Source organism: Hemicordylus capensis, chromosome 2 (genome assembly GCF_027244095.1).
Source record: "Hemicordylus capensis ecotype Gifberg chromosome 2, rHemCap1.1.pri, whole genome shotgun sequence".
NCBI lineage: Eukaryota > Metazoa > Chordata > Lepidosauria > Squamata > Cordylidae > Hemicordylus > Hemicordylus capensis.
In genome coordinates, this window is record NC_069658.1 from 184,294,411 (window position 1) to 184,404,137 (window position 109,727).

The 109,727-nt window shown below is 51.2% G+C and overlaps 1 protein-coding gene across 4 annotated transcripts; it reads right to left on the minus strand.

Moving 5' to 3' along the window:
* Positions 1–5,974: 5,974 nt before the first annotated feature.
* Positions 5,975–96,082, minus strand: FLNA (filamin A). Of its 4 annotated transcripts, XM_053292821.1 has the most exons (48): positions 95,917–96,082; positions 79,632–80,090; positions 67,943–68,191; positions 67,639–67,736; positions 66,436–66,583; positions 65,288–65,406; positions 65,093–65,170; positions 64,839–65,001; positions 61,451–61,651; positions 60,816–60,953; positions 56,925–57,051; positions 55,909–56,045; positions 54,165–54,358; positions 53,399–53,512; positions 53,119–53,262; positions 52,328–52,451; positions 49,962–50,122; positions 49,782–49,872; positions 48,556–48,725; positions 47,848–47,965; positions 44,689–44,951; positions 42,299–42,896; positions 40,476–40,649; positions 39,667–39,829; positions 38,713–38,873; positions 37,407–37,577; positions 37,197–37,320; positions 35,644–35,800; positions 34,722–34,911; positions 34,454–34,477; positions 30,268–30,515; positions 26,241–26,348; positions 22,702–22,792; positions 21,482–21,622; positions 21,254–21,382; positions 20,342–20,515; positions 20,070–20,231; positions 19,741–19,944; positions 19,005–19,157; positions 17,723–17,845; positions 16,280–16,546; positions 15,554–15,691; positions 13,785–13,900; positions 11,971–12,103; positions 9,073–9,249; positions 8,737–8,955; positions 8,291–8,479; positions 5,975–6,825 (listed from the first exon to the last, which is right to left on the minus strand). In XM_053292821.1, the coding sequence occupies exons 2-48, from the start codon at positions 80,017–80,019 to the stop codon at positions 6,638–6,640; spliced, it is 7,947 nt and encodes a 2,648-aa protein (XP_053148796.1). In that variant the 5' UTR covers positions 80,020–80,090; positions 95,917–96,082; the 3' UTR covers positions 5,975–6,637. The 4 variants fall into 4 exon arrangements, with proteins under 4 accessions (XP_053148796.1, XP_053148799.1, XP_053148800.1 ...); XM_053292824.1 differs by lacking the exon at positions 34,454–34,477; XM_053292825.1 differs by lacking the exon at positions 26,241–26,348 and having other exon boundaries at positions 95,917–96,081.
* Between the last annotated feature and the right edge of the window lie 13,645 nt (positions 96,083–109,727).

The window sequence follows — 109,727 nt, forward strand, 5'->3', positions numbered from 1 at the left end:
AGGGGGTGGGCTTTAGCTCAGTAATAGAGCATCTGCTTGCATGCAGACGGTGCCAGCTTCCATCCCTGGCATCTGGGGTGGGCTGGGAGAGACTTCTGCTTGCCCTGAACCTTTGGAGAGTCACTGCCAGTCAGTGCAGACCATACCGAGCGAGATGGACCAAGGGTCCGAATTGGTAGAAAGCACCTTCCATGTTCCTGGGAGTATGAAGAGAGCTAGGGCAGCATGACACATCAGGGGTTAACAACGGGATGGGCTTGTGGATCTGGCTACAAAGAGGAAAACAGAGAGCCATCCTCAACCCTTTTCTCCAGGGTATCTATTAAAAGAGTTATGCTGGCCGGTGTTCTGCTCGCAGTCTTAGCAAAGACTATCCAATCCTTCCTTCCTATTTCTAAAGTGTATTCAAAGAATGTAATGCTCAAGCATGATGGAGATGGGACGTGGATCTGTTTGTGTAATGCACTGACTTACTTCCCCTAAGATCAGAAACCTAAGGGGTAGGTAGTGTAAGGGTGGCCTCTTGGCTTTGTACTCTCTCTGGCTTGCCTTTCAGTTGAAGAAAGACACACATCCATGGGGGAGATGCAGGCGAGGGAAATTGAAATCACAAAGCTGTTTTGAGAAGAAGGAGCCACAGCAATAGCAAACTGCAACTCAGCGTAGGAAGGACCAGGACTCAAGTCTCAACACCAGTTGCATCTCCCCAAGAAAGTGGAAGTCTTCTGTGATAATCTTTCGCTCAGCCACTTGGGGGCACACAAGGCTATCTAGTATGTAGGGGACTAAAAGCAACCTGTATGCATCAAGCAATGCTGTGGTTTCCCCTGCAGTCTGAAGATCTACTTATTACAGGAGGCTGGGCCTGCTGGTCCCAAGAAAGCACAGGCACCCACAGCCCAACACCTCTGCCTCCACCCAGCTTGAAAGCCTGCTGTTGCCTGAATTCTCACGGTAGCATATGCAAACGCGCACCATGCCGTTTCTCTTTGCAGGACAGCAGATTTCTTAAAAAGAGCCAAATTAGATCGTATTGGGCAGGCACACCCTTCCTCCTCAGCTTCACTGCCACACTTCTGAAGTAGGTATAGCAGCAACCTAACCCACAGGGGTATTGCAAGTGTCGAGAATTTGGTCCTCTTGATCAGGGATGGGCAGACGTAAGGCTGTTGAGAGCTACCTGCACAAAATAGCAGCTTGTAGAGGCAAAGCCAGTCACAAAATGGCAGCTTTTTAAAAAAATTGCATTAAAATCAGTGATTTTATCGAAACCCTGAATTCTGGGAGAACTTTAGTGTAAGACGGGAAAAGAGCAAGAGGCACTGCTTTGTGGGGAAAGAAACAAAAGAGAAATTAATTGGAGGCAAAACCCTTCAGTGAATTATGTTCAGGCACAACCCTGAACACTCAAGGAGAAAGTAAAAACAGGGTGCCATGCCCCCACACAAGAAAGGGAAGCAGAAACCGGCCCCAAAGCCTGGAGAGCAATTTTCAGATAAGCCCAAGAGCTACCAGGAGCTGTCAAGCTACCTAATGCACATCCCTGATCTTGAGTAGTCTGAATGAATGGCCAGGGTGTTTGACAAACATGTGCATTTGGTAGCTAGCAATTGCTCTCCAAGCTTTGACTGCAATAAATTGTGCCGCCAAGTCAGTGTCGACTCCTGGCGCACACAGAGCCCTATGGTTGTCTTTGGCAGAATACAGGCGGGGTTGACCATTGCCTCCTCCTGCATAGTATGAGATGATGCCTTTCAGCATCTTCCTCTATCACTGCTGCCCGATATAGGTGTTTCCCAAAGTCTGGGAAACATACCAGTGGGGATTCGAACCGGCTACCTCTGGCTTGCTAGTGGAGTCATTTCCCCACTGCGCCATTAGGTGACTTTGGACTGCAATACCCACCAGCTAAGACTGGAGAGAGCAGACAAGAAAGCAGCAAGTCGGCTACACCACAAGCTACAGGAGGCCTCTCTAGCTCTTGGGTGCATGGTTGGCAGATCTTCTGTGTGTGCATACAGAAGATTCCATATTTGCTCCTTGGCATCTCCAGGTAGGGTTGGGACTAGAGACCTCTGCCTGCAACCTTGGAGAAGCTGCTGCCGGTCTGGGTAGACAATACGGTATCAGGCAGCTTTTTCCTGCCTGCTGTAGAAATGTAAATTTGCTTCCACTCTGCTTTGCTTGCAGACTAATAAATAGAGCCAATATTAAAAATGCATCCCAAGCCTCCATGGTTTTCTCATCCAAAGGAAATGAAAGCCTACAGTGCTGATCCTGGGAGCTTCCCACTGCTTGGGGAGTAGTACTGTCATGGTCTGGTGGAGGAAGATGGTTATTAGACAGGACTGAACTCGGTGCCAAGGGAACCAGAGTTCTGGAGCCTGTCAAAGTCATGCAAAAAAACCTGAACTTCCAGCCCTTTCTCATTTTGTGTAACTTGCTGCAGCTTTGCTAGTCTGCACTGCAGGAGGAGCTATGCAGGCCCTGAAGGGCTACCCCGCTTACCACCCCAAAGCTTGCTCAGCCACACATGTGGCATCTGAGACTGCAGCAGGCATTCTGCCCACACACACTTTGGAGTGTTATCTTTGCAACCATCAATGCTAGAAACTCACTTTTCTAACAATGGAAACATTCGGAAGCCTCCAGATTCTGTGCCAAATACCTCCGTTTTCCACCATCCCGCAAGACTGCAGCTTATACACACAACCCTGTTATTAGAGAGGAGCGTCTAGGAGAACAGCTCCCATGAATTGGCTGATGGCACTCCCACTCCAAGCTAGAGGTCTAATTTAAACAAGATGGTAGGTTTAGATGGGGTTGCCTGTTTTGCCTGCACGGATCGTTGCAGCCTTGATTGCTGCTTCATTGGCTGACCCACAGTTGTAAGAACTACTTGGCTCTTAGGGAAGAGCTAACCAGCCACCCTTGTTGTCAGAAAGGCCAAGGACACTCGTTTTTCATTGGTATTTGGCCATGTTTCTCTCTTCTCGTAAAAGAACAGCCATGTAGCATGCAATACCCTTTTTAGGTCACCTGTCAATCAACAGCTTCTTTGGGTGAGCCAAATGGGTTGACCTTTAAAACCTCCTGCCCAGACCTTGAATTATTTTGGCTTTTCAGCACATCTTCATGGAAGTAACTCAGCTTGTAAAAGTGCCTTACTCTTAAGCAGTGCTTGAAGGCCAAGGCTCTGTTGCAGCCTGGCATCTACCAAATCATATACAGGCACCTGATAAACTTCCATTTCCTGGCTGGGACAGGGCTGAAAGCTGGGGAGGTTCCAAGGTTTCCCAAAGATGTTTTAAAAAGGGGGAGCTGACAGGGCAGAGCTCTGTGAGATCATCGTATGCTAGCCTCCAAGTGTCCTCCCAAAGAGATCGCCAACTTTATGGCTTGGTTACTAGGCATGTAGTGATGGGCTGTGTTTGGCTTGGTGGAGTACAGGCCTAACAGGTGGTAATGTTCACAAGTTCACTCCTTCCTTCTTGCTTCAAAAGGCAGGCCCTGCAGACTCTAGGTCTATTACTCTTAAGTCAGCAGATGGGTGGTCATTCATGCAGCAATGGCCCCCCAGCCACAGGGCAGCAGGATGACCCCTGCCACTACTCTGGAATCGGCTTCAGGACCAATTTGATCCTTGCAGGGAGCTCCTCTCCTTGCTCAGCTTGCAAGAATCACGAGGAGGAGCGAGGAGGCCGTCAGCAACCTTCCCTTCTCCTTGCCCCCCCCCCCAATACACTTGCAAGGATTGACTTTGAGAAGGGGCTAGCCTCCATCAGGGGGGTGGGGCAATCCAGAATTGTGTACCTCACCTCAGGTGCTACAGGGCCTTGGGCCATCCCTGCCAGCAAAACAGGCTAGACAGCTTCTGACAACGACCACACAGAATTTAGTCAATTCTGCGTGGTGTGTGTTTGGTTATAACTAGCCAACCCCACACAGAGCATCTGTGCGCTCTTCAGGGCCGGGAGTTACCTCTCCCCGCCCCTTCTGCCCCAGTCTCTGGCTGCCTCCGTGGCTGGGCCCAGGCTACCGGGCCGTGTGCCGCCCTCTCAGCCGGGCCCGCTCCGTGGCTGGGCCCACCATCGCCTCTGATCTCCTGGGTGCGCTTCGGCCAATAAGGCACCTCTGCTGGGCAGCCAATCGGCTGGGCACCAGGACACACATTCCAAGGCACACCCAGGAGAATTAAATATATAGACAATTCACCTGTGGAGGGAAGGAAAAAATGGAGGGAATTGTGCAAATTGAGGGCAAAATGGGATGTCAACTGAAAGTCATAGTGAGAGGATACCAACCCAGAACTTTCACTTCAGTCATGGGAACACTTGAGCAATGTTTGTTGGTATGAAGAAATTTGCTTTTTGTAATTCAGCTCCATTGGTCTTCCAAGTACATACAAAGCTTTCTCTCTTCCCCGCCTTTCAGATGGTTTCCTTTACAGAGCTACAGCTCTTAACGGTCAGTCTTCAGCCCCACTCAAAGAGCACACTCACTACTGGAAAGTGATACAACATAAGAGCGTCGCAAAACTCAAGCTAGAGCTCCAGGCGCTACCATCATATTAGATGAAGGTAGCTGAGGAAGACTAGGGGCAGTTGGACAGCCTGTATGTTAACCCTACACTTCCTTTGGCTCTTTTAGAAATACCCACTAGTCTCTTCTGTGCCTGCAAAATGTCAAGCAGGAGTCCCAGTCAAGCAGCTCAGAAGAAAAGCTCTAGTAGGTTGCCAGGAAGCATCTGTTCAGGTCTGCACTTGCTTCCTTTCATAGTTCTCTAGAAACACTGTAAAATGGGACTCAAATAGTTCCCCATAAACTCAACACTTCCTCCGTGTCATTGTGCTTCTCAGGCACAGAGGCAGAAGAGCTTATTGTTGGTCATATTCTGCACATGGATGCCCTGCAGCAAGACCCTCGCAGACTCCTCTGGTATCTCCAAAGGAGAGATGTACGAGCATCTCACATGGGGCTTTGTGCAATGCTTCTACAAATATGAGCAAACAAATGTGTTCTGTACTCCAAATAAAAGTGCCAGGCTTAGCTACAGTTCCCTGCCACTTACAAGTACACACTTGTCCTTGCCTGCTCACAGGAAGCAAGTCTCCGCTTTGAATAGCCTCTAGCCATGTTGGTATTTTAGTGGACAGAGATGGCATGCCGTTTGAAGAGTGACCTTCCAAGAACTCAAAATGAGTTCTAGAAGCCTAGAATGCCACAGCTCCCACTACTGACCTATTCCACTAACACTGCCTTCCAGGAAGAGCGAGATTCCTCTCATTCTGTTCCATGTTAATTTCTCATACTTCTCCTAGGAACCCTGGATTTCCTTCATGAATAGACTGACAGCGAGGAGAGCTAGTCTTGTGGTAGCAAGCATGAATGGTCTCCTTTGCTAAGCAGAGGTCAGCTTGATTTGCTTTTGGATGGGAGACTACATGCAAGTGCTATAAGCTATCCCCTTAGGAGATGAGCATCAGTGGAAGAGCATCTGCATACCTGACATTTCCAGGTAGGGCTGAGAGAGACTCCTGCCTGCAACCTTGGAGAGCTGCTGCCAGTCAGTGTAGACAATACTAAGCTAGATGGGCCAGTGGTTTGATCTGATATAAGGCAGCTTCTGGGTATATCTCCCAGTCTTCCCCTGCAGTGTACAGGAGAAGACTGTACATTGCCTTATGTACATACTGCTAGACACAGTCTGCTGGACACAGTCCTCATTCAGAGTGCAGACAAGGCAGTAGGCTGAGCTAGTACCCTCATGAACAGAGGAAAGCAGCTAGATGCCTCAGAATCGTCCGCTGCATGTTGCAGAAAAGGACAGGGAGACAGCTCCTCAAGTATATGAAGTTTCCTCCCTACACCCTACTACTCCTAACGGAAGCCTACCTAGCCTGCTGACTGAATGACAGCCGAACGTACCCAAAGTACTGAATAAGCAGCAGAGGTAAAGACCAGACAACCCACAGCCATTTGAAGCAGAACTTTTATTCCCTTCCCCTCTCAGAGAGGGACTGGCAGTTGAGCACAACGACTTAAGACTCTGAAGGACTAAACAAGGTTTTGGTTATAATCTGGCAAAGCAAGGAGACACGCAACGACAGCTCCTGCCACTGGTTCTCTGTCTCGAGGGAGCTTCCATCTCAAGCCGGAGGAGGAGACGAGAGACGAGACAGGCCACCTGCAGTTCCATTGGGAGCAGTGGTTTCTCTAAAGCAGTGGATGGCGCCGATACATGTACACCGTATCCAGGCACCCGAGTTGATGGGGAAGGCACCTTCCTGGCAAACCCACGAGGGGCACAAATTCAGTCCATGGGCACAAAGCCAGTGCTTTGGCAAGAAACGTGTCAATCAAGCCTTTGCCCCACAAGGGGGAAGAGGAAATCACTGACAAAACTGGTTGGGAAGAGTTAGTGCTGCATGTAAACAGATCCACAGGAAATTCCCCCCTCGTTCACCCCCAAAGCCACCTGCCCCCCCTCCCACCCCGAGACCAGCATCATTGGCATAAGCCCAGCAGCTCCTGCCAAGCCAGAGGCAGCTGCCCAGGTGGGGGGTGGCGGTTAGTGGCACGACAACACGGGGGGGGGCGCTCAGGAGGGGCAGTGACACAACCAGGCAGGGGAGGCTTAAGGCATGGAGATGTGGAAGGGGCTGCCGGGGATGTGCTCGTCTCCCCACTTCACCACCAGCACGTAGTCCCCTCTCTCCTTCAGCAGGTAGGTGACGTTGTACAGCCGGTTGCCCAGGTGCTTCACCACGATCTCCTCGCACGGGGTCTTGGGGCCGTGCACACCCACCAGCAGCATGTTGTTCCCTAGGGGAGACGCCAGAGAAAGGGTCGGTCAGGAGGGAGGCCCGCGGGGAAATGCTCGACAGAGAGACCTTTCCAGAGAGGATGCAGAGGCCCCGGGGTCCAACTGGGATGCCTGGAGACACGACTTGACACATGGGGAGTATCGACGTCGGCTCTTTTCACATTCCCTCCCCCGCTCTACGCCATATCAGGACTACCTGCCTCATTCTGGGGGTGCAGATGAATGCCCATGGACTGGGCCTGTCCTGGAGAAGGTTGGAGGAGAGGAATGAAGGGAAGGAGAGTGGCTTGGCTGGACCAAGGAGGCAGCTCGGACACAGGGGGTGGCAGAGACAAAGCGAGGAGGGAGGAATTTAGCAGCCAGGTAGGTAAGGGGTATTTCCAAGTGTGGATGGTCGTCCAGCAGCTCCCGTATTCGAACCAAGTCACCTTGTTTACTTGTGCTGCGGAAGGGCCTATCCCTTGTGAGAGTTTTCTTTTGTCCCCTTATATATAATCTCCATCCTACTCTTCCTCCAAGGAGCCCAGAGGTTAACATATGGTTGTGTTTATCCCAACAAGCCTGTGAGGTAGCTTAGGCTGAGATATAACTGACTGCTGCCCAGAGTCACCCAGTGAGTGAGTGAGTGAGTTTCCTGGCTGAATGCCATCTGCTTTCGCTGGTCCCAGTCTAGCACTAACCAGGGGTGTAGTGGGGCGGGGCGGGGGGGGGGGAGAGAAGACACGCAGGGAGTGCTGGTACTTCTCGGCTTCTCTGGCTGTTGGGGTGGGCATGGCCAGGGGGGCTGTCATGGAGAGTGCCTGCCCGTCTGAACTGGCAACGACATCCCTGGCACCAACCACACCGGCTCACCGAGCCCAGCTTCACTCGAAGGCTCTAGTAAACCCTCCCTTGTGACCTGCATTTCTTTGGAAGATCAATGAGTAGGTCACCTGCCTCTCCTCTTGCATTATGAGGCTTGCCTTAATGCCCACAGTATAGAGTGCCTTTTTAAACGGTGCAGGGCAGAAGAGTGTTAAGAGCCCAGGCATGTAAAGTGTGTGCCCTGCCAACACTCCCCCTTCCCATGAAGCTTCAAGGCACCTTTTGGAATGGCTGCGAACTCTTTATTCAGCCTGGGGTCAGCAGCAACATGAGCCTTGCTCTTTATTTAATCTAATTTATAAGGATCGTCAATCCATTTGGGTTATATGGCTTGTTTGCTAGTCATTACCCCACCAAATTATTTAGGATGGGGCTGGCTATGTATCTAGATACAGAGAACTAACCTCTAGCCTATTAAGCCACCCCACATAGGCCATCGCCAGGTCTCTTCTGTCACTGCCCCAATGCAGCTTTTTCAAACTCCCAGCCATAGATTTTGATGTGTTATGTTTAAGCCAATGTGCATTTCAAAAGTGTATCTTGCCATTACGGCCGTGTGGATTGCTATTCCAAGCCTCCCCGGCTACCTTTGGCACCCACCTGCTTTGCTGCAGTCCACGGTGAAGGAGTTCTTTTGCCCCACAAAGCCTTTGTTGAGGCCCAGCCCTTTGGCGACCACTTTGCTGGCATCCGAGGCAAACTTGGGTGCTGCGCCATCAGGTTTGGCAACTCCATCCATGAAGACCGAGGACGTCTCGTGGAGGCTGTGGCTGCTGACAAGGCGAGCACCTGCAAGGGGGGGAAAGGAGACCTGAGGGACACCAACTGCACAGAGGAATGACCCTGCAAGGCCCCATGTGCTGCCCACCACTATTGATCGAGACCAGGCTTTGCAGCAACATGAAATACCGACGACAACGACAACTAGAAGGACGACTCTTGGGTGCTCAGTCCCTGGTCTGCAAGTTAGAAGAAACCCGCTCCCCCAGAGGGAAACACCCTTCCATCTCCAAGCCAGACTTGTGCCCCCATCCCATGAGGCCTACCTGTGATTTTGGCCTTGAAGGGGCTGCCAGCAATGTGGTATGGGCCACCATACTTAATGGAGATGAGGTAGCTGCCTGGTGCCATGGGTGTGTAGATGACTTTGTAGCCTTCTGGGCACTCTTGGCAGTCCATCTTCACCTTTGAGGGCCCATCAATGGTGACCGCCAGTGCCCCTGGCCCAGCATTTGTGGTATTGACTATGAATTCAGCAGGGCTTCCTACAGGGTAGGAGAAAGACCCAGAAGAAAATGAGAGGGGGAGCTTCTCTCTTGCCTGCTTCAATATATCATGTATGCCTCTGGATAGCCTCCCCTTGCACTCCTGTTATTCCTTACCTGTCACGCCACCTTCCAAGCCATGGCCATAGGCAGACACCATCCCTGGGTCTCCAGCTTGGCCCAGCTCCCCAACGCGTATCTTGAAGGGGCTGCCAGGAATGTGACTGCCATTGAACTTGACATCAACCGAGTAGATACCATTCTCACGGGGGATGAAGCGCACGGCATATTTATCTGTGTCAAGACACGGGGAGACAACAGGCAAGTTTAAGAGGTGGACGACAGTCAGTGGGGTCAGTGAGTATCTGCATAGAATAGACAGCAAGCAGTACAAAACTGGGACTTGGATGGGTCTCTGCAAGCAGACTGTACAATCAATTACATGTTAAAATTAAAGTTCATCCAGTAATAGAACTAGTGAAGCCAATGTTCTAGATTAACCTAGATCAGTGATTCTCAAACTTGGGTCCTCAGGTGTTATTGGACTTCAACTCCCATAATCCCCAACCAAAGGCCACTGAGGCTGGGGATTATGGGAGTTGAAGTCCAATAACACCTGAGGACCCAAGTTTGAGAATCCCTGACCTAGATGGTTACAAATAAATAAAATGCTTGGCTTAAGGCACAGGTTAGGCCAAAACTAGACAGAACAGCAACAGAAATTTATTTAAACCTAGGTCTTCTCCAGTCACGTATAACGCACAGGAGTGTATGCCTGATTTCTTTTAGGTGTCCAAGAGGTTTGCAAGTGAGGTGCCAAGTTCTCCTCCCCGTGGCTTACTTCCCTGCATTCTGCCCCTCCTGCTGGATGTGAGCTTGGTTGGGAGAAGAGGCTATGAAAAACATCCAGCTCCCCGCTTCTGCCTCTCCCCGCCCCCTGGGAAATCAGATTCCCACCTCCTGCTCTATATGCAAGCAGAACTAACTTAAGTTTCAGCACAGTGCTGCCACCATGTCTCACTCAGCCCATGCAGTGGTGCCAGTGATTTAGGGTTTGTGGGGAGCTTGGTCTGTGCTACTGTCCACCAAAATCTTAAGGGGCAACCTGGACAGGTTCTCTCCCAAGCTGAAAATGTTTTTGGAGGGATCCGAAATGAAGGCACTTTCAAGGTACATGGGGGCCTACGCTCCTTTAGGATCTTTACTGGCAGACTCACATTTCCAGTGATCTTGCACCAAGGCAACGTTTAGCAAAAGTATTTATTTATCATATTTTTATACCGCCTGATATGTACATCTCGAGGTGGTGTACAAAGTATGCCACCGTTCTAAGATCTGCGGCCATGTCTCAAAACACAGAATCACTCCACGCCTTCAGGGCAAGTTCGAACAGGGGCTTCCCGAGCTTGTTGGCACAACAGCCCACTAACCGGACTACAGGAGGCTGCATTCGACGAGGACCAGTACTACTCTCTTCCACCCTTACCAGCAGCCAACTGAGGTGACTCGATAATACACAACACAGCTGATTACACAACCACACCAGCTCCAGTTTCTGAAGCCACACAGGGTGTTGTGCCTCAAGTAGCTGCTTGGAAAGCTGGAAGTTTGAGATCAATGGGGTCCTGACAACATTGCTGACCCTGCAACCAAATGGAGAGTGTGGCAGGGAGAAATCTTGTTCTCTATTCTGGACAACAAAGAGGTCCCCACCCCTTTCCACTTCCACCTCAAATTCCCTGAACAAACAGAACTGTGCTAGGGAGAGTCCCTGAGCCAGCAGGAAGTGGTTGGGAGCCAAGACCGCCCTTCTGTTGGCCTTGGGCCAGTCTCTTCCCCTCCCATTTTCTCTTCTGCTTTGTCTATGAATCAGCAACTCTGACTCTGAAAACTAAAAAAAAGGGTCCCCCACCACCGTCGCCACACCTGTACCAACTCTGAGGTCCTGTGCCCACCCCCAAGGGATCCTGCAGAGATGACAATGCTACTGACAGCCTTGTTTGTGCCAGCAATATGCCAGTACCACCTAGCTCTAGAAGCAGCAGCTGAGATGGGGTCTTCTTGTTACCCCATCTAAGAACTACAAACTGGGAGGAAGAGGAAGTAAGTGAATGGTGGGTCAGGGCTTCAAATCTGCAAGGGGCGATGGTCCGTCTGACTTGAGGGGGAAATGTATTTCCTCTAGATGGGGCCATGTTAAAGCCAAATTTGCAGCTTGTTCATGCTTCTGGATCTGGTTTTGCATGTGAAGACTGGAACTAGAAGGACCTTTGAGCAATGAAAAAACCCAACAAGGACTACAACCACCTTTAACCTTTGGGTGCAAGGAACATGGGTTCCTGCAACAATTCGTACACCTGCCCTTGAGGATGGAGTGGGGACTCCAGCTAGAATATCATTATCCACATTTCAACAGGGCTGGAGAACCTTCAGTAGCTGTCAGTTCAACTACACCAGCTACCTGTACGTTTGCCTTGCTGGTTACGACCAATATAATCTGAGTAAAGATACTCCATCTGTGGGAATGTCTCCTTCAGATGAAAACTAAGATCTGCAGAGGACTCTTGAGAGACAACAACAACTGTACAGTGTTCCAAACAACCCCCTTCTCACCATACTGGAGGAACTGCTACCAAGGAAAGCAATAAGTTGATTTAAGCATGTTGGAAGCGTTTCCATTTTCTGATCATTATACCAGCTTAATTCTAATTGGAGGTGGATTGATAATATGAGAGGCATTGCCAATGGATCTACCAACCTGCATTCTTGTAGTACTTTAGAGAGATACTGTTTTACTCTTTTGTGGCATCACCTTGCTCTCACTACAAATACAGTTCAATAATGCCCTGTCCAACATCATCCCTGCCCCAAAGCCTACAGCTCCCAGAACTCAGGGCTGGAGAAAGAACAGAGGCTCAGCTGGAACACGACGCCTCCCCACCTGTCATGTCAACATATCCGACTGGCCGTGCAGTCAGCGGGGTGGCCCTGTTCTGCCAGGGGAGGCCTCCTTACCTTCATCAATTTCTGTGACATGGCACTCTTCCAAGGCCCCAGAGGGGCTGTGCACCTTGGCATCAATCACACCCTTGGCCCCGTTCAAGCTGACGGCAAACGAGGCTGGCTGGTTCACTTTTAACCCTGACTCCTGGAAGCACAGAGCACATTAGGCAGCAGAAACAAGGGCAGCTGAGCTGATGGCGGCAGGTGGTCCCAGACTGTGGCAGCCCCTTTCGCCAACCCCCACCATGCACACAAAGCCAGTTCACTTACCTGAGCCAGAGGGCTTAGAGAGGGAGAGCTGCCCCAGGAAGCAGGGCAGTGGTGTGCACAAGGAAGCCAGGCAGGAGGGCGGGGCAGGTTGAGGGGGCACAGGGAGGGGTGGGGAGTACTCCCAAGCAGCAGCCCCTTTGACAAAAAGCCTTCATGGCGAGAGCCAGTCCCGGTTGTGCTGACCACCACACCGTACTCCCTGCTCTTCTCCATGCTGGGAGGGCCCTTTAAGAGAACTCGAGCTCCAGGAGGAAAGCACTGGGCAGGGCCACACTTTCCAGCACACCATGTAGCCCTTCCAAGATGGTGCAGGGGCTCAAGAGGGCCCCCACTGCTCTTGAAGGACACCCCCACCCCAGCACCGGGCCAAGAGCAGCACTGCACGGTGGGAATGGTCACCTCCACGTGGTGCCAGGGGGGGCTGTGCAGCAGTGCTCCCTCTAACAGGGATCTCCAGATCTTGTTGACGACAACTCCCAGAATCCCCAAGCAAAAGCCATTGCAGCTGGGGATTCTGGGAGTTGTAGTCAACAACATCTGGGGATCCCTGTTGCAGGGAACAGTGCTGGGCAGAGTATTCCGCTTCAGCAGAAGCTTCGCACAGGCCCAAACACAGTCAGCCAGGGAGCCACATTTCGGGTTGATGGGAGCTGCCACTGACTCCTGGGTCTTCTAATGAAGAACACTGGCAAAGGCCGACAGCTTAAGCGGGTGGCGCACCAGAATATGTGCTGCCATGAGGCTCAGACAGGGTTTTGAGAGGCTCCACACACTTGATCCTTGCAATTCCTTGTTCTTCAAGCACACACAGCTGGACTGATGCAGCGTTTCTCAACCTTGGGCCCCCAGATGTTGTTGGACCACAACCCCCAGAATCCCCAGACATGGCCTTTGCAGCTGGGGATTGTGGGAGTTGTAGTCCAACAACATCTGGGGGCTCAAGGTTAAGAAACCCTGGTCTGATGCATCATTCTCACTACCTGAGAATGATGCATCAGGCCATCTTCTCTTATTACCAAGGGGCATCTAAGCATCACTGCTTTTTTGAAGCAAGCCGGAGCGCAGTGTAGCTACTAGCATTAGTAGTGCACAGTAACGAAAAGGTTGCAGCTGGTAGCACAAGGGCACTGCCAGGCGCTACTGTAGCTACTTCGCCCAGGGTTTAGACAGAATGGCAGCAAGACTGGCAAGAGACGGGCCCGGGGAAGCTCTCCATCTGTAAGCCCCAGCATTGGGGTGCAGGACTGTTAGCAGCCTTTAAACGAGACACGAGAAAAACCCCAGAGTGGATCCCTGTCTGGCTAGCCGAGTTGGCACCGTGGCTGTTCTGAGGCTGGCACAAGGCACCCTCTTCACCCCCCACCCTCACCTGGCAAGATGCCCAGCACCCACCAATTTGCCATGGTACAGACAAGTGCATGGAGTCCTCTCCATCCGGTCCCCGCCCCAGGATTTATTCCCTTGCCAATCAGGAACAGCCACCCCAGGAGAGCAACCATGCCAACTCTGGCCAGCCAGCAGGGGGAGCAAGTGGGCGGTTTCTCCCAGTGCCTCACCTGAAGACTAGAAACAGTAAGCCGGCGGGCGTCGTCCGAGGTGGAGGTGGCTGGTACTATGAAGGGGCTGTCTGGAATGTGCTCATCGTTGAATTTCACAGAAACTTCGTAATCACCTGTAAGAGAACGAGGGAGCAGGGTTATCACTCGGAATAATGTTAACCCCAGCGACTCTCAGAACTGTCCGGGTCTTCAAGCAACAAGGAGCGACATGGAGCCTACTAAACCCAACGGGAGACTATGCCATGTGGAGAAGCCACCTGCAGGTAGAGTTGACAGCATTTGCTCCTAGATTCTCACCATGGGTTTCTGCTCAGAGTTTGTATATTCAAGCAACTGCCACAAATGCAGAGGATGTGACAGAACTAGATACATGACAGGCAGTGGTGCTTAGGATTTGACAGTCTGAGATTACAGCAAGCACTTGTCAAGGAACTGGAGAGGTGCCAGACAAATCATCAGAAGCGTATATATGTCTAGATTGGACGCTGCAAACTTAAGTGTTAGTTACAGCTCCTAGTGTGCAAGCAGCTTGCTGCACAGATCCTCCAGTCCTCACTCTACTGCCTCAAAGCGTACGCTGACACAAGGCTGAGTTTGTAAACTCAGGCAGTGTAGCAGTCGAGGCACCATCCTAGAGACAAGCCTCTTCTGAAAGGGTCCTGACTGCCATCTCGTAGCTTGCAAGTAATGGAAGGAAGATGATCCAGCTTGCCTTCCAGATGGTTGTTCTGAAGACCTGCCAGCCTCCTTGGCAAACCGAGCTCTTTACAAGTCTGGAACCATTCCAGGTAGCTGGCAATAGACTGCCTGTTGGATTCCACAAGCTGGCTGCTTTTCAGATTCCATGAGCCGCTCTACAGGAGTTGTTTCCGGGGCGGGGGGGGGGGGGCGGCGGGGTAGAGCTCTGGAGTTCTGTCTCTGGAACTTCTCCAGCACTCATCCTTGAATATGTTCTTGTTACAGGATTGCTACATATGATCATGATCTGCTTAGTGCTGTTCATACAATTCTTCCCAAGGACCTGAGAGTGAGGTTGGAACAGTGTCCGATGTCCTAGTGAGGAGATAGCATGGTCTTGGGGCTGTCCCATGGTGAGGAGCAGATGACCTTCCCCTCAACCCAAAGAGATTTCTTCCTTTCACTGATTTCCAGGGAAGTAAGCCAGACATTTGTGCTTAAATACTCTCCCATCTAACCTGAACTGCCTCTTCCCGCACTCTGCCTAAAAACACCCTGGAGTCTTCTTCACTCCAGGTCTATGCCCTACATGTGCCACCACTGAAGCCACTCAGGCCTCCCACAATATTTCTCTGGTGGTGTGCAAGGCCTTCTTCTCAAACCTCATTTTGGACCTTTGAACCTGGACATGGGCCATCTGCTCACTGGATTCCACCAGTGCGCATTTCCTCTGGTTCTCTCATCCCTCCCAGCTGCCCTTGCTTCAGAGACCTTCCATTCTGGAGCATTCAGTCATGACCCACTTGCACGCTGCACACTCTTCCCATAGTTTCAGCCATCTCCACACCAATGATTCCAGAACTAGTTTTGCATCTCCCACCTCTCAGGTGCTGGCTTATGGCCTCAAGTTAAAAATATGGCAGAGAACATTGCTAGCCACATTCCTCCCCTGACCTCTGCACAGTCCACTTAGGCTTGCAGATCAGAACCCTCCTACAGCCAAACTCTCTCTTCTGTTACAACCCTTGGCCTAATGGGTGGTCCTCTCTGATCAGGAAGCCCATTTCAAATTCCGCATGACCACTTACCAGGTTCTTGCACAATGTAGGAAACTCCGCACGAGCCATCCTTCCGATCCTCAAAAGCAATCTCTGCCTTACTTGGGCCTTCCACAGCAATAGAGAGACCACCAGCACCGGCTTCCCGTGTCCAGATGCTGAACTCGGCTGGGGGGCAAGGCAAGTGTAAACCATGTGATTAGGCATGACCCAGAGGCGCCTTCCCCCCCGACCGACACCTTATTTCCTCCTTTGTGAATGAAAGCCCCATTTCAAGGCTAACTGGGGGCAAACTTTCTTCTAGAAACGACATCTTGGATTGTACACACAAGAGACAGCCCCCTGCCTAGAAGAGACTACTTACTACTCTATACCGCTTTCCCATAAAAAGTGTATGAATAGAAGAATAGTTTGATTAAGAGTTCAAATTCGAATGAAAGAGACAAGGGTGGGGTGAATTGGTGCCCCCTGCCTCCCGGAAGGTAATGTATCAATTAGTACCCCTGCTGAAGGCCAGCTGTCAGGGAGAAGAGATATTGAGCACATCTTAGCCTCAGTTCCCTTCTTCTCATCAGGTAAATCTGATCAAGGGAGTGACCTGCCTCAGTTTCCACATTGCAAAGGAATGCATTACCTGCCTTGAGCCTAGGAGCGGTCACCAGCTAAGTGATGGCATTCTATCGTATACCCCCCAACAGTTCCCAATCAAGCCCCTTCCTCCCCTCCACTGTGCCCCCTCCTAGCCGATAGGCATACCTGGCACACCAGCTTCAGCTCTCTCCAAGCCTGGACCACCTGCCCGGACCTTGTGCGCGCCACCCTCACCAAGAGGGCCCACCGTAAACTGGAAGGGGCTTCCAGGCACATGCTGTCCTTTGTATTTGACACTGACCGAGTGGATGCCCGTCTCAGTGGGCACAAAGCGGATACAGTAAGTGTTGTTCTCTGCCTCCAAGATCTCTGCATCGTGGGACTTGCCTGACGGGCTGGTCACCTGAGCAGTCATGTCTCTGATGTTGATTTCTGAGAGAATGGGATCCACAGTTAGACAGCTGCCCATTAGGTGGCCACTGCAATCCATGGCCACAGCTTTGCTCCGGCCTAGCCATCTATTAGCACCACTACGCGAGGCATCAAGATCGGCACACAGCCTACAATAGGAACGGTCTATCTGCTATCTTGAGTTTATTTATTCAGACAAAACCGCCCTGAGCCATTTTTGGAAGGGCGGTATAGAAATCAACAATTGACAATAAAATTCAGCCATCCCAGGTCCTTGGGAAGTCTGGACTCGATGTCTGGATAAAACAAACCAGTCAATAACACTTGTCTGACTGTGTAAACAAGAAATAATAATAATAATAATAATAATAATAATAATAATAATAATAATAATAATAATAATAATACAATTCGTACACTGACAGACCTTTCGATCAGACAGATTTCTCCCCCACTCCAAGTTGTCTCAACTCTCCACATCCATCTGCACACTCATCCCATCCCCAAGATGACTCATTTTGCTCCTGCACAAACCAAAGTCCTAAAGAGCTTTCCCAGGTCCGCTATTTCTCTACAGGCCCCCATCTCCTAAGCACAATCCATCTGTAGGGCACCAACACTGCTCTAGTGGTTCAAAGCAAACTGAGGGAGCTTCTTCCCAGGCTGAGCACCAACCCGGTGTGTGCTAAGGCCGCCTTCCATACTGGTGCTCTCACAAGGAGAGGCTCCATATAGCCAGGGATATTTTGCTGTACAGTCCATCAGGCTCTACACACCATGAAACCCATATGGTCAGGCATCACCAGTTGTGGAACGGAGAGTTCCGGTGGGGTGCTGAAGGACTAGCACTTCCCCAAAAGTTAAGGAAGTAGGTTGGCAGTATTCCCATGCACAGAGTCCACACCGACTTTGGACTTCCAAAATGATCCAGGGCACTGCCCATGTCTTCTTCTACCTGCAAGACTTAGAAGTTGGCTTTAAAGTGGGCTCAAGACTGGTGCCAAGACAGAGGTGCTCAGTTCTGCCCTTGCAAGGGGTGGCGTGTGGGACACACAGCTCTGCCCTGGTTCTCCCCCAGTGCAAGAGGCAAGCGGTTTGTAGTTGCTTTTGCGATTCATACAGTCCCCCCTCTCCACTGCATTATTCCAAGTCAGGTTCAGATGTACTGGCAATGACGCCTGGTCTCCAGACACTCACCTGGGATTTTCAGACTGAGGTCACACTGGCTGCCAATATTGGCAACGGAGGGAGCTTTGCGGCGCCGGGTGATCATCTGCTTCATCCGCCCCTCCCCTGTCACCTTCACCGAAAACGGGCTCCCTACACAGGGGGAGAAGGAAGTCAACATTTCTTGGCCAGCCTGATACATTTCAACCACAACAGGGAAACCCAAGAAGGTTGCACGCCATGCACACAGCACTCACCCAAAAGGCCCTATCCCTGGTGGCACCGACCCTTAATGAGGGATTGAGGCCAAACCTTCCCTCCTCGCTACTCCCAAGCCGACCACCCCGAGAGACCCCCAGAACTGGAAGGAGCTGGCAGTTGAAGCACCTGCAGGTTTGGCTTTACAGTCCACCGTCCCCCTTCAGGGGGGCAAAAGGGAAAAACAGACCGATGGAAAAGCACTGATTTGAGCAGGTGAACCAAGGACTGGTTTTAGGGTAGGCACCCAGGGAAGGATCTGCTTCCCTGAGTCCAACGGCCAGCCAACCCCTGCCCCAACCCCCCCAACCTAGTTTAAACATTCTCTCCTCTTCCAGTCCTACGTATAAAGAAGTGACATGCTCAGCAGCAGAATGCCATGCTTGGCAGAGTAGTGCTTCAAACGGGAAGTAAAAAAAGCCTCTGGATTTGGGGGGGAAATACCTGTCTAGAGCCTGGACTGAAGGCATGTGAAGGCAACCATTGCCAAGACTGTCTAGGGAACCCCATGTGTACCCCCTTGAATTCTAGCATGGGGCAGACACAGGGTATAAAATTAAGAAGGGCTAATACATCAGGGACAAAGTTAGGGCAAAGCTGATTCTTCTCTGGTCACTTTCAAAACTTGCATTTTATATGATGAGGTGGGGGGAGGGGGAAGGGAGCACCCAGACCACCCACCACCTGCTCATCTGGACTTTCTATCAGCTGCAAAGCTTGGCCTCTGGCTGTCCCAGAACCTTGAGCCAGCCGGTTTCTTTTCAGCTGCATAAACAAGCCTGGATTTTGTCTTGAGCTATGAACCGCTGAGGGCTGTTGTAGTTCATTTCAAGGTAGAGCTCTTTCCCCAGTGCTTATTTAATCCTTTAGCTACTGTAAGTGCTAGTTTGGCAGAAAGGGCCTAGAAAGCATTGACAGGGGAAATATTTGGTAGACCGTCTGAAGTATGCAGCTCTAATCACTGGACTTCATTCATGTCTAGGGGTGGAAGACGTAGATGCCGCTGGCACAGTAAGGCCATTTTCCTCTGAGCAAACAAGGAGACTGTCCTCACCTGGCACATGCTGGTCTGCAAACTTGATGTTGATGATGTAGTTGCCAGGCTCTGTTGGACAGTAGGTGACTTTGCAGGTACCATCCTCCAGGTCCTCGGTGTTGATATCCACTTTACTGGGCCCTTCAATGGACAAGCTCAGCCCACCATAACCTAAGGGAGAGGAGCAGCATAGTGTTAAGAGGATATTGGTTCTGGTATAACCATAGCAATATGTACTCTGCATCTTGTGCGTTTTAGGTTTTTCTGCTACAGGCAAGGAAATGCGCAAGGTGCCAGAACCTCGCCCCATTGGCCATAGAGACCCTTTCTGAAGTTTGGCGTTGCACGCACCATTTCTAGTCAGAGACACCGCCTGGAACTAGCTGCTGGGAGAAGGATGATGGATTCAAAAGACCCCAAGACCTGCCTTGGGGTCCAAAGGATCTCAGAGCTTGCCATGGGGGATAAGATAAGATAGCCAGCAGCATTGCTGAGGTTGGGTGGGGGTGGGCGGGGAAGAGAACAGAAGACAAGGCTCAGGTCTGAAGTTGATGGGCTACACTAGACTAAATGCATTTTGCCCCAGAAGTAACCTGCCTAGTACAGGCAGGTTACTTCTGAAGAGTACAGACGATGGAGACTGAAGAGAACAGATGATGGCCTTGGGCTATGATAACAGTTTAAGAAAAGTTGGAAGTCTAGCAGCACAATTCTGAGGCTTCTTGGACCCTGTTTAGTATTCTCATCTACATACCAGCATCTCTTGTGTCGATGATAAACTCTGAAGGTTCAAAGGTCCGGCCCTCACTGAGCCCAGGGCCAGAGACCCTGACGCGGCTGGCATCTCCTATTTCCGACTGGCTGATCATCACCGTGATGGGGCTGTTGGGGATGTGCAGCCCGTTTTTCTTGATGTTGACGATGTGCTCCCCAATCTCTTTGGGGACAAAGGAAATTCCTGCAGAACAGAAGGGGGGGGGGAAGGTCATTAATCCCAAGTCACCTTCTCCCACAACTACATTCTGCCAACTGGATTGGGGTGGTGGCAACCATTATGAGGGGAGGGAGTTCTTGCCCACTCACCAACATGTCCATTGCGCAGGTGCTTGAGCAGACAAGGCTCCTCACGGCCAGAAGGCGGGACCACTGTGGCCGTCAGCTGGCTCAGGTCCGTCTCCGTGATGTTCAAGGGGATGTCCGCAGAAGAGCCCACTTTGAGGTGGGACATGCGCATCGTGTCATCTCCTGCAGATGCGGAGAAAAGCCAAGGAGTGCCCCCCATTTCAGCTAGGCCCTTTGCAGACAATGAGTGCCCCGACTTCAATGTTGCATTCTGGGGCCAGCCCGGGACTCACCAGTAATCTTGGCAGTGAAAGGACTCCCTGGGATGTGTTTATCATTGTACTTCACCAGAATGTTATAGTCACCGGGTAGAACTGGAAGGTACGATACTGTACAGGTGCCATCCTGATTATCCGTGCAGCCGATCTCAGCCTTTGAGGGGCCTTCGATGGCCAGGGACAGGCCACCTGCAACAAGGACAGAAGTCTGAATACTGAAGGCACGAGGGCCCATTACTTCTAGTAAAACTGAGTAACCAAGTTAGCAGAGAGTACACAGGCCCTGCATTTACGCTGAAAGATTCTGCACCAAGGCAACCTCAAATCTGTTTTTGTTTTTTTAACTTTTACATTTATATCCCGCTCTTCCTCCAAGGAGCCCAGAGCGTTGTACTACATACTTGAGTTTCTCTTTCACAACAACCCTGTGAAGTAGGTTAGGCTGAGAGAGAAGTGACTGGCCCAGAGTCACTCAGCTAGTATCATGGCTGAATGGGGATTTGAACCCGGGTCTCCCTGGTCCTAGTTCCAGCACTCTAACCACTACACCACGCTGGCTCTCTCTGCACCTGAAGAGAGTTCCTCTGCATATTCCACTAGTCCTGGAGAGGAACTTGCTGGGCAGGGCACTCAAGCCCCACTCCAGTGACTGGATCTCCCACTGACCCTCCTCCAGCCCCAATGTTTCACCAAGCAGGCGCAGACCCAATCCACACAAGTCTGTCCTTGCAGTCATGAGGGCGACATACCCACCAATGAAAGCAGAGATTGGGGTGCAGTTTTCTGCCTTTGCATGGAAGGAGACACACACCCCGCCCCATGGACCAGAGACTGCCCACGAGCAGACACGAAGGCTTTTTCAGACTGACACAAGCTTGAGTAGGGGAAGGAGCAGTGCTAGTCCCTAGAGCATCTTGTCTAACTCACCTTCTCCTGCATCTTTTGTATTGACTGTGAAGACAGCTGGCTTGTTGACCATGCCATGGATGAGTCCTGGCCCATAAGCAGTCACGTGGCCACTGTTGACATAGTCCACATAGAACTGCAAGGGGCTGCCTATGGAGGAAGGAAAGCATGGTGTCGTCATTGAGGAACTCATCTTGTTCACACACATCTTGGGACAGACACCCTCCACCAGTCTCTCGGGAAAGTTACCTGGGATGTGCATGTTGTCATAACGGATGTCCATCTCGTGCAAGCCAGCCTCTGTGGGAGCATAGCGTACCGTCACCGTGCCATCCTTATTGTCTGTGATGTCTGGCTTTGCTACCTTGCCAGAGGGCATCCGTACCTCACCTGCAGGAGGGGGGGAAACCAGGCAGTGCTTTGAACAATGGAGCCTACTGACTTGGAGTAGGCAGTCAAAATGGAGCCAGGATTCCAGCCTCTCCAGGGAAGCAGAGAGCACACTGGAAAGGGAAGATGATTAGATCCTCTACTCCCACTCACTGGCTGAGCTAGGAAATTTGTTCATGCAGAACTGGAATCCTATAGGCTCATCCATCATAGGGCTGCTGCAAGGATGGACACCCTGCAGTATTAAGTAGCCCATGTCCATCCTTGCAACAAGTGTTCTAGCAGTTCTAGGAAAGCTATGCTTCTTACTACCATTACCTCAGTGCATGCATGTTTTGAGACTGGGAAAGTGGATGAGCTTTCCAGGGAGCCAGACCTTCCATGCAGTAATGAGATAGTGACACTCCTTGGTCAGTGGACATGACCAAGGAGTAACCTGCCTCCTGACATGATCAAGGTCTGGCATTCAGTCCCAAAGAGCTACAGATGGAATTGCACTGATTACCCAGCCTGCAATACAAAAAGCAAAAGTTATGTAGGCTATGTAGAATTATCCATCCATCTTATTTTTATACCACCTGACATGTATATCTCTAGGCGGTGTACAAAATTTAACACATTTAAAAGTCACAAATTAAAATACACGACAATAAAAACAATATAATTAAAATTATTAAAACACATTTTTAAAATTATTAGAATCCATTCTAATTAAAAGCCTGAGAGAACAGGATGATTATGCATTTAGTTCTGCTTCCACTAATCGGAGACGGGCAAAGTGTTATGGCGAGCACGAGCCCCCCCCCCCCAAGTCACTGGAAACTTCAGCCACTTCCTGTTTTCAAGAGGTCCTGTCCACATGCTTCCTAAATATTCACAACCATAAAGACAGATTCACACCTTTTCTCAAGAAGCTGAATTCTGTCAGCAGTCTAGCACAGCAGAGATATTGCTCTGTATTCGGTCCTGGCCATAATCCTGTAGCAGGAGAGCTAAACCCCAAGCCCAATTACCCACAGCCACACACATTCCTGGATTTCCACCCAGAAGCCCAAGTCTCGCTCCCTCCATCCCATTACCTGTGATCTCGCCTTTCTTGATAGTGAAAGGGATGACCAAGTCGAAGGGCCGCAGTCCAGCATCCAAGCCATTCACAGGACGATCTGTTGCCTGGAAGACAGAGGCACCCCACCAACCCAAAGAGAGCAATGAGAAGATGGATTTCAGGGCATCCAGAGAGACAAGGAGGGATGGAAAGAAATGGCAAGTCCATAAGAGAGCAATGGAACATGGAGCGGACAAAGACATGGCCCAAGAGGCCACCTGGCTTCCCTAAGTGCTAGCCAGTCTTGGAGAGTTGGAGGGTCATACAGGCAGGTGGGCTAGCAAGCCACCTGAATAGTGGGAGAACCACTCTCCTCCCAAATTCCTATAATATTTAAGTTTCACATCAAGATCAGTGAGTGTTGAAACCAGGATTATGAACTAGGCAAGACACACTGGAATTCACCTCCAGAATCTGGTAATTTCAGCTACGGGAGTCTCAACCCCATACAGTGGTTGGAATTCTCAGTACCTGTTTCAAGTTCCAGAACCTGGTGTTTAGAACCTGATTTGGGGTCTATCCTTAATCCAGGAAGCCACTGACAGATGTTACACACACACACTGCCTTGTCACACAAGTCAATGGAGGCATCTCGTACTTACAGCTGTTTTTACATGTTGCAGGAAGTGTTGCCAGCTGAGTGCATGAATTACTTGCTCATCCAGCTGGTGGTGCTTCCTGTAACATTCAAAGCTGCTTTGTGAAGTTGTACACTAGTTCAACACACTAGTTCAACACACTACACTTTTGTGCAGTTTATTCTGTTTAATGCCAAGTTCCAAGCCACTACCCCTTTGGGGACTAGCGCTGTTCCTAACCCTAGGGATTAAAAAAAAAATCCCCGTTACAACCCTGTACTTCTGATTATAAACTGCATACCATCACGTGTAGGGTGCAATGCAGCTAGGAGGATCTGCTCTACCTACCAGTAACTTTATGCTATATCGCCCCATTTGCTGAGCACCCATTGCTCCAAATATGGCTATGCTGCACTGGGATTAGGATGAGTGCTTTAATCCCATTGATGATGTGCAACCAGTTCTTGTTACACCTGTCAGTGACGCTTCCTTTGACACATAGGGCAGCTTTTCCAAAAGAAAAAAAGCCAGGCAGGACTCCAAGTGTGGTTTGGCTTGTAGATACAAGCGAGTCAAACCCATCCTTGAGTGGGAGGGTTACAGTAAGCCTGTTGGACTCTCCCCTCTCCAGGAAAGATGGACCTAGTGCAGCCTGACTGGGATAGGATTCTGCAGCCCCTAGCAGTAGAGGCATTGACAAGGACGACACACAAAGCAGGATGGCCCCCCCGCCGCCCAGCATCGAGAGATGGAGGGATGCGACCTCAAGACAGACACCCTGGGGAAAAGCCCCAATCTCGACACATTCTGGAGGGTCTCTTCCCCCCCTGGAATTCAGGTGTAGAAGAGCTAGTGGCAAAGCAAGGGGGGGAAAGGTGCTCAGAAGTTTGTTTCTGAAAGCAGCCCATTTGCATTAGCACTAAAGCAGGCTGGCGAGTGGGGGCAGGGCGGAGAAGCAGTAGAGAAGAGACTTGCAAGGCGGGCCAGCTTTGCTTTCAAGACACCCAAGAGCTACAAGATCCTCAAGCCTCTTGCTTGGTCTCAATGGGCCATATAGTCATTGGTCCGCTGTCGAGCCGTCCTCAAGGAGGGAAAAAGCTCAGGAGTGACCACTCACCCCATGCAGATTCCACCGCTAGCTGACAGAAGGACTGCCTTGGCAATCTCAGGCCAGGCCCCTCTCCCCAGAGGCGCACTGTCCTCACCTCTCACCTGATAGGCATTCCTAGTAACTTGGGCCGGAGACAGACCTGAGCAATGGGAACTGTTTAGACATAGCTCAGGTGGCATGTACAGGTGAAACTCGGAAAATTAGAATATCGTGCAAAAGTCCATTAATTTCAGTAATGCAAATTAAAAGGTGAAACTGATATATGAGACAGACGCATTACATGCAAAGCGAGATAAGTCAAGCCTTAATTTGTTATAATTGTGATGATCATGGCATACAGCTCATGAAAACCCCAAATCCACAATCTCAGAAAATTAGAATATTACATGGAACCAAGAAGACAAGGATTGTAGAATAGAACAATATCGGACCTCCGAAAAGTATACAGTGTACTGTGCTTGATTGGCCAGCAAACTCGCCTGACCTGACCCCATAGAGAATCTATGGGGCATTGCCAAGAGAAGGATGAGAGACATGAGACCAAACAATGCAGAATTGCTGAAGGCCGCTAATGAAGCATCCTGGTCTTCCATAATACCTCATCAGTGCCACAGGCTGATAGCATCCATGCCACGCCGCATTGAGGCAGTAATTGCTGCAAAAGGGGCCCAAACCAAGTACTGAATACATATGCATGCTTATACTTTTCAGAGGTCCGATATTGTTCTATTCTACAATCCTTGTCTTCTTGGTTCCATGTAATTATTCTAATTTTCTGGGATTGTGGATTTGGGGTTTTCATGAGCTGTATGCCATGATCATCACAATTCTAACAAATTAAGGCTTGACTTATCTCGCTTTGCATGTAATGCGTCTGTCTCATATATCAGTTTCACCTTTTAATTTGCATTACAGAAATTAATGGACTTTTGCACGATATTCTAATTTTCCGAGTTTCACCTGTATGCACACCGTCGTTTGCCTTGCTTTTCGGCTGCCTCTGCTTAAACACGTTTTAGAAGCACAATCCCTGTTCACCAGAGGGAAGCATGGAGTGAGGAACGGGCACAGCATGGTCTGCAACCTGCTCCCCTTGAAAGCCAGAAGATGCTTGTGGAACTCATCCCTGGATGATACTGCCACAGCTTAATCCTATGTGCAGAACTAATGTTTGGGGAGACTGTTGCCATCTTAGACGTAACAGGTGCCACAGATTCCTTCCCCCCCCAGAGTCTAGCACTGGTCTCCCTCAAAGAGTAAGACATACCCTCCAGCAGACCTTGCCTGCCTACAAGATTCCACTTGCTAGATTTGCAGATTGACAGTTTTGCACTTTGTTCTTAAATATTGTACCAACTAAAAGATTTGCCATTGAGGCTCCCTGGACTCCTAACATTCTGCATTTCAAAATCCAGTGCGACTAGGCGTCTACTCCCACCTCCAAAATATATCCTTCAGTAGTGGCCTGGTATCAATATCTACATCGTTCCTTGGACCAAGTCAAGAATAGAGAAAGAAAACCTGTTAAAGGTTTGACCTAGTACAGCCTTGGGACACAGTAGCAGGTGCTAGTTTCTTCCCCTTCTCTTGTGGAGTGTAAGCATACATTCCAACCCATGGCATCTGATCCTTTGGTCCAGCTAATCCAGAAGTCCCCACATTCTTCAGCAGGGCAGGGGGAGAAATCCCTGCTCTTGTGACCTTGAGAAGCAACCCAGCCCCAAGCAGTGCCAGAGTGCAAAGCAGGCTACTGAATTCCATGGGGTGGCTCCGCCACCCAGAATGCCATGGGCCAGCTTTCCCCCACCCCCCAAGAAACTGAACTGTTACTGCCGGTCCCCAGGGTTGCTGTGCACCAGGTGGATATGCGTAGGCTGGGGCACGCATCGGCTGGGCCATCTGCTGGGGGATCGTGCGCTCACCATCCAGGGCCTGTGGCGGGAATGGGGCAAGAAGGTTCATTAGAATGGTCCCACGGAGAGGCCAGCTCAGAGCCCAGACACCACCCCAGCGTTACCACTTCACACAACAGCCCTTTCTGGCATGAGCGTTCCAAAGAGTCTCCCCAGCAGAACATCAGTCACTGTCCTCCTGGGGTTAAACCCAACCACGCTGCAGAAAAGTGGATGCATGGTTGTTTCACAGAACAAGGACAGCATCAATATTAACATTCATACATGACTTTTCAAACAGAGGAGTCCACAAAATGTTTTACATAGCAGAAGAATTAAAAGATGGCAAAGGCTATTAACTAAACAAGTGAGACCCAGCAAACATTGAGGGATGCTACCCTGCTGCTAAGCACAGGATAGGTGCCTCTAGGAACATAGACAGCTGCCTTCTACCGAGTCGGACCATTGGTCCATCTAGCATCTAGCTCAGTATTGTCTACACAGACTGGCAGCGGCTCACATTTGCTTTAAAAGCTCTAAGGCGATGTCTCCAGGTGAACAAACTTGGCAAGGATGTTACAGGGACACACACACACGTGGGCTCATGGGTGTAGCAGCCATCCTTGTGTCTGTTTTGTTCCCACCCACCCCAAACCAGCTTTTGCAATCCCAGAGGCCATATATAACCTTGAACCAATGGGAAGGAGTACATGTAGCCATGCAGTTCAGGACCAGGAGTGCACAAGCTAGCCAGCACACAGTGATCTCATTGCAACACTTGCAATGCAAAACACAGTGTCAAATGCCAGCTCATGTCCTAGGGCAGTAGCGGCCTAGGATTATCGTGTGGAGGCTCAGAGCAGGGCTTCTCCTTCCACACAAAGATCCTGCAGTGCTAGAAGGGTCTGGCTGTTTAGGGCTTTTCACCCCCACCCCATCCCCAATGGTCAGGCCTTAGTGAATTACAGCTTGGATTTCCTCTTCCACCCTAGGGAGGCCTGCTGTAGCCACTTGAAGTAGGGGCAGGGCTGCTCGACTTCGGCCCTCCTACAGATGTTGGCCTACAACTCCCATAATCCCTGGCTATTGGCCACTGTGGCTGGGGATTATGGGAATTGTAATTCAAACACAGCTGGTGGGCCTAAGCTGAGCAGGCCTGAAGTCGGGGCAGGTCTGCAACTTGTTAAGCAGGCATGTGGGCCGAGCAATCCCTAGGCCACCTTGCAGACGGCAAAGGAGACCACGGAAGACAGCTGGGGAAAGAGTCCAGTCATTTGAGCCATGGGGCTGTACTACTGCAGTGAGCAAGTGGGGTGGGACTGCAGCTCCGTGGTAGAGCATCTGGTCCCAGGTGCAATCCCTGGCATCTCCCAGTAGGGCTGGAAAAGACTCCTGCCTGAAACCCTGAAGAGCGCAGACAAGTCTGAGCTAGGTGGATCAAGGATCCGACTTGCTGGATGGCAGCTTCCTATGTTCCCAGTGTGAATGGAGAATCATTCTCTCTCTCTCTCTCCCCTATTCAAATAGCTGCAGCTCACTGAGGGGAGGTAAGGAGAGCCTCTCTCCACTCCCCAACAAGATGGCATGAAGGTGCCAACATTGACCAAAGTAAATGTGAAGCGTGAGATGGGCGGGACAGTCCGACTTAAAAAGAGCCTGGCTCCAGAAGAGGGTCTCTGCTCAGCGAGGACACTTTATGTTCTTGGGGGTGGGGAGGGGAAGGAGGAGATCCGGTTAATGCTTTCCATGCAGTCAAGTTTCCCTAGCTGCGGGACGCTGCTTGCTTCAAAACAGAGCACAATCCCAGAAAGGGGATTGTGCCCTTTCAACACCCACCCGCTCTCTGCAAGGAGCCAGAGGACTCCTTTTGTGTTGGAACCTGGAAACTGTGACTAACATTTGAACAGGAAGGCTCCGTTGACGAAAGCCAAGCAATGAGTCACATCATGTTAAGAGGACAAGTCCCGTGTCATGTTTGCGGTTGCTAGCTAGCTTGCCTTTTGTTGGCAGGTGGCATTTTTAAAAACAAGATGCCACGGAAAGAGAGAGAGAGAGAGAGTGTTCTTACAAAGACCCCTTGGGTATATTTGGACCTCTTGCATCTGCCGTCCCAATGCAAAGCCCACACTGGCTCAGAGTCTATGCATTCTTCAGAATGAGGAATTAGGGGAGCATGGGGAAAACGCAACTCCTCCCACCCCCAGGGGAGGAGTGGTGCAGTTTGAGCCCCCCCGCTCACTTTGCAGGGCATCTCCCAACTCCCCTTGGGAAGCAGCTCTGTTCCCTTGGTATGAGCACATCAGAAGGAAGGTCATTTCTACAGGAGGGCCGCAGGGCTTCCTCCCACTGTGAGTGGGGTCTGCACAGCCTGCTGAGAAGCACAGCTAGTGGGCCCAGTGCTGAGAAGCCAGACAATGATTTTGGGGAGGGCGCTGACATGACTGGAAAAGTCTCTGGCCACTGAAGGGACATTAAGGAGCACACCGCCCTGCTCCCAGGAATGCCATGCAAGCACCTGTTACAGAAGGGGGCATCTTGATCATCCGTTTTAAGAACAAGTTCCTAGTCCTCAAGGCTGCCCAGCCCAGCCCAAAAGAAGGGAGATTGGAGGAGGTTGGAGGTTGGGCAGGTCTTCTAAGAGGCAGCCAGAATGCAGAAGGGCTGCTTGTCCGTCCACCTTTTCTCCTGCCACGTCTCCTTCTACCAAGCATTCCCCATCCCAACATGCATCTTGGAAGCAGATTTTTCTTTTAAACCAGATTTGGGAACTTGTGGTTTAGCCCGATCGTTGCCTCCTTGCTGCAGAAGTTTTATTTTTTGGCATACAATATATGCAAATCCTGCATGCACAGAGCCAGCAAGAGGGTGTGTGTTCTTGAGGCCAAGGAAGATCTCACTTTCCACAGAGAGAGGAAAGCAGAAGAGTAACTGGGCTACATTACTGCACGAAAAACCTCCCCTCTACAGAGAAGAGCTGCAACCGCTTTCACATGCTTTGAGGAGAGGCCGTTTTGAGGGACAAAGCCTCCTCCCACATGCAACAAGGCAAACAGGAGGAGAAGGATGGAGGTCTAAGAGCCCAACCAGCTCAGATGCTGCCCAGAGCCCAACCTCGGAGCCTAGTTCTTCAACAGCTGACCCAGTTGCTGGTATGTGGGAGTCAGCCCTGCTACGCTATAGACACAGAAGCATGCTTTCCTTTAGGATAAGCACACCCCCATGTTCTAAAAGGGGAAACAGCCTCCTAGACGTTCCCGCACAGAGGTGGCCAAGTGGGTGTGCTTTCTGGGTCAAGTCTCCGTGGCTATATTGGGCTGGCAACATCCATCAGCACAGCTCACTTAGCAGATCGTTGCTGGCAGGGACACCTGGAGGAGCCTCCTCACCATCCCTTCCCCAACCCCCAAACCGCAGAGCTGCCAATCTGAGAGGGAAGAGATGAGTAATGGCACTGCTGCCTGTTCCTCTTTGGAGAGGAGAGGGGCAGCTAGGGTGGGTTTTCTTTATTTAGATTTAATATACATATATATTAAGAATAGTGTCCCAGAGAGATCACCAAGAATGCCTTGATTCACAGCAAGCATCTCTCCTCTTCACCTCCAGCTACCATACTAGAGGTGATATGCCCTCACCTCTTGCCTGTTGGCTCCCCAGCGGCATCTGGTGAGCCACTGTGTGAAACAGGAGGCTAGACTAGATGGGCCTCCTTGGGCCTGATCCAGCAGGGCTGTTCTTATGTCCTTAACAGGGCTGCCCAGGACTCAGCACCTCTCATTTTAGTCAGAGCAGGTGGAATGAGCTCAGACATCCTACTTGCTTGCCCACACCCACAGCAGCACCCCACCCCACCCCACCCCACACACTGGCCCCCTTCTACACCAACTTGCACTGGAAGGCAAGTCTCTGGGGAAGCCATGAGGCCCACCTCAAATTTCCCCCTCACACGCATCAAAACTCACCGTGACCTGGAAGGGGCTGTTGGGGATATGCTCTCCTCCAAAGCGCACACATATGACATATTTGCCTGGCTGGGGTGCTGTGTAGAAGATGTCGAAGGTGCCGTCCTCGTTCTCCACCACGTCCACGTCCACCTCCGTGCCATCTGGCGTGCACACTGTGCAAGTCACCTTGCCTTTCCCGGCAGCCTTGGCATCCACAGTGATCACCGTCTCCTCTCCGATCTGGATCGTGGGGCCAATGCCGGCTCCTGACAGAAAGGAGGAGATGGGGAATGGAGAACTTCAACCCGACCCCCTCCCCAGCCCCTCTTCCCCCCCACCATCATGCACAGCAGGGAGGGTCTCTCAGTTTGTTAAATGGTGTCCTCCGTCTCCTACACCAGCCCTGATTACCACCCAACTTCCCACCTGATACCAGGGCCATTTGAGACAAAGGAGCTTGCAGTATCACAGGCGAGGGTCTGCATGTGTCAGCGGGCACCTTTAAAATGCAGTGCTCTTCGGTGGACTGTTCACATTCAGCTGTGAGCAGCACACAACTAAGTCACCAAAGGTCAGTTCACACTTTGTGGCAGCACATGTGCTGCATGAACCTTATTTAGTTTATATACCGTCCTTCCTAAAGTGGCTCAGGGTAGTTTACATTAGAATCAAAACACATAACAAAACAATGAAATCTTTTTAAAAAATGTTTGAACTAGATTAAAAGTAAGATTACAGGTCATTAAAAGCAAAGCTAAAGAGATGGGTCTAGAAGATTCTCCTGTTCGTGGGACGATTCAGTCACTACTGGAGTAACGATGACAGAAAAGACTCCAGATGTGTCCCCTGTTGCTTATAGTGCTCTGAACAGCAGCCAATTATTTAATTTTAAGCGGGGGCGGGGGAGACATTTTAAACTGAGTGAAGACCAAACATCACCACTACAGGATGGGGCCATCACTCAGTGGTAGAGCATCTGCTTCAATGGAGAAGGTCCCAGGTTCAATCCCTGGCAGCATCTCCAGGTAGGGCTGGGAGAGACTCCTGCCTGAAACCCTGGAGAGTCACTGCCAGTCAGTATAGACCAGGAATTCTCAACGTTGGGTCCCCAGATGTTATCGGACTTCAACTCCCACAATCCCCAGGCCCAGTGGCCTTTGGTTGGGGATTATGGGAGTTGAAGTCCAGTAACATCTGGGGACCCAACGTTGAGAATCACTGGTGTAGACAGTCCTGAGCTAGACGAACCAAGGGTCTGATTTGGTACAAGGCAGCTCCCTCCGTTTACCCCCTCCAGTGAACCCAAGGGCTTGGTCCGTCACCCCAAGAAGCTCTGGAAGAATTCTTCCCTTAGGCACTTCACTGGCTCTCTTCCATTTGGCCCATACAGATGAAGCAATAGCCGAGGTGCATATGGAAAGAGCTCCAACAGAGCTGCCGCCGATGTTTGTATTGGGGAGAGGGGGTTAAGGGCTTCATCAGTTTGCATGGGGCGGGGGAAGCAGCTATAATACCCAAGGAGCCTCCATGGGATCAGGGGCAAGGCTGAGGGCCAGACTGAGTGACCCAGTCCTGTTGCAAAGGCTGGGAGCCAGCACAGATCCCAACCAGTAGTATCTCATACGAGCCCCAACCCACCTGTTAGACAAAAGGGACAAAAGCAAGATGGAGTTCCAGCCACCAATGCTACGATTAAAGCCCAGTAGCAGGAGAACTAATGTTTAAAAAGCAAGGGATGTGCCAAGGCAGAAGACTGTCTTCAGAAGAGCTAGTTCCCACAGGAAAAACGTCCTATGTCTCAATTAAAAGGATGGGAGCTCTACGTTATGAGGCCTGAGCATGTCTCCACTAGAGAAACTGCTTTAAAAACAAATCCCTCTTCAAAAGGAGCCTGAGGACTGGAGAGAGGTGTGAGAGTGGGGTTGGGGGCACCAATGGATCTCCAACAGTGAGTTCTCAGCACCCTCAGCCTACAATTTCCAAGACACTTTGGTTTCCAATCCTACATTGCGGCTCCTCCAAAGAGATAAGCTCCCATTGATATGCTCTTCAAAAGTTTGCTTGTGCCTATTCAGGGTTTTGGTCTGCAGTCATGGGCTGTATAAATCTGTGGCTTCAGACAACTGACATCCACCCTTCCCCGCCCCAAGGCACCACCAGACCTGGCCTTTGGCTAAAAGGCACAGCCTTCAAGACAGCAAGAAGTTCAGCCAAGTCAGGACTCTTGTAAGGGCTTGCGGCCCCAGTTGAGAAAGGGGCCCCATGATCAGGAGGACATATATGTTTACGAACTGGGTCCTTTAATTCTGACTGCAGAAACAGATCTGGGGAAAATCTTGCCTGGTGAGCATTTTAAAGTGGAGATATGCAGATAAGCACCTGGTAGATTGGCCTATACAACCCATGGGTCTTCATCTCATGCCAAGGGATGCAACAGCAGGAGAGAGAGGGCATGCCTTCATCTCTTGTCTGTGGGCTTCCCAAGGCACCTAGATGGGCTGTTCTTAAAGAGGGCATTCTTCTCGTATTCTACACACACACGGAGCAGGGGGACCCAGCTGCCCTGAAGAAGGCACCAAGTTTCTCATTTGTTTCCTTCACTGAAATAGCTTAACGTGATCACCATATTAGCACATGCAGCCAGTGGAGTGTGCTCCTGAACTAGGGGACTTCTATATCTAGGGAAGCGGAAACGGGACTCTTTCAAGGTTTAGGTGGCCACTCAAGCCACCACCATGCTTGCAATATCCTTGTCTCAAGGAAAAGAGCCTTCCCCATGGGGTCAAGAGGCATGCACAGTTCCCATCCATTCCTGATTACAAGCTCACAACCCCACCAGCCACTGTGCAAGCCCAACCCAGAAAGAGAGGAGGCTTGGAGAGGGAGGAAAGGATTATCCTTGGGGAAAGGGAAGGGTGGGTAGGTGGGAAGTACCACAATAGCCATGCTGCTTTCCCAGCATTTAAATCCACCTCCTCGCTTTGGAATGTTTTGGAAGAACTCTTTTCTGTCTCTGAAGTAGAGAGACTTAACCAAACCTTGCCTTACTAGGCAAAGATGTTCAGCAAGGGAGGCTCCATAGCTCATCTCTGCCTGAGAGAGGGGTTCCAGGTTTCTGTTAGTTAGATCTGAGAATTACCTCTGGCCAAAATCCAGAGTGCCAGACAGGGTGAGCAGATAGTACTGGGACAGATGAACCTACGGTCTAAATCAAGCCTTTGTGTCTGCCACTTAAAAGCCTGTATTTCCCCAAGACAATGGAAGCTGGTTGCTACAAGTCATTCTGTACCTATCCATCTCTTCTCTAGAGAGCTTATCTACATGGTGCCACTGAAGCCAAGTCTTTAGCCAACGTTGCAAATTTCAAAGTCAACTGAAAGTTTTAAATTTCTTGTTTTTGTTTTTAAACTAATGTTTTAGTTGTGTTTTTATCCTGTTGTAAACTGCCCAGAGACATAAGTTTTGGGCAGTATAAAAATGTTTTTTTTTTTAAAATAAGAGTTAGCGGCTTGATCATGAGGCTTAAGGGCATGCTTGTTCAGCTTGAAGCTAGTTCATCCTGGTGTGTTGCCGCAGTATAGAATGAAGATGCTCTTCCTTAACAGAGCTTGTGTCAGTGATGCAAGCATACGGCTTCGAGAGAGCCTTACCTTCTTAGGAAGGAGAGCTGGTTTTATGCTAGTGAGCATTTGGATGGGCAGCTATAGGTCAGTACTGTCTCCTGCAAGATATTCCCCCCTAGGGGACAAGGCTGGGGTTCAGCGGTAGAGTATCTGCTTTGCATGCAAAAGGTCCCCGGTTCAAACCCTGGCATCTCCAGACAAGGCTAGGAGTGACTCCTGCTTGAAACCCTGGAGAGCCCATGCCAGTCAATGCAGACAGTACTGCGCTAGATGGACCAACAATAGTCTGACTCCGTAGAGGGCAGCTTCCTATGTTCTCTGTCAAGTTAGATAATAAGCCGGTTGACATTGGAGACAAACCAGTTTGGCACCAGTTGTGATGGCCCCAGTTTTCGCACGAGTCAAGCCAGTTCTAGAGACATCCCGGACGAGAACACGTGGGCTCCTCTCCCTCGGCCACCTCTCCCACTCCAGTCTTACGCAGAGGTGGAGTCTAATGCAGGTGTGGGACCATGCAAGGGAAAGGATGCAGCGCGAGCAAGGCAAGGCATACGGGGGAAAGCCATGAGCAAGCTGCTTACCTAGCCCATGACCTCCAATCGACACTGAGGTGAGAGGGCAAAGAGCAAGGGTAATCAGAGTGAGACCAGAATCACACAGAACAGTGCACAATTAAAAAAAAAACACACGAGACACACGCAACATGGCATTCCCCTCCCCACCGTGGGTGAGCAGTGTGGCCGGAGGTGCCCGGCATAAGCAGTCCATGTGGCGGGGGGCGTGGCATGGTTTCAGCGTGGCCCGCCCACCCTCTGGCAACCCCGGGATCTCTGCCTGGAGCTCTCTCACCTGTCACTGTGCACTTGCTGGCATCGCCCGTGGGCAGCGCACGGATGCGGTAGGGCGAGTAGGGGATCTCGTCCCCGCCATACTTGATGAGGATGGTGTAGCGGCCCGTCATGTCTGGAACGTACGACACCGTGTAGGTGCCGTCTTGGTTGTCACGGATTGTGGCTTTCTTGGGCTTGCCGTCGGGATCCTGGCAAGAGACACGCAGCCCCGGGCGGGGTGCAGAAGGAAGGTCAGCAAGTTGGCTCAGAGTCCGTCAAGGCCAAGCAAACCTAGGCAGCTAACTCAGGGATTCTACTCAAAGTGTTTGAAAGGGATGCATTCAACTACACCATAAAGAGAAACATTGCTTCTGTTTGTGTGAACTGCTTTGAAGACCTCTGTGGAAAAGCAGTAAATATAAAGGCTCACAGTAGTCCCATTCTAGCAAGTCATATTGGGGTAAACAGGGTTCTACAATAGCATCAGGTGACCTGTACAAAAAACTGGATCTCTCTCTCTCTTTTTTTTTAAAGCCAACTTCAGCTTATAGCCGACCAATGCTACAGACTTGATTTTAAAAGCCGGTAGAGAAATCTACCATCTCACCGCAGTTGGATACTCAGAAACAGAGGCAGAATCTCACCCGTCGGTTGCCTCTCAGAGAGTCCACGTAGAGGGGCAGCAGCTGCAGAAATTCTGAGCGACTCAAAGCAGCTACTTCACAGATGCCTCTGATCTGAGTCCAACTAACTCCCATACCAGAGGACAAGGTGGCAAGAATGGCATCCTCCAAGGCCACGGTGCCATCATGGGCACAGCAGAGATCTGCCTCTCCAAGTGACACCTCAAAGCAGACAGGCTTGCTCACCTGCTCTACAAGACAGCCACCCCTTCTGAATGCCTGCCCTCCCTCAAATGCCCCAGCATGGATGCCACTCACCGTGATCTGAACAGCCAGCAGGCCCTCACCAGCATCCTTGGCATCAATGGTAAACTCCACTGGCAGACTGGCTGGCACACCTGTTGTGTTCAGACCTGGGCCACTGGCCTTCACCTTGCTGGCATCATGGGTAGGCAGAACCTTGACTTTGAATGGGCTGGGGAGAGACACAGACACAGAGAGAGAAAGAGAGACATATTAGTGCCATGCTGGTGCAGTCAGAGATAAGATGCCCAAAGACTGAGCTTGCAGTCCCAAGATGTAGCCCAGATTCACTCCAGGGGTCACTTATTCACAGAAGTGGGAGCTGTAGGCTGCTAGCGGACCACGTTGAGGATCCAAGTCCTCTGTATAGGCAGCCAGGCTGCAGGAGGACCTCAGCTGAGTCAAGGCAGTCCTTTGGACTGAGCACCTTTCTGCACTTAGCTGAGCTATTCTTTTAAGATCTGTGTACTGTCCAACCCCCCGCCCCGCAACACACACACACAATCACTTGAGTTCTGCACTCCTTTTGCTCCAATCCTATCCAGCCAGTCCACATCCAGGTCAAGTAACATTGTGGCAGGTTAGCCACTGTTAACCCTTAACGGGGCTTGTGGCACAGCTTTACATGACCAGGGCACTTTCCAGATTAGCTCCTCAAAGGCACCGAAATGCTTCCGTTCAGGCAAATCGCATTTGAAACGTAAACAGCAGAGGCAGCAGTCTTGCAGAAACGAACAACCCGAAAAAACAGGAACCTTTTTACACTGGGTACACGATGTCATAGTACTATGTCGCAGCGATTAAATTCGAAACAAGACATCAGAAATGTGAACGGCACCCTGCTGTCAGCATAGGGACTGCGGTGTCACAACACAGGAAGTGTGGAAGCACACTTCTTCAGAGATCCGCCGTGACTCCGTTGCAGGGTGTAATCTGGGAAGTGCCCGTAGCCTGCTTTCAAGCAAATTGGATTCAATTATAAAGATTAGCACACATTCTAGAACATCCAGCCTGCCTGACAATGTTCTGTGTAGTTTATTCCTGCTGGTTCTGAGTCTGATTAAATGTTGTCCAACTTTTGCTTTTTGCACAGGCTTTTCTTCAAGAGCCCAGAAACCCAACCCTTTAGATTTTTTTCTGGCAAGTGTTACCGTTGTGGAATAAGGAATAGCATGAGGCTTGAGACTGTGCCTATTCCTTTTACGGCAACAGAAGGCCCCTGCCCCAGTGCGTGATTAGAGTATCTGGCTAGCCTTTAGGCCAGGGATTCTCAACCTTGGTTCCCCGGATGTTATTGGACTTCAACTCCCATAATCCCCAGCCCCAATGGCCTCTGGTTGGGGATTATGGGAGTTGAAGTCCATCAACATCTGGGGACCCAAGGTTTGAGAGGCTGTCAACTCTTCGGACATCCCCACTTCCCCCTATTTTTATGTTTCTGGAGTCACAAGGAGTAGAGTTTGCTTGTGAATGCCGAGGCTCAACATGAAGAGCATCTGTCCCATGCCGGCTTAATACACCACCACCTACCACCTCCCACCCCACACCAGTCACCCCACATCCCATACCTGCGAGGCACTTCCTCATCGCCGTAGTGCACAGCAATGCTGTAGGGGCCCTCCCGGCTTGGCACGTAGCTTGCTGTCTGCGTTCCATCTGCGTTGTCCACAATATCGACAGGCTCCACTAGCCCTGCAGGAAGAAGTCACACAACGGGTGAGGGAAGAGCCGAGTGCCAGAGGTCACCACCTGTGCAGCGGGGTAGGGGGCCCGCTTACCTTTGGGGCCCTGGACTTTGACCTGGAGAGGTGCCACACCTGCCTTGCTGGTGTCCACGGTGAAGGACTGGGGCACGTTGGCTCTGACAACACCTGGAGTCAGGCCAGGACCAGAGCATTTAACCTTGGATGAATCTACAACGTCGCTTACTGGCACTTTGAAAGGGCTCCCTGTGGAATTAAAAAAACCACCACCACATTTGAGCCCACAGACCAGGATGGGGCAAGGACAGTTTTCACCCACCTAGTAAATTTTATTTCCCCCAATTATTTCAGGGGGGAGGTTTTCCAATGGAATCCTAACCAGGAAGGTCAATTTCTAATCCAGCTGTCTGCTTAGTCTTTTAAGGGCGAGTGGAATGGCACAGCAGGGAAACAACTTGACTAGCAAGCCAGAGGTTGCCGGTTCAAATCCCTGCTGGTATGTTCCCCAGACTATGGGAAACTCCTATAACGGGCAGCAGTGATGATGGCAATGGTAAACCCCTCCTGTATTCTACCAAAGACAACCACAGGACTTTGTGGCCGCCAAGAGGAGTCGAGTCAACACTGACTTGGTGGCACACTAACTAACTAACTAACTATATATTCATTCAGAAGTGCCAATTCAAAGCATGTCAGCTTGTACTTGCTACATAGGGACAGTAGTCATCCCCACGTTGGTCACTGCTAGTTTAGCCGTACAGCAGTCAACACAGGTAACCCAAGTTCAGTTGGAGGAGGAGGGTGAGGAAGTGGGCTACACAGTTCCCAGTCTTGCTAGTCACACCCCTTTGCCTTCCAGCTTCTGGGAGGTCGGAGGAGACGAGCTGCTGATGTGCATCAAGAAGATGGACCGAGTTGGGCCAGCTAGCTTGGCATGTACATCTCAGCCAGGAGTCCCCAACCTGTGGCACTCCATGGGAGTCGCAGTTCAGTAATATCTGGAGTACCACAGATTGAGAATCCTTCATCTAGGCCGAAGACTCCCATCCAGCTAAAAAAACCCAAAAACCACACCCTGCATTTTAGGCACTATTAGTTGGGCCTAATAAAGACAGTTTCATTTGCTCTTAAAGCAAAATAAATGCTTGCCTGCACAGGGAGTCATTTCCACCTCTTAGTGCCTACTCCTCCTCCTTTCCTTGAAACTCAAGATCTAAAAGCAGCCATTAGATACAGCATTAACCATGTCTAGGCCGGGGAGGGGGAGCGGGAGAGGACACCCTTGCACCAGCAAATGCATCAGCTCAGCTGCCGCACTCTGCACTGCAACCACGATCACCACCCTCCAGTCTCCCACCATTACTCCACTCCAGCCCCGCACCTGGCACTTGGTGGCCACCATAAGTGACGTTGAGGTTGTAGGTGCCCGGTTCATAGGGGATGTACTCCACAGAGCAGCTGCCATCCTTGTTGTCCGTGCAGGACATCTTCGCTTCAGAGGGACCTTCCACGGCTAGGCCCAACCCACCCGTGCCAGCACCCCTGCAGGGGAAGGCAACAGTTTAGTCTCGCACTCTCAAATTGCACACTGCTCTGTGTCAACGGGAAGAATCCCCACGGATTTCTGCATGAAGTTGAACAAGGAGAGGTTTCTGCTTGGGCAAGGGGAACTAGGTTTCAGTGAGACCTGTGCAGGGCTAGGTCTGCTTCAACCGGACACAGAGAGCTGCCTCATGCAGAGTCAGACTACTGATCCACCTAGCTCAGGACCACCTGGAGTGACTGGCAGCAGTTCTCCAGGGCTTGAGGAACAAGTTGTCCCCAGCCCCCTATGGGGCTAGACCAGGGGTTGAACCTGGGGCCTTCTGCCTGCTCTGCCACCAAGCGACAGGCCCTTCCTAATCTTGGGTGGCTTACATTCTGCGAGCCCATGAGTTGTTAAAAAAAAAAAAAATCCACAAGGCAAGCATACACACTCAAGATCCAACACTTGAGGCAGAATTAGAGTGTAAAATGGATGCAGAAGACACACTCTTCACTTGGGGTGGGTGGGGAGCGGTATCTCTGGTCCAGGCCCACCTACTCCAGTTCTTCACAGAACTCCTAGCAGCCAGTGAATGCTAGGTGGCTGGCTGGCAAGTGCACTCTTGACTACTTCCTGCCTACTGGGTTAGGGAAATCCCTGGGGGGCCGGGCATGGAGGCTGTATACCCAAGACCAAGACGGCAAGGGGAGGGGCAAACCTGTACAGCACAGGAGAGACGGAGGGCCTTTGTGGATCCGTCCCCTAGCATGAGACCATTCCTGCACAACCCTCCTACCACAATTGAATTACCTGGTCTCCACAGTGAATTTGTTGGGCTTGTTGGTGGTTCCACTCTGGATACCAGGACCATGCACCCTGACCCTTGTGGGGTCACATCCTTCTGTTACTGGCACACGGAAGGGGCTACTGGGAACAGGGCTGCCATCATAGGTCACATCAACAGAGTGGACACCTGAAAGAAGGCCAGAAGAGGCATGAGCAGAGCAGGGCGAGCAGCATGGAGCCTAGCACCCCCGCTGGCTTACTCCCAGCTCTTCCAAACACAAGACCTCAGCTAAAAACTCAAGTTAGCTTCCAGTTTACACCTGTACTCTGTGAAAGCCACTTGTTTCCCAGTTTCCGCAATGGGTCGTGTAAGAAAGAGACCATTCCTGCACATCTAATGTTACCGCTTGCATGCTTGAGGCCTGGCTCAACCAGCCCACACACATTTTGGTACAGTGGGCAGAGAGCCAGTGGAAATACCCCAGCCTCTCACAGTGGCAGGCCAAATTCACTGCCCTTTTAAATGGTATCTTAATCTATTACCCGAGACCAGCTACCTCCCTCTGCCTCACAATAGGGCTGATCCTTGCCCAGGTTTAAATATCATCGCAAGCTCAAGAACAACTTGACCGATACAGGCTAAGTGGAACTTCTCTATTGGGCTCTGCCATCATTTCTGTAGTGGATACAGAGGAACCTTCTCCTCTCCCAAAGAGAGAGGCCCACAAGACAAGCCTTCAGAAGACAGGCTCTTCCACCTCTTCCACTAGCATGCACCTGAGCAGGCAACCCCACCCTCTACCTTGAGCAGCCCTTCCCCCACTAGACCGTACCATCTTCATAAGGCGTGTACTCCACGTTGTAGGTACCGTCTCCATTATCATGCACATAGCTCTCTGTCAGGTTTCCTGAGGGATTGGACACTCTTGTTTTGATATGAGGACCTCCGGCTTTTGTCAAGGTTCGTGCATCCACATTGAACTCTGTAGTGGCCTCACGGAACACACCTGGTGAGAAGCAGCAGCATCAGAAGCCATGCAGTGGGAAGAGTTCTCCTCCAAAGCTCTTCCCTTCCAGACTTGCCCAGGGCCACAACTTCACCCCCTCCCCCCCACATCCTACCTTAGGAATACCCAAGCTCTCCCAACAGCATCAAGCACGGTCTTGCAAGCGCTGCTTGACTTTACAAACACAGTGCCAAAATCCAGTGCGACACCAGCATGAACCCACCCACCCCACCCCACCCTCTTCATCCCCAAGGTTGGAGATTGCCTATGGAGCTGCAGGTCAAGGACACCCCGAGTGCAGGACTGTGTCAAGCCCATATGCTGCAACTACAGGATCTAATCCAGGCTGCTCAACTTCAGCCCTCCAACTGTTTCTGGACTACAACTCCCATAATGCCCAGCCACAGCAGTCAATAGCCAGGAATTGTGGGAATTGTAGGCCAACATCTGCAGGAGGGGCAAAGTTGAGCAGCCCTGATCTTTATTTATTTTTACATTTCTATACTGCCTTTCGTTAAAAAACAACCCCAAGGCGGTTTACAAAAATTAAAACATACAATAAAAAAGCAATAAAAAACATCAAGCTAAAAACATATAAAAACAGCCATAAAAACAATACAACAGTCTACGGGTTAGATTTGTCCCGTATCCTTGTGCCAGTCTTATCCCTTCTTCTCAGCCTATACCCTCATGGTGAAGGGGCAGGATCATGCAAAGAGTTAAGAGGTGCACTGTAAGCCAGTGTATGCTGTTCTGCAAGCACAGGAGTCATGCAGAGAACAGTACTGGGTGTAGAGCATAGTAGGCCTGTGTAGCTATTTGGCTCTAAATGGCCAAAGCCAACTATGTGCACACTCCCCAACCCAGACCCCATGTGAAAGCAGCGGTTTCTCCTCTGCTCAGCTGCATGCAGAACAGGCCTGTGCATGGCACTAGGAAGGGTGCTTAGAGAAGCAGAGCCAGGGCAAGTCAGTCACATCTCAGAAGGCACACAGAGTGCTGGGAAGTGTAGTCCTTCCCCAGCATTTTCCACATGGGGAGACTACCCTTCCCAGATGTCAGCGCAGCTAGTCATGGCTCTGGGTCTCTTTAAGCACCCTCCCTGGTGGTGCGCAGGCACTACTCTGCATGCATCTGAGCAGTGGGAACAGCTGCTTCCATGTGGGACAAGCAGGGGTGTGTGCGCACACATGCATCCAGTTTTGGCCATTTAGAGCCAAGCCACAGCACAGGTGCCAAGTTCAGTTTCATGAGAATCTCAGCTCTTAAGCGTTTGTAGCCCTCATGGTTGTGAAGAGATGCTTGAAAGTGTGCAGGCAGTGCCTGGTGAGATCTCAGAAGCCAGAGGTTCCAGATCTTCCTTGGTCACAGGGCATGGGGAGTCTGTTCCCTGCACAGCTCTTTGTCCCTTCCCAGATACAGAATTCTCCCAAATGCAGAATTAGGCATGAGGGAGTAGTGCCAACGTGTTTGAGTTCTGCAACCTGTGTGAGTCAGACCTTGGTACATTTGGAGTCTCTGAAATACACACACACACACACACACACACACACACACACACACACACACACACACTCTTACTTTAGGCTGTCCTCAGCACTGTCTCCCCAACATTTGCTGTTCATGTCCACACAGGCACCCATCCTCACCTTTGCCTTCTACTCCAGGTCCATACACTTTTACCCCAGATGTGTCCACAGCAGGTTCCACACTGAGCTTGCTGGGGAAGTTGGGCACAGGCTGCCCGCCGTACTTGATCGTGATGGTGTAGACGCCCGGGCAGAGAGGGATATAGGTGATGGTGTAAGTGCCGTCACCATTGTCCCGCACGTGGACCTCGGCCTGGGTGCCGCTTTCCGAGATGATCTCGATGGTGAGCTCTGCACTCCCTGCGCTGGAGCAGTCCACACTGAACTCCCCGGCCTGGCCCACGGTGGCGTGTTCCAGTCCCGGGCCGGAACACTTCACTTTGGACGGGTCAAAGCCCGGAGACACCTGGGCTTTGAAGGGAGAGCCTGGCACATGGGTGTCCGCAAAGAGGATGTTGATGTTGTATTCGCCAGGCTCTGTGGGCAGGTAGGAGACTGAGCAAGTGCCGTCTCCGTTGTCCAAGCACTCTATCTTGGCCTCGCAAGGGCCCTCCACAGTCAGGCCAAGGCCTCCATTCCCAGCCCCCTTGGTATCTATGGTGAAGGGGGCAGGGGAGCCAGCCGAGCCACCCTTCAGGCCTGGCCCATAGGCCTTCACCTGTGGGGGGGGGGAAAGAATCCTCTCAGAAGTGTGTGCAAACCAAGGCCCATACACAGGATCATTCCTTTCTACCCGGCTTTTCACATTAGCTGAATAAGTCCCTTCGGAGCAAGCGATTTTACCACACCCAAACAGAGAAGTGCTCCATGAACGGCAGGATGCTCCCCCCCCCCATACTGTACAGGTCAGACAACTCGACCAAACGAGGTGCACCTCCTCCTCGACCATCTACTGTGGCTCTTGTGGAGCAGAGTATTTCAGAGGGTCACCAATGCAAAGAGATTTGCTGCTAAGGACCCCGGCTACACTTGAGTACCTTAAGTGGCGCAGTGGGGAAATGCTTGACTAGCAAGCCAGCGGTTGCTGGTTCGAATCCCCACTGGTACTACATCGGGCAGCAGCGATACAGGAAGATGCCGAAAGGCATCATCTCACACTGCGCGGGAGGAGGCAATGGTAAACCCCTCCTGTATTCTACCAAAAGGAAACCACAGGGCTCTGTGGGCGCCAGGAGTCGAAGTCGACTTGAAGGCACACTTTACCTTTACCCCTGCTACAAATTTATTAGGAGACCAGCTCTTCTCTTCCAGGAGTCAGGAGGGCACTCAGGATTTTGTGGGGCTCCGCAACTTTGCCCAAGCAAAGTGCCTGAGAGCCAGATAGGAACGCGTAGATGTATTCTATGTCAACTATCTGCTCTCAGATCAGGAGGAGGAAGTAACAAAGCTGCTAAGTTTTGTGAGGCAGCTAAGAATGCTAGACAAGAGATGGTAAACCAGATTATGTAAACTGGTAACTGCTGATTAGGATGAGATAATATTCGATCTCTGTATATATTACTATTATAGCATATGTGTATTATTATGTATGCCTTAAATTTTGGTCTATGACCGTAAACAAACATGACTGACTGAACACCTCTTTTCTCAGAGAACATGCAAAGCTTACTCCAGAACCTAGAGCATGTTTTCCCTTTCTGCTAGGCCCTACTTTCCTTCTGCTTACAGGTAACTTCCCATCTAGCATTTCTATAGGCCCCACCCTAGAACCCCTTGCCTGGTCTAGGTTTGCCAATGGCTTGAGTTTTGCCCCCAAGACATTGTACCGCCTTGTTGGCAAACAGGATGGGAAAGATTATACGTATCAGGGAAAAAAGAAATTATGTGTAATTTTATTGTCAGAAGAGACGGGCCATTTGGATAGCCATTCTGCACATGCTCAGAGGCAGTGTCACCACATTGATGGCTTCTTGTTAGAAAGGGAAATAATTCTTTATGTGCTCTAGGCCAGGGATTCTCAGTGTTGGGTCCCCAGATGTTATTGGACTTCAACCCCCATAATCCCCAACCAAAGGCCTCTGGGGCTGGGGTTTATGAAAGCTGAAGTCCAATAACATCTGGGGACCCAGCATTGAGAATCCCTGCTCTAGGTAGCTGCCCAATCTGCTAGAGCTTTGGTACATTATTTTATTTATCTATCCAACATTTATATTCCTCTCTTCCTCCAACGAGCCCAGAGCGGTGTACTACATACTTGAGTTTCTCTTTCACAACAACCCTGTGAAGTAGGTTAGGCTGAGAGAGAAGTGACTGGCCCAGGGTCACCCAGCTAGTTTCATGGCTGAATGGGGATTTGAACTCTGGTCTCCCCGGTCCTAGTCCAGCACTCTAACCACTACACCACGCTGGCTGCCCTCTCCTTCTGACCCAGTCTCATACCTCCACACCACAGAAGAGACACAGCCAAGAGAATTCCACCCCATTGCCTGCACCAGCCAGGCAACTCCTACCTTAGATGGGTTGGTGGGGGGCACAGCCTCCACAGGGAAGGGGCTGCCTGGAACCGGCACTCCATCATAGGTCACATCTACCTCGTAGGGCCCCTCCTCACGGGGGATGAACTTCACCACACTGTTGTCAGGGCTGAGGCCGGGCTCCACTTTACAAGGCACCGGTTTGCTGGAGGGGCCTGTGATCTTGGCAGCCACCTTGCCTTGGCCACCAGCCCCCTTGGATTTGACGGTGAACTCCTGGTCTTTACCTACTTCTACCTCTGCAAGAAAAGTTGGAGTTGGGTCTTAATATAAACCAGAGTCTGCAGACTAATAGGAGCCAACCCTCCCCCCTCCTCAAAACCTTGGGAGCTTCCAGGACAAAGATAGCTGCTCGGGGAGGCAGAGTAGGTCACAAAATGGCAGCTTGGGGAGGTGGAACTGGTGGCAGGATGACAGTCAACACAAAAGTTTACCCCCACAAGACGACTTTGACATCAAAACCCCTGAATTCCCAGAGAATTTTTGTGCAGGACGGGATAGAACAGAAGTAGGAAAGGCAGCTTAGTGGGTGAAGAAACTGGAAAGAAGTTAACGCGAGAGGCGGGAGTGAAAGGGGTACCTCTCCCTCTGCCCGCTTGGACGGTCTAGTGACCGCCGAGAAAGGTACAGGGAGGTGGGAGACTTCTGCACTTGTAGGCTTGGTTATAGCCGCTAGTGGGCTGCTGGAGGGCGGGAATAGAGAGCCAGGAGCCCTTACGCCCCGTGGAAACTCCAGTTTCGTTCGCCCCCTTGGAACACAAACGTTTAAGACGTTTAAAACGTTTAAGACCCTCCCTACATGCTCCAGTCCATACAACAGGGGAACAAACAGAGAAGCAGGGGGATGGGAGACAGGGGTGGAGGGAGGATCTTTTTTTTAAAGTATATATATTAACGAACAGGAACGGAAGAGGAATTGGGGAGTAATGGAGGACACAGACAAAGTACAACGGAGAGATACAATAACCTGACCAGAGAAGGAAGGAAAACTTGCCAGGAGCAACGCAGGACTATAAGGACCGGGGTGGGGTTATCCCCATCGGGCTCTAAAGGCTTTCTATTAGTATTTTACATAGTCCTGCCCAGGAGCACGTGACGAGGATAACCCAATGAGATGCCTTGACTGCAGCAACCGAGAACATACTGATCAGGCAAGAGAATTTTAAGAGATGCAGCCATGCTCCCGTTTAGTCAACCAATAGATTTGCAGGCTGGGAAGGAAGGAAGCGAGGGAGGGTGGAGCAAGCCCAAATGCCTAGAGAGCTACTTCAGACATGCCTGGGAGCTACCAGTAGTTCCCAAGCTACCAAAGGCCCACCCCAAAACAAGACACCTTCTTCCACCCAAAACAGTGTTCACTGGGCAAGAAATCCCACCTACAAGTTCTGAATCCGGCCCTGTACAGAGGACCTTAAGAACCAGAGCGAACTGCCATTGTATTCCTACATAGCCGTTTTGCAATTTACACCACCACATCCTAAAACCTGGAGAAGGCGACAAGACTGGGTGATGGTTTAAGCTGTGGGGAGGGACCGACATTGGCATGATGAATGTTTCCTGAACACACAAAGGTCTTGGAGTCCTTCCAATCACTTGGCCTTGGCTGGTCTCCAGGAAGAGAAAGGTTTTTGTGAACAGCCACTGGAGACACAGCTGAAGAAGTCTCTGGACTATAACAAGTTAAGTTTTCCTTCATAGTTTTATCCCATAGAGCCTTGGAACTGTAGCTCTTGAAAGGAGCAAGGGAATTTTGTAGTCAGCACTTGAGGGTGGCGAAATTCCTAGGGTTCTTGTTGGGACAGGGAGACAACAGTTTAAAAGCTTGTTTATGTTGGCAACATGGACAGACTCTCTGGGATTGTCAAACTGCCTTACCAGGGCTGCAACTTCAAGCAAGCACAAGGGCGGTGGAGAATGGTAAGCATTGTTGTCGAATTCAGGTTTCTCAGAGTATCAGAACTTAAACACTCAGCTGCCACTGCAAGCTAGTTTGTGCATCCCTTCCTCCTAGATGTGGAGGATTTACCAACACTCATTAACAGATGCACCCCTCTTCCACCAGCCAATGAAGTGGAGATACAGTAAGAGTGTATGGGTGTGTGTGGGGATGACCAGCCATCACAGGCCGAGGCTAGTTCTAATAGATGTAAGAGTGGGGGTGGGAGGAGAGCGAAGGGTCCTCATGCCATCCGTTTCCTACAGTGCTAGACTGGTTCCCAAGGATCCCTGCTTTCACTAGAAAAAGTTTATATTCTAAGACTGGGTGCTGGAAAGGAAGCATTCAAGTGTGTGGATGATACCCAATGAATCTCACAGATTCAAGCAGTTAGGGATAGGACTTCAACACCTCTACATTTCTGTGTTCTGCAGAGTTGTGGCATCTGCACAACTCTGAACTGGAGGGGGGCGGGTGATGTTTAGCCATCTGAGTTGCAGCTTGTCTGAGCTTCCCAGGGACCATCTGGTCCAGACAGAATGCTGGCCCAGGTGAATACCACTGCCACTTTGTGCCAGTCATGTGCGGTTTGAAGTAAGAGGCTGGCCATCACGTCCAAGAGAGCTTTGGAGTCCTTAATACAGAACATCTTGAAAGCATGAAGGATGTCCTAGATCAGCTTTTTAAAAAGAGAGCATTAAAATAGTGCAGCTAGAGTTGAATTTAGCAAGCCTTTGTTAAAGTGAGTATTTAAGTCAGTCAATTGCCACCTAATCTGTACCCAGTCTAGAATAGTTATTTCTAATGCAGTTCCTGAACCTTACCGTACAAGATTAAGCCTGAAACCAAGGCCTAGTAGGGGGCCAAAGTTAGTGTAACACACTATCCCTAATTTAGCCCCCCTACTAGGCCTTGGTTTCAGGTTTAATCTCATAAGGCAGTCCTTCATGGCATGAAAGGGCCGCCGCAGATTAAACCTGACAAGTTTCTAGTACCAATGGTGGCTAAAGAGTATTACTGTACACCAGAGCATGCCAGAGTGTCTCCAGAGCCAAAGAGAATTTTCAGTGGGTTTCCCAGTGGTTTCCTAGAGGCCAGTGCTGCACATAGTTTCAGCCTGCCCACCCCCTTACTAGCAAACACAGTTATGAAGATAAGTGCTGGCCACAGGCCTGTTTGTAGGCCACCGAAATACATACTGTCACCAAGTCCGGAAATCTTTATCTTGCCGAGATCTAAGGTGGGTGCCACAGCCACATTGAATGGGCTTTTGGGAATGTGGTCTCCTCCATATGTTACATTCACACCAATGTTACCCTGAAAGAGAGTCGAGAACCACTATTGCCATGTGCGACCTAAAGGAATCACTTAAGTAACATCTAATCAGCAACAGCATGCTCCTGTTGCTTTGCAAGGTGACAGCCAGACATGTCTGTAGCATTGACCAGTTTGAGATCTAGTTCTCATCGAGACCGTAAGCCAAGCCTGTGCCTCAGCTGGACCACTTTAGACTGAAGTGGGGGCTCCCAACCTGAGGTCCCCAAATGTTGGGACTACAACTCCCGAAGGCCACTGGGGCTGGGAATGAGGCGAGCTGCAGTCCAACAACATCTGGAGACTCCAGGTTGGGAACCCCTCTGCTATTAAAATCCTCTGCTCCGAGTATAGCTGAGAAAAGGCTAGAATAGGCCCAAACCATTCAAATTTAACTAGAACCTCCCTGTTCTCTTAAAGCTGCTTCAGTTCTTGTTAGTAAGTACCAAACACCCCAAATCCTAGCCTGTTTGATGCATTCTAGAAGAGCAAGCTGGGCAGCAGTCAGCTACTGATCAAGAGGTTGTGCTTCGGCTATGGGGCAATGATAGCACCCTTGAGAAGTCTACCTGTCCCCCCCTCCCCTCACTTACCTGCTGCACAGGGGTGTATTTGACAGTGTAGGTGTTGTCATGGTGATCGATTATTTCAGCATCTCGTACAGCATCTCCTTTGGCTGGGCCAGTATACTGAACATCTAGCTTGGCCTTGCCAGCTGCCTTGGTGTTGACTGTGAAGTAGGTTGGTTTGCCAATTTCCACACCTGTTGGGAGAGTGTGTGGATGTTAGGAAGGTCCGAGGACCCCCCACATTCCTAGACCTTATCATTCTCTCCCTCCTACAGGAAAGGACCACAGCTCAGGGAAAGCATCTGATTTGCACACAGATGGTTCCAGGTTCAATCCATGGCTGGGAACCTGAAATGTTCTAGAGCTGCTGCCACTAGTCAGTGTAGACGCAGGGCTGCTCAACTTTGGTCCTCCTGCAGATGTTGGCCTACAGCTCCCATAATCCCTGGCTATTGGCCATGGTGGCTGGGGATTATGGGAGTTGTAGTCCAAAAACAGCAGGGGGGGCAAAGTTGAGCAGCCCTGGTGTAGACCACCCCAAGCTAGATGGACCAGTGGTCTAATTTGGCACAAGGGAGCTTCCTATGTGATCATCTCCCCCAAGGCTTCTTTGCATTGTACCATTTTGGCTACATTTAAGTTCTTTACAACTCTGTGGAAATTCACCCAGTCACCTCTTATTTTTGTCAACTGCCTTGGTCTGGGAACGGCGCAGCTGCCCATTTTGAAGATCCTGTACTCTCAGTCTCCTCAGTCTTTCCGACAGAATGATCAGGCTTTGCTTCCAGAAGAGTGAGAGTCATTTTCAGAGGACACAACATTCCCTGGGAAGATGCCTGCTTCTAGCTATGGATGGAGTATGACCTACGACAGGCTTGAACACCACAAGGCCTGCAAGCCGGTTGCAGCCTCCTTCCTATTGTGGCAGTTCCCGAGGGTGGGTGGGGGGAATTCCAGATACCTATCTGCAGCCTTTAATGTATCTGTGACCTACACAGGCCTGTAAGCGGGGGTGGGGGTGGACAGGAACACATTGCTCTTCATCTCTGGATTCAGAGATGGTGGCATTGCTGTTGCCTATGCCAAGCTTTAAAAGAGCACAACCCCCCCCCTTTTCTGCCCAACTACTAAAGTTACAGGTGACTTCTGGTTGGAAGCTTGGCTAGCCCTGCTTCAAGCTCTATTGCTCCTAGACCCCATCCACACCTCTAATCCCAACCCACGCCTGCTTACAGGATGCCCCAACTCACCACTCCTGTTGAGGCCAGGTCCCTCAGCCTTAACCTTGCTGGCATCGTGTGAGGGATCCACTTTGATTCTGATGGGACTTGTGGGGGTGGCCTGCAGGTGGACAAGAGGGGAGAATGGGTCACTTGCACCCCTACCTGGTCCCCTGCTTCCACAGCCACCACCCTGAAGAGAAGCCTCACCTGGTCAGCAAACAGCACCATGATTGTGTAGCTGCCAGCACCACGGGGGGTGTACTTTACTGTGAAGGTGTCATTATCATTTCGAATGATGTCAAAATCGATGTCTGCCTCAGCTGGGCCCACAACACCTGGTGCACACTTGATGCCAATACTCACATCACCTTTGACAAAGAAGAGAACAAGGTTCATATGATGCCTGAGCAAGTGGGACCATTTCCTTTATAAAAAAAAAAGAGGTACTACCTAGCTTACTACTACTACTACTACTACTACTACTACTACTACAGCAGCCTGCCCAGGGGTTCAGCAGGTCCCTGAAGGCAATAGAAAGTTAAGTCTGACACGCCATTACCAATTCTGTTTCTTCTTAGGGAAGAGGCATTCACACAATACAACAATGTAAAGAGCAGTCTTGGAGTCCAAACACACAATGGGAGAACCTTTTCAGTGCCAGTTTCCTTCTATTCCATCTACTCTACAGTTTAATCCTTTTGCACCTCACTATCTGACCACAAACACACCTATAGAAGACTAAAATAAAACAACTGCAGGGGAAGGGAGAAGTGTACCGACATCAGCAGCCAACAGCAAAGGATTGGGGGGCGGGGTGAGAGGCAGAGGTCAGAGCTGGTCTTGTGGTAGCAAGCATGACTTGTCCCCTTAGCTAAGCAGGGCCTGCCCTGGCTGCATATGAAAGGGAGACTAGAAGTGTGAGCACTGTCAGATATTCCCCCTCAGGGGATGGAGCCGTTCTGGGAAGAGCAGAAGGTTCCAAGTTCCCTCCCTGGCAGCATCTCCAAGATAGGGCTGAGAGAGATTCCTGCCTGCAACCTTGGAGAAGCCGCTGCTAGTCTGTGTAGACTATACTGAGCTAGATAGACCTATTGTCTAACTCAGTATATGGCGGCTTCCTATGTTCCTATGTCTTAGCCCCATTGTCAGTTCATTTGTGTAGCTTGTCCCCAAGGCAAGCACTGGGCAGCATCAATACAATGGCTTGATGCTCATCCCCTCACCCACCACAAGATCTTTTGCTGTTGGTTGCTGATCCTTGTCTTTGCTTATAGACTACAAGGTCCAGTGTACATTTGTCACCACAGATGATGCTAAAAGTACCTAGAGTCTCTTGCACAGCTGTGCATGTGGATTGCTCTGACGATTAGAGAGAACTGTCATGGGTTCCCTAAAGAATTCTTGGGGTGTAGTTGGCAGAACTGCTGAGAAATCTTGAACTGCAACTCCTGCCTGAAGTTGAGCTCTTAGGATTGTGTGGCAAGAGCAAGTGAATCAACATATGGCTTTTCTCAGTGCTTCCTTATCCTTAATGAAGCATTTTTGTTTGGCACGATGCACAAATTGAGCAGTCAGAATTATGTCTGCTCTGCCTGTGGAGACCACAGCACCTAGAGCAGTCCGGCACCTGTGAGCCATGGTTTACTTGGAATTTTGGAAGATTTAGCGTGTTTTGGGTGGCTTCCAACTGGGTCAGTGACGAGGTGAGCGGCTTCTGCCATCCTCCTGGTTTTCCTCCCCACAGCACAGTGTGAGGAGCATAGGCCAGAATGCCAGACTGCCGAAATCCTAAAGGGACAAGTTCCCAAGCATAGACTAGGCAATCTGCAATAGCTGTTGGGATACAAAAGGCTTTGCTGAACGGGGCAAACAGATCCGCCTTCCACTTCTCTAAACCGAGTAAGCAGGCAGCCATCGGCACACAGTGAAACAGGCAAGGCTGTGCAGATGAGAAAGCGAACAGATGAGCTTGTCTCCCACCGGAACAGTCTTTTGACAGTCTCCACAAGTACCCTTCTAGATTAGAAAGTTTATCTCATCCTAACAGTAGTCAGCCAGATGTCCATGAAAAGACTCAGAGAGCAAAAGGATGCTGCCCTCATGCTCCATATCCGTGCCTGTAGCGGAAGCACCTGGTCTCTGTCCCCAGCAAAATGGAATCCCCATGTTCTAATAGGCCATTAGTTATCTTTCAGAGCCACCCAAGGAATATTCTACGATAGAGGAAGGACCCAAATCACAAGGAATCTGTTCGCCACGCCAGGGAGCTAGGCTGAACCCCAGCATCTTCCTCGACACCTAACTAAACTCTCCTACAAGTTTGTTTTGCTTCCCTATGCATCGTTATAGCCGGAGCGGAGTGGGGCGGGGGGGGGGGGGAGGAGGAGAGAAGAAGATTGTTAGTCCACCAGGTCACAGTAGCAAAGCTACTTCCACCTGCTCCCTTCCAGCTGTCCTGAACTGCATCACCATTCCAAGCCGAGACCAAGTTCTAGCTGCTACTGGGAGCCACACCCAAGAACTGAACGGAAAAGCAGTCCTTCCACATGGCCTAGAGAAAGAAGAGGCCTTACCCTGTCCAGCTTCTGCACAGTCTACGGTAAAGTAGGTTGGCTCATGAGCTTTCAAACCAGTCTTTGCCACACCAGGACCATAGACCTTCACCTTGTTGGGGTGACTGCCAGCTCCAATGTTCACCTAGAGAAGGAGGAGACAGAAATGCTATTGGTTGAGGCACTTGGGGAGACTGAACACAGGGCAAGATGCATCTCTGCCAGAACTGGAAATGGTGGAAGCAGCTGATGGAACAGGAAAGGGAAGAAGTGCTCCCCTAGGCTTTGGGTCCTAGAGAGATCCGAAGAGGATTGACGAGCGCTTTTATTGTAGTAGAACTGCATGATGCACTCTACCTCCGAGAGGCATGTTAGAGATCACAGTCACTAAGGTTCAGAATGAGGTGGGGGTGCGGAGAAGCAGGAGAAGGGAAAGTTGAGGCCTGTGGCCTCTGTAACAGTAGGAGCCCATGCACAAGCACAGACCACACCAGCACCACCAGTCTGTTGACGAGAGGTGTGTGAGGCCATTGGAAGGAATTGCATTCAGCTACCGAATCGGGCTGGGAAAATGCGATCCCTTCACCTGCAACCGGAACCCACTTAATCCAGAAGTCTCCTTCCTAGTTGTGCATAACAGCTTTGCTTCTGAACCCCCACCCCAGCACCCACAGAGCATACTGAATTAAGCCCTCTAGCTTTTATTCTTGCAAGTGAAGGGATTTGGGAGACATGCTGGGGAAAGAACAAGATATCGTTCGTTCTCCTCTTCCTACCCAGCCACCAGCCTCTGCGCTTGCTGCTGCACTTACCCTGAAGGGACTGTTCGGGATGTTGACACCTCCCCAGGACACCATGGCAGTGTGCTTCACTGGCTTCTTGGGCAGATAGGAGCAGCTGTAGGTGCCATTTCCATTGTCTTTCACAGAAACATTCACAGGAGATCCTTCCGAGTCCTGACATGCAGAGACCAATGTGAGACCAGCCTGCTGCCTGCTCCTCAGCCAGCATGGCAGGGCATCCCAGCCCCTGGAGGATCCCCCACATTCTTTGGAGAGTGGCATTCCTTCTCTCCCGACTACCAAGCCTCACCTGGACTTGCACCTTGAGGGGTGCTTTCCCACCGTTCTTAGCATCCACAGTGAACTCTGCTGGCTTGTTGACTGCAACCCCAGTCTTCTCTAAGCCTGGGCCATGAGCCTTCACCTGGAAAGGAGTTGGGGGAAAGGCTGTGTGAGCAGCAGAGCAAATCCCACTCTAAAAAGGTCCACTGCAAACCACACAAGTCCAGCCAGCTGAAGGGCCCAGGAGGAAGGACCTCAGCTTCCACTTGAGGCAGCAGATGCCTCGCGAAGAGCCCGTTTTGCCTTGGGTTGGAGTCCAGAGGCAAAGCTTTGGTGGCAAGCTCGGAATGGCGTGTAGGAAGGAGCCTGTGAAAAGGGCTATTTGAAGCCATTTCAGCCCATTTGAATTTGGGGAGAGAACTAAGGGGTAAAGAGGAAAATGGATTGGGGTGGGAGAACCACCAGGTTTGGGAAAGAGTAGTCTGCATATAGGCCTCTCCTCCCATTTCTGCTCATACCCCAAAGTCCCAGTTAACCCTCCCCCTAGTCATGAGCCTTCACAACTCCCAGCTAATTTATAACCATGAGGGCTAGAACCTTTAATCTGAAGGCTGGTTTTCCAAGAAAAAGAGCAGAGTTTCTGCTCTGTCTGGTGCACGCAGATGCATGTGGCCTTGGCAAGCTCTTCTGTAACCCAGGCCAGCCAGTGTTGCCATTCCTTAGTTTTGCCTCTCCCCAACAGCTCCACACAAGCAGCTGCCGGGTCCCCCTGCTCAACAGGGCCTGGAAGTTACCTTCTCTGGATAGAAGTCCTTGGGAGCAGCTTTGATCTCTGCCATGAAAGGGCTAAGCTTGATATCTTCATTGTTGCAGAGAACGTGGACGGCATACTCGCCGGGCTCCTGGGGCCAGTAGCGCACGTCACAGGAGCCGTCACCCTTGTCATCGCACTCAATCTTCGCCTGCGAGGGGCCCTCCACTGAGAAGCCTGAGGGGTCAAGGACGATGACAGAGGACGCAAACACAAATGTGTTTAGAACTGGGGACCAAAGTGGGATGCGTACATGCAAACACGTTACAAGAGCGAGTCCCAGCCAAGGGACGAATCACACACATAGCCAAGTCTGCTTTGGCTCAGTCTGATCCAGACCAGTGTTTCTCAACCACCGGTCCGTGGACCAGTGCCGGTCCGCAACGTGTTGGGTACCGTTCCGTGAGGCGTCACTAATAAAAATCACTCCGCCCCAAAAAACAATTTCGGGCTGGCGGGAGCTCTCCGGAGCTCATTTCCAGGATAACGTTCATTTCTCTTCCTTGAAATGAACATTATCCAGCAGAGAGGGCTGCCTGGAAATCAGCTCCGGAGAGCTGCCAGAAATTGGTTTGGGGTGTGTGTGCGCTTGGGGGTGGGGTTTGGGGCGAGGGGGGCAACCCCCTTACTAACTGCTGGTCCGGGAAACTGCACACAAATAACGTACCAGCCCATGACTCCAAAAACGCTGAGAAACACCGATTCAGACTACTACATCCACAAAGGTTCTCAGGGTGGCATACAATATACACACATTAAAGCCTTCTGTTGTCTTGGCTAGTAGCATCTGACTCGTGAAACCACCAAAAGCCTACCTAAATGAGCGGGGCAGGGCAGGTTTGTGAAGGTGCCGCTCTAGCAGAGAGCTACTCGCCCAACCTCAGAAGCTGGGACACTTGGAAGAGCCTCTCATCCTCAGACAGAGGACTATAGCAAAGAGGCATTCAAGGACCCCGGATCCAAACTGTCTGCAGCATGAAAGGGCAGAACCAGCACTGCGAGTTGTGCTTGGACACTAAACTGGAAGGCAGTGTGGCTCCTACAGAACAGGGGAGAGACGTGTCCAGGCCCCGCTCAGTCCTGCCACGACATTCCTGGCCTAACATTTTAACCAAAGCTGGCCCCATACAGAGGGTAACAAGGATGCAGTCTAATGGAGGACAAATCCCCATTTTTCAGGAAAAGGGTGCAGCTGGTAGAACAGACAAAGCCAGCAACCACATAGTCTGGTTACTGACAGGACAGCTGCTGTTCCAAAGGAGCCTCTGTTCCGTTTCTCCCCTTGCACTATCATGGAACACTGGCTGGTGCGCTCCCAACCCCACCCTGGTCTTGCCTCTTTCCCTTCTACTGCCACAACCCTGCATTTTAAACTTCCATGAAGTATGGGCAGCCAGAATATCAGGGCTGACCCTTGCTCTCACTTCAGCTACTCAAGAATAACCAAGGGAGGATCAGGTGTGGCGGTCACTCTGATGTTCCTTGCACTCCCCATCTGTGCACTTCACCTACAATGAGGTGAACGAACAGCCGAACACTCAGCCACGATGCTAAGCGAAACTGCCATGTTCAGAACAATGGCAGCCCTTTCCTCCATGATGGCCTTTTGAGCCATCAAAGCCCAGACCACTATCGCATCACACAATTGTGACTCCATTCTGTTAGCTAGCTATGCATTGCAGACACCATTCCTGCTCAAAGACAATCATGGTCATCTTCCCGCTTACCTAGTGTGCCAACATCATCCCCAATGGCCTCCACCACAAAGTCAGCCGACTTGCCCACGACGCCTCCTTCCAGGCCAGGTCCCCAGGCTCGCACCTTCTGGTTCGTGCATTCCGTCCCCACCTTTACCTCAAACGGGCTGAAGCAGAAAAGAATGTTTACACTTGGCTTCCGCCATTGGCCAAGCGAACAGTTCACGAGGGGAGAGAATTTGCCTGCCCAGATTTGCTCCACCACCACTACTTGTGCAGGTCCACACACAAGAAATCTTCCTCTAGACATAGAGCTGGGGAAACTGCTCCGTGGGCCTCAAGTAGCCAATATTTCACAGCCAGCCCTCACATAATCTCTTGAGACAGCCACTCCTGGGTTAACAGCTGGTGCCCGCAACACCCTGGCGAGGCAGATGCCTCTGGGAAGAAGTTCTTATCCCCTTGCCCCAGTAAGAGCTCCCAGCATGACATCTTGGAGGAATATGTTCTTGTTGCTCCAGGAACAGACAGGAGGAGTGCCATTAACTCTCTGTTGGGGATGCTCTTGCTTAGTGGTTCTTAATGTGGGGTCCACCAGATGTTGCCGAACTATAGCTCCCAGCATGCCCAGCCACAATATATTGTGGCTGGGGATGCTGGGAGTTGTAGTTCAGCAATTGTTGTAAACCACCCAGAGACTTGCATTTTGGGAAGTATAAATAAACAAACAAACCACTGCTCTAGCTCAAGAGTTTCCTGCATCATACGGGGTGGAGTAGATGGTCCACAAGCCCCCCTCTGACTCAGATTCTATTACTTGGACTACTCCCACAGATGTTCTCTATTCCGAGCCCTGCAGCCAAGACCATCAAGCTGAATGTTGGGTGCAAGCCCTATAAGCAGCAAAGGAGGGATTCAAGACCTATTCCTAGTTGACAATGCTTCCTTGAGCATGTGTGTGCGCCTCCTAACCCCTCCCCTATTAGAAGGGAGCAAAGCCTTCCCACTACCCATGGCAACCATGGGATTTTATTAGAGATTCTCACCTGCGGGGGATGTGCTGCCCACCCCAAGTGATTGTGACTGTATAGTTGCCAGGTACAGTGGGGTAGTACTCAAAGCCATACACGCCGTCTCCCAGGTCCTTCTGCTTGACACGTTCCTCCAGTCCTTCTGCAGGGTGAACAGAATGGGGATTGGAGGTGGCTCCATACATACAGAAGAGTTCATGTACTTGCCAGTTATTTACCACTTAGGAATTTTATCATCTCCCAAAAGGTCAACACTACACAAGAGCTTGTGTCTACACTATGCAATGGGACTTTTCTTTTGACCAAGGAAAACTGAGTTCAGATCCCAACTCTCCCAACTCTGCCACAAAGCTCAAAGCATCCTTTAGCTAATCGGGATCCCTTTGGCTTACCTTGGAATTGCTGGGAGAAAAAGCAAGGCAAGTTCCATTTATCCTGCCCTTCCTTTGAAAAGCTCAGGGCAAATGAGAGCGGGACTCAACAAACTGAAAGCTGCCAAAATCCTCATATTGACAATAATGTTAGTCAGGGTCACTGTGGTGTGAAGTTTCAATAGTTTTAGTCCACACCTCTGCTGGTGGCTATCGCAAGGCAGAGGCTCATGTGATGGCTGTAATCTGTGGTGAGTCTGATGGCAGGAGATATCCGCCGTGAAAGAGGCCATTTCTGGTAGCATCTCCCAGCTTCAAGGAAGCAATCTGAGTTTATTTACAGACACACGTTTAAAGGTGCAATGTACAAAGAGATGTGGGTTTTCTGGAAATTTTTGAATCAGAAGTTGTTCCAGAAAATTTTCCCATGTAAATTTCCCCTCATTTGCATTTTAAAAAGTCACATAATTTTTGAATCAGAAATTTCTACTATGCAGGTTTTCCTGATGTCTTAGAGTGCGATTCAGTTTGGTGTGCTATTGACCCATTTACACAGAGTTTTTCAAGTAGCCAGAATAGTTGAACCAAAATATTTGATGGTTTAAGGGTCAAAACACCCTCAGGAACATATTCTGGTGACACAGTGGGCTTCATAAGAAGAGGGAGATCTGCAAAAGTTGCCCCTGCCTCCCCACAAGTGACAGTGCATTGGTCATCAAGAACTTATGCTGCTGCACCTGCACATAGCGCTAGTCAAGATGTTAGCCAGTATCTTCCCCCCCAAAAAAATAGTATGGAGAAAGTTTTCCACCCCACATATCTAAACATACATACAAAAGACACCTAAACTGTAACAAGGTGAAATTGAGCCACTATATACAGAACATGATTTATTGTGCTGCTAAGTACCAGGTTCAGATAATTTCAGGGTTTTTTTGCAAGGGTGGGAAGGAAGGAAAAAACGCTATGGGGACAGATCTTAAGGCTTGACGTTAGCAACCACAGGAAAGGGAGAAAGCACAAGACACCCCTGCTCAGTTTCTCTAGCTTTTACTAATCCTCATTAGAAACTTGCCTCTTTTGGATGCCACATTCTGTACTTTAATGTCATGCTGCCGGAACTGAACACCCCACCCTTAGCCAAATATACAACATTTTCAGCTAATCCACACACTAACTGTTTGGTTTGGATACCAAACTAATGAGCAGCTTCTTTCATTTGCTGGCCCTCAAATCCCGAGGTAGCAATCTGCAAGAGATCTGGGAAAGATCTCTAAAGGGTGGAGCTTCTCTCCTCAACTCCTGTGATCTCCAGTAGTGTTTCCTAATCCACACACTGCCTCTTGTTCCTTGGCACCACTGTCCTGACAGGACATCCTGCTAGAAATGCATCTTTCAAGCATGTTGCAAAATAAGCCTCGCAAAGGCAAAGCCAAATATTGGCTGAGATTCAGAGAGGCTTTCAGGCTTAGAAGATGTAGAGTGCAATTGAGAAAGCTGCATTTCTCCTGCAGGATTCCAAGCCTAAATTATGGCAGGAACAGGGGAGGGAAAGATAGGCATCCTCAGGATTCCACAAAACCAACTGCAGTCACTTAAGCCCCTTGCTTACACCCCATTCCTAAGGAAGAAGATTAGATCAAACCAGTCATAGCAGAGACATCCTAAATCAGTTCAGCTTAGCAGTCCACAAAGCCACACAGCCTTCCTCACCAACAACCCTGTGTACCTTTAGGTTCTTTCTAGGATGGAGCCCCCAGGGAAAAGCTGCCACCACATGCTTAAGATGTTATCTTCCAGCCAGGAGAGATCATGTTTCTTGGCTCCCACAAATTCTCTGCCTTTTAGAAGACTGCCTCAGGCCTAGTTGCCCAACCCTGCTTTGAATGCTTGTGGTTTGAACCCAGGGTTACAGCTGTCACCTCCAGCATCTCTGATCTATACTTTGCAGTTTCTACTTCCAGCTTGGACAAGACCCCATTATGTTCTCCACCATAAACAATGTGTGGCTCTGCCCGCCACCGAGAGCAGCACCACCCCACCCCTTATGACTGCTTTGTTTCCTTGACTCTTTGATCCAAGCTTGCACCAAGTATAAATGCCAAGGTAAGTGCCTCCTACAGGTCAGGTCAGTTCTATTGGTGGCAGGAAATTCTCCTCCCTCCCCCAGCCCAAGACCCAAGGCAACTAGTGGGACTTCATATTGTCATTTCAGGAGCATTTCTAGTATTTACTACGTTTGAACCTTAAGGCTTTTTGCCACCAACAAGCAAGACTGTTTTACTACCAATGTGCAGTTGCATTCTGAAAAAGAGGGTTTCCCCCTCCCGTGGAGACCCCTCTCACCAGGTCTCCTGACGTAGGTCCTGACCAAGCCAAGATTCTTTTATTTTAAGACTATGTTAGCAATATGTGCTCTTAGCCTATTTGCTGGGCTCAGGCTTGATAGCTGCCACATTTCCAGAGCGATTTGAAGCACAAGGTTTCCATTCACCACGGCCCTTCTAACCATAGACTTCCTTTGTGTGGTTCTTTGGAAGACAAGCTGCCTATCAGTCTTTGGGCCTCACGGCCCCTCTGCCAGAAGTTGTGGTGAATAAGCTGCCTCGGGATCGGGGACCAACTGGCTGAGGTCGAGGCAACACCATGGCTGACACCCCACTGCAGTATCCCTGCTCTCCCCATCCTTTGAAAAAGCAGGAATGGAGAAACAGGAAGTGCAAATCCACACTTCCTGTTGTTCAGTCCCCCTGCCCTTTTGCCTTTTCCCAAAAGGGAGAAAGAGCAGCCAGACTGGCAACAGAAAAGAGGCAGCAGTGGTTGCTGATGTCAAGCAATGAGGGGGTGTGGGGAAGAAAGGTCCAGGCAGGGAGAAGGTGTGGAGGGAAGACCCCTGCACAGGCTTAGAAAGTGTGCGGGGGGGGGGGAGATTCCTCTGTGGCGCACTTCGGCATGCCTTTGGGAATGGGCTGGGAGAGAAAACGATAGCGTGTGTATATGGCAAGGGGGAGAATGCCTCTGTGGCGCACTTTGCATGTCACAATTATGGGGGCGGTGACTCACTAAGCTGCCTCAGTAGGCCTTGAGCTAGGCTTGTTGGGGCATCCACATCGGCAGAAGGGAACCCTTCGTTACAAATGAAGACAGTCGTCACAAGATGGTAGCCCAGTAAGAAGCTAGAGGCAGCATGCCCCCTACCGCCCCCACCCCCCCATCAAAGGAGGTACTGGCACAGGAGCCAGACGGCTTCCCAGAATAGGCAAGTCCCTTCCCCACCCGCATTTGTGCAAGTGCCTCTGCAGCCGCTATGTTCTCATTCCAACCGGGCATATGCTAGCCAAGAGGCACCACTGTCCAAGTTAAGATCCTGCTTAACAGGCAAAGTAGCACCAGGAATGCCTCTCGTCTAAACATAGGTACCAGTCACAGCAACCCATTCCACACACATTGAAATTAGATGGCAAAGAACAGGGCTTCTGTGCACACAACACTTTAACCACTGAAGAGTTGCCGCTTAACACAAATTAAGACTTACTTGGACCTTTGACTGTAACTTTCAGCTCTCCACTGCCAGCTCCGTTCGTATAGACTTTGAAATCTGCTGTTTCCTTCACCCGGACACCTTTGGGTTGCAGGCCCCGGCCTACTGCCCGGCAGGCACTGGGGTTACATGCTGCAGGAAAGAGAGGAGGGCAAGTGAAAAGGAAGAATATGTCCCTCTAGAACACCGGTAGGGGTTTCCCAGTATATCTGATTGGAGAGGTCATGGTCATCATTAACATGCTGGGCATTCTATCTATTAAGAGGATATTGAGATTAAACCAATCGGCTGTCCCCATGGACAAAGAAGAGACAGGCACCCCTTGCTGCCGAGGATTCCCACCCAAGCCTACAGAATGAAATACCATTAGCCCTGGGTCCAGGCGCTGAGCAGCTGGCAGGAGATGAGTGTCAGCAGAGATCCAGGAAGATGGCTCTTCAGAGAAGAGAGGACAGAGCAGAGGATAGCTGGCCAGGACAGGAGGCAGGAAGGTAGGTAGAGAGGAGAGGACAGCGGTTAGCACAGAACAGAGCATCACCCGCTTCTGACCACAAAGAGGAAACCAAGCAGAGACAGTGGCATGAAGGACAAGAGGCCCCACCAAACCCAACCCATGATGGGATACTCACCCTGGCCCACGGTGACTGTATAGGGGCTGCGAGGAATAGGTATTCCACCAAAGGTGATGTAAATGGTGTAAGTGCCTTCCAGAGTAGGCTTGTAGGTACAGCGGTATGTGCTGTTGCCTTTATCTTCCAGCTGCTGCTCAACTGTCCCCTTCTTGCCACTGGGATCTTGGATTATCACCTCTATTTCCCCTACTCCAGCACCTGGTTGAGGTAGGAAGGCGAAAAGGGAGAAGATGAAGGTACGGGCATCATAGGCTCTATTAAAAACTTTTAGAAATCTAAACACAGCAAGCTTCTAATTTAAACTAGGAACAACTTAACGGTTTCAGAATCCCCCAATATCAAGCACGAGGCAGCAGCAGCACACAAGTATGAAGGTTCCCCCAATCTAGCCCTGGCAACAGCCTCCTTAACTTTGGCATGAGCTCTTTTACAGCCCTGAAAGAGAGGCGGCTCTATGAATCAAGCTTTGTCCAGAAGACTGCGGATTCTTATTCCGTCTTCTGCTGTGCCAAGGGGAAGCAAGGGCTCAATCCCTCTAGACATAGATGGAGAGCTCAAATGTGGCAGGCTACCCAGGAGGTGGGGACCTCTTGCATGCAGAGACCTTAACATTCAACCCTAGGCACCTAAAGGAGGACTTCAGGTTGCAAAGCTGGGAGACTCCCAAGGGGACATTGAAAAGCTGTTGCTGGTATGGGGTTCCATAGAACACTCCACCTAAAGGCAGTTTTGTGTGTTTCTAACAACATTTAAAGCTGCCTTATGGGAATATTTTATTCCTTCTCTGGAGCCTAGATCCCCAGGAATCCTAGTTTTTTAAAGTCATTCCAGCCTTTGTCATCAAGTAGCTGCTTTTGAAGCCCTAAACACAGGACACATACATGGTTCCAGTCTCTTGAGGTCAGAACTTTTATCTCCATTTGTCAAAACGGCACCAATTGTGCAATGGTTTTGAAGTGTGCAAAGTTTGGCATCAATCACTATTGCTTTTGGAACACAGACTCTGCAAATGTATCATACTCCTCGCTGAAGGGGCATTCATCGCTCCATGTTTTGATGCCTCAGCAAACCCAAACTGGCCTCATGGAATCCAGTGGCAAAACTAATGGTCAGCGGCCCTGGGACTTGGCTGTGGACCAGGTTATACTCCCCCTTCCTTCAAATTAAGGGGGGGAAGTGTTGAGGTTTTTGTCCGGCAGTCCCAGTCCCAGTGCTTGATCTTCCAACTCTCCACCACCCACCCACCCACCCCCACCCACCCCAAGCCAACAGTGCAACGGATGCCGAGCAGGGACCCAGTCGAGTCTCGACTCCCCTGCTTGCAATGGACGACTAAACCTGAAGTGGGGCAGATCTTCCCTACAGCAACACACCAAGCCAACCATTAGAGGGAGCAACAGTAGGAATGGTATATATACGGCCACCCTGTGCCAAGTGGTGCTCAGCTGCCAGAGAATCTCCGCTTCAAGAAAACCAGGTTCCTAGCCATTGCTGCTACAGAGAGGCTTGGAAGCAGGGCTGACTACAGGTTTGATGGGGCCCCTGGCAAGGGGACCTCTGGTAGCCACCAAGCTTTACAGTGATAGCAGATATGGGCTTCATTCTTGGTAGGCCAGCAGCAAGAAGATTCTAGCATGGTGTTCTGTGGGCAAAGTCACATGGCAAGTGGCAGCTGCCAGCTAGAACATTCTTTGCAGGCTAGCAGCAGCAACAGTGGAAGAACACCATGCCTGCTACCACTAGGGGCAGGGAGCCTGTCCAGCAAGCCACCACCAGGTGTGTGTTGGGTTCAATTGTTCCCAGGAGACCAGGTTAGGAATCAGTGCCAACACCAACACCATTACTTGAGCTACATAATTCTGCAGGTTGCAGAATTTAGTTTGTTGGGTGTGTGTTTTTAAATCAGTTACTCACAACAGTCTCCATTTCAGTTTGCTTTAACCGATGCTTTGAGGACATATTTCTCAGCTTTAAAAAGCTTTGTGACTGCTTTGCTCTGGCTTGTGTGGCCAGAGATTCGTTTTTTGAAAGCTAAAATGCAAGAACCCTTTGATACAGTTACTCTGGGATGCAAGTTATGCTCTACTTAGCACTGGGCAAGCTACAGCTGGGAATTAGAGAGGCTTCCATGCTTGGAAGATGCAGAGAGCAATTCAGAGACTGAACAGGCAGCTGCTAGTTCTGAACTGGATGCATATTTCCTTTGGAGTGTGACAACTGAAAGGAAGCTGTCCAATACCGAGACAAGTGGTTAGTTGTTTACCATGTGCCACTGGGACAAGCAAACTGTCTTTAGCCTGAAGGGGCTTAGGAGTTGTGTCAGTTAGGGAGAGCTGGTCTTGTGGTAGCAAGCATGACTTGTCCCCTTAGCTAAGCAGGGTCCACCCTGGTTGCATATGAAAGGGAGACTAGAAGTGTGAGCACTGTAAGATACTCCCCTCAGGGGATGGGGCCGCTCTGGGAAGAGCAGAAGGTCCCTGGCATCTCCAAGATAGGGCTGAGAGAGATTTTTGCCTGCAGCCTTGGAGAAGCCACTGCCAGTCTGTGAAGACAATACTGAGCTAGATAGCCCAATGGTCTGACTCAGTATAGGGCAGCTGCCTTTGTTTCAATGTAAGGAAACCAGTTCCTAGGGGAGGCTGACATTCTTGGATAAGCTGGGAGTTTCAAGGATGACTGATCTAATCTAAGTCCTGATATGCACACTGCATTGTTTGGTTTTATACCCTGTCAAGTTCAGTAAGGACAGCTGAGAATCCCCATTCGGTTTTCTTCCAAACATATGGAGAAGTCATGCAAGTGTGTATTTTTGGTAAGAAATTTGGATCCTTCCCTCCCCTACTTCATGGTAGGCTGCCTGGAAGAGAGGTCATGATTGCAGTTAGCCACAGGTAACCAAGAGGCAAAATACAGGAAGCTGTACATCCTGTTTAGGAACCAGTGCATTGTCTTTAAGGCAACAAGTTATAAACCAGGAAGACTCGAGGGTTGCCTCGGGCAAGCCACTCCTTTCTGCAATATCCTCCTTCTAAGACAACCAACCATCTGTATGAAGCACCTGAAGTACTATATAAATAGCAAATACTGTTACCAACTTGCAAACTGTACCCAGAGCTCCATTTGCTTCCAACAATGAGCTCAGCCCTGAGGGCTAGAAACATTTGACACCAGAACGCTAGAAACCACTACGCCATTTATACCAAGCCCCCAGAAAGAATTTCTTCAGAGAAATTCCCTTCATTGTGTTATGTCTGACTGTTCTAGGACAGACTAACCATTTCCAATATGGCAATGTTGGCTTTCAAGCCCTTTTCAACTCCTCCCAAGGCCAGCAAGCTACAACCCTTTCATCCTCCCAGACCCAGAGACTCCTCGTTCTACTCACCAGCAGTAAAGATCTCGAAGTAGGTGGTCTTGTTGGCAATGTTGCCGGTGGGCTCCAGGCCGGGACCCTGGGCAGTGACCTTGCTGGCATCACCATGTGATTTGTCCACATTCACCTCAAAGGGGCTCTTGGCAATGTGCTGCCCAGCAAACAATACTGTCACCTAGAGCAAGAGAGGGCAGAGGTTGGTACAGACCAGGCCCCATTCTAGAGAATCTGCCATGGATTCCACACTCCACACAGGTTCTTCTTACCTTGTGGATGCCGGTCACCTTTGGCACATACCAAACCGAGAATGTCCGATTCTTGTCATTGTTGGCAATGACTTTAGCCTGGAAGAGAGAGGAGGCTAAGCAGCCACTCTTGCCTTGAACTGTAGGACAGGTTCTCAGCAACTCCACCTTAATCTCGCAGTGTGCCCCCCCCCCACCTCCCCAGCCAAAACACACCTCCTCCCGATGGCCAGCAGGATCCTCAACGTAGACCAGCACTTCTCCCTGGCCGGCACTGATAGTTTCCACTGTGAATTCGGCCTTTTTCTTCACCATGTTACCCGTGGGCTCAACACCTGGAAGTAACCAGAAGCATCAGTGACTGCACTACCCATTCCCCTCCCCCCCCCCACGCCACCCATGACCAGCATAGTAGCCACAGACGTCCCTGGTTCAAATCACACTTCAGCTACAAGTACAGTTAGGGGGCTATAGGCAAGGAGGCTGTTCACTATAGGAGAGCTGATCTTGTGGTAGCAAGCATGACTTGTCCCCTTAGCTACGTAGGGCCCACCCTGGTTGCATATGAATGGGAGACTAGAAGTGTGAGCACTGGAAGATATTCCCCTCAGGGGATGACGCCGCTCAGGGAAAAGCAGAAGGTTCCAAGTTCCCTCCCTGGCAACATCTCCAGGATAGGGCTGATAGGGCTCCTGCCTACAACCTTGGAGAAGCTGCTGCCAGTCTGTGTAGACAATACTGAGCAAGATAAACCAGTGGTCTGACTCAGTATATGGCAGCTTCCTATGTTCCTAAGCCTTTAAAACCTTATACTTGAAATATGGGCACAGTACTGGACCTAGCAAAGCTCTCCAAAGAACACCTTGAAGCACTTTGTTGTGTCAGGTGTTGTGAAGAACCACAACCTTGTTGTTGTTCTGGCTGGATTTGGAGTGAAGGCACACTCTTTAGCCTCTGGCAACTGGAAGGAGGCTGTTCAGTATTCAGCTACACAAGAGCACCGAGACAAGGGAGGTTTATTGTATTATGGGAACAAAGAAAGGTCTTTAGCCTGAAGGGAGAAGAGCAATCCTTCCATTAGAACCTCCAGCAGTGCCAAGGTCTTCCAAGGCTAGATCTTGTCATTACTACAACAGTCTATTTCCCCTGAACCAGGACAAGCAAATCATTTTAAAATAATCTTTCCGACCCTGCCATGCCACTCGCAACTAGCCCTTTCCGCATAACCTGGGCTTCTGTCCCATCCAAGTCCCTCTGAAAAGCCAGCCAGCCTCCTCCTCCTGTAGAACCTCTCATCACTTGCGGAGACTGAGCCCCAACCCCACCCGTGCCAGGAATGCCCAAGTCCTTCCGCTTCCACTCACCTGGTCCATAAGCTCTGGCCTTCTTGGGGTTCAGCTTGGGCCTGAGTGGGGCTCCGGGCTTTAGCTTGGCTTTGGGGAACTGGGAGAGGTATGTCATAACAGAGTGCTCATCCACATTGGGGTCCACAATCTCTTCTGGAGTGATCACCTACAGAAAGATATAAGCAATTGTAGAAGGTCCAAGCAGGACTGGGTGTATACCTCAGTCAGGTGTGTCGTGAACAGAGGATACTGCCATCCAAGACCCTTGCTTCCCCCCACCCCAAAACAAAATGGAGGTTCTGCCCCTGAAGGCCCTAAAAAGGGCCAACCCATGTCTGGTCCAGGTAGCCTTGGTGAATCCGAGCAAGGGACTTGGGGCATGGTCTGAGGGCATATGACGCAGCCACCTTGCTGAAGCTAAGCAGGCCAAGGTCAGGTCACTGCCTGGATTGCGGACTGCCTCGGAACCCCCATGTTGGGGATGGGGCCGTAGCTCAGTGGCAGAGCATCTGTGCTGCGTGCAGAAGGTCCCAGGTTGAATTCCCGGCAGCTCCCAGTAGGGCTGAGAAAGACTCCCACTTGAAATCTTGGAGAGCTGCTGTCTGTTACGGTAGACAATACCGAGCTAGACAGACCAAGAACCTATATAAGGCAGCTTCCCATGTACACTGCTTTGTTCTAGTAGGGAAAAGAGGCAGGACAGGTCTGTGGAGAGAAGAGCTGGTCTTGTGGTAGCAAGCATGACTTGTCCCCTTAGCTAAGCAGGGTCCTCCCTGGTTGCATATGAAAGGGAGACTAGAAGTGTGAGCACTGTAAGATATTCCCCTCAGGGGATGGAGCTGCTCTGGGAAGAGCATCTAGGCCCCAAGTTCCTTCCCTGGCTTCTCCAAGATAGGGCTGAGAGAGATTCCTGCCTGCAACCTTGGAGAAGCCGCTGCCAGTCTGTGAAGACAATACTGAGTTAGATAGACCAATGGTCTGACTCAGTATATGGCAGCTTCCCATGTTCCTATGAGAGAGATCTAACCGGAGGTCAAGAGACAGAGCTTCAGCATTCTGTTGCGTTTACTGGCTCTCCTCGGGACTGGCAGAAGCAAGGTTTTTGCTAAGTCAACCAGTACTCCAGCCTACCCTGTGGGCATTGTGCACGTGAATGCAGAATCCAGCTTCCGGCAAAGAGTGCTGTAGGTTCTTGGCATGGATCCGTTAGCAGCTACTTACCTGTGGGATGCCCAGCCAGTCATCGGCTTGCTGCATAGCCTCACGGGCATTGTTGACAGGTTTGCTAGCATCCCATGAATCCCAGTCAGGGCACAGACCTATTTGAAAGAAGATTTCCCAACCTCTGCATTAGCCACAGGAACAGAGCACATTTCCCCAGACAGGGATGCTAGAGGAAGAGGAGCAGTGTCCCTCCAGTGACTGTGGGCAAGCAATACTCAAGCCAGAAAGCGCTCCTTGCTGAAGCACTCTCCCACTCCACCCTATGCCAGCAATGCCCCCCCCCTGGCCAGGCTTTCCTCACCTGGGGCACAGCTGTCAACAAGAGCGCCAAGCGCCCGGCCACTCTGCCAGTCCCTGCTGAAATTGGTGATGGGCAACTGGGGCAGCTTGTTTTGGATCCAGCCCAGCAGCCGCTGCTTGGGGGTCTGTTTCTTGGCCTCTTCGTCATCTTCCTCATCCCACATGGGCATGGAGATGGAATAGTGCAGGATCAGGGTCCAGATGAGGCCCAGGATCAGCTTCAAGTTCCCATCCACAATTGCTTTGCTGTCTAAAAGGGAGAAGCAGAAATGCAGCTCAGTATTCACAGGAAAGTCAATCGTGGTTCAGTCAGAGCCCCACAGGGGCGGCCCCACGCACACACCAAGCCAGAACCCCACGGGGGGCCGCCGAGGCACACGCCCCCCCATCGCACAGCGGCAGGGGGTCACCCCACGCACACCGGCAGAGCTGCTGAGGCCCCCTCGCCCTACACACAGGCAGAGCCCCACAGGGGCTGCAGAGGCCCCCCGCCCCCCCAGACACCAGCAGAGCCCCACAGGGGCGGCCAAGCCAGAGCCCCCCACAGGGGCAGCCGAGCCCACCCCCCACACACACACGGGCCAAGCCCCACCCCCACTTGGGCCGAGCCCCACAGGGTTTCTACTCTTACCAAGCCCTTCCAAAGCATGAGCCTTGCTCCAAAGTAGGAGCCATCTTGCCTGGCAGGACAGGCAGAGTTGCAAGGGGGCTGCCGGCACATCCCTGCAGGCCTTCCATGCACACACCCTTCTTTAGTTACCATGTCCACCAGTGGCAGTGAGTGCAGGTGCGCTGGGATAACCAGTTTTAGAAATGCACAGCATCTTTACCTGGATACAGGTAAGTTTTTCAAGTGACGGCTCTCCTGTATGGACTCTCTCTCCACCCTCCGCCCAACTCCTCCAACCTTGCTGTTGGCCTGAAATGTCTGTCCCTGCGTCTTCATTCCAGAGTGCTCCAGGCAGTTTACACAGCTTTAACACAAGAGCTACAATAAGATTTCAACAACACACAGCAACACATACAGCCGGAGGGAGAACGGCACCGAGGAGGCCAGGTCAAAAGCCTGCCTGGACAAGCTGTCTCCAGAAGTCCAGGAAAGGGCAAGGAGAACCTCCCGGGACAGGAAGCCCCACATTTGGGTTGCCACCACTGAGGAGACTTTCCCTCATCCCCACCAAGGTGGCTGAAGACCCAGAAGGGCCTCTCCCACAGCCCTCAGTAGATGGGCAGGAGCATAGATTTCTACTGACATCAGGGTCCCAGAACCACTGGAATGCTTGGTGGGTAGGAGAGAAGCCAGGACTCCCCACTGCAACTGGGACTGCAGAACTACTGGTGGTGCTATTCGTTTCATTTCTATCTTGCCCATCCCAGAGGGGAGAGGGAGAGTTAAGCACAGCAAAGCCCAGAGTTAAACTCTGACCACGGAACACAAACACAGAGAAGAACATTTTACAGCTTTTTTGGTGGTGGTGGGGACACAGGCTTGGTTGGACTGAGACCACTAGGGGCAGGGAGTTCCACAGATTTCAAATAGCCACTGAGAAAGGGCTTGCTCTTGAAGCCTGGAGCACAGATGGTACAAACTGGACCAAGGAACAATTTATTATGGGGCGGATAACAAAGATTAATACTACTACTATTGAGAGTATCCTCATTTATCCTCTGAGCCACGATGATACATAGCAGGGGATCCCAATGGGTCCTCGAATGTTGTTGGACGACAACTGCCATCATCCCCAGCCACAGCAGCCTCAGGCCAAGGATGACAGAACAGCAGTCCAACAACACCTGAGGACTCACTGGGAGTCCCTGGGATAAAGGACAGAAGGTCCTTTGGAGAGGAGAGCTGGTCTTGTGGTGGCAAGCATGACTGGTCCCCTTAGCTAAGCAGGGTCCGCCCTGGTTGCATATGAATGGGAGACTAGAAGTGTGAGCACTGGAAGATATTCCCCTCAGGGGATGGAGACACTCTGGGAAGAGCATCTAAGTTCCAGGTTCCCTCCCTGGCATCTCCAAGATAGGGCTGAGAGAGATTCCTGCCTGCAACCTTGGAGAAGCTGCTGCCAGTCTGGGTAGACAATACTGAGCTAGATGGACCCATGGCCTGACTCGGAATACGGCCGCTTCCTGTGTCCCCAAGGTGGTACCCAAAGCCTCTCGGGCCAATGCTGTTACAGCTTTGTAGGCAGAGTCAGCTCCTTCCATTGTGCCAGGAAGACCAGAGGCAGCCAGTCTGGAAGCAATATGCCGGAATGAGCAGCAGGGCTTGGATGCTGCACCGGCCAGCCATGACAGAAGCAGGAGAGCCATGGGAAGGTCCTGTCGGCAGACCACCCTCGGAGGCAGCAGCAGCCGCCTTTCCCCACTCCATGTAGAATTCTTCCTGGGCTACCACTCCTCGGGGACAGAGCTGCAGCTCAGTGGCGGGGCATCCGTCTGCATGCAGAAAGCCCCAGGTTCAATCCCTGGCAGCATCTCCAGGTAGGGCTGGGGGGCGGGGCGGGGAAGGGAAGGCTCCTGCCTGAAACTTGGGACAGCTGCTGCCTGTCAGTGCAGACATGACCGAGCTCGATGGACTAATGGCCCGACTCGGTATAAGGCAGCACGCTAGGCTCCTCTTCTGTTTAGGCACCTGGAACAGATGGCAGCCTTGAAATGTGTGTGTGTGCGAGCGCGCATGCAGGGGGCAGGGAATACAGCTGGAGTCCACTAAAGTAGTCAGAAAGTGCAGGAAGAAAGGGGTGGGGTGGGGAGAGAAACTGAGAATTGATTTAATCCAGGTCTGCAGATTCCTACATGCTTGACCCCTTTAGAAAGCAAGAATAACTTGCAGGGGACCAGGCTCAGAAGCCTTTGTATGAGAAATTTTCCTCCTCACTCCCCTGCTCGTCTCCGGACGTTGAGTGTTATGACCAGTATCAGCAAGCAGGCTAGTAAACGTTTGTATGGGCTGGCAGCTTTGGTTGCATTACTCATCAGGCTGCCTTAATCCCAGGAAGCCCTTAGGCAATTGCATCGGGATCACTGCAGTCCTTCCAGTTTATGGCTTAGGGGTGAGGGAAGTCACCATTACCCACTTCCCAAGCCGGAGATAAGCACCAAGGAAGACAAGCATGCACCAGGGCCATAGCCTCTCTATGGCCCCCGCGCTCTGTGTAGCACAGCTTGCTGGGAGGAAAAACCTAATCCAAAGGCAAAGAGGCAGCAGTAGCTCTGAAGCAAAGACATTCGGTGGCTTTGCAGGAGGAGCCCCATTGTGTGAAGGCCAGTGCACACACGCACACACACACGCCCCTCTGCCCCTTGGAAGACTGCAGCATCAAGTCAGGAGGCTTGAATGAGCCACCATGGAGAGAAGGTGCTGAAGAACATTTATAATGCCCTACGTTTTTAGCAAGTCCATACCCCTGCTAACTTGGCAAGGAGGCACCTTTTAACGTGGTGATTCTCTTTATTTAGCAGGGGGAGAGTAACTGGCCCTATCCAGCCCCAACACAGTATCCCTCCAGTGACTGTAGCTGGTGGCTGTCTTGTGTTTTTCTTTTAAATTGTGAGCCCTTTGGGGACAGGGATCCATCTTATTTATTTATTATTTCTCCATGTAAACTGCCCTGAGCCATTTTTGGAAGGGCGGTATAGCAATCGAATTAATAATAATGATGATGATGATGATGATGTTCAGCTGCAAGTCAAATACTGAGCAATCAAGTGACAGAGGCACATGTGAACTGGCCCTTGGAATCAAGCCCGGTTTCTGCATTTCTAGTTTACAACTAGAAACAACGGAAAAAACCAGAAGATGGTACAAAGAACAGTTCTCATAACACCCCCTTGTTGGCACAATTTCTACCCGCATCCGTTTCTATGCCTGAGTCTACACCAATGAGATTCAGGACTGTTCTGCAATTCTGTCTGCACACTGCCAGGAATCAAACACGTGGGCTGGACCCAGGTACAGTAGACATTTCTGCCCACTCTGGTACTTTTAAAATTACTTTTAGAGAAGCCAAGCACACTTGGGATATTGGGATGGATGCACCAATGCAGCGGGTATATGGAGAACAGAATAAGCCAGGTCTGGAAGGGAACATATGTAGGCACACTGGGAAGCCAAGAGAACTCAGTAGATGGATTACCAGGCCTGCTCAATTTAGGCCCCCCAGGGGCCAATAGCCAGGGATTATGGGAGTTGCAGGCCAACATCTGCAGGAGGGCCGAAGTTGAGCAGGCCTGGATTAGCCTCTTGCAAAGACATTCTTCAGTGAAGCTGGATGGGGTCCTGTTCTCCCCACTCCTCAGGTCCCAATAAGTCTGTCAGGAACATCAGAAGCCAGAGTCAGACCATTGGTCCATCTTGCTCAGTATTGTCTACAGAGACTGGCAACGGCTTCTCCAGGATTGCAGACAGAAGTCTCTCCCAGCCCTATCTTGGAGATGCTGCCAGGGAGGAACCTGGAACCTTCTGCATGCAGATGCTCTTCCCAGAGCAGTCCCACCCTCCCAAAGAGCAATATCTCACAGTGCTCACATGTTGCCTCCCATTCAAATGCAAACCAGGGCAGACCCTGCTTTCATGCTTGCTACCACAAGACCAGCTCTCCCTCCTCCTCAGCCCCAACAGCTGGGCAAGCTTGATACAACTAGACCTGGCCATCTTGCCCCAAATCCTTGTGAAGACAGCACCAGCAAGCCCAGTACAGTCTGCCTAGACTCACAAGGGCACCAAACCAGTTCCTAGACCAGGATGGGAAATCTGATAGTCTGGACCCAAACCCATGGTTTAACTACTACCCCACTCCAACACTAGGTCAGAAAGCAAGATGGCCAGTCACTTTACCACCATGCCCAGGGTCTTGACAGTGCCAAATCAAGTGCACAAGTGCTGCAGAACATGGAACTCTATATTATAGCACAGTACAGCTCTCTCTAATTTAAGGAAGAGAAACAAGATTTCCCAGCCCTTATGGCGGCAAGTGTGGGGGGCAATGATTGGCAAAACCATCGTAGAAGCCCCTAGATTGCCAAATGAGAACTGCAGGGGGTCAGATGCAGCTTCAGTCCCCTGCCCAGATCCCTGCCTCACGCCTTAAGCAGAAGCTGAATTATGCTGGAGAGGATCTGCAAGTTTATGCTGCGAGGGAATCTGTAGGAACAAGCTGCACCGTCCCTTCAGGTTGCAGAGTCCGCGTTTAGCCGGGAGTGTGCCGTAGAGGACAACCCTCCGAGAAGTTTGGTCGGCTAATTTTAGCATTTCAGAAGTGATGTGTCATGGCACCCTGATGGGCAGTGCACCACACTGAGAGTCCGCTCCCAAAGTGGGATGGGTGGGTTTTAAAATCGATAATAAGGTGCCTCGCTCTTTTCTCTTTTTTGCCAGAGGCACACTTTTAAAGGATGGGAACACTGGGTTAATGCACAGCTGCCAGAGTACACCAAGGACACTTCATTCTTCAGTGAATGAAACTGCATGGAGCATGTGCCTAGGGCGATGCCAGATGATATAATCATGCAGGTGTGTTTTGCTACTGCCACGACAAGATCTGCCGTTGGCTACAGCCGCCTGCTACACAATACATGGATCGAGCAAGGGGACCATTGTTCCTTCTAACAGGGATTCCCAGATGATGTTGACTACGACTCCCAGAATCCCCAAGCGAAAGCCATTGCAGCTGGGGATTCTGGGAGTTGTAGTCAACATCTGGGGATCCCTGTAAGAGGGAACACTGATGGGGACTTCCACTCCATTCCCTACACAAGTGGCTTCTGTGTGGTTATGCTTAACATACAATGCGGCCCTCCGGTGGTCAGAAGAGCTGCAGCTCTCCCTGCTCTCAAGCCGCAGGAAAGTCTATGGGCGGGATACCTACAGGCTGCATACAAGCCGATGCCAGGACTCCTATCCTAGGAAGGAGACCTTTCCCAAGCCCTGTTCTCCTGCTTCTAGATCCAGCCCACACCGTCACGGAACCCTCTGCGTTAGTCCACCTGATGGGGCTTCAGGGCCTGCCCATGGCTAGCTAGCCTCACAGCTAGAGGGAAGAGTGCTCAGCACTACTGAATGGAATGAGCTAGAAACAGCACAGAATGAGCCTGATCAGGGAGGGCAGGAGGAGGCCTCAAAGGCACCCAGACCCAGAAGCCAGCACCCAAGAGGGAGTGGCAGGCGAGATGCACAGGCACCAGGCCATGCACGGCCCATGGGAGGGAAGCCCCAGGCCACTCCTCCTGCTTACAGGATCTTGGAACAGCTGGCGCTGGGAAACCCTTCCGCTGCTTCTTCGTTCCCAGTCACAGACAGCTTCAGCTTGTGCTTTGGAAATCCGGAGCCGAGCTATCCCCTGAGCAGAGTTAAGCACTCCATGCCTTGCCCACCACTTGTGTGTGTGTGTGGGGCGGGGGGGGGGTTGGAGAGAGAAGACCAGCCATCCCCATCCCAGCCACCTCCCCACCCAGCCCTGCACCGCCCACCCAGCCAGCGGCAGAGCAGCCCGCTCCAGCATTTTTTAGCCTTATATGGAGTGGCTGGCAGGCGGCAGCAGCAGCTCCTCCATCCCAACAGGATCCTCCTTCCAGAGGGAGGGGAGAGGAGAACACCCCCCTCCACATGCTCGGCAGAGGCCCTTCCTCTCCGCCTGCCTACCCCCCCCCCCGCCACAATGACATCCTGCCTCCCTGAGAAGAGGAGGGAACAGCCTTCCCAACCCATCCTCCTCCTCAGCCAAAACCAAGAGGAACCAGAGCAGAAAAGCAGACGGAGCCTCCTCCTCCTCCTCGGTTATTAGCAGGGATAGCAGAATAATGAGGCAGCCAATCCCCTTCCATCCCCATTCACTGCTGTCTTCCATGGGGACACGGGCAGCAAAGCCACCTTCCTCCCCCACTCAGTGCTAGGCCAGGCTACCCATCTCTCTTTCTCAGAGACATTTTTGCCTTGGCTTCCCAGCAATTGCAGCCAGGCCTGGTCTGAGTCAGTGTCTGTGGCCCAGTGAGTCACCACATCCAACAGCAGGGCTGGGTTTCCCTCTCCCAATGCCCTCCCTGACTTACAAGCAGCCCCAGGGTGGGTCTATAGGGAACCCTACTGTATGTGGGACCTTCCAGCATCAGATTCAGGGGAGGGGGAGCCATATCTGCTTCAGCAGGGGTCACACACACACACCCGACCCCCAATCAGGACCCCTCCTTGCCTACCATCAGCACCACCCCCCTGCCATACATGGGCGGAAGTCCATCAGCGATGCCACCTCTGCAGCCAACCCAGCCCAAATCCCCACCCCACTCCACATAATCATGGTAAGATGGAGCACATGCAGTCAGATATTCTGTACTACCACTTGAACACTTCATCAGTGCCAGGGCAGGGAAACGGATCTCTGCAGCAAGACAACAGACCTTGGAGTGCGTGGTTCACCACCACCACCACCCCCGCTTGCCAACAGCCAGGAACTGGTCGTTTACCACAGGAAACTGTCTCTGCAGCTGCAGGACTGAACCCAGACAGTGGGTTTTATCTGTAACCCGTATAATAGCCTGTATCTCAAAGCACTTGATCGGCAGATCAATGCTATCAGTTGGACGCAGTAATCATACAGATAGGCGGCACTGATCCCCAGCCAAGGGAAGAGATTCCCCTGCTCCTGAGCCGCCTGAGATCCCCACCCTCTAGGGTAGGCCTGCACTCCTTGCAACAGGCAAGCACAGCCCACCTGCCAGGGCCCAGTTTTCCCAAGTGCCTCTATACTGGCAGCTCTCGGCAAACACAGGCAGTTCCTCAAGACCCTGATGAGCCTGCAAGAGTGTTGCGTTTGGGCAGAATTGTCCTTAGAGAGCCTTGCTGGCAGGGTGTGGAACCTGGGGCAAATCAGCCAGTGCGGGGGTCCCCTTCCAGTTGATTTTAATGGGGGTTAGTAGAGCGGGGCCCAGGGCGGTCACCCTGCTTGCCCTGCCCTAAAGACAGCCCTGCATTTGGGCAGCTGCCAAGCATCCAGCTGACAGTATTGATATAGGGCATTGCCCTGGGGACTCAAAGGAAATCTGGACTGTTTTGCAATAGTTCAGGTTACTTGGACTTGGACGGTATTTGTGGGGTAGCTCTCCTGGTAATGAGAGCTTCATAGGACAAGAGATGTGGGGCAGGGGTGTCAGCCCTGGGCAGCCTGGTTCTTGCATAGCCTGATGGAGGAAGAAACCCATTCCAGCAGTTTGGGAATGACCAGAGCTGCACTTTAACCCCTTAGTGCAGTTGGTCCCCTCCTTAGATCTCTCATGGCCAGAGTTCCCTTCAACAGGGATTCCCAAATGGTGTGGACTACAACTCCCATCATCCACAGCCAAAGCTCACAGCAGCTAGGGATGATGGGAGTTATAGTCAGCAACATCCGGGAATCCCTGTTACAGGGAGAAGCACTGCATGGCTTCCCCCCAGCCCCAAGGGTGCAGTCCGTTCCTGCACTGGTTGATGGGCAGCATGTAGCCTGGAGAGTATTGGAAGAGAGGAGCCATGCCTGCTGCATTCCCAGACCTCCCAGCGGGGCACAGGCTCTGTATCCACCTGGGATTTTAGCAGGCAGAGCACCAAAACTGGGCAGTGTGCAAGAGACAGTCTGCATAGAACGTTGGCTTCTGCAACATTCAGTCAGGGCCTCCATGTGAGATCCCAGATGTGGCCTGAGGCTTTCCAGCCATTGCAGCCAAGGATGATGGGAAATGCAGCCCAGCTATAGCTGGAGAGCCTCAGGTTGGCCACCTCTGCAGTGTTTTGTAACTGCACTCCTAGAGCTTCTCCATCACATAGAAGTACCAGAGCACCAAGCCCAGGCAGGACTGGAAAGGGTCCTCGGCTTCCATTGCTAAGAGGAGAGCTGGCTGGCTGGCTGGCTGTACTTTGTCTTCTGATCACCAGCATGCTTCTTTGACCCAAGAGGCAATCCTCTGCCCCCAGAGAAGCTACACTGCCCTTCCTCTCTGCTCTGCCACTTTAAAGTCCAACCCTAGAGACACAGGGGGGCAGGTTCCTGGGAAGGTAAGCAGGTAAAGGCTATGGGCAGACCTCCCTAAGCCCATCTCCAGAACAAGAGACTAGAGTCAAGTCTAACAGCAAGAACACCCAGGCCTAAGTGGACCATCAGCCCTTGCTGAAGCTGAGAAAGCATGTCCCCGGCCTGCAAGCTGAATGGGAGACCACTGGAAGCCTAGTGCAGGGACCACTTTTTCCTCTCTTTAAGAGCCATGATACCTTCAAGGACAGACTGCACTAAGAGGTCAAGATGCAAGAATGCATTCTGATCATTTGGGTATGACCAGTTCTTCCTCCATCAGGCTATGCAAGAACCAGGCTACCCAAGGCAGATGCCCCTGCCCCACATCTCTTGTCCCATGGAGCTCCCATTAACAGGTGAGCCAACCCCTGCTAACTGAACAAAAGAAGCACCTTTTAAAAAGTGGCGATTCTCTTTATTTAGCAGGGGGAGAGCAAGTGGCCCTATCCGTCCCCAGCACAGCATCCCTCCAGGGGCAGCTGTTGGTGTTCTTATGTTTCTTTTTTAGATTGTGAGCCCTTTGGGGACAAGGAGCCAAATTTATTTATTTATATCTAGCAGTAGGTAAACATTTGTTGTAAATACAGTCACTCCAACCTAAATGGCCTGAGCTATTCTAATATGGTCCAGATTACCTTTGCTGAGTGCCCAGATAAATGCCATCAGTTGGATGCTTAGAAGTTGCTTGAACACAACATGTTCGCAAGCACCCGTAATGAGATTTGGCCAGCACATGGGTGAGGCTCACCCAGGACACAAGCCCATAGCCAGCCCAAATGTTTAGGGGGGAGCACCCAAAAAGTGGGCAGCAGGTTTTACCATCTTAATTGCTCTCTATTATATTACATATGGTATAGCAATTAAAAAACTGTTTGTAAGAACTTAGGGCAAGGGGGGGGGAAATGCAGGGAGGCCAGTCCTCTCCCTCGCTCAGCTATGGGTCTGCCAGGGGATCCGACCATAAAGCAAGGTGAGGCAGTCACCTGGCAGTAGTATGTAGGTACCATTAAGTGCAATTAATAGCAACTTATTAGCTTGACCTCATGCATTACTCTGGGGGTATCTACTGGACTACAGTTTTAGATTCAGAACCAACTCTGGGAGTGTTTTCTTATGCCATACAGTTGGGCAGTACAGGGAAATTAAATGCCTCTGAATTCAGCCGGGCCTTCTCCCTTTATCCACCTCAGACGTGAGGTATATTTACAGGGTGGTCAGCACAGCAGTTCTAGACGCATGAAGGGGAAGCGTCACTCCGGATCACAGCCCCTCCCATAGGATAGGACCAGGAAGGGGCCCCATTTCATCTCAAGCGCCTAACCTTCCTAGTGGGGGCACCACCCACTGGAAGTAGTATACAGGCCATTCATCCACCAAGACCCTTCATTGAGAAAATGCAGCCATACCAGGTTAAAATATGATGGCTGGGAGGGAATCCTCAGAGATTCTAACAGCCCAACACCCTTCCCCAAGGCAAGGCTTTCTTCTAACTCCAGCATCGTCAGAGATAACGGCACCCCACCAGGAGAGGGCAGGCAGACAAAGGCATCACCGCACGCCCGAGGAGTCACAAAAGGCCCTCTAGAGGTGCCGGCTTTTGTCTGGATCAAGGGGATGTCACTTTAATGAGCTGCAGAACAAACCGCCCGTGGCTGAACCACATTTCTCGCCGTCCCTACCGCAGCAACTTTGTGGCAATCTAGCAGCAGACCAGATGTCGAGGCGAGAAAAAAGCCCGTCTAACCCGGTCTAACGAGAACGTGATTGTGCTGGGTTTCATGCAACCCCCACGGCTGGTGTGTGAGGGGGCACCAGGGCAGGGGGCACAGAAAGATCAGGAAGCCAGAAATCCACCACGGGTGTTTGGTCCTCTGCCGCCGCTAGAGACGGGCCGACCCAAGCACCGCTGTGCCCTGCCTCCCAACCCTAAGTAGTTAACGGGCCTCGCCCGGGCAGAGGTGGGCTAGGCCAGAAAGCACGCGGGGCGGAGGGAGCGGGCTGGCGGGTGCAGCAACACCAATTGAGGCCGGGGCTAGGGGAAGGCTTGCTTTCCTCCCCCCACCCTGTGAACTGCAGACAAAAAGCCTGAAACCAGAGCCGCCCGCTACCCCCTCCCTACTACTGTACTCCCCCCGCCACGCCTAGATGCTGCAGCAGCAGCAGCAGCAGCAGCGTCCTCCTCTTGCCAGCCCCGCCCCTCGGGAAGGCCCTGTCCAGTGAAGCCTCCCCGTCGCCTTTCCACACAAGGCACCCCGCATTTGTGGAGCGCGCCGCCTCCCCAGCCTCAAGTCAGTCCACGCGCCCGCTCCTCTCCCAGCGCCCTCCCCGCGCCCGAAGTGCCGAGCTGCGCACACCCCCTTGGCGGGAGGAGCTTCTTTTGACGCCTTCCAGCGGCTTCGCCAAAGCTGCGCGCCCCTCTCCACCTGGGCCTCGCCAATAGAGGAGCGCGGGGTGCCCTCAAGGCCAGCCGGCTTCCCCCAGGCAGACTTGGGCACTTCCAAGACCCCTCCGTGCAGGCAACTCCTTCCCACCGCCGGCCCCCATTCCGTCCCGCTCTTCCCGCTGCCTAGCCTTTGTGCGGGCGCCCTCTCCGTGCAAGAGCCCTCCTCCTCCTCCTCCTCCTTCCACGCTCTCCCCGGGACTCACCAATGGAGACCAGCTTGATGTTCTCCCTGTCCAGGAACTCCAGCGCCACCGACACATTCTCCAGCTGCATCTGCCGGAACGTGGGGCGCGCGTTGTACTTGCGTCCCATCTTTTTCTGGCTGAGCACCTCGAGCAGCGCGATGAGGCGCAGCCCGTCGCCCAAGTCCGTCTGCAGGTTGGCGATGCGCTTGTTGACACATTTCAGGTGCTCGTTGCACCAGCGAGTAAAGGTGTTCTGTTGGATCTTCTTCCAGGGCGCGTCCTCCGCCAGGTCTTTCTCGGTGGCCGGCATCTCGGCAGCGACCTCCCCCTGGTTGTTGCCTCCACCGCCGCCACCAACTCCTCCGGCTCCTGCGGCCTGATGGAGTCGCGCTTGAGAACTGCTCATTATAACGGCTGGGCTTGGGTGGGTGGGACCCCGGCTCTGGGTGGGTTGGGCCCGGTTAAAGGCACAGGATCCTAAAGGAGGAGAGGGAGGTGGTTAAGAGAGGCGCGGCTGGGGGCGCAAGCAAGGCGAGGCTCGCCGCGGAGGCGCGCGCGATGGGGACGCACACCCACCCCTCAGCTCTCCTAGGAAGTAGGGACTTGAAGGAAGAACCGGGGAGTTCACCACACTTAGGCTACATAAAATAAGATGCTGGAGGGGAGGAGGGACGCGCCCGCGTCTGGGCAGCGCAAGAAACGCTACGCCCGCCGCCAAATTGCGCATACCCTGAGTAGTTAAAGTGATGGACGGGGCGGGGCATGAGCAGGCAATACCTAAAGCGAGGGTTTTGCGCTGCGCTCCTGTCCACGCTAACTTGGGAGTAAGTCCCATTTAAATCAGCGGGATTTACTTCCGAGTAAACATGTATAGGATGGGGCTACAGAGGTGCCCGGCCCCCTCTCGGACGATGAACAAGACAGCCCAACGGAGTCGTGAAGGGGGAGGCCAGATGTGGGAAAACTTCCTAGTCACGGCAGCTAAATAGAACCTCCACCCGCGAAGGCAGTATACCAGTGAAGACGCTGCGGGGCAAACAGGTTAAAGCCTTCATGCCCTGCAGCCTCTGAAAAAGGCATCTGCAGAATGTTATGCTGAACTATATACAGCACTCTTCGGTCCGATCCAGCGGATCTCTTATGCTCATGTGAGTGGGAGAGCCCGGGACAATGCGAATTTGGGAAGGGTGGCGGCGGTTTGCTGGTTAGTTGATCGAGGATACTGCTGGATCTGAGGTGTGTGTGGGGGGGGGACTTCTTTCTTTTAGCAGGGCTGGGGGTGAAAGGAAGCGGGCAAAGGAGTGGGGGGGCGCTTGGGGAGCGAAGGGAAGTAAGAAGGCGCGCGGGGGGAGGGGGGCGCTTGGTAACTTCAGCCTGAGCCAGACGGGCTGAGTCAGACGCCAGACACTGATCCGGCCGCCTTCCCTGATTCCAGACCAGGTTGAAGACGACAGCCGAAGCAGGAGACGCGGCGGGGAGGGAGCGCAGCCAGCTCCATTGTCCCCCTTGCCCTCCCCGGCCCCAACATCCTATGCGAGGGTGCGGGTTCCAGGCACCCAGCAGGCTGCTCTGGTGGTGGGAGGGATTGGAGGGCTGAGGGCAGGGTCGGTCAGGCAGGTCATCCTTTGATCTTGTCCCTGCCGTTTGGCCGAGAACCTGGTACTTACACACACACACACACACACACACACGCTCAGACAGACACGGCAACATTCGCCTAGAGAGGAGAAAACGAAACTTGCCCAGCTGTGGGGAGACAGATCTGAAGCTGAGGGAGCCGGCAGTGAGGTGGGTTTAAGGCAGGCAGACCAGCCCCCACCCCAAACCTGGAAGGCGCCGGAGGAGGAACACCACCGGGCTAGTAAGCGCACGTCTCTCAAATTCCTGCGCGATGAGGCCCCGCCGCTGGGAGCTGCCCCCTCTCCTTCCTTGTTCTCCTCCTCTTCCCCCCCCCCTCGAACGTCCACACCCGGCCCAGCCTAGCTCCTAAAAGTTACCAGACAATCCCAGCGCACAGCCCCGAGGCGATGGAAACTCCTCTGCAGGCAGGGGCGAGTGCGCGCGCGCCTTTCTACCTGGCTCGGGCTGACCTGGGTGTCTCCTCTTCCTGGGCCGAGCTATATCGATGCGAGAGCAAATGACTCCCTTTCTCTTCCCCCACCCCCCACAAGACCATGATAGGGCCAGTCTCGTCTTGTCATCATCACCATTCCAGTCAGAGAGAGCGAGAGAGAGCGCGCCAGAGAGAGCTAACAAAGAGTTGCTTCCATAGTGCGGGCAAGAATTCCCCTCCTTCCAAGCACTGCTGCCTTCTCTCTAGGAGAAAGTAATGTTGGGGAGGAACTCAAGCCTAGATTTTACTGGAGACCAGCCCCCTCCACCAAGCTCAAGCAGCACTTCCACCTCCCCCCAAAGCTGGCTTAGCCCTGAGACCTGAGGAAGTGGCAGCAGAGACTAGAGTACCTCTGAACATGTGCAGAGTGTCCACACCCAGAAGCACCACCAATTAAGGCACTGTAGGTGTGAGTACATCATAACCCCCAGGCAAACGTAAATCTTAGCAACCGTTCTTTGTAGAAAATTAATTGGAATCAATACAAATGGACTAATAGGAAATTGCCCTATACCCAGTCAAACTATTAGTCCCTTTTGCTCAGTATTGTCTACGCTGACTGCAGGGGTACAACTATAATAGAACAAGGGGAGAATAGGCCTGGGGGGGGGGCAGAGGCAAGTCACATGACTGACTCCCTCAGGCACGCACCCACCAGGGCTTCCTTCAGTTGTATTCATCCTCCAGAATTGATGTGGGTGTTAAGACCTGGAGCTACCAGAACAGCATGTCTTTCTCTAGTACCATGAAATGACTGGCATCATCCACAATTTACAAAAGATGTCTTTACTTCATGAGCTGAGCTTGCGGAGGGGGGGGGGGGGGGGGCATTTTAAAATCTTGTCTCTGGGCCCACTCCAACCTTGCTATGCCCCTGGCTGACTGGTAGAGGCTTTCCAGTCCCACTTTCCCCAAGTGCTACTACCTGGGATCCTTTTGGCAAGGGATGCTGGCGTATGAGCCTTGGGCCGTATGCATACAAGGTACCTGCTGTACTGATGAACAAAGAGCTCCCACCCACCTGATCCACCATCACCACCTCCTCTCATTCCCAGTGCTAGTTAAAGCCATGCCAGACAAATTAATCTCAGTCACTTGTAATTCGACTGGCTGGGTTCTCCACACGAAAATGAGGGATATCCTATATCACTCCAAGCCATCACAAGGCGAGATGAGGTGGCCATCTCTGGTGATAGATTTTGGACATCAGTAAGGGTGGCAAGGTGGGGAGATGCACAGGTAGGACCCACCAGATACAATCCACCAGGGAAGTTCTTTCGAACAAGCCCCATGGAAGTGAATGGGGGTTGCTCTCATTCCATGGCCGTGCAATGTGAGCAGGAGAATTTCCTGGTGGGCTGTGCCCTGTATTAAACAGTGGTGCAAGCATTAAAAGTTTGCACCAAAATGGATACCAACATTGGGGGGCCTGACTGTGCATTCTGTGCCCATGAAAACAGAGCTGCCTCTGTCTTTGTCTGAGACTGATGTTCACCTGGATCCCAACTCAGGGCATTTTTACAGGAAGGACCAGCATCCCACTCCATTCACATATGTTTTCTCTGGCTCCAAAGCATGGGGATACTTTAACTCCATAAGAAAGTGCAGGGGGCAGTTTCTGGTGAACCAAAGCAAAAACAAATAAATAAATAAATAAAAAAGTGGGGGAAACCCCGAAGAAGCTAAAAGGTTGATTACAAATTCTTTTATTAAATCTTGCTGTAGCCCTATGCATTTGGAGACAAGCTCTTGTGAAAGCAAGACTTATGAATGGTTTAAATAAAAGAATTTACAATCAACCTTTTAGCACCTCAGGGGTCCCCTCCCTCTTTTTTGCCTCGCTTGCTTCACACCCATTTCCTCCAAAGTAGTTAGTGTGCAGCAAAAAAGGCTTGCAGTGTATGAACTAGCTGCAAGGATGGAAGGCAATATATAGCTGCAGGATAGCGCTCTGTGATGTGTGTGTGTGTGTGTGTGTGTGTGTGTGTGTGTGTGTACGCACATAGATTTCTGTTTGCCACTCATTCCCTGCATACTTATGATTCAGCAGAGCTGCAGCGGCTCAACGACTTTGCAGAAACAACCCCAACTCCACCCAGACTTCCTGAGACAGTGTCTAAAAATTCTCATACTGTATCAGCTCCTGCTGCGTGCCCCACCCTGGGACTTCCCCGTCTCAAGGCAGAGGGAGGGAGGGGAGGGAGGGAGGGGAGGTCAGGTTGGACCAGACAATGTGTGTGGCAGGGGATACCCCCCTCGCTGGGGAGCAGTGGAGGAAGGAGCCTCAATTCCACACTGAGAGGGTTGCTGGTCCTTCTGCCCTTTGAACCCCTTCTTTCTAATCCCAGTAGGGTGGGGCTAATCACAGGGTGGACAAGGGACTCGGCACATGTTCAGTGACACCCTTCTCTGAGCAGCCTGGTGTTGAAATGCCCACTCACTTGCTCCAAGGCTAGAGGCTGGGGTTGGGGTGGGTGGGCTGGGGAGCCCTGCCTTCCATAAAGCCCTGATTTGATTGTAGATTTGAAGGAGGAAGCACTAAGGCAAGAGCAGAGACAACAGAAACTGCAGTGAATTAGCATCAGGACAGACAATGTAGTCATTAGAACAGCACAGCGTTGTGACTAAGAAACTAAGCTCAATGCATCAGATCTCTGGTTCATCAGCAGAAGTCGCCTTTTGCCAAGCTGCTTTTTTCTCAGTTCTCTTCCCCACTGGTTCAACACTGGGGATAAGATGTATTGGTCTACCACACAGAGTTGTTGCAAAGATGATTGAGAATGGGTACAAAGTGCTTGGAACATTCTAAAGGCCTCCATTCCCCGCCCCGCCCCGCAGAATGAATGAAAGGGAACGAACCAGGGGAGAGCTGCTGGGGAAAGCGTGCGTGGATGCCCCCTGCTGGTCTGGCTAGGAATTGTTTTGTGTTGCTGTCTCCAGCTCCCCTCTCCTAGGTCTCAGACCAAACACCTTTTAAAGGCCTAGCCTCATTACAGACAATGTGCCCAGGTAGACCCACATTTCTAAAATGTGACAAGTCTCAAATCCATCTGAAAGTCGCAGAACAAAGCATATAAATATGTAACATTTATACAACACATTTACACTGATCAAAGCACATCACAGATGCCATTTATATTATCCCTATTTTACAGATGTGTGTAGGAGGCTGGCATTTGATGCTGAGAGATTAGGGGATTGCCTAAAGCCAGTCCTGCATTCCTGGCTGAGGTAAGATTAGACAAGGCGGGTCTCATTCTTAGAAAGGTTGTAGTCAACAGAAGAAATATGATTTAACAGATCACCATAAACATAGCTTTGTTGAATGTTGTTGATGAAAGATGCCAAAGTGTTCACTTAAATAATTTTATGCTTACCTCTATTTTGTCAATTTTTCAGAGATGTGGAAAAATTTCAAAGCAGAGACTCTCTCTGATTTCAGGGTTTTCAGGAAAACTGAAATCCCCTCTAAACATTAGGGTTCCTCCCAAGCTGAAATTCTGAAGAATTTTCTCAGGTTTCTCCACATTACACACACCTGCAGACCTTGTGGGAGGATGGATTGTGTTTTGTCATTAGTGATGTCACAGGGACTGTCCAATAGGATTCTGTGACTGTCACACATTTTAAAAACCCACCTAGAAGCACCTCTAACAAAATAGCTCAGGTTCCACCTGGGGAAGGGGAGGGTTCAGGTGTTTAGCAGGAACTATATCTCCCCCCCTCCCCCCCACGGGCATACACACACAGAGGAAAATTATTTGTCAGTTATTGCAGCTGGGGTGATGAGTGGGGAGAGAAGGAAGTACATGTGGATAATGCAGAGGAGGAAAAGATTGCTTCATAGCTGTGACAAGTATCATAAGTTTGGGTTCTGAGCATTTCCTCTGTGTGTGGCTGGTTGTGGGCATCTAATGAGAATAGATATTTTGTACTTTATATTCTGAATGCAGTTGATTTAAAAAAGGACCCCATGAGCTGAGGTGGCAAAATGCACATGCAGCAGAGTTGCCTGTAACAGGGATTCCCAGATGTTGTTGACTACAACTCCCATAATCCCCAGCCAAAGACCATTCAGCTGAGGATGCTGGGAGCTGTAGTCAACAACATCTGGGAACCCCTGTTGCAAGCAACACTGCCGTGTAGCGCCATCAGTTGTAAGTGGAGCAGGCTTGTTTAAATGGCTGTGTTTCCCCCACAAGGATTTATTGCTGGCAAAACTAGCCATTTAAATGAGTGTGCACTAATCACCATGGATGGCACTGTGCAGGTGTATTGGACAAAGATAACTCAGCACATGGACACAGAAATCTGTACAGGGGGTGTGCTTCTAGATGGGATGGGATGGTGTGTGTGTGTGTGTGTGTGTGTGTGAATGTGATCTATGAGCTGGTAATTCGAGCATGGGGGCAAATGGTGTGTGTGTCTGTACAATGTGTCTGTGGTGGTTGCTAGAGGGATTCTCAGAAGACTCCTGTCATTGTGGTTCACGGCTGGGCAGGAGAGGCCTACTCGCTGCCTTTTCTGTGTGTGCTTGGGTTGACAAGCAGGTCCTGGGGGAGACAGCTCGGTCTGTCCAGCTTTGGCACAAAGGCCAGCCGCAGAGTACTTCCAGGATGAATGATCTAGTAGCAAAGTATCCAGCATTACAGCCAGAGGAAAAGCTTGGATAGGACTTGGGCGGGGTGGGCATGCAGTGCATCTCTGCGTATTGTTACACCCCTGCACCCCCAGAAATCTTTAAGAGGGGATTGGATGCTTTAAGGATGACCTGCTTTAAGAGGGGTTTGGATGACTTCATGGAGGAGAGGTCTATCAATGGCTACTAGTTAGAGGGCTAAAGGCCACCTCCAGCCTCAAAGGCAAGATGCCTCTGAGTACCAGTTACAGGGGAGTAACAGCAGGAGGGAGGGCCTGCCCTCAACTCCTGCCTGTGGGCTTCCAGTGGCATCTGGTGGGCCACTGTGCGAAACAGGATGCTGGACTAGATGGGCTTCCTTGGGCCTGATCCAGCAGGGCTGTTCTTATGTTCTTATGTAAATCCCTATCAATGCAATCCTGCAGATTTTGCACCAGCTGCACACACCCCCGGCAACAGTGTGCTCCAGTGAAGTGCTTCCCTTTTTCTAATGGGAAAAGAGCAGCCTTTTACAAATGCATATAATGCTTGTACTATGCTTTCCAGTGTTCACAGCACTGACTTTAGATTATCTTGTAATCCTTCAATTAACAGCCCTATAAGATAAGTGAGTATGATGGGGGCGCCATACTGGAGATAGTCATACTCAATTATCTCGTAAAGGAGTGGCTTGCCTAGGGCCATCTAAGGAGCTGGGGGCAGAGGCAAGATTCTGACAGGGAAATCCTGGCTTGGAGTTCAGTCTCCGCCTCTAAAGTGGTACACTCAGCACTGCCACTAGGGAGGAGGATGGGCCTGTCCCCAGTGTGATCCACGTGCACAGAGCAGGTGTGGCCCTCTCTCCTGTGTCTTCCAGACTGCAATCTCTTTACTTTATCTGATAGGACTTAACGGGAGCCCTTAAGGACTCTAAAATTCTATTGTTCTATGGGTCCTCTATCAGGGATGCTGTAGCAATGTCTTGCCACTGGGTTGGACTAGAAGTCCTTTGAGGTCCCTTCCTAGTGGCCTAGCAGTCAAGTCTACCTAAGTGAGCCACCGAATGGCACAGCAGGGAAATGACTTGACTAGCAAGCCAGAGGTTCAGATCCCTGCTGGTATGTTCCCCAGATTATGGGAAACACCTATATTGGGCAGCAGCAATATAGGAAGATGCTGAAAGGCATCATCTCATACTGCACGGGAGGAGGCAATGGTCAACCCCTCCTGCATTCTACCAAAGACAACCACAGGGCTCTGTGGTTGCCAGGAGTCGACACCCACTTGACGGCACACTTTCTTTATATAGCCCCACCCATTCATCTGCTTAACCCCCACCCACTGCTCCGTTTCTTGGGCACTCGAGAGTGTGAAAGAACCGTGGGAACGGGCTGGTATAAAGAGAGAACTGCAAGCAGCAGCATTTCCATTCTATCTGGAGCTTCCGGGCAGAACTGCTGGGGGAGGGGGAAGCAGCCATGACAAAACGGCTTAAACATTTAAAGAGCATTAACGAACCCACCTGCTGAATTCTGACTATCAGTCCAAAGCCAGCGATCTGCTCACACAGGACTTTCGGCGCCTGGTGGCCACACACTTTGCCCACATTGGCTTCTAGTGATGCCAGCGTGCGGCGGGCGCTCTTGTGCAGCTGCCGGCACACCCAGGAGTACGTGTTTGCTGCCCTGGTTTGCAACAGAGTGGTCGTAGGAGAAGGCAAACGCAGCTTCACTGGCGTGCTTGGAGATGATCACAGGGGGCCTGTTGAAGCAGCAGGCAGCCCACCCAGGCCAGGCTCTTCCTGCTGCTGACAAGTGCTAAAAGGATCACACAGGAAGCGGCCAGGCCTGTCACTGTTTCCTGCACAGAGCCGGAGTTGGACCTCTTAAGGTCCCTTCCGACTACAACATGTTCTGATCCTAAGCCAGAACATTGGCCCCTTTAGCTGAGCCCTGTCTACAATTCCCATGAAATTGATTGCCAGGAAATTTAGGACCAGCAAACGGAAGTATTTTTTCACACAACGCATAATCAACTTGTGGAATTCTCTGCCACATGATGTGGTGACAGCCAACCACCTAAGAAGGGCTTGGATAACTTCATGGAGGAGAGGTCTATCAACGGCTACTAGTCGGAGGGCCACCTCCAGCCTCAAAGGCAGGATGCCTCTGAGTCCCAGTTGCAGGGGAGTAACAGCAGGGCTTGCCCTCAACTCCTATCATCATCATCATCATCATCATCATCATCATCATCATTATTTTATTTTTACATTTATATCCCGCTCTTCCTCCAAGGAGCCCAGAGCGGTGTACTACATACTTGAGTTTCTCTTTCGCAACAACCCTGTGAAGTAGGTTAGGCTGAGAGAGAAGTGACTGGCCCAGAGTCACCCAGCTAGTTTCATGGCTGAATGGGGATTTGAACTCGGGTCTCCCCGGTCCTAGCATCTGGTGGGCCACTGTGTGAAACAGGATGCTGGACTGGATGGGCCTTGGGCCTGATCCAGCAGGGCTGTTCTTAAGTTCTTACACCAGGGGGTTCCCAACCTTGGGTCCAGTGTCCCCTCTAACAGGGATTCCCAGACGTTGTTCACGACAACTCCCAGCATCCCCTGCTGCAATGGCCTTTGGCTGGGGATTTATGGAGATGTTGCCAATAACATCTGGGGTTCCCTGTTAGAGGCCACACTGCTTGGGGTCCCCACATGTTGCTGGACAACAGCTCCCATCATCCCCAGCCACAGTGACTTTTGACCCTTGTGGCAGGGAATGCTGGCAGCTGTTGTGAAGCAACATCTGGGGACCTAAGTTAGGAACCCCTGGTCTACACTGGCTGGCAGCAGCTCTCCAGCGTTTCAGAGGGGTCTCTCCCAGCCCTCACCGGAGTTGCCAGGATTGAACCTGGGACCTCCTGCATGCAAAGCAGATGTCCTACCACTGAACAGCACTTCTTCCCCACTAGACCCTGCTCCCCAGATGTGTTTGGGGGGGGGCTCCGGTGACCATGCAATCCAAGAGGTGAACCTCAGACTCTCTGGGAATGTCATGGAGGCTGCCGGGGCTCGGCCCTCCAATCACACACCGGCGTGCACTGGTTGAGGGTTGAGATCTAGCATTCTCCGCCACCTTGCAAAGGGGCCTGGGGTACAATGGTCTGATCACGCACAACCTCTTTGGAACCCTGAAAAATATGGCTGCCCCAGGCAAATGCTTGTATAACGGGGTTGGCTGGTGAGTGTTGAAATTGGGTGCGCAATACCATTAATGGAGTTCTCTCATCTGAAGACATCAATCTTTCCTGATGAAGCTATAAGAACTAGGTGGTCTCCAAGAGCTCTCTCCCTCACACACACACGATAAGCAAGAAAGTCCCCCTTAGATCCCCCATCCCGGTAGATTCCTGAATTCTCACAGTCCTTAAGCTGCCACTGCTCATCAGTCTTAACCTGTAGCTCCTCACCAAGCACTCACTTGGAGAAATAATGTTGCTTTTTGCGGCAAAAAAGGAAGTGTGAATGAGCCCTTTGCTTCGTTCTCATAGAGATCTAGTTCTGGAGTGAGTAAGAGAGTTGGATGCAGTTCCAAGGTTCTATCCATAGGTGGCACTCTTGCTTCCCTTCCCAACACAGCACCGCCCCCCCCCACCTCCGCCCCGCTTTCTGGTAGCTCAGAAGAACTCCCAGCCTTGGGACCTGGCTTCATATTTTCCCCTTATTTGGAGAGCTTCATTTCTTTGGGTTTTTAAAATAACCAGACGGACCCTCCCCAGGGCCCTGGGGGATGGGGAGAGCAGTGGGCTGTGAGTGAGGACGTGAGGGGTGTCAACAGAGGGAGGGAGCCAGCCCAGGGGTGTGATAGAATTCTGTGGGTCGATGGGTGTGGGGAGGCTGGGACTGGGTTGGGGGGTGCGGCTGTGTATCAGCAAGGGGAGACCGCGCTGGCAGAAAGGAAGTCAGAGCAAGGATGGTGGACCCTATCCTGAATCGCATGTTAGAAAAAAATCAGTGGCGGCTTAATACTTCTGTGCCCCTGAGACAGGGCACCAAATGCCACCCCCTTGCACCTCCTCTCCCTTTCCTCCCTTTCTTTAAAAGTGGGGGCCAGGAGAGCCTCCTGCTCTCACTGGCTCCCTAATAATCTGCTACCCAAGGTGACTGCCTCACCTCGCCTCATGGAAGGGTCGCCCCTGAGAGAAACCCTCATCCTCTGGGTTAACCTGCCTGCAGTAACTACCACCCTTTGACTCTGGAATCATCACCATACTAAGCCATGCCCATTTCCCCCTATAAATGTGCACTGTTGGAATGAGCAGGGGGACGGAATCTACTGTTTTGCCACAACCTGATTGCCTTGATTGTGAGCACGTATCGGAAGGGGATTAAGAGGTAACGGACCTGTATTAAGTCGTGCAGGAATAGAGCACTAGAGAAAGGGTTAGGGCCTGCCATAATTGTCCCTGACAAGTGGCAATGGGGGGGGGGGAAGGGGGGCACAGAAGGGGCACAGTGCATATATGGGTGGGCAAGCTGTGTCCTGCATGTTAGATTTCTGAAACAGAAAGGAGGGGCAGGTGGGGGGCAAACCACTTGTGGGAGGGGCCGTTTTGCCACCCCGCCCCCAAAAGCCACCTTTGTATCCAGATACAGATGAAACGCACGGCCCATCCATACAACCCTTTGAGCCTATGGCGGCCACAGTGTTCAGCCTGCCCACGCTGACTTCCCCCCGCACTGCTGAACTGGCTGGGTATCCGTTGCCCACCCCCCACCGGTCACCTGTCCTGGACTGAGGTAGTGCCGGGTTGACTTTTGAGCAGTTGCCGATTGCACCCTGAAAAGCCAGTCCAGGCTCAGCACAGCGGGGTGGGGGGGCTTTCGCGTGACCAGCTCGGCCTGTGGCAGCACCGCTAAAAGTTAACTAGCAGCCCAGTCCTGTGCATGTCTACTTGTGAGTATGTCTCTTTGAGATCAATGGGGCCTTCTTCTAAGTAAGTGTGCCTAGGATCGAAGCCATAAACTGCAGCGGAGGTGCGTTGCCAGAGGCAGTCCAGTTATGCGGTAGCATCAAGGGGCCACCTCAGGAGAAAGAGAGAGAGAGAGAGAGAGAGAGAGAGAGAGAGAGAGGTTCTGATGGGCACCATCTTTCAGGCCTGCTCAACTTAGGCCCCCCCAGCTGTTTCTGGACTACAGCTCCCATAATCCTCAGCCACAGTGGCCAATAGCCAGGGGTGATGGGACTCATAGACCAACATCTGTAGGAGGGCCGAAGTTGGGCAGCCCTGATTAAATGCACGACACTGCATTCTACTGAGGCAGACCCTTGGTCCATCCAGCTCAGGGTTGTCTACACCAGGGATTCTTAATGTTGGGTCCCCGGATGTTATTGGACTTCAACTCCCATAATCCCCAACCAAAGGCCACTGGGCCTGGGGATTATGGGAGTTGAAGTCCGATAACATCTGGGGACCCAACGTTGAGAATCCCTGGTCTACACTGTCTGGCAGCCACTCTCCAGGGTTTTACTCAGCCTTAGCCAGAGATGTGGGTGTCAAGGATATAATCCCGGACCTTTTGCACATCCAGTTCTACCACTTTGCTACAGCCTCTCCAGTGTTCTGGCCCAGGCACAAGACTGTCTTGGGCTGCCCTTGTCAGAGCCAGCCCTAGAGTGGGTCGGGGTGAGGTGGCTGCCTCAGTGGTGGGTCTGGCGAGCCATTAAGGATGGTGGGATGGACCACACTCCTGCACAGGTCCTGTTTGTTCAGATTAGGTTTGTGCAAGTCTGCTCCCTTTGGGTTGCACACCCTGTGTTAATTGCAGGCACAAGCAGAAGTGCTATCTGGATTTTCCATCTTAGGCACTCACACACCAATGCCTATAAGCTCCCAAGGATCTTGGTACAAAAAGGTAATTTTAGAACTTGCCCAGGTGCAACAGAATTTGTCAAATGGCCTAGGGTTGCTTCTGTGAGGTCTGTCAACATATTCATACTTCCTCGTCCTCAAGATCTTCCGAACTCTTTAGCTGTTAATTTCCTAACTTTTTGCATGTTTTGCTAGAAACTACTCTTTCTGGGACTGCATAGTTCATGGTGAATTACAGGAACCGGAAGTCCACTCTCCCTCCCTGCAGTACTGCTTAAAGCAGATCCCTGTAGCGTTTGGCACATTAGGGGACCACCGTCTTGAAGGTATTCCCTAACTTGTAGGTTATCTTCCCCTACACCTATTCTACTATCCACCCTGCCCATTCCTCATCCTTTCTTTCTGTTGCAATCTACTTCTGAACGGCACATATAAAATTATACTCCAGCTTAATTGAGAACAAGGGTTCCGAGCCTTGAGCCCCCAGAAGTTATTGGACTCCAACTCCCATCATCCCCAGCCACAGTGGCCAAAGACTCGGTCCATCATGGCTGGGGATGTTGGGAGCAACATATATGGGGACCCCAAATTAGGGATCCCTGATCTGGAACAAGAGAGAAGGTAACGACCACCTCTTTGTCCTGTGGTACTCCCATTTCTAGTGCACATTAGAATCACCAGTAGGACTCCTGCACAAGATCACACCCTTTTACTCCAGAATAATTAATGGAAGATAACTAGAGCTACCATCCCCACCACCATTCAGGGTGCAGAGTCATGAACAGTAATATGGATCCCACCCATAATGATTTACTTGACGAAAGAGGGAAGTGCATTTGTTGTACTTCCTTTTGCTCCTTTTTAATTGTAAGCTCTAGGACATCTAAAGCAGACATCTACAGACTTATCTGGGAGTAATCCCAACTGGGCACAGCGAGGCTTACTTCTGGGTAAACATCATGCAATCGTGCTGCACATCAGCAATTCTACTCATACTGAATAGGGAGCATGTTTCATTGGAATCTGTCAGATTTACTTCTGAGTAAATGTAGCAGCCTTAGGAACATAGGAAACTGCCATATACTGAGTCAGACCATTGGTCTATCTAGCTCAGTATTGTCTTAACAGACTGGCAGTGGCTTCTCCAAGGTTGCAGGCAGGAATCTCTCTCAGCCCTATCTTGGAGAAGCCAGGGAGGGAACTTGGGACCTTCTGCTCTTCCCAGAGTGGCTTCATCCCCTGAGGGGAATATCTTGCAGTGCTCACACATCAAGGCTTACATTTCACCTTACAGGGCTGCTGATTGTGCACCCATCTGTATATAATGAGGAAATAAGTATGCTTTAACTGCCCAGATTGTGTGTACAAGTGGTTAGTTAAGGAATACTTAGTTTTCTATCATGAGGGTGCCACATTCACATTTGCCACATAAAATCACACTCTTGTGCTTTGTGTTAATTCATCTGGAATAATCCCAGATTCTCCTGATTCAATGCTCACAGTCACTAATGCGGATTAGAATTTGCAGCTGACCCCTAAAGGAATGTCAATAGAAAAGGTTGAGGGGAAAACGCCATTCTAGTTTGTCAGTGTAGTGTCACGGGGTAAGGTGCTGGACTTGGACCCGGAAGATCTGAGTGCAAAAATCCCCACTCCACCATGAAGTCCACCGAGTGGCCTTCTGTCAGACTAGTCTACCTCACAGGACTGTTGTGAGGAATAAAAAGAGGAAATATTCTGTATGCCACCCTGAACCCCGCGGAGGAAGGATGGGATACAAAGATGATCATAACTTTCCAGACTGTGCATATGACAAAGGGCTTAAAGAGTGTCCAGGGATAGCTAATTTGCTTTGAAGGGTATGCCCCTCTCCTGTCTTCAGCATTCACACCCATTTATGGCTCGCAGAATGCAGTCACCACTCACTGCTTCATAAATCTACCAAGGGCAGTGCACGCTTGCTCACACCCTAGCTAGACTATCGGGAGAAGTGATCAGAAGTGAAACTCTCACATCTGCCAAGCAATCAAGCATGAAAGGTGCAAGGCCCACATAACACTCAGGGCAAAGAACTCCCCCTGGACACTTTAATTACTCCTTTGTACTCAGCATCAGGTTTGGGTGAAGAGCACAAAGCAAGGTAACAGCAGCCTCCAAAGGCAGACGAACACAAAGTGTGGCAGAGTGGAAGACCGATGGATCTGACCCATGGGGCACAATCCACCCCGCAGTTCTCTTGTGCAAATCCCATTGAAATGGACAGGAGCTGTACCAGAGCACAGTTCTTGCAATGGAGCTGGTGTGAGAAAACTTGCCTCGGGTGAATTAATAGCAAGGGGGTGCTGGTTGGATTCTCCCCAGTATTGAATGCATGCTCTTATGGAGTGCCGTGCATATTCTAATATACTGCTAATATACAGGGGTGGCTTATTCTGGATTAACCAGAGTATCAGATGTGACCTTGTGTGTGTATTGCAAAAATCATAGGGCTATGATGAGTTCCAGATTTGTCCTCCCAGCCTGCACATCTCAACACACCCAGATACAACCCCAAATCGGCCACCGACAGTGAATACAGAAGAGTTTACCAAGTGGGCATTTACCACAGTGGCGGTGGTGGGCATGTCACCACGGGACAGAATGGTTGCCGTGGTGGCAACCTTGCCAAGTGGCAAGGGTTGGGGGTTTTTTTTTGGACCATCCTTCTGCTGCCCAACCATTTGATCACGAGTCTGCACCTGATGGGTGACAAAACGCTCCTTGCCACTTGGCAAGATGCTGCAGGTGAGCCGCCTGACCAGATTCCCGTAGTGGCGAGTTGCCATTTGGGGAATGCTTGTATTGAAGCACCCCCGGGGATACACAGAGCCATCATCTGCCAACATGCACGCGCGCGCACACGCCCAGGGTCTTGCCTGCCCCCCTCCCTTCCGAATGCACCAGGCTGGGGTGGTGGGTGAGAGCTGAAGCCGGGGGCGGCGGGGCGGGGGGGGGAGATCGCCTCCCAGTCTCCCCGCATGCTCACCTCCCTCCCTCGCGGAAGTCCTCCCTCTTTCCTGACAGCCCTCTCCTCACTTCCAGGCGCCCGCAAAGCCGCCGCTCGCAGGCATCCTGCCCATCCACGACCACCCCGCCTGTCCCTCGCCCTATCTGGCTCCCTCCCCGTCTCCAGCCTCCCCAGATCGGAGGATGAAGTTCAGGGCTCCTTTGCCGGCCCCGCCTCCCCAGCTCTCCCCCGGTTTGACTTCCAGACAGACTCTCAGCCCGCCCTCGTCTTCTCCTCGTTTCTTCTCCTCCATCCTGAGTCCGCGTTGTTCGGAATCCGGGGGTCCCCGCTTCGCTCCATCCTTCCTCCCTCCGCCCATCCCCTGCTTCGCTCCCTCCGTCCACTCCGCCTCTCCGGTGCCTGCTGCCGCGCTCCCCCTTTCCTTCCCTCTCCTTCCCATTCCGCCTCTCCCACGCCGCGCTTCCCTCCTCCGTCCACTCTGCCGATCCTCCCTCCCTCCCGGCGGCGGCGGCGGTGTCCTTCGGTGCCTTGCTTCTGCAGCCGTCGGTCCCGTCCCTGCGGCTGCTCTACGACGACGGTCCCTCTTGCCCGTCTCCCCGATTCCCCTCCAGCTCCATCCTCCGTCCCGATCTCTCTCTCGATCTCATTCCTTCGCTCCCTCCTCCGCCCCTTCCTCGCCCCCCGCCGCCTGGTCCCTCCTCACCTCTCCCGACGGACGGAAGGCGAGGCAGGGATTGCGGCGGCGCCGCCTGCTCAGCGACGGGTGGACGATCGGACGGGTCGATGCGTCTCGGGCTGAAGCTCGGCACCGAATGGCCGGGCAGCGGGGGGCAGCGGGGAGGACACCGGGCGGGCGGCTCAGCAAGCCTTAATTGGTAAAGAGCAGCGCCGACAGGAGGAAGGAGGGACCGGGGTGGGGGAGCCGGTGGCAGCGGATAAAGAGAGCGAGCGAGAGGGAGGAGGGACCCAGACGCCGCCCCCGGGATGATGAGCTCAGAGCGAATCTACTCCGGGGTAGATTTGGGCCCCCAGAAGCCGCCTCCTCTGATCCGGAGTAGCTGGCGAGTGAGGTGGTCGCGGCACGTTTGCCCTCTAGGGGGCGCCATCCCCAAAGTGGTACTGGACAGACAACTCTTGAGTGAGAGAGCAACAAGCCCCCCCCTCCTCCCCTCTGGGGGCATTACTAGCCATGATGTGGGGTGGGGTGTGTGTGGAACTGAGGCCCTCAGGAGCGAGAGCGACCTTCAGGGAGCAGACCGTGGGATGCAAAAGAAAAGGAGAGGTGGGATGCACAATCCACCACAATGTACTCCTCCTGTGCAAGCATCTCTGGGCGGACTTGTGCAGGAGAACTTCCCTATGGCTTGTGCCCCATATTGATGAGTGGGAGAGAGGAGGCGCCATTTGCACTGGCCATCTCCAAGCCTCAGAATGCCGCGGCCTGGGCCTTGGGCGAGAGGTCTCTGAGGGCTGAGCTCTCAGGGGCTTCCCCTCCACTCTGGGGAGGCTACAGCAAGCCCCGTCGCCCCAGTACCCTGGTCTCAGAAGGGCACAGTTCACGAGCTCTCTGCTTGCCCCGTTTTGCCGGCAATGACCCTGGAACCCTTCGACTTAGTCATGGCAGCTTCATGCGTCATGCTGTTGCCCGTCTGTGTCTGGGCAGCAGGGGTGAATCATGGGCATATGGGGTGTGTGTGTGTGTGTGTGTGGAAAGAGGGTCAGCACGTGTGGGGCATGGGGACAGGGAGCAGAGGCTGGGAGGCCAGGAAGCAGCTGGCCGGAAATGAGAAATGGCAGGCCTTGGTTTGGAGGGCGATAAATGGCTGCTGGGCATTGCCGCAACCAGAGCGGCTGAGCGGAGCTGTGCTGCCTGATAAAGACCTGCTGGGAGAGAAGCGGTGATGGGTTTAAAGGAGTTATCATGCATTGTTTGGAACAGAGAAGACATAAAGAACCCGCCTTTGTGCCTGAAACATCCATAAGCAGTTTACAAACCTGACATGATGGATGTGCTGCCTGTGTCCTGTCTGCCGGAGCACCTGTATGCAGCTGGGGAGGCCTGTAGGAGTTCAACAGCTTGAATTCATGCTGCCGGGATCCTGTATATTTGCACATGAGTTTAAGCCGGCAGGAGTGACCGGGTTGGTCTGTAGGCACCAGCTGACATGCACACCACGGTCTGCACGGTGACGGGCGGGTCACTGGGCAGATGTTTTGCTCCACACACATGTGGGTTTGCATAAAGATGGAAGCACAGTCTGTATGGGCTGCAGGTGAAGGTGATCTGTTGGGTCTGCAGAGCACAAGAGGGATGGGCACATGGATCTCATCCAGAGGTGGGGTCCAGAATGGTGGGATCCAGAAATTCTCACACACAGGAAAGCTCTGTAGGCAGGGATAACCCTAGACATTTTGGTGCCTGGGGTGGAAAACAGGAACACTGGAAGCTGCCATATACCAAGTCAGACCATTGATCCATCTAGCTCAGTATTGTCAACACAGACTGGCAGCGGTTTCTCCAAGGTTGCAGGCAGCAGTCTCAACCCTGTCTTGGAGCTGCCAGGGAGGGAACTTCTGCAGCCGTCCATCCCGGCTTCCTTCCACATGAAAGCATAAAGGTGCTCTTCCCAGAGCAGCCCCAGGGGAAGATCTTGTAGTGCTCACACATGTAGTCTCCCAGGCAAATGCAACCATTCCACAATCCATTGGGAAGTTATCCTGTGCAAGCGTCACTCTCTGCCTATGCATTTCCAGGGGACTTCGACAGAAGGAGTGCCTGATGGGTTATATACTCGGGTCAGACAGGTCTGAATCTCATTCTGCCCCACTTAATGGCATCCAAAATCAGCAGCCTGGAGTGGTCACCACACCTTGCTTCGTGGTAGGGCCTCCTCTGCCTGCAAGGATAGACTTGCAGAATGCCCGTTTCCGGTTTAATTCCCCATGGATTGTGCAGGGTTTCGTGAACAGCAAGATTCATGAACACCTGGCTGAGTCCAGTTGCACGTTTTTTCTGCCCAAAACTGTACACACGTCACACTTGCGGGGAGCATAGAGCATATGTGTGTGCTTGGGGAAGGGAGATGAACCAACACGCAGAAAGTGCCGTGTGAAGCCTCCGTCATGTATGCTCCAGGAACGTTCTCTGCCTGCATTCTGCCCTGCTGCTTTTGAGGTCTGAAGAGCGGGCCAGGTTGCCTGCCATTTTAAAAGCCATTTTGTAGCTTGATCTAACCATGTTTGCTCAGAAATAAATCCAAGGAGTGTATTTCACCCAGGGCAGCAACCTTAATGTGAAAAGCATTCTATTATACATATCTAATTGAGCTCAGTGTGACAACAAGGCTGAATATATAAGAACATAACAACAACAAATAATAATATTTATAAACCACTTTTCAACAAAAGCTTCCAAAATGGTTGACATAGAGAAATAGTAAACAAACTAGATGATCCAGCACAGAGCATCTGCACCCATAGTTCTCCCTGTCTCTCCTCCCCATCTTCATCCCCCCCTCCCTTCAGCCCCAGTCTGTTCTCTCCTCTCCCATTTCAGCTCCTGCCATCCTTCCCCCTCCCAGTCCGCTTTCCCTTGCTGGCCGGCCTGGCCGGTGCTTTCTTTCCCTGCCAACCAGCTGCTGCCATTTTCTCCCCCGCCCTGTCACTATCCAGGCAGCTGCTCGTGAACTCTCGCAAGAGCTACCACACATGGGATTAGCAGTGGGTATGCCTTGGAGAAATATATATAAAGAAGATAAGATGGCTCCCTGTCCCCAAAGGGCTCACAATCTAAAAAGAAACGTAAAATAGACACCAGCAACAGTCACTGGAGGTCCTGTGCTGGGGGTGGAGAGGGCCAGTTACTCCCCCCCCCCCGGTTAAATAAAGATAATCACCACATTAAAAAGGTGCCTCTTTGCCCAGTTAGCAGGGGTAACGTAAGGAAGAACATATACAGTCATCCCTTGCCAACTGCTAGGGTTACGTTCCCACAAAACCCCGTGGTTGACAAATTTGTGGTTGGCAAGACATAGGAATGAACAGGAAACAGGGAGTTAGGGGAACTGCGATTGCAAAAACACCTCAAAATAAAGGGAAAAATGTTCACAAATCCCTAAAAATCCCTTAATGTCACTGTCACCAAGAGGAATAAGCAGACTGAACCTCTGGAAATGTTTTGAACCCCCAAGCATCACTCAAATGCTCTTTAAATCACCAAAGTCATCTGGACTTGGAGTCAGCAAGGGTCACCAAAAGGAATGAGCAGATTGAACCTCTGGACCCCTCCCCCCAGTCACTAAAATGCCCCCCAATAAGATGCTTCATCACGTGGTTGGCCAGACCAGTCACAATTTCCCATTCGTGGATACTTAAAACTGTGGTTGGTAAAACCGTGGTTCACGAGGGATGACTGTATCACAATATCAGACTAAGCAGGATTAAGCAGTGTGCCTGCTCCTTAAGTGGTGCAGCGGGGAAATGCTTGACTAACAAGCAGAAGGTTGCCAGTTTGAATCCCCGCTGGTACTATATCGGGCAGCAGCAATATAGGAAGATGCTGAAAGGCATCATCTCATCCTGCACAGGAGGAGGCAATGGTCAACCCCTCCTGTATTCTACCAAAGACAACCACAGGGCTCTGTGGTTGCTGTCAAGTCGAAATCAACTTGACAGCACACTTTACCTTTACCTGCTGGGGAGGACAAAAGTGAACTGAGTCAGATCATTGGTCTAACGAGCTCTCAGTATTGTCTGCTCTGACTGGCAGCAGCTTTCTGGGTTTTAAGTGGAGCCTTTCCCAGCCTGAGATCCTTTTGAATGCATCTAAAAACTGCGGAGAAGCTACTGGGGGGTGGGGTTAGAGCAGGGCTAGCATTAGGGTTTTTTTTACTGGTAATGTGCATGTTATACACAAAACAACTGAAGTTAAGCCTCTTGTCCCAAACCTGACAGCAAATACATGGCTGGACCAGAATTTGGATCCAGCTCATCCATAGGAAACATAGGGAACTCCCTGAAAATGAGTCAGAATCTTGGTCCATCTAGCAACTCAGTATTGTCAACTCTGACCGGCAGCAGCTCTCCAGGGTTTCAGTCAGGAATATCTATTTTGCCTCCGCCTTACCTGGAGAGGGTAGGGGTCAAACCCAGGGCATTCTGCATGCTAAGCAGATGCCCCATCACTGAGTTACGGCCTCCCAGCTCCACAACAGTAGGCCATCAAGTCAGCTGAATGGAATGCCTGTGTGCGCAAGAACGTAAGCGATAGGAAGTGTGATTGGGCACATTCCTGCAACTACCAGCATGACCATATTTGCATCCCTGAGTGGGATGGATTTGTGTGACATGAAGAATAGTTGGAGTGCACACTGGCAGGTTTCCCTGCTGCTGAAGCCATTTCAAGCAACAGTGGTCAACTCCTGTTCTCATGCTTGGCATCTCCAAGGCAGGGCTGGGAGAGACTCCTGCCTGCCACCTTGGAGAAGCCGCTGCCAGTCTATGTAGACAATACTGAGCTAGATGGACCAAGGGTCTGACTCGGTATAGGGCAGCTTCCTATGTTCCCATGCCCACAACAGAGTACTTCTGTATGGTTTGTGCAACCACTTCAGCTTCAGCTACAGCTGCTTCACTTTGTTTTAGAAAGGAAGGAGCAGCTATCCCACATTCCTTTGCTGTATAGCAGCGGGGCAGGAAATGCTGCCTGTGAAAAGGACACTCGGCCCAGCTATTCCGGCCCATAAGTGACGCTCCACTCTGGAACCATCGCCTCCTTGAGGCATCCCCTGGGAGAGAGCTGTAAACTTGCCGGATTGTCCAGAATTAAAGTAGAAACAGCAGCAAGCCTTTTGGCACTATACAAACTAACAGATTTGTTGCAGCACAAGCTTTCATGAACATTAAGCAAGCACTACGCCGTGGCTGGTCAACTGTGAATGTGAAGATATGCTCACACTTTGACCTGATTTGCACAGACCCTCACACACGAGGGCTAAGGATGCTACCAGACCTTGCCAACATCTGGATTTTGAACCAGGATTCAGAGAGTCTGCACCCTGCCAGTCCACTTTGGACCAATCCCTAGACTACCTAGGGATCAGGACCTGTCTGAATTACAGGCAGATCACACCCTTTGAGGCTGGCGTTCAGCAATGACATCATCACCTGGAAAGGCCTCAGGCCCTGCAGTGATGTTTATAGCCATGAATGGGACTGACTCCCTATTTACCAGAGGCAGGAGAGGGGAGCAAGCAAAGTGCTTCCTTGGGGTGGCGAAGGCCAGAGACTGTACAAAAGCACCATGGACATCAATCCAGAATTTGAAGGCCATTGTTTGAAACGGCCCCAGCTGTAAAACCTGCCAGTGTGCACTCAGAAATATTCTTGACAGTATGTCACACAGATTCATTCCATTCACACTCAGGGTCTGGAATCTGCCAGACGTGTGCAGTGTGGCCAGCAATGTGGTGACTTTCCACAGCTGCAAGAGGAGCCTTCCCAGCCTGCCTCCCACCCCCAGTAAGCAATGCACAAAGTGGGGGGGGGGGAGCAGAGGAGGGGAAGTCCTCATTCATAGTGTGAACACAGCAGGCAGAGCCTGGAGCCCCAATCCAGAGCTCCTACATTTCCCATGCATCCAGAAAATTAATCTGATTGGCCCAGATTATTTCCAGAGAACAGTGTGTGTATGTGCTTGGCAAGGCCACAGAGAGATTACCTAGTGTCTTAGGGCCCTCCTCCTCCTGCATCCATGCTATCAATACAGACTTGGCCTTGTGGGGCTTCAGGGCTCTTTGCCCTTTTTGATGGCCCCCCCTCCATGGTACCATTAACTAATATGTTGGGGGGTGCATATCCTCAGGCAGGGCCTTCTGTCCTTGCTTGCCCTCTCTTCAGCTAGACCAGGGCTGCTCAACTTCGGCCTTCCTGCAGATGTTGGCCTACAACTCGCATAATTCCTGGCAGGGGCGGAGCCACCATTGGGCCAACGGGTTCAAAGAACCCAGGCCGCACCCAATCAGGGGCCGCGCCTTGTGGCCTCGACACTCCCCCCCACCGTGTCTGACGTCAGAAGCAGGGGTGCTGGTTTACCTCCCGAGCGGGGGCCTCGCGGCCCCTTTGGGAGCTAAACTAAGACTGGCACTTCAGGGAAGAGCCACTCCTGGCTGCTCTGCAAACGCAGCGCCAGTCTTAGTCTAGCTCCCGAAGGGGCCACATGGCCCCTTTGGGAGTTGGACTCTAACTCCCAAACGGAGCCTCAAGGCTCCGCTCGGGAGCCAGACCACGCCCCCGCGTCTGATGTCAGAGGCGGGGGAGTGGTAGCCCCTGAGTCTGACGTCAGACGCAGGGGGCAGGGTCAGCGGGGCCGCCGCCACACACGGGCCGCTGGTGGTCCGTGCCTGATTCCTGGCTATTGACCACTGTGGCTGGGGATTGTGGGAGTTGTAGTTCAAAAAGAGCTGGGGGGGGCAAAGTTGAGCAGGCCTGACCTACACTAAAGCTGCACAACTTCAACTTGACTACAGTTCCCATCATCCCCAAGCCACAGTGGCCAAGAGTCAGGGATTCTGGGAGAGGGCTGGAGTGCAGCCCTGATCTCTCTACACTGATACAGAAGCGCTATCTGTGTGGCTGGCTTCCTTCTTTTCCAAAAGAGAGCCCAGAATGGGGAAATGTCCTCTTGGGTTTCTAGTCCCGCACGATGCCTAAAGGGTACATGGACAGCTGCTTTGCGGATGTTCCCTAAGCATATGGAAGGAAGTGCCTCACAGTGAAATGGTACACCCATCACTATTTCACATGCAGATACAGCTGCTGGCAGATTCATGACTCACCCATGGCAGGGTAAAGGTACAATTTAGATAGTGCTGGGATGGCCAGACTTTACGGGATGGCACTAAGGAGCAAGGGTGATGCAAGAAGTGGGGGCGGGGGGGCAGAGCTAGTAAGACCTTGTATACACACCCTTTTGGTAGCCCGGATTTTGGTGAGCCCCTGCCACCAAGCCTGAGCCAGCCTTCATGTGCACCCTTTAGCCCCGGGTCAGATCTCTGACTGGAGATATTAAGGGGCTGCAAGCAAGCAACTCTTTGACCTCTGCCAGCCTGCCCTTTACTTCCTGAGAACGGCCCCCTGGTGCTTGTCTCAAAGCCACAGCCCTTGAAGGCGCATAAAATGAGTTAGCATCTCCAAAGAGAGGGGATGCCCTACAGTTCAGGATCGGTTAACCCCTTCTACCCATCCTTTGACCTCCCAACATTTCTTGCTTAATTGCAATGAAATCTGAGTTAATTGAGGAAATTATGGGCGATGTAAGAGGAACTGAAATAAGTTGCACAATAACAACCATGGATTTCACTGGACTAGGAGGAGACGATGTTATCTTCTGGTGTACTAACCCGTAGGGGTCTGATTTGCCCTTTTAGTTTCATTTTTATCCCACCCTTCCCCTAAGACACTCAGGGCGGCATACATGGGAGACAAAAGAGGCTTTCCAAATCTTATAATTGCTCTTTTATTTTCTTTAAACTTCCTAGTGCTGCTCCACTCAGTTTTTCCAGACAGAATCCCTTTGGATTTTCTGCAGAATTTCTATTATCCACTCTTCTAGAACGGCTTTGTTCTTCCAGGTATCTTTGCCAGTCAGCCATAGCTGAGTGAGTGTGGGGTGTAGCATGAGTGTTGGACTATGGCAGGGCTCTCTAGCTGTTTTTGGACTACAACTCCCATTATCCCTGATATTGGCCACTGTAGTGGGGGATGATGGGAGTTGAAATCCAAAACCAGCTGGAAGGCTGGAGTGGTGCACCCCTAGACTAGGGAGACTTGAGTTCAAATCCCCACAGTTGTGGGCCAGTCACTCGTTCTAAGATTAGCCTACCTTGCAACGTCATTGTGAGAATATACATATACATATGTATATGTATATGTATATGTATATACAATGAGGGGAAACAACCACGTATGCAGCCCTGATAATCCTGGAGGACGGGTGGGATAAAAATGAAAAAGAAAGAGAGAAGGCAGATCAGCCCGTTTCATCTCCCCTTTGCTGCATTCTTGAGTGCTAGCTGTCAGAGAGAACATCTCAGTCAGGAAAGGGGTTTGTATCAGCTACCCACAATGGATAGTTACAGGATGCGAGAGACATATGTGGGAATTCAGACTTGTCCTCAGAGACATGGCAAGGATGGAGACAAATTCAGGAATTTCACAGCCTCCCTGAAGCCTTAAAACTCAGCTGAAAGCAGAGGGGCCCACAGAGATGATCACCAAGACCAGACACGAATTCTAGCAGCCAGCAGGGAAATCTCTACTATACGCTGCCACACAAGCCACACATCTTTCCAGAGTCTCCGGCAATAGAAAGGAAGAGGGCTCCCCTTTCAAAATGGTGCCAGGCTGCGTCTTATGCTGGATTACAGCACCAGGGTCAGGGGCTGGAAGAGAGGAGATGCTAAGCGCATACCTATTCCTTGCCCCTGACATCATGAAATAAAGCACCACATTAATCAGTGGTTATGTTGGACACACTCATTCAGAGGCTCTCTTAGGATGGGCCATGGGATCTGGCCAGGTTCTCCGTCGCCTGTGGGCGGCCTCCGAGTAGTGTCAGCGGCGGCGGCCATCTGCGCAGGCCGCCGCTGCAGTAGTGGACGGGGTCCGGGCGGGGGCCTCAGTGGGGATGGGGCCGTGCTGTGTGCTCCGCCAGTGGTGGAGCAGGAGCAGCCGCTGTCTCATCATTAGAACAAGTATCAATCACAAAACCAAAAAATTGCCTGTAGCTTAATCGTTCTTCCGCAGTTAAATCATACAAAAGTCAGCTCTGGGGCATTTTTAAAGAAAGCTCCTTGCAGTTTTCAAGGGTCCCTGGGCCCTCGCAGCCCAGCAGTCGCTCCCGAGTTCCGCTCCACCTGCCGATGCCACCACCACGAGGTCCACAGGGGTGGGGGAGGCCTGATCGACTCACCCCCACATCCTGGCCGCGTACATGGTGTGGCTTGAATTTTTGAAGGGGCAGTGGGGCAGTGCCAGGGTGGGGTGGGGTGGCGGCAGGCAGGAGGCCCACCGGGACCTTGGAGGCCCCCCCCCGGTCCTTTTGGTGCCCAGTTTGCAGTAGCCAGCAGGTATAACTAAAAAAACCACCCACCTTTTAATTTTAACCGGGTGATGGGCGGGGGGGGGGAGTGCCTTCGAAGCCCTTCAGGTCCAGGTACCAAAATTACCTAGGAGTGCCCCGCACTCATTTGACCTGTGCAGAGCAAAAGCTGACTGGCTTACTGGCTGCTAAAAACATTGATTGATTACCAAGTCCATACAAAATTGGTGGACCCCAGGCTAAAAGTAAACAGACAGGGCTGCAGCCTAGAGAGGATAGAGACCATGGAAGAGGGCCTCCAATGCTGTTGAATCCTCAGGCAATAACACACAGTTGTTTCTCATTTGTTGCTCTCATGGCAGTTTCTGATGCTAGCCTACAGTATTTCACTTCCCCAGCAACAAATCCACAAATATTTTGTGCCTGGGATTCTTAATGCCATTTTCTTATTTTTAGCCTGTTTTCCAGTATGTTTATGAGATCACCCAGCATTCTCTGTGTGTATCTGTGTGTCCGTCCATGTGCGTGCCCCCACTCACCAACTTTGCAATGTCTGGATGGATATGACTCAAATCAGGTACAGCTGTAGGGACACACAAGGACACCTCAGCGTGTAGTTTGTGATGATATCATCAAGCCCAATTCAATATGGCAGATGCATGAACACTTGAGGCACTAAAGTGCTAACTTGTGAACCGCCTAACCGATTTGGACCAAATTTGGTACAGTTGTAGGGACACATAGGGACACCACAAATGCATAGTTTGTGATGATGTCATCCATCCCAATTCAAGATGGTGGGTGCATGAATGTATGAGGACTAAGCAACACCAGCCTCTATGACCTACTGGGGCTGCTGCACATGTGAAAGCAGAGGTGCTCTTACCCCTGGACTTCTGGGCCAAAGTTCAGGCCCTCCACACCCCCTGGGGCCCCCCAAATCCTCTTTAGTCTGTCTGGGGTGCTGTGCTCACCCACCCGAGCATGATGATGTTTAATATGGGCAGGGGGGCGGCGGGCGGGGAGGCTCCAAAGGCCTTTAGGTCTAGGATCCAAAAAATTACCTAGGTGCACCTCTGTGTAAAAGCCAGCCCTGGTGTTGCTGTTTAAGAATACAGTTGCACAACAGCATGTGGGCACCCGTGTAGCACTACTTCGCTTACTTCCATGTGCTGTTTTAAACAGTGGCGCAGCTGTGCTCTTGCACAACACCACTGGGGCTGCTTTCCCCCTGCTCACTGAGCAAAGAGGTGCCTTTTTAAGGTAGTGATTCTTTCACATTTAGCAGGGGGAGAGCAACTGGCCCTGGCCAACCCCAGCACAGCACCCCTCCCGTGGCTATTGCCAAGGTCTCTCTTAGGTTTCTTTTTAAGATTGTGAGTCCTTTGGGGACAGGGAGCCATTTTTATTTATTTGTATCTATGGGAACCACTTTGGGAACTTTTGTTGAAAAGCGGTATATAAATGTTCATTGTATCCACAGACACAGCAGCCCCAGTGGGTTGAAAACCCTGGCATTGCTTTATGTCAGCCAATAGATAGATAGATAGATAGATAGATAGATAGATAGATAGATAGATAGATAGATAGAATCTTATTTCAGAGCGGTGTGCAGTTTCATTTTCATTAAACGTATGAAAAAATGAGAGAAAACAAAGACATGAAAATAGAATGCATTAAGTGAGGGAAATTAGTCAAATACAAAAGATAATAGCAAATAAAAACATAAATGATCAGCTGGTGAGTGGCAAGTAACCCCCATTAAAGGCACATACACACACCCAGGATTCATTTGCAACAAGGAATGTAGTTGTGCAAATGTCACAGGCACTTAGTGGACATTAAGACTTGATTAATGGCCGGCCATACAGCTCCTCTATTATTATGCCGTTTTAAAAGAGTTTTTTTACCGTTACTTTAAAAAAAATTCTTTGGAGGATGTGTGCTCTTCCACAGTGCAGGGCAGGAGTATTTTGCAAGTCATTTTTTAAAATACGGGAAGCAACAGCAAAGCTACCCCCTTCCTCCCATAATGCCCTGCTGCCACCTTCATTTTCCGTGAGCTTTTGTTTTGGTTTGGCTCTCTGGAGGCTGTGAATCCCCCTTCCCCAGCTCTGGAGAACACAACTAACCGCAGGGCAGGGAGCGCAGTGCTTCTTGCCTCCCATGTCCGGACAGGATGTCAGGCTGTTCTGCCTGTTAAGGGACTTGTAGGAGTCTCACACAAAGACTGGTATGTGGTTGGGACATGGTTTCAATGGCCATATGGAAAAGCAAATGACTATTGCCTGCTGGGGAGGGAGTGCATTATCGGGGGGGCGGGGGCAGAGAGCAGGGTGCATGGCATTCCCAGCAGTTGGGAACATAGGAAGCTGCCATATACTGAGTCAGACTGTTGGTCCATCTAGCTCAGTATTGTCTACACAGACTGGCAGCAGCTTCTCCAAGGTTGCAGGCAGGAATTACTCTCAGCCCTACCTTGGAGATGCTGCCAGTGAGGGAACTGGGAACCTTCTGCTCTTCCCAGAGTGCACCCCTCCAACCCCTGAGGGGAATATCTTACAGTGCTCACACTTCTAGTCTCCCTTTCATATGCAACCAGGGCGGACCCTGCTTAGCTAAGGGGATAAGTCATGCTTGCTACCACAAGACCGGCTCTCCTCCTCACAGACAGAACCCAAGTAGGGACCCACTTGTGTACTTGTGACATCCATATCCTCATCCTTGTTCATTCCCCATCCCCACTTTCCACCATTACAAATTGCTGAAGTTTCTCCTCCGCTTGCTGCATCGTGTCGGGTTGCCAGCTTTTTAACCAGGTCATGTTGCCGTGCCTTGAACCAAGGCCTGACCTGCAGCAATTAGCAGGTGAAGTTTTTGTTTTGGAAGCATGGAGATAAACACAACCATTTGCTAATTGCTGCAGATCAAACCATGGTTAAAGGCATGTACGGTTGCAGGCTGAGAAGTGGTCTACCATAGCTCCAAGGGGATTGATTTGTTCTGCGGTAGTCTGCCTTGCACTGGCTTCTGGAGCAGGATGTGTTAGTGAAGTAGCCACAGCACTTTTCTTTTTATGGTCAGTTTGCTAGCACAGTGGAAGGAGAGCAAGTGCCCTAAACATTTTTTTTAAAAACACATTCTTCAAAGGCAGAAGGGGGAGAGGGATTTCTAGAGATGTGGACCAGAATTACCTCTGGGACTATCCCTGGTGAGCAGGGAGGATTGGGGGACATGGGCTGACTATCTCCAAGAGAGTGGAGGGGAGGGGAGTTGGTTTTGTGGTAAGGTAAAGTTGCGCCGTTGAATCAGCGTTGACTCCTGGTGCCCACAGAGCCCTGTAGTTGTCTTTGGTAGAATACAAGAGGGGTTTACCATTGCCTCCTCCTGCGCAGTTGAGATGATGCCTTTCAGCATCTTCCTCTATTGCTGCTGCCCGATATATGTGTTTCCCATAGTCTGGGAAACATACTAGTGGGAATTGGAACCAGCAGCAACCTCTTTCTCCCTAGGCAAGTTACTTCCCTGCTGCGCCATTAGGTGGTTGGTCTTGTGATAGTGAGCATGAATTCTTTCATTTGCTAAGCAGGGCATGCCTTGGTTTGCATTTGGATGGGAGACAGAATGTGAGCACTCCAAGATATGTATGTATGTATGTATGTATGTATGTATGTATGTAAGTATTCATTCATTCATTCATTCATTCAACTAACACATTTGTATACCACCCAAAACACAAGTCTCTGGGTGGTTTACAACAAAACAATAAAAACAACAGATAAAAAGATTAAAACATTACAAGAATTTAAAATTTAAAACGTTAAAACTATTTAAAAAACACAATCAAAACAATATCTAATTAACAGCCTGGGTGAACAAATGTGTCTTGACTGCCCTTTAAAAAGTTGTAAGAGATGTGGAGGCTCTTATTTCAGCAAGAAGTGTGTTCCAAAGCCTCAGGGCAGCAATGGAGAAGGCCTGTCCCCAAGTAGTCACCAGACAGAACACATTGCAATAATCAAGTCTGGAGGTGACCAGCAGATGTACTACTGTTCTGAGGTCATTTATCTCAAGAAATGGACACATCTGGTGTATCAGCCAAAGCTGATAAAAGGCACCTCTGGCCACTGCCTCAACCTGGGACACCAGGGAGTGTCCAGAAGCACCCCCAGACTGCGTACCTGTTCCTTCTGGAGAAGTGTGACTCCATCCAGAACTGGCAGAGCAAAATCATCTCCCGGTTCCAACCCCACACAATAAGTACCTCCATCTTATCTGGATTCAGCCTCAGCTTGTTATCTCTCATCCAGCCCATTCCTCCCTCCAGGCAGGTATTTAGGGAGGTTATGCCTTCTCCTGATGATGCTGACATGGAGAAAAAGCTTTGGGTGTCATCATCATACTGATAACACCCT

Bases quoted from the DNA above. Each gene is read 5' to 3' on its own strand.
- FLNA (XM_053292821.1), bottom strand. From the start codon at position 80,019: ATGAGCAGTTCTCAAGCGCGACTCCATCAGGCCGCAGGAGCCGGAGGA. The intron at 54,359-55,908 runs GTAAGCGGGAAG...TTGACCCCTCAG, and splicing joins GGATGATGTTGGCACACTAG to GCTTCTCAGTGGAGGGCCCC. The intron at 22,793-26,240 runs GTTCAGTTTCTT...TCTGTCTTCCAG, and splicing joins CCTGGGGACCGGCAGTAACA to GCAACAGATCGTCCTGTGAA.